At 33.2% G+C, this 144,179-nt stretch overlaps 8 protein-coding genes across 10 annotated transcripts; 5 read left to right on the forward strand and 3 right to left on the reverse strand.

The window, feature by feature from the left end:
- The first annotated feature begins 20,152 nt into the window (after positions 1–20,152).
- On the forward strand, positions 20,153–20,749 carry LOC114393968. Its single transcript, XM_028355498.1, has one exon. The coding sequence runs from the start codon at positions 20,220–20,222 to the stop codon at positions 20,649–20,651; it is 432 nt and encodes a 143-aa protein (XP_028211299.1). The 5' UTR covers positions 20,153–20,219; the 3' UTR covers positions 20,652–20,749.
- Positions 20,750–21,003: 254 nt separating this feature from the next.
- Positions 21,004–26,170, reverse strand: LOC114393954 (putative HVA22-like protein g). Of its 2 annotated transcripts, none has more exons than XM_028355485.1 (7): positions 25,938–26,170; positions 25,751–25,815; positions 25,539–25,637; positions 23,319–23,375; positions 23,176–23,239; positions 22,531–22,755; positions 21,004–21,241 (listed from the first exon to the last, which is right to left on the reverse strand). In XM_028355485.1, the coding sequence occupies exons 2-7, from the start codon at positions 25,780–25,782 to the stop codon at positions 21,032–21,034; spliced, it is 687 nt and encodes a 228-aa protein (XP_028211286.1). In that variant the 5' UTR covers positions 25,783–25,815; positions 25,938–26,170; the 3' UTR covers positions 21,004–21,031. The 2 variants fall into 2 exon arrangements, with proteins under 2 accessions (XP_028211286.1, XP_028211278.1); XM_028355477.1 differs by having other exon boundaries at positions 25,969–26,169.
- An 11,947-nt stretch (positions 26,171–38,117) lies between these two features.
- LOC114393975 (putative HVA22-like protein g) lies at positions 38,118–42,699 on the reverse strand. 2 transcript variants are annotated; one of them, XM_028355509.1, is made up of 7 exons: positions 42,504–42,699; positions 42,278–42,342; positions 42,055–42,153; positions 40,965–41,021; positions 40,809–40,872; positions 40,153–40,368; positions 38,118–38,657 (listed from the first exon to the last, which is right to left on the reverse strand). In XM_028355509.1, exons 2-7 carry the CDS (start codon positions 42,307–42,309, stop codon positions 38,301–38,303), a joined length of 825 nt encoding a protein of 274 aa, XP_028211310.1. In that variant the 5' UTR covers positions 42,310–42,342; positions 42,504–42,699; the 3' UTR covers positions 38,118–38,300. The 2 variants fall into 2 exon arrangements, with proteins under 2 accessions (XP_028211310.1, XP_028211318.1); XM_028355517.1 differs by having other exon boundaries at positions 42,473–42,699.
- A 19,951-nt stretch (positions 42,700–62,650) lies between these two features.
- Positions 62,651–63,361, forward strand: LOC114376143. The gene has a single exon (XM_028334094.1). The coding sequence runs from the start codon at positions 62,651–62,653 to the stop codon at positions 63,359–63,361; it is 711 nt and encodes a 236-aa protein (XP_028189895.1).
- Positions 63,362–82,725: 19,364 nt separating this feature from the next.
- On the forward strand, positions 82,726–83,347 carry LOC114376148. Its single transcript, XM_028334109.1, has 2 exons — positions 82,726–83,240; positions 83,344–83,347. The coding sequence occupies exons 1-2, from the start codon at positions 82,726–82,728 to the stop codon at positions 83,345–83,347; spliced, it is 519 nt and encodes a 172-aa protein (XP_028189910.1).
- Positions 83,348–86,701: 3,354 nt separating this feature from the next.
- Positions 86,702–88,099, reverse strand: LOC114376152 (protein MAIN-LIKE 2-like). Its single transcript, XM_028334122.1, has 4 exons — positions 87,881–88,099; positions 87,360–87,752; positions 87,093–87,224; positions 86,702–86,989 (listed from the first exon to the last, which is right to left on the reverse strand). Exons 1-4 carry the CDS (start codon positions 88,097–88,099, stop codon positions 86,702–86,704), a joined length of 1,032 nt encoding a protein of 343 aa, XP_028189923.1.
- A 37,383-nt stretch (positions 88,100–125,482) lies between these two features.
- Positions 125,483–126,587, forward strand: LOC114393992 (transcription repressor OFP6-like). The gene is made up of 2 exons (XM_028355529.1): positions 125,483–126,105; positions 126,486–126,587. The coding sequence occupies exons 1-2, from the start codon at positions 125,616–125,618 to the stop codon at positions 126,518–126,520; spliced, it is 525 nt and encodes a 174-aa protein (XP_028211330.1). The 5' UTR covers positions 125,483–125,615; the 3' UTR covers positions 126,521–126,587.
- Positions 126,588–137,051: 10,464 nt separating this feature from the next.
- LOC114376162 (CBL-interacting serine/threonine-protein kinase 6-like) lies at positions 137,052–137,705 on the forward strand. Its single transcript, XM_028334132.1, has one exon. It carries the CDS (start codon positions 137,052–137,054, stop codon positions 137,703–137,705), a length of 654 nt encoding a protein of 217 aa, XP_028189933.1.
- The last annotated feature ends 6,474 nt before the right edge of the window (positions 137,706–144,179 follow it).

Genomic DNA, 144,179 nt, shown 5'->3' on the forward strand with positions numbered 1-144,179 from the left:
ATGGCCTCATCAAACTTTTTATTTCCCGAATGGAACTCTATAAATAGGCCTCCTATATTCAATGGCGTGGGTTATCATTATTAGAAAACCGGCGTGCTAATTTTCATAGAGGCTATAGATTTAAATATCTGGGAAGCCATAGAAATTGGTCCTTACATCCCTACTACGGTAGCAGGAAATGCAACTGTAGAAAAACCTAGGGAACAATTGGATGAGGAGGAAAAGAAGTTAGTACAATATAATTTAAAAGCCAAAAATATAATTACATCTGCACTAGGAATGGATGAATACTTAGGGTGTCAAATTGCAAAAGTGCAAAAGATATGTGGGATACCTTACAAGTAACCTATGAAGGAGTAACAGATGTAAAAAGGTCTAGAATAAATACCTTAACTCATGAATATGAATTGTTTAGAACGAATCCTAATGAAACTATACAGGACATGCAAAAGAGATTCACACACATAGTAAATCATCTTGCATCATTAGGAAAGATATTTCCCAATGAGGATCTTATAATAAAGTTCTAAGATGTTTAAGCAGGGAATGACAACCAAAGGTAACGACTATTACAGAATCAAGGGATCTTTCTAACATGTCTCTTGCAACTTTGTTTGGAAAGTTACAGGAACAAGAAATGGAATTAATGAGACTGAATCAACATGAGGAGAAAGATAAGAAAAGGAAAGGAATTGCACTTAAAAATTCATCCTCAATTCAAGAAGGAAGTGATAAAAAAGATTCAAATGAAATAGATGAAGATGACGATTTCAGTTTCTTTGTAAAGAGATTCAACAAATTTCTAAGAAATAAAGGAAATCAAAGAAGATCAAATTTCAAATCAAAGAAAAGGGCAGAAGATTCATCCTCTCTTCCAAAATGTTATGAATGCAATCAACCAGGACATCTGAGAGTTGATTGCCCAAGTTTCAAGAAAAGAATAGAGAGATCTGAAAAGAAAACTTTCATTGATAAGAAAGCAAAGAAGGCCTACATTACTTGGGAAGACAATGATATGGACTTATCTGAAGATTCAAAAAATGAAGTTGTAAACCTGAGTCTGATGGCAAAAAATTATGAAAGCGATGAAGAGGTAACATCTTCTGACAATAACTTATCTATTTCATTTGAGGAATTACAAGATGCATTCACTGATTTACATAAATAATCAGTCAAACTTGCAAAACTAGTTTCATTTTCTAAGAAAACTATTTCAAACTTAGAAAAAGAAGTGTTAAAATTAAATGAAGAATTAGAAAATCTTAGAACTAAAGTCAAAACTTTAAAATCAACTGGCACAAATCATTCTTCCACCATAAAAATAATACATGATAATATAGAAGCATCTAAATCTTGTAATTTTTGTAACAAGTATATAGAAGAAATCAAGGATTTGAAAAATTCTCTTGCCAAATTTTCTATTGGCAAAAATAATTTAGATATTATATTAGGAAAACAAAGATGTGTTTTTGATATGGCTGGATTAGGATATAAACCTGATAAACAACAAAAAATTTATAAAAATTTCTTTGCATCCACACAAAAGAATAGTTCTCCTTTCTTAACTTGTTTTTACTGTGGAAAGAAAGGACATGGTACATCTACATGCTATTTTAAGAAAAATAGTAATAATATTAAAATGATATGGGTCTCAAAAGGATATTTTATTAAAACTAATACACAATGACCCAAGAAAATTTGGGTACCTAAGTCATAAACATGATCATATAGGTTTCTTTGAAGAAGAGTTGGTATATAGATAGCGGATGCTCTAAACACATGACGAGAGATGCATTAAAGTTTACTCATATTTCTCCCTAGAAAAGTGGACATGTGACTTATGGCGACAACAATTAAGGTAAAATTCTTGGAGTCGAAAAAATAGGTACGAATTCATCTACCTCCATTGAAAATGTTCTACTTGTTGACGGTCTTAAGCACAGTTTGCTAAGTGTTAGTCAATTATGTGATAAAGGTTATCTAGTATCATTTGACTTTCATAATTGTGTCATTAAAAACAAACATGATAGAAATATAAAGCATATAGGCTATAGAACAAATAATGTTTACATGATAAATTTAGATCAAACACCAAATCATTATCAATGTTTTTTTAGTAAAGATGATGATCCTTGGTTATGGCATAAAAGAATTGCCCATATAAACATGGAACATTTAAATAAACTAATTTCTAAAGACTTAGTTATTGGTTTACTAAAACTTAAATTTGAAAAAGATAGATTGTGTGATGCTTGTCAAAAAGGAAAACAAGTAAGGGTTTCTTTCAAATCAAAGAATATTGTGTCTACAACTCAACCCTTACAACTTTTGCATATGGATCTTTTTGGTCCCTCTAGAAATAAGAGTTTTAGAGGAAACTATTATGCTCTTGTTATAATTGATGATTACTCTAGATTTACATGAACATTATTTCTCACTCATAAAAGAGATGCCTTTCATGCTTTCAAGAAACTTGCTAAGATTATTCAAAATAAGAAAAATCTCAAAATTGCTTCTATTAGAAGTGATCATGGAGGAGAATTTGAAAATAAAGATTTTGAATCATTTTGTGATGAACATGGCATTGAACACAATTTTTCTGCACCTAGAACCCCTCAACAAAATGAAGTTGTTGAGAGGAAAAATAGATCTTTAGAAGAAATAGCCAGAACTTTGCTTAATGATACATTTCTTCCAAAATATTTCTGGGGTAAAGCTGTAAATACTGCATGTTACATCATGAATAGAGCTTTAATTATACCTATCTTGAAGAAAACTCCATATGAATTATATAACAGAAGAAAACCAAACATTTCACATCTTCATGTGTTTGGATGTAAATGTTTTGTGCTAAACAATGGCAAAGATAACTTAGGTAAATTTGATGCAAAATATGATGAAGGTATATTCCTTGGCTATTCATTGCACAGTAAAGCATTTAGAATTTATAACAAAAGAACTATGATTATTGAAGAATCCATTCATGTTTCTTTTGATGAAACTACTGCAATTTTTCCAAGAAAGGATATTCTAGATGATATTTCAGAATCTTTAGAAGAAATGCATATTCATGGCGAAGATCACAAAGGAAAAGGAGAGGGAAATGATGAAGACTTTCACATTGATGAAACAAAAACAAGTGTTGATCTTCCAAGAGAGTGGAGAACTTCTAGATATCATCCTTTTGACAACATCATCGGTGATATATCTAAAGGGGTAACAACTAGACACTTTCTCAAAGATATTTGCAATAATATGGCTTTTGTTTCTTTGATTGAACCTAAAAATTTGAAAGAAGCCATAATTGATGAACGTTGGATCATAGCTATGCAAGAAGAGTTGAATCAATTTGAAAGAATTGGGAATTAGTTGAGAAGCCTGATAATCACCCAGTTATAGGAACAAAATGGGTATTTAGAAAAAAATTAGATGAGAATGGGATAGTTATTAGAAATAAGGCTAGGTTAGTAGCCAAAGGATACAATCAGGAAGAAGGAATAGATTATGAGGAAACACATGCTCCATTTGCCAGATTAGAAGCCATTAGAATGTTATTAGCCTTTGCATCCATAATGGATTTTAAACTTTACCAAATGGATTTGAAGAGTGCCTTTTTGAATGGCTTTATCCAAGAGGAAGTATATGTAGATCAACCCCCTGGTTTTGAAAACTCAGAAAAGCCTAATCATGTTTGTAAACTGAAAAAGGCTTTATATGGCTTAAAACAAGCCCCTAGGGCTTAGTATGAACGTTTGAGTAAATTCCTTTTAGAAAAGGATTTTTCAAGAGGTAAAGTTGATACTACTCTTTTTATTAAATGAAAGTTGAATGATATACTTTTAGTACAAATCTATGTTGATGATATTATTTTTGGATCCACTAATGATTCTCTCTGCAAAGAATTCTCTCAAGATATGCAAAATGAATTTGAAATGTCAATGATGGGTTAGTTGAACTTCTTTCTTGGACTGCAAATCAAGCAAACCAAGAATGGAATATTTATCAATCAATCAAAATATTGCAAACTTGATTCACATATTTGGGATGGAAAATGCTAAACATATGGCTACTCCAATGAGTACTGCTTGCTATTTGGATAAGGATAAAACCGGTCAGTCAATAGACATTAAGAAATATCGAGGTATGATCGGATCTCTACTTTATTTATCTGCTAGTAGACTTGATATAATGTTTAGTGTTTGTATGTGTGCTAGATTTCAAGCAAATCCCAAAAAATCATATCTTAGTGCAGTTAAGAGAATCATGAGATATCTATTAGGCACTATTAATATAGGATTATGGTATCCTAAAAACTCCACTTGCAATCTAATAGGATACTCTGATTCTAATTTTTCCGGTTCCAAAATTGATAGAAAGAGCACTAGTGGAACCTGTCATTTCATTGGATCTGCTCTAGTTTCATGACATAGTAAGAAACAAAATAGTGTTTCTTTATCCACTACTGAGGCGGTATACATTTTTGCTGGCAGTTGTTGTGCATAGATGCTTTGGATGAAACAACAACTTTCTGACTATGGAATAATTCTTAATCATATTCCCATTAGATGTGATAACACGAGTGCTATAAACCTATCTAAAAATCTTGTTCAGCACTCAAGAACCAAGCATATTGAGATTAGGCATCATTTCTTGAGAGATCATGTTCAAAAAGGGGATTGTGTACTAGAATTTATTGATACAGAGAATTAGTTAGCTGATATCTTTACAAAACCTCTCCCTAAAGAAACCTTCTTTGCCATTAGAAGAGAATTAGGACTTTTAGATATCAATGACTTAGATAAATAGTTAACTCGATTGATTGTTATTTTCTTTCTTTATGATTGAGTTTGTTTCTGATGGTTATTATTGATTGTGGCTTCATGATTGTCATTGATTGTCTTTGTTTGTGTTTTGATGATTGTTTTTGTACTTTTAATTGTGCTTGATGAATGTAGTTAAGAAGTTTATGATGTTTTTTTTTATCTTTGATTGTTGTTGATAATAGTTACAATGAGTGTGTAGGTTTTATGAGTAAACAATGGTTAGTTTTTATAGAAAAAGCTATGTTTTAAGGTCTGGTAATCGACTACCACTCCCTGTAATTGATTACCATAAAATAGCAGGCTGTAATCAATTACACAAGGCTGTAATCGATTACCCTAAAGCCTGGTCAGTTACAGGATAAGCTTGTAATCGATTACAAGAAGCTGTAATTGATTATAGCTCATCCCTGCCTATAAAAAGCTGCACTTTCGCAGAACCCTCACTCTCCTCTTCTCCTTGACGGTGTCCAACCTCCTCTAAACTTCAAATCCTCATAACTTTCTCGTTTCTTGGCCAAATTACTTCAAACAAAGCTCAAACTTCTTCTTTTTTAATTCTCCAAAAATCCTACCTATCAGAATTAGCTGAAACAAGCTCCAATGGCAGAATCTTCAAAGAAACGAAAGGGATCCTCCTCCACCACCACTACTGTAGGCCACCGTCACCATGGAACATTCGATGACCCACCAGCATCCATTCCTCCTTCCTTTTCATCTCCCAGGTCATTAACTCTATTTTCCTCTGATGATCAGTGTCAGAGGAATTATTCCCAATTTTGAAAACGCGTCATTCTTGACCCTAAATATTTAGATATTGAATTCTTTGATGGTGAAACATTTAATTGTTACCAAGTTGTTTCAAAATTTTGAACTGGTTGAATTCATGCCTATGAAACTGCCTTATTTTCCTGAATTAGTTAGGGTCTTTTATAATAATCTGAAAATTCAGGATGAAGTCATTTATTCCGAGGTGCATCAAATTCCTATTATTATTGATCAATCCTTATTTTATTCATTGAATAAGCTGAGCAGTCAAGGAGTTCCTTTTGAGGGCACTCTTGTTGATGACTGGAAACATGTTTATTCAAGTCATGATGCTCGAAAAATGGTTTGCAATGACCATGCTGGCATGACTAGCAAATTGCTTGTTGGGTCATTTACCTTTGAGTGCCGCATCATGCACCATATTCTTTGTCGAATTTTGCTTCCTAGGTCTACTAATCTTGCCCAAGCCTCTGAGGAGGATTTAATCTTGTTATGGGCTCTTCAAGCTGGTCATCAGATTGACTGAGGGCCCATCTTGTTCGGCACCGAATGCATAAGGCATTACGGGCCAACGCACCGAATGCATCAGATTGACTAGGCCTATCTAGTTACTTTATTTCTCCAGCATTTCAATGTCCCCTTAGATGATGAACCTTTTGTCAAAGTTAAACGCTCTTTTGCTATTGGTGTTGGTGCTATTACATCTTTTGGTTATCGGAAAGATATGGATGGTCAGTGGATGTGCAAGCAAGACCTGCCACCTCCCATTCCCGATAAGCGTACACCATCTCCACCACTGCAACGAGATACCTCTTATTCTCTCTTGATTGAAACCCTCACTGAGCTCCGAGATCTTAGAACTTTTTTTGGTGAGCGCTTTGCTGCGATGGATTCTCGTATCACCCGTCTTGAAGACGATATAAGTTTTATCTGGCATTGCTTCGATCCACCTGCAGATTCTTAGCTGTTTTCTCATGTTCTACGTCGTTCATTTTCTGGACATTTTTACTATTTAGCCTTGTATTTTGGCTTTAGAAACTTGGTACTTTGGTTAACTTTTGGATATTTATGCTTTTGATTGCTTTTTGCCTTGGATATTTAGTTTATGATTTGTTTTTTGTTTGGATATTTAGCCTTTGATTGGCTTTTGCTTTGGTTTGGATATTTATAATTTGCTTGACTTATGTTGTGGTTGATTAAGTTTGTGGATGGGTTAAGCTACTTGCTTTGGATATTTTCTGGATTTGTTCTTTTCTCCAGTCGTTTTTGGCTTTTTGATGTTGCAAAAGGGGGAGAGAAACTAAGGGTAGATATTATCTAAAAACTAGGCCATAAATTCCAATTTTAAGGGGGAGTAAGGATGAGTGCACACATTACAAATTATATATTGTTTATCTTGTTCTCAAATTGTTGTCATCATCAAAAAGGGGGAGATTGTAGAAGCATATGTTGTATAAAGCTTTTGATGATGCCAAAAAGATGAACGCTATTCAAGATTGATCAAAGTCAAGATCAAGAATTCAAGAGAAATAATTAACAATTAGTCCATTGTATGTTAAAAGAATTCCTTAAAAGAGACAGCAAAGGTTTGGCCATAGGTTAATTCTTCAAAACAACTTACAAATTTTTTTAAGTAAAACTGTTTTTGAAAATATGTTTTCTCTCTGATAATCGATTACCAGAAGCAAAAATAAGTTTTAAACAGTTTTAGAAAATTTGAATTTAAATTTTGAATGTGTAATCGATTACCAAGAGATTGTAATCGGATTACCAGAGGCAAAATTGTTTTAAAAAAACTTTCAGAAAGTTTTGAATTTAAATTTTAAATTGTTTAATCGATTACAACAATCGTGTACTCGATTACCGTTACCAGTCACGAAATTTTGAAATTCAAATCTGAAGAGTCATAACTCCTCAAAATTAACTGTGTAATCGATTACCACATATCTATAATCGATTACCAGTGAGGAAATTTTGAAAATAACTCTGAAAAGTCACAACTATTCACAAGTTTTTTTAAGGCCACCAAAGGCCTATAAATATGTGACTTGAGTTCGAAATTCTTTAGAGTTTTTCAGAACAATAATTGTCATATCCTCTCAAAAGAAAACCTTTGGCCAAACACTTGCAAAATCATTAAGGATTCTTATAAGATCTTCATCTTGTAACATTCCTCTCTATAAGAGAGAAATCTTCTTCTTCTTACTTCAAAGAAAACAACTGTTATTCAAGAGATAGTGGGTCTCTTGATTTGTAAAGTTCTCTGAACACAAGAGAAGGGTGTCCCTGTGTGGTTCAGAAATTGTAAAAGGAATTTACAAGTTAGTGGAAATCTCAAGTGGATTACTTGAGGACTGGACGTAGGCACAGGGTGTGGCCAGACCAGTATAAAACTAAGTTTACATTTCTTTCTTCCCTAAACTTCTTTAATTTATTGCATTTTATTTTGGCGTTTTTTATTTTAAAGAAGTATCAATTGATTTATTCTTTACTTCGTTCATATTAATTCTGCATATTCTATTTCAAGAGAGAATTAAAATTTGATTATGGGAAATTTTTTAAACTTAATTCAGCCCCCTCTTAAGTTATTAAGGCCACTTGTTTAACACTACTATCCTTCTTTTCCTTCAGCTTTTCCCACAATTCCTTTTTTTTTTGTTGATATCGCACGACGTGTACACATTAACAATAATAACCTCCCACCCTTTTTCTTTCCATACCCGTTGTAGAATAATATACCCAATCCTACCTATGATCTTCTCAAAACAAACACATCCCCATTCCAGATGCACACAAGTCCTCCAACTGAATTCACTGAAGGATTCTCAATCCATTTGAAATCCCCACCCTCCTGAAGTGCCTGAAATAATAATCTTCCCACTACCTCTTTCTTTGTCTCCTGAATACACAAAATTTGTATCTCCTCCTTATTTTATTCATCCCCTCACATATCTCCACCCTCCTATCTTTTACAACCCTTGTGATTTCATTGGATAAATAATTTTGTCTCGCTCTTGGGGTTTCAAGAACACTAGAAGAAGCTTGACTAACATCAACAAGGCCTTCTATCAAACCCCTTTTAATTCCACACTCCATCAACACAAATTTTTAAAATCCGAGGAACTATTATATCCACCCTTATTACCTCTTGACATGTTGTTGTCGTGGGTCTCGTCCAAGGATGCAACCTCATTAGTTCCTTTTGTGCACTTTTTCTTTGCAATAATAGATATAATGTGACTACTTGTTTTTCTAAGGGGCCAAAACGATTTTTGCATGGGACCATGACATCTTCTATCACTTCCGGAGCACTCACTTTTGAGCTTATCAATATATTAGGTTATGAAGAACCCGACCCAACAAGTGGCTCATATGGACCCCTCATCACCTCAACTAGACCATTCCCCTCATTAGACTTTGGTTCCGATCCATCTCCAACTCTAGTTGTCGTAGATGTGTGTACTGAATTCACTTCCTTGCATTATTTAGAAATCATTACTTTTTCCTACGCCTAGGAGAATAAGATTCTCACATTCTTGTATATCTTTTTGACTTTGGGACTGCAAAGCTTCTTATTCACACTCCTTCTTCTCCTTTTTGTTATCTGACCATACTGTTGACTTCGTAGACCATGACCACATCTGGTTCTCCACCATCATTTCTAATGGCCTCTCCATCACCATTGCTTGTAATGGCCCTTCCACCATGTCCACATTTGGTTCTCCTCGCTGGTGGCTGCCTTTATGAGGTTGCCACATTGGGTTAATGATGAAACCATCCCCCTCGTCAATGACAGAGCACTCCAAATTTGATGACATAACCTCCACTCTAATATTACTTTTACTCATGGAATCACCATTCGAGGAAGCTCCCTTGTTCCATAACCAACACTTACATTGCAACACCATTGAAGATGTTTCCTCCATAACTCTCTCTTGGTGAACCAACGCACTAATTTGGACTCTCTTGTACACATCCAGGATCTTATGAGCACTACTTTTCACTAGAACACGCACATACTCCAACTTACCATACTTCTCAGTATCCTTATCCATTTTCACCACCATGCCAAGCTCCCCCAACTCCTCAAAGAATCCTTTTAACCCCCAGACATTAAGCGAAAGACCAAAGCATCATACCCATACTAGTCTATTGCATATGGTAATTTATGGGCTCCACTTCCTGATCGAATGGAATAAAGATATGAAACCTTCATCTCCCTTTTCTATCCTTTCTTGTGAAGTTTTTTCACCCATCCCAAAGATTAACACTAATTTGTCACCCAAATACCTAAGTTTCAACTCTCTATTTTTCTCCATAAAGAAAACATCTTGAAGCTTATCAAATATTACAACATCCTTCAAACTTCTGACTAAGCTTTGGTATAGCCACTCCATCCCTTCTTCCACAATCTCAACCACCCAAGCCTTTCATGCCTCTTTTCTAGCACTCATGCCTTTTAGTTGTTTAGGTCTCCATTGGCTTTGCACGCCACTCATCCCAACTACATCTCTTGCTTTCTCATGCAAGTTGTTCTTGTTCCTTCTCGCCTCTGCATATTTAAAACATAGAACACTAGGAACTTGCTTAAGATGAGAACCTCCTACACCATTCCCCACTGTTCTTCCAGCTCCGCTTGCCCACCCATATCCTTTCTTAAAATGTGGCATATTTGCATGTAACTTTGTGTCCCTAAACATAATCGAGTCCAATTGTGTTTCTAGTAACCTATCATTCTTCAATCGCAGAAACCTCACAAAACCATATCTATAACCCATTTATCTCTTTTGTTTACGATAAATATCCCCCACACTCTGCAATATTTTAGAAAAATCCTCCACAAATCATTTTTGTCAACTCCATCAGGGATCCTAGAGATGAAGAAAGTTGAGATATCTTTTATTCCAGCTCATTCTTGTGTTTTGAAACCCACCCTCGTTCTCCCCCTTCCTCACATTCTCTCAACCTCTCATTCTCTCTCTAACTTCTATTAAGGACTAATGTAATCAACTTCAAATGGGCGCAATATGGATGATGCCACTGGAAAGAGCTTACATAGCTGATGCCTATCTTGGCCGACATGAAAGAAAGAGAAAATAAAAAACATAAAGTACACAATGCTCTTAATTGCATGATAATTGCTTGTCTACATTACCCTTTGAATCCCTTTTGGTTTTTAAATATCGATCTACAATCAATGGATTTTTCACCTTCAAGTAATTTGATGAGATCTCAAATGTCATTGTCGTACATAGATTTTATCTCATCATTCATGGCATTAATCAACTTTCAAGAGTTATAACTTTGCATAACTTGACTAAAGATAATTGGATCTTTCGTAATCAACCCAATGTCATTATTATGTTCTTGAAGAAATACAACATAATCATATCAAATTGCATAACTTGACTAAAGATAATTGAATCTTCTTAATGACACTTTTTGAGGCTTTTAAGTTTGAACTATAAGAGATGCATGGGGAGGAATCTTAGTGTTGTCTTGTCCTTGAATGATGTTAAGAATAACATTATTATTGTTTACCATATTCATATCTTAAACAATAGCATGTACAAAGGTTTGTGTATTGTCAATAACGTGTTCTTCATAGAGAACACTCCTTATATTTTGTTCACCTTCAAGCTCAAGTTCTTCAAGGAACTTAGCATTCCTTGTTGTAGATACCCAATTTTGTCCGGGCTAACTAAAAAAAATGAAAAAAAAAGTAAGGAAATGGAATGCAAAAATACACAAAAAAAAATATAGCAAAGATGAGTCTAAACAAGAGAAAAGAAAAAAAATTAAAAAAGAAAAAAAAATCTAAAAAAGGTAGTTTAAAAATAAAATACAAAAACAATTCAGATTTAATAAGAAAAAAAAGATCACAGTACTGACAACACAAGCACGTACTGGCCATTTTTCATAGTGCTCCCAAAACACTCTTCTCCATGTTTCTTGCGCCAACCCTTTTTGGTCCAAACTTCCCAGCCTTTTCCCCACCACAACAAAGCACTATGTTTTTCTCCCACGCCAATTCCAAAAGGGAAGACATTACGGACTTGAGCCATTTCTGGCTGGGTTGACTTTGGCACTATTCATATATAACCACCTACGGTGTTACAAACCTTCACGGATGCACCATTACAACAAAACAAAATGCACCAGAAAAAAATTGAAAAAAAAGAAGGAAAGTTGTAAGCATAAAAAGAGGGGAAAGATCACCAACGTTAACAACAATAGTGTGGTTGTAGAAAGCAACCAATTTTCTTTCCTGGTTTTCTTTTAATAATTTCCTTTTCCTTGAAAATCATAAAGTTGTTTGTGCATGGATTCTGCTCTAGCAATGTGTTTTTGGCTGGTTATTTTTTGTCTCACACAAAATGGTGCACTCTTAAAGCTCTCTCTCTCTTCTATAAAATCTCTCACAGAAAAAAAAAAGGTTCCACTAAGCATATTTTCATTCATCACACCACGTCTCATTCATTCACAATTTGCTCTCCCACTTGGCCTTTCCCACTCTCACTAAAAAACTATGGAAGTGACCTTTGAGCCTCCATAGCAGACCAGCTACAAACCATCCCTCACTTCAACATTTGTAACCCACAAATACTGCACACATTAAGTCATAGAGATACTCACCACTCACTTGCTATTTTGGCTCTCACTCACATTTTCTCTCACGCATATATAATCCTTAACTGTCTCGTCAATTTCCCTCTTGCACAGTCAACACCAGTGTGCCATGCATGTACCTCCACAAGTCCATCTCTTGGGCCATGCTGAGTGCAGTAAGGGTTCCTCCCCTTTTGTGTTTTTAGCGTCAAGTGTGATTTTTAGGGGTTTGAAATCTTATTCTTTCTGATTCATATCAGCATTATGAATTTTGTTATTTGGTTTACCTGCTTCATTATGAAAAATGGTCCTTTGTGTGTCATTTCTCTCCTTTGAATACTCATTTTCATCTTGAATAAGGAGCCACTACTAAAAAACTTGTTTTTTACAACGCACATTCTAAGATGGTTATATGCAAACCGTCTTAGAATGTGACGCGATGACATTTTTGTAATTAAGATCACTGTATTTTATTTTTATGATGCACATTCTAAGACGGTTATGAAAAACCATCTTTGAATGTGACACAGTGGCATTTATATGATTATTGGAAACCTAAACGACGACGGGTTTCAAGAAAGAACCATCTTAGAATGTTTACTAAGTTACTAACCCTTGTTCTCATTCATTTCATTTCCAATCATGGCTTCAATCTCAGGCATTTGCTCATCCTCCCCATCTCTCAACCACTCCACCCCAAAACAACGCCACACCCCACTCCTCCCCTCCAAACCTTCCCCGCCATGCTCCCTCACGCGTGAGGCTCCCGCGCCGCAGCAACAGCTCTCCTCAATAACTAAATCTCTCAACACTGGACTCGAGAAGGAGCCACATGCGCTATGGCGGCGCTACGTGGAGTGGCTCTACCAGTACAAGGAGCTGGGACTCTACCTGGATGTGTGCCAGGCCAGGTTCACCAATGAGTTCGCCCGCAAAATGGAGCCCCACTTCCACGCCGCCCTCCGCGCCATGGAGAAGCTTGAGAAGGGCGCCATTGCGAACCCCGATAAAAAGGTGAATGGTGGGGCATTACTGGCTTAGAGACTCTGCTCGTGCGCCTTCTTCGTTCCTCAAGGGCGAATGGTGGGGCACTACGGTTGTTTGATTTTAGAGCCAAAATCTGTGCCTCCTCCAAAGCGAACAGGGTGGATTGGAAGAGGAAAGTGTCACATGGAAAAGGCCACCACAGATCTAAAGCGCAATGGAAAGGATCTGAGCGGTCGCGTTCATCTACTCCCCTGCTGTGTCAAGCATGAAAGTCCCATTCATTGAATCTAATAGTAGCATATGACAAATAAATTGATTCAAATAATTCAAAAGGATATGTCAGTTAATGTTTACTTCCAGTTTTGAAGCTTACCTTACTAGATATTTGCTTTTGGGTACAACTACATAATCCCATGACACACTGCAATACTTTTGTATTTACTGCACGTTTCATATTTGGGAACATTCTACAAAGTTATTGTGGAATAGGATTTCATTTGAACACTTGCTTTTCCATTTATACTACTTCAAGTGGTAGCAATTGCATTGTTAGGCTACACCATTTTTTTCTCTGTCTTGTGATGAGGTAAAATCTCACAAATATTATAACTTTGATCTAAGGAAGCAATGGCATGGAGAGGAAATCTTTTGAAAAACATAAAAGAACTTCGGTTTTTGATGTGCCAATCATCACCTGCAAGCTCACCCATAAGGTTATAAACAGATATTTTACCTTTCTTTGGGCTGAAATTTCTCAGCATTATTTATTATTTTTGTATGTTGCTTGGTTGTTTAGTTATACTTACATGCCATATGTATTTGAATATATACGAGTTCTTATTCTTTTTTGATATCCCAAGGCTTTTGTGGAAAGGAATTATAAGGAACTAAAGACATTGAACCCAAAATTGCCCATTTTAATCCGTGAGTGTAGTGGAGTTGAATCCCAATTATGGGCAAGATATGGTACAACCATCTTCAATTTAATTCTTTATCTTTTACATTTGAATTTTTCACCTTGTGTCTTGTATTCACATTTTGTATCACCGTTACCAACCCTTTCCTGCCCTGGTTTTTATAATAGGAACTAAGGATTTATAAATTGACATTAATGCACTTAGACAAAAGCTTGGTTAATATGTATTGTCCCCTTAATTTCATATCTGAGGCTGCAAAGTTATGGAAAAAAATAGAATTCAGTGGGGCTGCAAAGTTATGAAAAAAATAATAGTACTAGTTTCCAGTAGAAAGTAAATTTTAATATTATCCCAATTTTGACTGTTATCCAAAAGCAAAATAATAGTATTAGTTGCCAGTAGAAAGTAAATTTTAATATCATCCCACTTGCTTTAAGAAAGGCCCGAAAGTTACATATAATTATGTAATGTTGATTAGCTTCTAGCTTATGGGAGCTTTTCAATTGTAAAATTCAACTATTAAAAACATTTCCAAGGCAAGAATTCTAGTTTATAAAGGGAGCTTTTCAATTGTCCATCTTTGACGTGCCTTTCTGATTATATCTTGTTAAGGTATCTTTTTTTATTTGCATCATTTTCAAAATCTATTTGTGATGGACCCTGATTTCCTATAATTTGTTCCGTAATTCTAGATTTGGGTGTTGAGAAAGGCATCAAATTGGAAGGCTTGTCAGAGGCACAGATCTTTAAGGCACTTGAAGATTTGGTAAATATTTGACTGCTAAATATTTTACCGCTAAATATTCGTCTCTTTTCCACCTTTATCCATGTTTTTGGTGTATGCTAAATATTTGGCTGCGAAAAAGTAATGACAAATCTTTTGGTTCTAGAATTTATAGATTAAATGTATTGGTGTTTTTTGCTATGTATCATTTGCCTCTTATGTTGTTAATTAAGTGTATGATAAATTGCATAAATTTCCTCTTATGTTTTTTTACTATTTAGAGGTAATTAATTTAATAGGTTTTTAATTTTTTTTAAATATATTGAGGATTCTAAGACGGTTCTTTAGAGAACTGTCTTAGAAAGGGATGCACATTTTAAGATGGTTGTTTCTGGGACTGTCGTCGAAAGTCTTGATTTTTTACGACGTTGGCTACAAAGACGGTTCAAAACCACCTTTGAATGTGTTGTAGAACCGATGTAAAAACACGCTTTTGTAGTAGTGAGCACCAAATACTTGTTCATTCTCCTTTTCTGTAAGTTCTGAAATATCTTTTTGAACAATATATTTAGTTTTTTTTTCATGCATTTGCTTTTCCGTTCTTTGTGCTTGATAGTCCACTACTTATTCACTAATTTTAGTGTCACTTTTTAAATGTGGAATTGAAATTATCCATTAATTTTTTATAAAGTTTTCACATGTTCATCAAAAGCCAAAGAAAAGTCGATAAGTGAATATATAAAACCATGTACTGTTTACAAATAAAAACATTGTGTGGTTATAATAAAACATTTAAAGATAAATAGTTACAACTTAACTAGGAAAATAAAAAAAAATTAAGTAAATGAAATTATCAAAGTGAAAAAAGAGTTTGATTGGATGTATATCTTTTTTTACATTGGTGTCGCAACTAGGTGTATCCCAAATTTCTCCCTTGAATAATTTCAATCATAACAATGGAAAAATATTGATTAAAGGAAGGATTAATTAGATGTGATATCTTCTTAATCCCAAAATTTTGGGACACAAATTGTGATGGCTTAATGTTTTAAAACATATCTCTAAATTAGCCCTTTTAAATGAAATTTACATTTCTACAAAAATAAAGATTTCATAATTTAAAAAAAAACATAAAAACCAATAGCAAAAATATAAAAATACTAATACACAAATATTTTCTACAAAAAACTACACAACTTTGATTCTCCGTTGCACCTAGAGATGTGTAGGAGCAGGGATCACTATTGTAGAGTTAAAAAATAATATTAATCCTCTTTTTTCATAATAATAAAATAAAATTTGAGTTTCATAAAAAATAAAATAAATACACATAAATCTCTTTTTAATTAGTTTTGTGTGAGATAAATATTTTGAAAGTTATAAATATTTTGCTTATTTAATTAGGATATTAACATCTTCTCTACTCGTAATTGACTCTCAAACTTGTATTCTGGTTTTAAAGATCATTTTAAAGGTTCTTTTTAATGTTTTCGCTAAAATAAATATTGGTGGTGACTCTTTTTATTTTAATTTATTTTTTTGTCGTTTCATTGTGACCCTAATTGTGACATCTATCTCAAGGAAGGATCTTGTAGTGAGATTGTAAAACTTATACTCGCAAGAACATTCCACCCGACCAACAAAGCATCAACTAATTGTCTTTTGAGTCAAACTTGCCTTCATATGATATATAAGGCCTCGCTTCAACTAGTCATCCCAAATGTCCATGTACCTAATATTTGGGTTTTTTCAAGTCCATAACTCATAAGGAGTCTTAGCGGCTACTTTACTTGGTACCCTATTATGGATGTAAATTATGGTCTTTAATGTCTCTGTTCAAAGTGACAATGGCAGATAAAAATGACTAATCATATTTCTTACCATATTCTTAAAAGTTTTGTTTCACCATTCTATAACTTCGCTCATGTTAGGTTTGCTCAATATTGTGTATTGTGGAACAATTTCACTCATTGAGGAAAAGTGAGAAGGGCATTAGACTTTACTCACCTAATCTGCTATATTTATCATAATATTCATCACTATAGTTAGATTTGATATCCTTAATTTTCAATCTTAATTTCTGTTTTGTATCATGCAGCTTTGTTTGGGATATTTCGTTATAGGAATGCTCAATATCAAGCATGTAAAGATTATCAATTAATAAACTATAATCAATAACATTTGAATCAAGTGAGAGACTAACTTTATTATTTTCAAATGAACAATAATAACCAGATTTGTCCACAATATATATAGAAATTAAATTTCATTGAATAGATGATGCAACATATGTTTCAATCAAATAAAAAGAAACCAAACTTTAAAAGTAATCTAAAAGTTCCTATAATCTCAACTACAACTTTTATTATGATCAACTAGATAAATGAATATTTCAATATCACTTGGCAAATGACTTTGTAGGCAGCCTGCATAAACATACTTATGTGAATAGTAACACAAAATCTTGCCTACTAAGTGTCCTGGGCTTAAAAACTAAATTAATTCAAAAACAAACAATAGTGAAAAGTTTATCCTTATTCACAATACCGTTTGGCGTACTTGGGACAACATTGCTGAAAACACTATCATTTTTTTCTCTCCTAAAAATACTTTTATTGAAGAATAACTTGTCACAGGTGGTGGAATCGGTTCGAGTTGTGAGTTCAATCATCCATGTGATAAAAACTTGTATAAATTGGTGTGACTCACCGATTTTCTGAGTAATTAAACCTACCAATATATTCTTAGTTCCTGCACACGCCTATGAGTTCACTTTCTCATACTCCTATCACATATCACTTGTGCTGCAACTTTCATATTCTCTCCAAATTTTGAACGTACCAAACCCATAAGTGTAAGAAATTAATCCAATTTTTACTTGGATTGGGGTTCTAACCTAATGGCTCTTTAAAAATTTCTTCTAGTTCACCAACTTAATGTTATGATACATTTATGGTAATTATAACTTGTATACTATATAAATCTTCCTCACACACATATGTTCATGAGGTTTAATTATGATCCAGTAGTTTGATCAATGATTCATCAATCTAGTACTATATTGCAAAGTAATATCAATAAATAGAAGAAAAATTAATGAAACAATAAATTACTAAAACTATATATTTTTTAAATTATCAAATTATAATGATTTTTTAATAATAATATTTAGATAATAAGTGTCTTAAAAATATTATTTGAAAAGTAATTTATAATTTTTATTTTAATAATTAATTTATAATATAGAATAACATTAAGTATTATATTTTTCTTCTAATTTTATACTTAGTACCCTTGAAAGACTATTAACCTTTTCCTTAATATTTATTATATACATGCAGATTTAAAGCAGCCATCGAATGTGGAGAATATGGAATTCAAAAAAACGAAAAATAAAATAAAATAAAGGGTAAATAGTCACTTTTTTCTCTCAATGTGTAATTCGCTGACAAGGACGTCCTTGAAAGATGAAAATACAAAATTTAGTCTTCGAAAGTGTAAAAAGTGCGACAAATATATCTGACCATTCACTTTTGTCCGTCACCGTTAATAAAATAACCTACGTGACACGGAGGGATAAATTTGTCACTGAAATGATTGTCAACGTGGTCATCTTTAATTGTTAGCATAGGGACATATTTGTCATAATATTTTTTTTTACTTTTCATCTTCACGCTCCGTTGACAAATGCGTACCTAAAAGATGAAAATGCAAAATTTAGTCCCTGAAAGTATAAAAAGTACGACAAATATATTCGGACGCTAATAATGAATTGTATAGGAGAGAAGCTAGGGAAAAAGGGATTAAAAAAAGTAAAATACAGCTTAAGATTTGAACTCTTATATTTTGATTATCTATCTATTTATCCATCTATCAAATTGTTAATTAGTTTTTTAATTAATCAATATAACTACTTATTTTTCAAAATAAAATAAATTTCTTTAGTTTTATGATTAAAAAAATTTGAGTTACCATTTAAAAAAATGAAAGCCTTTTATTTCTTGAAATTTGTTGTTTCTTCAATTAATTATTAATCTTTATTACGTACTGTGTCACAGTATGCCAAATAAAATGTAAGGTCGTTGTAACCCCTAAATCAGTGAGAGATACAACTCTACGTCCCAAAAGGCAAAGAATGAACCTATGTATTAGTTTTTCTTTTGTTTTATTTTGAAGTTAATCTCTGTATTAGTTTGAGCATTATTGTATTTTTTATTTAAATTTATTTGGGTTCTTTATTTGTTAGTAACTGTTTTCATTTCATTCATATTGTGTATCATAAGTGTTGTTTCGAGTGGAAGCACAGGTTTATCCAAGAGATTCTTTCATATTTGAGGTATATATATACATTTTATTATTTAATGAAAAGACTTATAATTCCACTTTAGCTTTATCTAGTTTAAATTTTGTGAGATTTTTTTTTCAAAAAAAAATTGTTGATTAAATTCTTTTTTTAAAATAAATAAATAAATAAATTTGATCATGCGACCTGTTGTGTCTTTTCTATTTACAACTCTCGACATATTATTTTCAATCTAAATATAAAGATACTTAACTTGGAATTGGGATATGAAATAATTTTAAAGATTAAAAGTGAGAAATTTAGAAATTTGATAAAATTATAAGATATAAAATAAAGTTTTTCTTGACAGCAAAGATTAAGGTTTAACAAGGAAATCAAAATAATAAAAATATATATGTTAAAAGGCAATTTAAAAAATATATTGCATAAGTAATAAGAGCATTAAATTACAAACACATAATAATAATAATAATAATAATAATAATAATAATAATAATAATAATAATAATAATAATAATAATGATAATAATAATAATAATAATAATAATAATAATAACAACAATAACAACAACGTGCGGATATATTTGTTGCACTTCTTATACTTTCGGGGATTAAATTTTGCATTTTCATCCTTCGGTATTTGTTAGTGTAATAAAAAGACGAAAAGTCAAAAAGATATTATAACAAATATACCCCTATGCTGGAAATTAGAAATGACCACGTTAACAATCATTTCAGTAACAAATTTGTTCATTCGTGCTAAATAAATTATTTTATTAAAGGTGATTGACGAAAGTTAATAACCGAATATATTTATTATACTTTTTACACTTTTAAAAACTAAATTATTTATATTTTAAAAATATATTTATCAGCGAATTAAACATTAAACAACAAAATAATTATTTACCCTAAAGTAAATAAGACACGAAGTCGTTTGGAACCAAAGTGCGTGCCTAATGTGCTCCTTTATCATATATATTCATATTCTCGTCTTTTTAAGATTGAAATAGACCGATTCTTATTTTCCGAAAAAGTGTTTGTCACTTGACCAAAACTCTCTCTCTCTCTCTGATCAGTTTTCCACAGACATGGCCAAATCCTCCACCACCACCTTTTCAACTCCTTCTTCAAATCAAAACCAAACTCATAATTACAACACTTCAAAAAAATCGCTTCTCAACTTAGACCCACTATCCGTCAAAACCTCTTCTTACACTTCTCTCAAAGACGTGCTTCCTTTCTCCACCACCGCAGCCGTCAACTCCCCTGCCGCGAGCCACCACCACCACGTGTTCATCCGGAACCGCCTCGTGAAGCAGGCCGCGTGGGCCTACCTCCAGCCCATGTCCACTTCCCCCAGCGGCCCATCAGGCCCACACTTGTTCCGCCGCCTTCACAACAACAACCCTCTCGCTGCGTGTCTCAGCTTCATATATCATCACATAGTTCCCTCTCTCACCCGAACCCTACACCGAATGCTCCACGCTATCCCTTGCTTCATTCGTGTAATTCAAGAATAGCACAGAATTAGTATTTGTACTTTGTTTCTTTCTCTTTTTTTTTATCCCAGCTCCTATAGTATCAACCAATTAAAAATATCAAAATAAAATTCTAGCTTATTGCAAATTCCAAATGTACATACCATTACCAGGATATATAAAAGTTTATACATATCAATGAATGAGAATTTTTTAAAGAGGAAGCAGAGTCTAATTTTTTTTCAATTTGCCCATTATTATTTTTTCCACAGGGATTGAGTTTGTTTGAGGTGACTATGTCTATGTACAATGGTTGTTATTACAATCATCGACGTAGTGGGGTTCGAGGGTTTTGTTGTTGTGTGTCTAACCGTCTGAGTCTGCGCGTGCGGTGTTGATTCAATGTCCTTGACGCTCACGCGCTAGTGTTGGCCGTTGATTGTGACGGATTTGGGTTCCCATGGCTCTTCCTCTTCTTCATCCATATATTCGGTTTGAGAGTTTTGGTTTTCACTGGGGGGGCTTGGAGGCCACTTCTTGCTTTTGCTTAGGGTGCTGCTTTGCTTCATGAAGGACGATTGGGTCTGGTTTGGAGGCGCTTGTGGGACACTTTGACCTTGCGCGTCCTTATTCTGCAATTTGGTGGTACTCTCTTGTCATACTTTGTCACTATTTCCAAATGCATATATATACTGTATTGTATTGTATATATCGTTACTTAATAATAATGAGAAAAATTGTTAACCGAAGTATTTACCTTGAAAAAAAAATTTAAAAAAAAAAATTTAGATTTGTAAAATTATATTGTTTATAATTTTTCTACCGCTTTCTTATAATTTATATTATAAATATTTTTCTTTTAATTTTTTAAACAAATGCCTTCCTAATAATAATAACAAAAAAAAAAGAAATACAGAAATTACATATTAGTCATAATTTATGAATTACGATCAGCTGAATAAAGGATTAACATGATTTTAGTTTTGATGAATTTTGGTTATAATTTTTTTTATTTTAGTTTTCATTACCTGACATGTAACTAGGTGTACCATGCCAATAGCTATTTTGAGATGGTACAAGACTTAATATGTTTTTTAGTTTAAAAAAATATATTCTTTTTACTTAATATGTTTAGAAATAATGATATTTAGACACCTTTTTTTAACAAATACTTATTTGATAGTTTTTTTTGTTTTTTTTTCTTGCCATATCGTATCATTTATAAACCTATCACTTTTCTCTTTTTGATTTATTTCTCTCTCTAGGTATAGATGAACATTTGGGTATCTATCATGGGTGTTTAGATACTGAAAATAGATTGAATATTTACATTTGTAAAATAACTTTATACTAACGTTTAATTATAAATTATTATGATAATTTAATTAATTTTTATAATAATTATCTTATAATTAATACCAATAATTATGTATAATTAAATAATAGTATAAAAATATTTACACTATCAATACATAATCATTAAATTCTATCTTATATCTCAAAAAATACATATTTTTCTTTAATCAATAATGAAAGAGAAATACTAGTAATATATTTTCTAACTCATACTTTTTAATAGGAGGTAGATGCATATTACCTGTTGTGAGGGGTATTTGTTCTCATAAGATCTTTTTTTTTTTAATGAAATAAGAGAGAGAAAATAATTTGATATTAGTTTATCATTTTATCTTCTTTTTTTTTTTCGCTATTCTAACACCAGACATACAGCGACACAGGATATATTAGATTTCAAACAAAAAAATCTCAAATAGAGAGAGACAATTGGAACTCATGGAGTTATATATCTTTTTAAAATACTTATAATATTTTTCTTCTATAAAAATATCATATAGATTATTTTTTAAAAAACTATTTAATGTCGAATTTGATTTCTATAAATAAAAAATAATGGAGAGTTTACCTCTGTATTGGGGTTGGCAGAAAATCCACTTGATTGAGAAGCCAAGTGCTGAAGAGCCTTGACAAAAGCACTTTGCCAAAATTTGGCGCAGTATTGCCAGTAATATATGACATTATCCCATCCTGTAGCCTTCAACTCCAATAATTTCATGTCAATGTCATGTTCATGACTTATCAGCCTTGATACGTAAGGCCCCAACACAGTCTCGTAAACATATCCTGTCCCCTGCTTCAGGCAACATTTGTAATTGTATTATTATCTAATTGCAAATCAAATATGCATGCTTTTTACCTTTCTTAGTAAATGAAAATTGTATTATTTGATGAATTACACAAAAGTTTTATTAAACAAAAGGTGGGTGCAAATTATTCAGTGGGAAGTCTACTGAAATTTAATATCTTTAAAAGGGTATGTTGTTGGGTTCCTCACATCAACAGTATTGTATAAACACGGTTTTAATTACAGTAATTTTACCATTTTTTAAATATAATAAAGCATAAGTACATAAACATTCCAATGAACACATAATCATCTTTCCCCCTCAAACAAGAAAAGGTGTGATGACAGTATAAAGTATGGCCTGCAAATAACATTAAAATAACTCAAGTGTAAAATTGTTGATAAAGAGAAGAAAAAGAGGCTTACTTTAGTTTTGGGATACCACAAGTAGACAAAGAGCACCAGCTTCATCAATCCATACATTGGCAGCCTTCATAAAATTTCAGAGTAAATTTATAAGCTAAATCAAGAGGCAACATAGAGAAAATGGTTAAAACGTGGACACTTACCATCCAATAAATATATCTGTAAACTTTTCCAGTACAGTGAATTGTGCCATAATGATCCTGGAAATAAATCATTTATAAAAACGTGATTCATGGATTAAAACGAAACTTGAGTTTGTGTTTCGATCAATGTTCTTCATAAAATTAATTTTGAATCAAATTGATTTTATAAAATTGATTTTGAAGTGATGGATTTATATTTGAATGTTTTATCATAAAATTAAATTAAGAATAAAATTTAATATAAAATTTTGAATTCAAAAAAAAATTATTTAAAGTTTTCTGAGCTCAAAATTAATTCTTGACTCAATCAATTCTGACTTATTTTTTCAATATGAAATTAGACATATGAAAATATATCTAATTCCAAGATCAATTCTGAAGTTAGAATCTAACTCCAAATCAAATATCCACTAAATTGAATAATACTAAATGAGAATGCAATAAGCAATTAATAGTAGGCTTAAATATATTTTTTATTAATGTAATTAAACATTTTTTTCATTTTTGTCTTTGTAAATTTTTTTATTTATTTTAGTCCTTACAAAATATGTTTCTTTTGTTTTTTTCCTTAAAATGTTTTAAATAGTGCTTAAAATCAACAAGATAACTTCCTCACTTTTCCTATTCAATCAACGTTTTCTAGTATTCTTAACTCCATCTGCACTAAGAAAGGACAAGTTTATTTTCTGAAGGCGGGTAATTCTTACGCTGAACATTCATTATCAAGCACCTGTTTCGGCCCTCTGTTTGGTCTGCTTTACAACAAATTGGCCTTGGTTTGGATATTTCAAAAATCAAAATAATATTCTTTTGGCCAAAATTTGAAGACTCATTCTTTTTAACTCTTTACTCATTGATATATGCCTTATAGGATAATTATACTAAATAGCAATCGTTTTAAAATTTCTTCTGCATCATAATTAAGCTTTTAAATTGTGGTTTTCATTGCATGCATTTGCTTTTAATTTTCTATTATTTTCAAATGCAATTATTATATTATCCCCACTCTTACTTTAAAATTAGAGAAACAATAAATTTTAAGTGTGACTAATTTTAGACAAAAAAATTAATCTCATGGACAATCTAAATGTGCCAAGTGTATAAATAGCTAAGAGTCATACCAAAGAATCAAAACTCTAATTACGATTGTTACTAAAAAAAAATACAATTCAACCCATTTAATTGACATTGTCAAAGTAAATTATATTTTCCTTTTTTAAAAGATGCAAGTATTTATGTAATCACATTTTGCTATCTCGGTACTTCTGGTACCTTTCATTAATATATATAATTTTTTCTGAAAAAAAAAATCCTCCCTTTTTACTTTAAAATGTCAAATAAAGTGCACTTTACTTTCCACTTATGTAAAAATATATTATTTAATTAATCTTTAAACTTAACATTGCTAAAAAGATTTATAAGATTTTAATTAAAATAAATGTTAAGATATTTTCAGTTTACAAAGTTATCAATCACTTAAACAATAAATATTTTTAAAAAATATATAATTAACTTTTAATTTAGACTAATTCATATTTAAAACAATATTTAAAAGTTATAAATTAAGAGATAAATTGTTATATATATATATATATATATTGTTTAAAAAACTAGCTAATAAAATTTATTTAAAATATTTTATTTAATTATACATATTTTATTATATGTAGAATAAAGAAAATATTCTTTTTTGTTGTACACAAATTTTTGACTATTTTTGCGCTTCAATTAATTCTTAAAAGTACCCCACAATCCCAACAGTTATTAATAACTTCTCATAACAATTTTTTTTTACTGCCACTGCTCATAACAATTACTTACAACTAAACTAACTCTAAAAAAAATTAAAAATATAGGTAGGGAGTGCATATTTTATCACAGTAAAAAAAATAGTGCAATATTTACATCTTTGAAGTGTGTTAGTACAAAGGATGTTTTAGGAATATATTTTCTTTTAACGAAAGTTAACAGAACTTCAATAGAATTTTTTTTTAAAAAATGTCAAATATTTGAATCCCTGGCAAGATTAGAGTGTATTTTTTTTAAAGCTAATTAGTTGGACTATTTTCATTCATAATGTGAAGAAAGGACGATGCATTATTTACATATGTCAACACCAATGCCATTCCAACCCCTGCATAAGTCTTGATCATAAGTAATAAGTCCCGTTTATTAAGAATTTCATCATCGCAAAGAAGGAGAGAGTCTTATTTTTTGTACCAATATTTACACCAGAAGAGAAGTTCCTCAATATCGACCTTATTTTTCTCCAGGGTTTTATAGCATTCGAAGGCAGGGTATGCATACCCCAGAATGAGTCTGCAAAAAAAAAAAAATGATAAAGAAAGGGTCGTACATAACAATAATTCAAAAATTAAGTACGAAAAAAATCATGCGTCTATTAAGGAGAAAAAAAATAAAAAAGGACGTACATAAGGATTCGATTAATGAAATCCCCCAGCATTTTCAACTCCCACTAACACAAACGGCGGCAACTCTGAAAACAAAAGCAAACCCATCAAATTGCCAACAAATATGTTAATACATTTTATGACGTTTATTTTGGCCAATTTCTCCGAAAAAACAAGAGAATGAGAAATCAAGACTCGTTAACATCACCTGTTGTTTTACAAGGATCAAATGAACTTACAACTTAAATTGTGAGACCCACGTTTGAGAGATTCAGAGGCACGCAAAGTTAAATCCTTATGGTGTTGGAATTGAGGTGCCTCCAAACCCAATTCCTAAGGAAATTTAACAAGTTGAGATTTTATTCTTTAGAAGGTAATGTGGTTTAATCCTCTTGAAGAATGGCCTCTGATTCTCTCTTTCTCTCAAACAAAATGTGGAAGAAGCCTTAGGTCACAGGTAACAAAAAAGGCTCAAGACCATGTGAGATAAATAGTGGTGCGGTTATATATTTAACGACGTGAGCAAGAAAATTGTTTTTCTACAATTTTTTAATAATATTACCAACAGTAAATGCTATATTTTTTTTCTAAGATTGTTTTATTAATTTTTTAATACTTTACATACAAATATTAAATGAAAAAAATACATGTAATATCTTTAAAATATTAAAAACAGATGTATTTTCTTTATTTAGTGAGGGGATTAGTATGAAGGTATTGTTTGAATGTTTAGAATTCCAAACAACTTTGTTAATGAGAAATAAATAGAGTTTACAAGAGAAAAATTGTGGCCTTAGCCAGAGAGAACTGGTGTAGAGAGAAAAGAAGGAATAGCATATAAACACATAAACAAAACAGTAACCAAGTAAAAGTAATTACCCAATTAATTAAAACACCCAGCTATCTTCATGTATAATTCTTTCATTATTTTATAAAAACTATTAAATAAAAATATATGTATTTATCATCTTAAAAACATAAAAGTTATTTAATATCTTCATTGCAAATGTGAGGATTAGTTAGAAGTTGCATGTTGCAGAAGAATTAATTTAGAATTATTGAGTTAATATCAATTCTTAGAGTGATATTAAAGATAGAAGAGCGAAATCTTTTAATTGAAAAGTAAAGAAAAAAAAATACAAAACTTATTTATTTTGTTTCTCCTAATAAACCCATTTGAATTTTACAACCTTTGCAATGTCCTTACTCCATCCATTTCATGTTTATATTTGGCTAATTAGTAATTTAAGAGTAGTATTAGTTAAAGCAAACAATGGGTATATTTTTTTTAAAACAGAAAGAAAGCGTTTAGTATATAAGAAATATGATTTTTTTTGTTAAGCTAGATTATTTTTCAGTCGAGAATTAGAATTTGGATTGTTGAAGAGAGTGTGTGTAATTAGCTAAGTGTTTTTCTTTCATGGGAGAGTCTCTTGCAGGTTTCAATTTTGAGAGATATACACAGAGGTGTCTTGAAGTTAGGTTGCCAAGGATGATTTCCATAAGCGCTAAAGGTGTACTATTGTATATTCAAATTCATCAGGGTATGTGATTTTCAGGTGCTGGGTCTAAATATATAGGTTAGGTTATTCACATCTTGGGAAAGGTTCTCATGCGTGGTAACATAATTAATTTATTTTTCTTTATTTTGTTGATTTAGTGAAAAATCTCAACAGCGGCTTGTGTGAGGACTGAATGCATGCAGGTTAAGTTATCCGAACCGGGATAAAATATTGGTGTACTGTATCTATCCCTAAACTCATTTAATTGCTTATTTATTATTTGTACTTAAATGCATGTGGGTTTGGGTTTTGAATTAATTGTCTTCATCTCTTTAATTCTTGGACTTTAATGGTTAAGTGCGAAAAACAATTTTAAAAGAACTTCACTCCCTTGTGAAATTTGAGTTATTCATACCACTAGATTAACATAAATGAATTCATATATATATATATATATCAACTCCCACCATTAGGTCAACTTTAATAGATTTCAAATAAGAGGAATGCTACGGACATTTTCTTTGACTATGATTGGTTACATTTTTTGAAATTATCAATTTTGCCATGGGTTTTGGATTTCATTTAATAGAAATCAAGAGAGAAAATCATTAAGCGAGAAGGACAAGCTACCAAAAATTGTAATTTCCAATAAATTATAATCAATCATAGAAAATCTTAGAAAAAGAGTGTTAAAGAAATTACAACTAGCATTTCTCTTTGAATAATGATTATTTGCATTATACTAATTTGTCTCTCCCCCTCCTAACCCCTTTCCTCTCAATGAATAGAGAGAGAGAGAGTCTAACTCAAGTGAGAAAAGTTTCTTATGTGAGATATGAAAATAACTTATAACAATTATTAGATAAGGTTTAAAAACAATATATTGCAGGAATTAAAATATAAAAAATTGAAATTAAAATCTTATATAACCACCAAATCTCTAAAAGACTCAAAACAAAAAATCAAATCTATAAAAAGAATCTCAATCAACCCATCATCATGAATCCCACTGCTTTCACTACAATGACCATCACCCATCCATTGTAATGAGCATCGTCCTCAGCATCGTTGTAACCACAATTTGCCACTATCACCAACGGTCATCGTGGTGGTGACACACTGTGATCATGATGATAGACATCGTGGTCATAATCAAAATTATTAAACTTGAGAGTTTACGCAAATTCATGAGAGTTTCATAGACTCGACTTGTGGCTCAACTCGTAGACTCGTAAGAGTCTACTTCGTATAAAAATAATAATAAAATATCTATAAATAACATATTAATTAAACATTTCAACAATATAATAAAGCAAAATAGTAAATCATAAAGTTCAAAATATTTAACTAACCAAGTCTAGTAATAATACATCACTACTAGATAATAACTTGCAAAGGTTATAGTAGTGGTAGTCTAGTAGATCATTCTCATCGAGAGTTTGCTGTTATTAGAGAACAAAGGTTTGATATTATTAAAGGTGAGAATTTTGTATTTGAGAATAATACACTAAATGAAGGTATGTTGAATGTTGTACAAAAAGAAAACAATAAAAAAATGACTTACATTTTGGTCTAATTTTTTTAACTTGCTAACTCGTTGACTCGGTAGTAAACTTGAGAGTTTATCGAGTTTACTTGAGTTTATAGAGTTTGCCCAGTAAAAAAAGAGTTTACTCAAAAGTCAACTCACAGAGGACAAGTGAATTCGTAAACTCGTAAGAGTTAGCGAGTTAACTCGAGAGTTTGATAACCATGGTGATGACAGTGACGATGATCATGGTGGCAACAGTGGCAAGAGTTATGGTTACAACAATAATGACTATCATGATGGTGATAATAATGGGTTAATAATAATCTTGAGGCCGAGTAACATAATAATTAAGATATTTTTTATGTGATAAATCTTTTACATATTTAACTTTGTTTTGTGAATTTGTAAAAATTTGATGGTTACATAATATTTTAATTCAAATTTTAAAGTATTTTAATCTCAACATCTATTATTTTTATTTCTAGTCTTGATTAGATAATTATTATCAGCTATTCTTCTTTGTATATGTATGGATGGATAAATATAAATATGTCTATACACACATGTGTAATATGTATTTTTATAATATATTATAAATCCATCCAATTTAAATTGTAATTTATTTTACAATATATAAAATAAAAAATATTAAAATTTAATAAATTATATTACAAAGAAATATAAAATAAAAAACGAAAGAAAAATTAATGAAACGATAAATTTAAACAAATATAAAAAAATTAAAAGTTTAAAATTATGACATGTAATCATAATGAACATTTTTAGTAACAATCTTTAGATAATAAATGTCTTTAAAACATGATATAAAAAAATCAATTTATTTTTTATTTTAATATATAATTTTTTACTGTAACCTTACAATATATAATAATATTTTTACTGATATATATATATATATATATATATATATATAATAACATTAAGAATTGTATTTTCCATAATATTTTCACCTTTATTTTTATAAGTAGTACCCATAAAAGAATAATTAAACTTTTCCTTAATACTTATTATGCATACAGATTTAAAGCAGGATTTTAATGTGGAGAACCTATATATATATATATACGAATGCGTAAAAAATCGTTGGAATTGAACCACATTTGTTAAAATTGAAATCGACTGATTCTTATTTTCCTTCTGCAAACGTGCTTGTCACTACTCACTTAGAGTTGTTCGTGAATCGATTTTAGTCAAATTAAGGATTTAATTCAATTAAATTTGATTGGTTTAGTTCAATTCAGGTTAATGAATTACCCATTTAAATTTGGTTTTTTTCTTCTTCTTAGAACTTCTATTTTATATCATGGTTCATCTAAATATCCAATTTAATTAACATAATATCATCAATTGTTTGAAAGTAGTAAAATTGATTTATTTAATACCATCAACATAATATTCTAAAATAGACTAATACAAATTAAAACTTCGTACCCCATTGCCCAAAGGCTCTTCGCTATGCGAAGGTATGGGGGAGGGATGTTGTACGCAGTCTTACCCTTGCATATGCAAAGAGGCTGTTTCCGGATTCGAACCCATGACCAACAAGTCACCAAGACACAACTTTACATATTTTTTAATGAGATTTACCATAATAGTCTAAATCGTAACAATTTCCTACAAATTAATTTTTTGTAATAAGATTTGTTGCAACTGGATTTGTTGAAACAAATGAACAAAATATGATTCATTAATATTATAAATATGACAAAAAATATGAAAAAAGGCAAAACAAATAATAATGTACCTGAAAGTAATACCCTAAGAAGTTCCAATACTGGTAGGACGACACTTGCAATTCCAACACTTGGAGTTGATAAGTGCTATGCATACGTCATTTTATAATAATTTTGATCGAATTTTGTGTAGGGTTGTAGCAGAGACATGAAAGAGAATTGAAGAACTAAAGTGTCGTGCTCAGCGCGACCTCCTGGCTTAGCGAGTCAGAACTGCTTAGTCGAAGAAAGCTACTTAGCGCAAGAAGTCACATTGAAAGACAGTTGTCATGAGCAAGCACGCATCCTGCGGCTTAGTGCATGACCACTAAATCCAGTTGGATATGCGCGCTTAGCGCAAGTGTCGCGCTAAGTGCATAGGAAAGTTCTTATTGACTCATTAGTTGCTGAAGCATATAAAAAGAAAGGAAACATTTGATTTCCTAAGCATGAAGTAACCATAGAAGAAGCAGAGGAACAAAGAAGCAAAGATATCACGATTAAGCAGTTGCAATTAGTTACAAGAAGTTATTTGAGTAGTTAGTTGGTTACTAGAAGTTATTTGAGTAGTTAGTTGGTTATGACAGTTAGATAGTTACTAGAAGTTATTTGAGTAAGTTAGTTGGTTACTCAAGTTAGTTATTTTATGTCTTTGTATAAATAAACCAACTTTGTAATACTTTGATGAATGAATCCTAAAACTGCTTTTCATCTATCTTTCATTTCTGATATGGCATCAAAAGTTTTTGCTTCCGTGCTTCTTGCTTCCAATTGAAGCTATTTCGTTTTTTTTCTCTCATGGCCATGGTTGCCATTGATGATTCTAACCCCTTCATTCTTCATTCTTCCGACAATCCTGGCATTGCCTTAGTTTCTCATCCTCTTACCAGTGAAAACTACAATTCTTGGAAGAAAGCAATGCGCATAACTCTTCATGGGAAGAACAAATATGGGTTTGTCGATGGTTCAATTCCTGAACCTGCTTTGGGTCACTCAACTCATGCTTTGTGGCATCGCAACAATAGTATCGTTTCTTCCTGGCTCCTTAATTCTTTATCCAAAGAAATACAAGTAAGTATTTTACATTGTTCTTCTGCCAAAGCAATTTGGGATAATCTTCAAGAACGTTTCGAGCAACGAAATGGTCCTTTAATTTTTCAACTTAAGCATGACTTGATCACTCTACAACAAGGTTCCATGTTTGTTTCCTCTTTCTAGTCCAAGCTTCATTCTCTGTGGGAGTCATTATCAGAACTGAAGCCCTCACATAGCTGCACCTGTGGAGGAATTAAACCTTGGTGCAATTTTGAACAAATGGAGAATGTTATGCAGTTCTTGATGGGGCTGGACGAATCCTTCTCTACTATCAGAGGTCAAATTTTATCCATAGATCCCTTTCCCTCAATAACTAAGGTTTTTGCCTTAGTTGTTCAAGAAGAAAAGCAAAAGGAAGTTGGTGCTTCCACCTCTACTAGTGAAGTTTCACATGCTTTTGCCTTGAAGACTTCTTCTGTTGCATGCAATCATCCTGAAAATTGCTTCAAAGGATCTTCCAAGAATCGCCCCTTGTGTGCTCATTGTGGTATGCTGGGTCATACTCAGGATCGTTGCTTCAAGTTACATGGTTATCCTCCAAATTATAAGAGGACTGGTTTTTCCTCAAAAGCAAAGAAACATTCTTCTTCTTCTGAACCACCACACAAGGTTGCTCAACAAGTAACTGTTGATATGTCTCACTCACAACCTTCCTCTGGTGACTCGGGTTGCTAGTTTCAGCTTACTACCCAGCAATATAGCCAATTGATGAATCTTTTAGAAAGTCATGCTACCAATGTTGTCATCCTTCAAGGTGTTTCTTCTGCCAGTGGAGAAGCAAGCTTGCAAGAGGATTGGTAGAGGGGATCTCATCCAAGGCCTTTATGTCTTAGATCTCAAGGACACTCTTGATTGCAAATTTACTTTTTCTGTTATTAATTCACATACAAATTCCATTCCTTGTAAAAATGCTCATATTTGGAATTCTAGATTTGGTCATATCTTAGACAAAGTTTTCAAACATTTGACTAATAAAATTGATCTGCACCTTTCTCCCAATTTCTCTTCTTCTAATTGTTCTGTTTGTTCTCTTGCTAAATTTAGAAGATTATCTTTTCCTAACTCTAACCATTTATCTGAATTACCATTTGACTTAATTCACTATGATATATGGGGTTCCTATACTGAAGCTTCAATCTATGTGCAACAATTTTTCACCATGGTTCAGACTCAGTTTGGTGTATCTATCAAATGCCTCAGGTCTGATAATGCTAAGGAACTTGCCCTCACTCAGTTTTTGGCTTCCATGGGCACTCTTCATCAATTTTCCTATATTGAAAGGCTAGAACAAAATTCACTAGTGGAAAGGAAGCATCAACATCTGCTCAATGTAGCCAGAGCTTTGTTTTTTCAGTCTAAAGTTCCTATCTCATTCCAGGGTGATTGTGTTACCACTACAGCTTTTCTCATCAACAGAACCCCTTCACCATTACTACAACAATGCTTACCCTACAATATTCTATTCAAAAAGGAACCTGACTATCATGCCTTAAGAAGTTTTGGCTGTTTAGCACTTGCTTCCACTCTTCCCTCATCAAGGAACAAGTTTTATCCTCGAGCAGTGCCTGCAATTTTTGTTAGCTATCCCCAAGGTTATAAAGGATAAAAATTGTATAGCCTAGACACTAAGAAATTTTGTGTCCAGAGATGTTGTCTTTCATGAATCTATTTTTCCTTTTCAAACCATTTCACAGCCTCAAGTCATTCCTAATACATTCTCTCCAGTAGCCAAACTTACCACTGTGAGAGTTTTGCTTTGTGTTGTTGTTGCTAGAAATTGGTGCCTCCTCCAATTGGATGTTAACAATGCCTTTTTGAATGGAGATTTGTTTGAAGAAGTTTATATGGAACTTCCCAAGGGATACAAGTCAACCAATCCTTCATTCGTATGCAAGTTGAACAAATCATTATATGGCCTAAAACAAGCCTCTAGACTTCTCCACTACCCTTCTTAGTCATGGATTCCATCAATCCAAGCATGATTACTCCCTTTTCACCATTGGCTCAGGAAATTCCTTAGTCATTTTACTAGTATATATAGATGACATTCTCCTGTCAGGACCCAATCTTGCCTTTGTACAAGCTGTTCAGACCAAATTACAGTCTTTGTTTCAATTAAAGATCCTTGTCCCTTTGAAATATTTTCTTGGCTTAGAAATAGCCAAATTCAACAGAGGTATCTCACTATCCCAGCGAAAGTATGCTTTATCTCTTTTGGAAGATACATGTTTCTTGGCCTGCAAACCTTCCAATATACCAATGGACCCCAATTTGAAACTCAATCTTCATGATGGAGACTTACTCCCTAATCCATCAATGTACAAAAGATTAATTGGTAGATTGCTTTATTTGACCATCTCACGACCTGATATCACCTTTGTTGTGAATCGCTTAAGTCAATATATGAAAGCCCCTAGAGTTCCTCACCTACATGTTGTTCATCATCTTCTGTAATATATCAAATCTGCTCCTGGACAAGGTTTGTTTTTTCCTGCTCAGAACTCTCTCAACCTCACTACCTTTGCTAATGTTGATTGGGCCAACTGTGTTGATATCAGAAGATCCACTTCTGGCTTTTGTGTCTTTCTGGGAAATAACCTTCTTTCTTGGAGTTCTAAGAAACAACCCACTGTTTCAAAATCATCCACTGAAGTTGAATATCATGCCTTGTCTTCTGTTACTAGTGAAATTGTTTGGTTAAGCAAGTTACTTCTTTACTTTGAAGTTGATGTGCTCTCTATGATGTTGTTTTGTGATAATAAATCTGCTATAAGTCTTGCTTCAAACCCTGCTCATCATGAACGATCTAAGCATATTGAAACTGATCAACATTTCATCCAAGAATATGTTCAGTCCAAAGTAGTCAAGCTTGTCCATGTCAAGAGCCAACACCAAGTTGCAGATGTTTTTACAAAAACACTTCCAGGCCCAATTTTTGGTAAATTCATTGCCAAGTTGGGAATGATTAACATCTATTCGCCAACTTGAGGGGGTATCACGATTAAGCAGTTGGAGTTAGTTACAAGAAGTTATTTGAGTAGTTAGTTGGTTATGGCAGTTAGTTGGTTACTAGAAGTTATTTGAGTAGTTAGTTGGTTATGACAGTTAGTTAGTTACTAGAAGTTATTTGAGTAAGCTAGTTGGTTACTCAAGTTAGTTATTTTCTGTCTTTGTATAAATAAACCAACTTTGTAATACTTTGATGAATGAATCCTAAAATTGTTTTTCATCTATCTTTCATTTCTGATAAAAGAAAAGCAAAGAAGCCAGTGCAAGGAAAATCTATTTTTGAAGCTTGGCTAATTCATTTCTCTTCCATTTTCTTCCCTTTCATCTCACTTTTATATTTGTAAGTCTCTCATGACAATCAGAAGCTAAAACTACCCATTATTGGGAGCTTTGCAAACCAAACTCTCTTTGATGTAATGATTCTAAACTATATATTAATATGATGTTGATATTGTTATTTATCTTTGTGTTCATTCACATGTCTTCGATCTGATCATCCATTTTCATAAACTGTTTTAGGATTTAGGCATTGGAAAATATTTATATGCTAGAACTGGGGAAGAACATTTAGGTAATCCATCTCTAGGGATAGAGTGACATTGTCTAGCCTATGCATGCATCTTTGCTCGTAATGCAAATTATTTAATATAACTTTTAAGGGATTAGGAGCGATATTAGGTAATTTAGGCTCTCTCACTTGAGGGATCATGGTTAGAGTATGTTAGAAGGTCCAAGTAATAATCATATTATATTAAAAAGAGAAAAATCTATTAAGATTACATTAAGAGTAGTTCTGGCAAGCGGAGCCCCCAACACATTCCTTAATTCATCACAACACCATCTCACAACATTTGAGCATTTTTTTTTCTTAACCTTTCATGTTCCTTGCTTTGTAGTAAATTCACTTAGTTATATTTGTACTTAAAATGGACAAGATTTGATTTGAGTCACTAATTGCTTAATCATTAGATATATATATATATAACTCAAAGTACAAACATAATTCCTATGGAATTCGATACTTAATCTTACCGTTTTAATATTACTTGTACAACTTGGTACGCTTACCAAGGAGTCAACAAAAGTCCCAATATTAGTAGTATTTAAAGTCAAACTAAGCAACTCTAAAAAATTTAATCAGTTTTGATCTGTTTGGTTCGGTTTTGATAGGATCTATATATCTAAACCCATGACCCAACCTGTACATGAACGGTTTTTATCGGTTCGGTTCGATTTTGACCCAAATACATAAATGAATCAACCTAAATTATTCGGATTGGTTTGGGTCAATTCGGATTCACGGGTGACCCGTACCCGTGAACACCCCTAACTCACTTGACTAAAATTCTCTCTCTCTCTCTCTCTCTCTCTCTCTCTCTCTCTCTCTTTCTCGTTCCACACCCGTGGCCAAGTCCTCCACCACCACTACCACCCTCTTTCCAACCCCTTCTTCAAGTCAAAACCAAACTCAAAATCACACCATTCCTCAAAAACCTCTTCTTAACTTGGACTCACTTTCTGTCAAACCCCCCTCATACACTTCCCTCAAAGACATGCTTCCTTTCTCCGCCACCATTGCCGCAATCCACCACCACCACCAGCACGTGTCCATCTGAAACTGCCTCGTGAAGCAGGCCGTGTGGACCTACCTCCAGGCTATGTCCACTTCCCTCAACTGCCTATCATGCCTCTAACATCGAAAAATAAAAATATCTAAATATATAATTTAATAAGGGAAAAAATAGATTAAGTTATATTAATATATTAGATTTTTATTTTTATTTCGAAAAGATGTTAGTATAATAATATATTAGATTGGTTAAAGGTAATAATAAATAAATAATAAAAATAAGAGATAAAAAGGTTGGTTAAACAAATCTCAAAAGATATAATTTTAAATTACGTATCAACGCTTATATAAGGATAAACAATTTTTTTCCTAGAAGCACACAAGTAAACAATCTGTTTTGATATTAGTAGGTTGTTCGAGGACTCAGAAAAAGAAAGAAAAGTGAAAAAATTATGTCCACATAATTGGTAAGAGAAGAAGGATAATAAAAGACAAATTTCTTATTTCAATAGGTGAGTAAAACACTTACCTTTTTTGAAACTTTCATGGTACGGTTCTCAAAGCATGTATTTCATGATTTGATGCAAAGAATTTGAAATCAATAAATTCTTGGCATATAGAAAATTACACTTACAACACTTCTTGTGCCCTAAATTTATGTGCACGGTAGTTTTTTCTTTCTTAAATCTGCATGATGATGTATATAATATATGCCTATATGCATTTGCTTTATAATATATTATATTATATTATATTCGTGAGTTAAATGACTGAATGTCAAATGCTAGTAGTTAAAGAATGAATGTAATATTCAAATGACATACATTGACATAAATTCATTAATTTAATTTATGAATCTTTTTCGGTGTGTTTGTGCCTCACATTTGGATAATTGAATACATATTCGTTTATATATTCATTTGACTATCTCTATATATGAGATAGCTCTATCTGGGATGGATATGAAATTTATGTTAGATACCTCCATCTGAAATGTTAAAGAGATTTTAGATACCTCTATCTATGATAGGAAAGACAATGGGACGTCATTACATAAAATATGAACTCATATACTATTCGAAGAATCTGATGTCTACACCGATTTCGAAAGCCAAATAATTGAGTCTTGTAATTTTGGAAATCACTAAGTTGTTATTTATTTAATTATTTTATTTATTCAAAATTTTATGAATTGTGATTGTTTTAATATAATTTTTATTAGTGTGTAAATATATACATATACAATCTTATTTTAAATTCGTTGTGGATACAATAATTGATTTTTTGAATTACTGCATCAATTAGAAGCAACACTATTTATAAAATTCGCGTCAGTTGAATGTGATCACTTTCAATATATTTTTAGTGTTAATTTAGTTTAGATACTCATATTTTGTAAATAATATTTTGTCATATAATAAAGACTTGTTTATTTGATTTTATTTATTATACAAAAATATTTTCATACTATTATAATTTTAAAATTTTATATTCTTTTAGTATGAATTGTTATTTTAATGAAAGACATTAACAGACCCACACTTCTACCGCCTCCACAATAGATTCCCCTTCCCCACCCACAACATCACCGTGACACCACATGTCAGAGCTTCATATCCCAAACCCTACACCAAATACTCCACGCCATCCCTTGCTTCCTTGGTGTAATCAAAGAATAACATAATACCAAATGTATTTTTTTTCTCTCCAAAGTATCATCCAATTTGTTTTTATTAAAAAAAATTTAAGTGAGTTGCGTCGAGAGCTAATCAAGGTGAGGATAGGCCTCTCAAGGGTCAATGATCGCTTACAGAAATACAAATTATCCATAACAATAAAATTCTCACATCTACGGCTGAAATCAAACTCACGTCATCATGCCATACAAGTCTGTTTCTTATCAACCTGACCAACTTTTGTTGGTGAGTAGTATCATCTAATTAGATTATTGCAAATTCCAAATGTAAATATTATTATTATTACTTGGAAAAGGTGTACACAAATCAATGAATGACAATCTTTGGAAGAGAAAGCAGAGTCCAATTTTTTTCAATTTCAATTCCACTGTTATTTTTTTTTAACAGGGATTGGTTTGTTTGAGTTTGAGGTGACTATGTACAATTGTCGTTTCTCACAATTGTTGTCGACGTGGCGGCGGCGGGGTTCGAGGAGTAGAAGGACTTTGTTGTTGTTGTGAATCTAACCGCCTGAGCCTGGCGCGTGCCCGATTGATTCTGTCTTTGACGCTAACACTCTGGTCTTGGCCGTCGATGATTGTGACGGGTTCGGGCTCGCATGGCTCATCCTCTTCCTCATCCACGGATTCGGTTTGGGAAACATGGTGAACCTCCACGGTTTCTGTGGTGCTGGGGGGGCTTGGAGGCCACTTCTTGCTCTTGCTTAGGGTGCTGCTTTGCTTCATGAAGGAGGTTTGGGCCTGGGTTGGAGTCGCTTGTGGTGGAGCACTTTGACCTTGCATGTCATTTTTCTGGAATTGGTGCTACTTTCCTGTCATACTTTATCCCTTTTTGCATACAATAATATATATATATATATATATATATATATATATATATATATATATATATATATATATATATATATATAAACACATAAGCGGCATATTTTCCTTGTTTTTTTTATTAGTTAGATGATTTTTATTCTTCTATGTAATATGTAAAATTAGTTAAGACATGACTCAAAATTAATTGAATGCTTATAAAGGTATTTATCAATCATTTTCTAATAAGATCTTCGTATCATGGTAAAATTTAAACTCACATTCTTATGATATATAAATTTGATTTTTATTAGTTATACTAATATTTGTTGACTAATTAGCTAAAGGATTGGATATGATTTTATTTCTTTTAATTTAGTTTTGATTAATCTATTTTAATAACTATTTTGAGATTATAAAAGATAATAATGTGTTTGGATACATGTTACATCAATCATAGAATTATTATAAATACTAAAATTAATAAAACAAATTTTGAAAGAATAAAATCTAAATAAATGGCTAATTAATATATATGAGAAATGTTAGTCTTATTTTCTAATAAAAAAATTAGATGATATAAATATTTATACTAATTTGTATATTAAATTTTATGTTTAGACCTAACTCAATTTCATAAAATTGATTATCCGTTATTTATATATTTTATTTTGATAATATCATTAGTTGGTGTGGAATTTTTAAGTCTCCAAAAATTCTATTTGACACATAATTGGGTATTAATTTTTTTTTGTCATAAACTAAAAATTTCAGTATCACAATACTATCTAATAAATTCTCTTCTAAAACCGTCGTTTGATTAAAGTATTTTATAAATCTCACTTATAGTTAATGAGTTTCACTTGTAATTTCCTAGTTTTTTTCTTAACTATTTTAAGTTTTTGTAAAGGCATATAAGAAAGAATATGGTAGTAACACATTTCTAAACATGTTAAATCTTGGAAATACATAAATGAAGAGACAAGGTTAACACGTACGATTTCTATGACTAATAGAGGGATATAGCTGTAATTTTGCAAAACCTAAAGAAAATTTAGGTGACACTTTGATTGATTGGAGTGTTTTTTATTTTTATTTTCAAACAAAATATGTTTTTATTCTCAAAGAAAATAGGAAATAAGAGGAAAAATATGTTTGTTTAAAATTTAGAAAACATTCTTAAAATAGATCAAAAACTGTAAAAATAACACATCAACATATTTTTAACCTTTTTCTGAAAAAATGAAAACGCTATGATACCTAAGAATATCTTCTTCTCCATACATATTTTCTAAATTTTAAAAATTTGAAAATAAAAACAAAAAATAAACACTCAAATATAAAATTCCAGCGTCATCTTAACCTTTCTAAGCTTTAATTGCCTGCAACTTACTTTGTTAATGACGTTGAGCTAGTAAGGAAAAAAGGGTTCAGTTAGCTAGCTAGCTAGGTTGTGCTCTCTCTATTTAAATCAAGAGTTTACCTGTGTAGTAGGGTTGGCAGAAAATCTAGAAGATTGAGAAGCCAAGTGCTGAAGAGCCTGAACAAATGCAGTTTGTCCAAATTTGGCACAATATTGCCAGTAAAATATGACATAATCCCATCCTCTAGCCTTCCACTCCATTAATGTTCTGTCAATGTCATTTTCATGCTTTGATATGTAAGGCCTCAACAGAGTCTGGTAAACATATCCCGTCCCCTGCATGATGCAACATTTGTAATTTTATTATCTAATTGCAAATCAAACCTCTATGCTTGATTTTGTACCTTCCTTAGCATATGAGAATTTACACCAATCATTATTATTTGGTGAATTATACGTAAGTTTTATTTAGCAAAACGTGCATCCAAATTGTTTAGTGAGACTCGGTAAAAGTCAACTAAGTAATATATTTAAAAGGGTGCGTTGTTGGATTCCTCACGTTCACACTATTAACCATAAACACTATTTTAGTTATATACTTTTGTAGAGTATCATTTTTTATATACAATAAAGCATGACATAAACATTACAGTGGACATATAATCATGCTTTTCCCCCTCAAACAAGAAAGGTGTATAAAGTATGGCCTGCAAATAACATTAAAATAACTCAAGTGTAAGAGATTGTGAATTAAGATATAAGAAAAAGAGGCTTACTTTAGTTTTGGGATACCACAAGTAGACAAAGAGCACCAGCTTCATCTCTCCGTACATTGGCAGCCTTCATAAATTTCAGAGTGAATTTACTGCTCGAATCTAAATCAAGAGGCAACAATATATAGAGAATTAGTGGTTAAAACGTTTGACACTTACCATCCAACAAATATATCTGCAAACTTTTCTAGTACAGTGAAAAGTGCCACAATGATCCTGCAAATAAACGATGTACATATAAAGACGAGAGCCAGGGGTATTAAACGAAGCTTAAATTGAACAATGATGAGAATTCAACATGGAATTTAATAGGATGCATGACCAAAATCCAGTTCCTCATTTTTCCTATTCAAAAATAAAATACATTTTAACATTTCTTTAAATAAATAAAAGATGCAAAAAATATTTCTGAATTGATCTTAGCAAAACTAATTACAAAAAAGAAAAAATTGACCACATTAAAATTACCTCCTGAAAAGATCTGTTTGATATCTAAAAATTGCTTGATAACAGTCAACAGGTAAAAAATGTTGAAGTAAACTAGAAAAATTTAAGTAAAGCCGGATTTAAATGTTGGCCAGGTAAATGTCATAGCATCTCAAGAGAGAGGAGGGGGGAATTCCTATGTTGAACATTCAAAATCATACAAATTCTCTCTTTGCTCTGCTTTTACAAGGAATTTTGCCTCAGTTGGAATAATTTTTGGTGTAGAAAAGCTTAGTTGAGTTTGGGTTCTAGGTACTCACAAGGATTAGAACAAACTTTAAGACTTAAAAAACATTAAAGATGTATTTTAAAATCACTCACCAACCAATATAATGTTCTCACATTGGCAAAATAAGATTTAAATTTATGTTTTTATGAGATTATGAGTCCAATTGTTGGTCTCGGTTTGGATATTTCAAAATAAGTTTCTTTTGGCCGAAATTTGAAGACTTATTTTCTTTAACTTTTTACTCATTTATGTATGGCTTCATAGTTATAGTTCTAGCAAATATATAAACCCTTTTACATTTCTTCATCATTATATTTAAGGTTTTAAATTGCGGTTTGCAATAGTGTTACGTATATTTGCTTTTAATTTTCCGTAAATTTGAAAACAACAATGGCACTTGAACCGCTACTACATTGATAATTATAAGAGATCATAATTGTAATTGTCATTATCCGACATCTTAAAATTAAAAGAAAAATAGTCACATTTCAGAAGAATTTAATCGCAAAGATGGAGAGAAAGTATTTCATGTACCAGTATTTACACCAGAAGCGAAGTTCCTCAATATCAACCCTATTTTTCTCCACTGTTTTATAGCATTCGAATCCAGGGTATGCATACCCCAGAATGAGACTGCAATTAAAAAAAATTGGACAAACAATGTCACATAAGTACATTACATAACATAACAAAACAATGATTCAAAATTAAGTAGGAAAAAAAATTCATATATCTATGAAGAAAAAAAGGGACTTACATAAGGATTCGATTAATGAAATCCCCCAACATTTTGAACCCCCACCAACACAAACCGCGGAAACTCTGAAAAACAAAGCAAGCAAACCATCAAATTGTGAATAAAAAATGTTAAGAACATTTTATGGGGGTGCAATCTGGCCAATTTCTCCAAAAGAAACAAGAGAATGAGAAATTAAGGCCACGTTAGCATCACCTGTTGTTTTACAAGGACCAAATGAACTTACAACTTAGATTGTGAGTCCCACGTTTGAGAGATTCAGAGGCACCCAAAGTTCAAACCTTTTGGTGTTGGAATTGGGCATCCAAACCCAATTCCTAAGGAATATTAACGAGTTGAGATTTTATACTTTAGAAGGCAATGTGGTTTAATCCTTTGGAAGAATGGCCTCTGATTCTCTCTTTCTCTCAAACAAAATGTAGAAGAAGCCTTAGATAATAGGCAACAAAAAAGGGTCACGGCCATATAAATAATGGTGCAGTTAACGACGTGAACAAGTGAAATGTTTTTTCCTTATTTTTTTTAATAATAGAAAATTGGAGGAGAGAGAAAGACGAAGTAGAATTTTTTGGCACAAACGCTTCTCTTTAATTGTTGGCGCAACTATTTGAGGTTGGGGGATTTCTCGGAACGGATTTACGGTTGGGCACGCACTGAATCGCGCGAGGCCCTTTAAGTCATTTCGCGTTGTTGCGTTGTTTGATTATCATTAGTTCTGTTAATACGAGGAAAATATTTGTGGAAGAAAAATACGTATTATGAATGGTGCCAGAATAGTTAATGCTTAATTTTACATAATGTAACTAGTATATGGTACCGTGCGGATGGAGATTGTGTGCTGTTTGAGTTTAACAGCAAAGTCTATTAAATGATGTAGATTTATGTGAATCATTATTGAAACGTAATTTTATTTGTAATTCGAATAAAGACAAATAAAGTTCAATATAAGCTCATAATAAAAATATTACATATCTATAGTTAGAATGAAAATGTTAATAAAAATTAAGTATCTTATATTATATATTAATTATATTCTCAATAATTTATACATATAAATCGTCACTCATTTTCATTTTGTTAAATCCAACATATTTGTTTCATTTAAAAAAATTTAATCTTATTATATAATTTATATATATATATATATGATAAAAACCAAAGAAAATAAATATAAAAAAGTTAAAAAAAGTCTATACTTTTATTTAAATAGAACTTAATAAACTTGCTTTCAATAAAAAAAATATTTTCATGTGAGATGTTATATATACATTTAATTTTAATAAAGTTATATATATATATATATATATATATATATATATATATATATTGATTTGTCATTATCATATCTCATTAGTGTAGTGACAGAAAATGAAATAAATTCCATAAAATCAGTTATTATCATGTTTCATATTCACACGTGGTTTTGGAAATAGGCTATAAGTGACTTATCTACTAATTGAATAAATAAATATGCAAATTGTTTTGAGGTAGACTTAATTTATATGTGTCTTGTGAGCGTTGATAGGATGCCTGCAAAGAAATTAGCTTATAAATTATAGGACTCGGACAATAGATTCACACTGTCACAGTGACTTCATTCAGCTATTTCGCTCGTGGTCGAAATCTCACAACAAAGGGTAAGCATTTTTTGTTGGGAATTTTTAATAAACCATATACAATACCAAATGAGCACCAAAACACATTAAGTCAGATTATCAAGAGGTTTTAAGGAATACCTGGATCCATAGAGCTTGATTAACACGCAGCGGAATTTGACAGTGGCCACAAACAATTGGTTTAATGACATTCCTCAACCAAATCACCTTCTTCCTTATGGGACCTTCGTTTTCTCTTCAGATGGGGAGAGGAGAAACTGTTTGTTGATTTGTTATATTGGGGACCATAACCATGGCTTATGTTTTAAACCTATTAGGGTTCCCATTATCCCCTAATGGGCCTAACTGGTTTCCACTCATTAAGCCCATATCAATTATCTGTTGGCAGCCTAATGGACTCACTTAAATAGATCACTTTGTATTGAACCCATTTAAATGTAAATAACTAATATAAATGTTATAATATAATATGTAGCCCATATTAATTAATTAGGAATTATAAAATTCCTAACAATCTCCCACTTGGGCTTCATATTAACCTTAGACATTTATATCACAAAATTCTTTAGGCGCGCAACCGTATGTTATTTACTTTTAGACTCCTTTTATACAATCTGGTCCATCTCATATAGCAACAGGAAACCATTGCAGTTTTCATCATAATTTAGCTTGACTAAGCCACAATGATCACCACCGTTACTCATACTCGATGACATAAATCAAATATGGATAAGCGACATGGAAATTACATACAATGTGATCTTAATCATGTCTATTTCCAACTAGTCCAAGCTTTATTCTTTATAGAGATCAATCCAAAATATAATACAAATATTGCACACAAACAAACTTATAATGAAATGATAAACTTCAACTTTATTTCTGTAGAAAATCCAAATAACAAATATGTTTGTAAACCATAAGATATAGAACATAAGTAAGACTCCCACTAAACTAAGGTACTGTCAGGAATTATACCCATATGAGCAGTGTGCTCGTGAAAAAAAAAAAACTTTAGTGTCATACCTTTAGTAAGTGGATCAGCTAGCATGGAATGAGTTCCTATATGTTCTATACAAATCTATATTTTCTGGATTCTTTATTTAACAACCAAATACTTTATGTCAACAAACTTTTATTTGGTTGAATCCTTAATAAGACTGCTAAGATATTATCTCAATAAACACCTGATGGCTACTTAATGTTGGCGACAACAGGCAAACCGGTTACAATAATTTAGCAATCATAAATTCTAGTATGATGTCTCATAGCAAAATATTAACTCCACCAACATGGTTAAATGTGGATCCTTATGTAGAGTGATTGCTATTAAGACATTCTGAAAAATCGAAGTCAGAATACCCAATGATCTCTAAACTTCTAGACTTTCGATATGAAAACATGTAGTTCCTTGTTCTCTTCAATTAACGCATAATGCGCTTTACTATTTCTAGTGTTACATACCAAGATTACTCATATATCACCTTAGGATTCCCACAAAATAATTTCAAACTCTAAATTTTACACATGTAGATTTGGGATTCACATAATATGAGTAATTTAAACCATAGTAGTAACAACAACAACAATTAAAGAAGAGAACAACAAACATGCAATGCACAAATAATCTTTATGGTAAATTTCAAGACCCAAACAAGATACCTAGCGCACCATTAATCCTCAATCTTTGGATTGAAAAAGACTAACTGCAAGTGGTACTCTCAATGTATTGATCAAACATTGGTGATAAGTCCCATCAAACAAAGGTTGTCTTTGGACACTCCATTGCTCACATGGACAACTTATATGATGATTATTCCGGTCAAATAATGATTGTCTTTGAACATTTCATTATTCACATGGAAAATCACACTATTTATAATCACCACATGTTTACCATTACAAACATGTAATTATTCTGTCAAATTGTGTCTTCCTTTGGGCCGAGCACAATTCACATGAATAATTTCATGCAACATCTATGTAAATTTAATCAAATAAATTTATGCAACAGAGGTTACTTTGGCAACATGTTGTTTCAATCAATTTAACCAAAATTACAAGATAATTTAATTCAATAAATGAGAGGTCTTAAAATTACACAAAATTTCTTAAAATTACACAATTTAACCAAAAGAATCCTTTAAAGATACTAGAGAAAAGGTTTCTTTATAGTCAATGCCTTCCTTCTGAGTAAAGCCTTTAGCAACTAGACGAGCCTTATATCTCTCGATATTACCCTTTGAATCCTTCTTGATTTTAAATATCCATTTACAACCAATAGGTTTCACACCTTCAGGCAATTCGACTAGATTCCAAAATTCATTGTCATTCATAGACTTCATCTCATCCTTCATGGCATCAATCCAACTTTGAGAGTTAGAACTGTGCATAGCTTGACAGAAGTTGATTGGATCATCCTCTGTTAAACCAACACCATCCTTATGTTCTTGGAGAAATATAATATAATCATTTGAGATTGCACTTCTCCTCTCTCTAATGGATCTCCTTAATGGCACTTCTTGAGGTTGTTGAGGTTGCTCTAAAGGTATTTGAGGGAGAACCTCATTGTTGTCTTGTTCTAGAACAATGTCAACAGTTTGAACATTGTCTTCTATTGCTGGAGTTATGTCTTGAATAGCAATAGGTACGAGGACTTGATCACTGTAAATAACAGGTTTTTCCTCAAAGACAACATCCTTATGTTCTCTTCCTTCCCAAACTCAACTTCTTCAAGAAATATCGCATTTCCCGTCTCGAAAAAGGATCTTAAGGTGGGATTGTAAAATTTATAGCCCCGAGAGCGTTCAGCATAGCCAACAAAATAGCAGCTAATTGTTCTTGAGTCCAGCTTTCTTTCATATGGCCTATAAGGCCGTGCCTTAGCTGGACAACCCCAAATGTGCAAATGTTTAATATTTGGTCTTTTACCAGTCCAAAGTTCATAAGGGGTTTTATTAACTGCTTTACTTGGCACCCTATTAAGGATGTAAACTGCGGTCTTTAAGGCTTCTCCCCAAAGTGATTATGGCAAAGAGGAATGACTAATCATACTTTTCATCATATCCTTAAGAGTTCGGTTTCTTCATTCTGCTACACCATTCATGTTGGGTTTGCCCGGCATAGTGTATTGCGGAACAATTCCACACTCTTTGAGGAACAACGCAAAAGGTCCTGGACGTTGTTCTCCTGATCCATCATATCTGCCATAGTACTCACCACCACGGTCAGATTTGATAGCCTTAATTTTCTTTCCAAGTTGAAGTTCAACCTCAGCCTTGAAGGTTTTAAAAATGTCTAGGGATTGGGATTTCTCATGTAACAAATATAGGTAACCGTATCTAGAGTAGTCATCTATGAACGTAATGAAATATTGTTGTCCATTCCAAGAAGTTGTAGGAAAAGGACCACAAATGTCTGTATGCACTAGTTCTAAGACGTCTTTAGCTCTTTCGGCACCTAATTTCCTTATGTTTGTTCGTTTTCCCTTTATGCATTCAATACAGACCTCAAAGTATGATAAATCCAAAGGGTCAAGAATTTCATCCAACACAAGTCTCTGAATTCTTTGTTTAGAGATATGGCCTAAACGCTTATGTCATAAGGTGGCTGAATTCTCATTCAATTTTCGTTTTGTACCATGTGAACTTATTTGCAGTATTTCATTATAGGAACTAACAACATCAAGCATGTAAAGATTATCAATTAAAGAACCAGAACCAATCATATTTGAATTTTGGTAGAGACTAACTTTATTATTTACAAATGAACAAGAAAATCCAAATTTGTCCAAGCGAGAAATAGAAATCAAATTCCGTCTAAAAGACGGTACAACAAAAGTCTCAAACAAATCCAAATAAAATTCAGTTTTTAGCTGTAATCTAAAAGTTCTAATAGCTTCCACTGCAACCTTATTGCCATCACCCACAAAGATGAATCTTTCATCATCACTTGGTAGTCGGCTCCACAGGCAACCCTGCATAGTCATACTTATGTGAGTAGTAGCACCAGAATCTACCCACCAAGTATCTTTAGGTACAAAAGCCAAATTAACTTCTGAACAAACTAGAGTAAGAAATTTACCTTTCTTCACATGCCATGCGGCATACTTGGGACACTCTTTCTTCATGTGTCCCGACTTCTTGCAGAAGTAACAGGTAAATTTCTCATCCTTATTTTGCTTCTTTTGCTGAGAAGTCCCTTCCGCAACACCCTTAGCCTTTTTCCTTTTCTTATTCTGAGAGGTCGAAGTCAAGTGAACACTTTCAGTCCTATCTCTCTGCAGCCTTTCCTCCTCTTGCACACAGTGAGATATAAGCTCATTGAGGGACCATTTTTCCTTTTGAGTGTTATAGCTCACTTTGAATTGCCCAAAGTGTGCAGGAAGCGAGATCAAAACCAAGTGCACGAGCAGGTCTTCACCAAGCTCTAACTTAAGTGACTTGAGTTTTGATGCGAGATTGGACATCTCCATAATGTACTCCCTTATGTTTCCTTTGCCTTTATACTTCATGGAGATGAGTTTGGCCAAAAGGTTACTCGTCTCCGCCTTTTCATTTTTGGCAAACTATTGCTCAATTTCCTCAAGGAATTTCTTTGCACTTTGACCCTCAGAAATAGAGCCCCGAAACGCCTCTGGAATAGAGCGCTTCATGATCATAAGGCACATTTGGTTGGACCGATCCCACTTCTCAACTTTTACCTCATTAAAGGTTTCCGGAGTGGAAATGAGTTGTTCCGTCCTCAATGCCAAGTCCAAATCCATACAGCCAAGAACAATTTCTACGGCTTCCTTCCAAACCTTAAAATTTGTCCCATTTAACATTGGGATAGAATTCACTTGGGCAGTAACATTTGCAGCACTGGTAATATTAACTAAACAAAGAACACAAAAAAAATGTTCATAGATAATCAAGCAAGTCATATAAAATATATATAACAAGACATGCAAATATTTCCCATAACAGATCCATCACAAGATACCTAGCACAACATTAATTCTAGTCTTTGGATAGAGAAATTAATTTGTAATTGGTACTCTCAACGCAATGATCAAATATTGACAATTAGTTCTGACAAATAATAGCCTTTCTTTGGACCGACTATTATTCTCATGAAAAAAAACTTAATAATTATCACATATTTATCATCGCAGGTATGTTATTATTTGGCCAAATTGCGTCTTCCTTTGGGCCGAACACAATTCGCATAAATAATTCCATACTAACATCCATGCAATTTAATTAAATCAATTTACACAATAGAGGTTACTTTGGCAATATAATGGTTCAATCAATTTAATTAAAATTACTGGACACACAATCAAATGGAAAGGATCTGTAATGGTTAAATTTGCACCCAATTGTGATAGCAGTAAATGTTTGAAAAACTACATCATGGTAAACTAATTACGCACCCGAAACAAACATATCACGATACTATCACAAATTTATACCAACCACATGAATAACATAAATTATCAGCTGATCACCGTTTCATAAAAAAAATTGTTGGCCCAAAAAATAATATTTATGAAATTGTGTCACGTACTAAATGTCAACACCAGATACGTAGAACCTTTATCCCAAATGGAATAATATGCCAGTAGATGCAACACAAAAAAAAATTGTACAATCTCGTAAATCAAATGCAAAGGCCTTTTATTAATTCTAAAGAGGAGAAAAACTTTATGGCCATAACACATGAATTTAGGGGTTTTACAATTTTATTGATCAAAATAGTTTCTTCCCAAAATAAAATTAGGGTTCATATAACTAAAATGATCCAGGTATAATACATATCAAATAGAGCTTTAAATCCCAATAATCTAACAGTAATGGTGGCTCTGATACCACTTGTTGGGAATTTTCAATAAACCATATACAATACCAAATGAGCACCAAAACACATTACGTCAGATTATCAAGAGGTTTTAAGGAATACCTGGATCCATAGAGCTTGATTAACACGCAGCGGAATCTGACAGTGGTCACGAACAACTGGTTTAATGACCTTCCTCAACCAAATCACCTTCTTCCTTATGGGACCTTCGCTTTCTCTTCAGATGGGGAGAGGAGAAACTGGTTGTTGATTTGGTATATTGGGGACCATAACCATGCCTTATGTTTTAAACCTATTAGGGTTCCCATTATCCCCTAATGGGCCAAACTGGTTTCCACTCATTAAGCCCATATCAATTATCTGTTGGCAGTCTAATGGGCTCACTTAAATAGATCACTTTATATTGAACCCATTTAAATGTAAATAACTAATATAAATGTTATAATATAATATGTAGCCCATATTATTTAATTAGGAATTATAAAATTCCTAACATTTTTTTGTATCTTTCTTCTCTATTTCTCAAATCGCTCATATTTTTTATGTTTGTATCATCATTGAATTTAATTTCAACGCCTTTCTTGGTAAATTTAATTTTTTTAGTAGAAAACTTGACTTATTGCATCTGTAACATACCCTTCGTTGTGAAATTTTGAGGCTAAGTGCAGAAATAAAAAATCCAATAATGTAGAAGATTATTGAATTAACTGTGAAAGAAATATTGGGTTAGTATGTTAGAAATGAGTGAGGTTAGATTTGCTTGGGAATAATAATTAGATTAAAAAAATTATTAACTAATAGAAAGAGATGTATGAAAACTTTAAATTGTAAGAGTTGATGAGTATGTTATTGACATATTTGATAAGAGTAGCATCAAAGCTGAACCTATTAGTTGGAATTGTAAATAATTAAAGGATAGTGGAGTTGTAAAAAAATGTGTTGTGATGATATAAAATGATTTGATATATAATTTACTTGTCTCAGTAACTGGACTTGCTGTTAGAATTATGTTGAACAACAAAAATAGAGAAATCTGTTGATAAGAAAATATATATTGGAATGATAGATTCAAATAAGCTGACTCCAAAAGTAGGAATAATTATGTAACAATCTTAATATAGGGAGATCTTATTTGATGAAGTCAAAATAGTTAATTAGTTTAGTATTGTTACTTTTATAAGTAAGTAGTTTAGTATGGTTACTATTTGTTGAATTTGCCTTATTAGTTGGATTTGCTAATAACATAAAGTCGAGCAACCAAAGTAAAGGAACTTGTGATAGGCAAGTATATGGTATAAACTGAATAAATGATATTATTTTGGTTAACAGATAAATGTTTCGCTATCATGTGAAAAAATATATAGTGTAGCGATATATGGAATATATTTTTTTTTTAACGGAGTAGATAGTATGTAGATGAAGTGACCCCAAAAGCAAGAATAATTTTGTAGCAGTCATAATATAAGAGAATTTGTGTACAATGAAGTAAAAAAACTTGCAATGTAGATAGATTAAGTGGTTTTCTTGACTGTTCAAGCTGAATCCATAATTAGTTCAACATGGTTACTTTTATAAGTAGAGCACAACGAAAATGAATTTGGTATATATTCAACTTGCCTTGGTGGCTGAATTTGTTGGTAGCATAACTTTGACCAAAAAAAGGTAGAACTTATGTACAATGAAGTAATCTTGTAGCAGTCAAAATATAAGAGAATTTATGTACAATGAAGTAAAAAAAACATGCAATGTAATTGAAGTTAAGAAAACATGCAATGTAGATAGATTATGATTTTTGTCAGCTATTATAACACCAACTCTATTGTTATAGCAAATAAGAAAACATGATTAAGCACGATAAACAAATCTCCATGATAACTACATACAAGGAAGAGAGATCACATAATGTAATTGACCTTTCTTTAAATTGTTGTATTTCAAGTAATGATTCATTAATCAACAACTTTGAACCCTGCCATGTATTAGTTATCGTAATTGGGTAAACTCCTATCAATTTAATAATAGGAAATAAGTCAGAGGATTAAGTAATAGAAAAAAAAAAATATGACCAAGCCACCATTTTTCTTTAAAAAAATCCAAATCAAAAGTGCAAAACCTTGTGCCTCTTTGATGCGAGTCTATATTAACATAATCACCATTGTCTTCATACCACCAGCCTCTCTTAAATAATTCACCAATTGTAAACAGAGATCATCCCAAAGAGTACATGTAACAGCTTGACCACTATGATCAAATAAAAATTTTAATTATGTAAATCTCATATTAAGCACATAAAGAATAATAAAATAGATAGAGATAGTTTTTGTACCTTAGATCTTTCATGCTAAAGAGGACCCCCTTTGGATTGCTATAAATATGGTGAGATGTCAACTCATGGACAACACTGATGACATTTAAAGTATGAAAGAAAACAGGGAAAAAAAGACAATAATTCAAATACACCTTCACTACATAAAACTAATTGTAGACAAAAACATAAGATACTGAAACTTGTTTGACAATAAATAGCATTACCATCTAACAGATCGCGTCCGTAGGTTCCACCACAGATATCAACAAAATTAATAAAGTCATATGCCTTTAAAGGGATATTTGGCAGGTCTTTTTCTATGACAACAGTGACATCATTGAAAATCAACTTATATGGATGCAAACATATCTTATACTGGCCCTTATTGTTTATAATTTTAAAGTTATGCGTCATATAAGTGTTGTTCTCCTTTAGAGTCGATTTCCATGTCTTTAACTCCTTCTTTCTTATAAGGACATGAATCTTATCAGCTTGCGATAACAAAAATCATAGTCCAAAGGTAATAATCCAAAAAGATAAATTATTATAACATCATACAATATCAATTAACAACATAAGAAAGTTAAATAAGACAACATTTTCATCCATGATAATCATTTCAGCTTGTTCATATTTATCTTTAGTTTGAACAAACCACAAGTCTATGATTCTAACTACAAGCATCAAGGTATCCTTTGTGTTATCGATATCCCTTATGAAATCTCTGCGACGTGCCATGCATGGAGGAAAAAAAATAATATTAAAAGGAGAAAAAATAATCAACTAATAATAGTCATCTTTCTAGCATAATCTGGCAACATGATCAACCACAAAATCAGCTCATAAAATACCAAAATCTTTAAGCAAAATCATATATAGAAAATGCCCACCTTTTGTTTTGTAACTATTTTTGCAGAAAACCAAAATGTCATTTCCCACCCAAAACATGACCACCAAATGAAAAGCGTATACAAACATAGAAGTGAAAAAAGAAACCCCTCATTTTGAATATAAAAATCATTGTTTAGCTCTTTCATACTGCACAACCGAACCCTATCTGTAGAAACCATAATTTGACCAATCACGTACATCGATCAAAATGAAAAGAGAGAGAAAAATCTAAAGGAGGAAGAGAAGAAAAATCTAGAACTGACTCATTCTTATTTTTATCCATTTTTTAACTTCTTTCTTTTCCAAGCTCACCACACCACTGCTCTTCTCTCTTGTCTTTGGCCCATTTCATTCTCCCTCTATCAACTCACTCAACCAAGCCCAACAACAACTTACAAAGTCCAATTTACTAATGTGCCCTCAACATGCCACATGTTATCCAACTTAAGAGGTTATAAATGGAATTTTATATGTCTACAACTTTCATATATGTTTAGTAGATGATGTTGTTGATGAATGATGGTGGATGAGCCCCGCCTAAAGAGGGTTGATTATGAGATTATTCCCTTGTAATTCAAGTAGGCCTCATCATAATTCTAATGAATATCCAACATAATTCAATTACAGGGTATTGATTATCGAATAAGGAAAATGCTAATTTTTACAAAAAAATGGTGATACAAAAACAAACAAACTGCTTTGATTGGCCAACATTATATATTTAACCACCTTGATTTCCGTCAAAATACAATTAATCATTTGTTGTTCCTTTAAAACAAACTTTTAACACGCCGTTAACTACTTTATTTTTGGTTTTCAAGTGTAATTTTGGTTGAAGTTATTCAACCTCCGTACCCAATAAGATGAGAATCATTATTTTCGTTTAAAGTTTGTTCGATAATGCATAAAAAAAATTGTTTGACAAGGACTGCTATTTCTTACGAAAGATGGTTAAACTTGCAATCAAGGTGTAAAACCAAAAATAAAAAAACTTGCAATCACTTCGAACACGCCGTTAACTACTTAATTACAAAAACATAATTCACATACAATGGAAGTGTATATAACTTGAAAGAAAGAAAAAAGAGAAATAATAAACAAATAGAAAAATTAATAAATATAATATGTGAGACAATAAAATAAATAGAGATAAAAACAGGTGTAAGCAAATAAAATCTAGCAAGCATATTTTTTTACTGCAAATCTAGCAAGCATATTTTTTTACTGCAAATCTAGCAAGCATATACGTATAGCATTTTGTGTTGTTTTAATCGAATCACGTAGTATTTTGTTTATCATTGTATTATTAGGTTAAATTTGCTTGAACTGATATATAGAATAAAGGGAGATAAAATGAAATTACTATGTCTTATAATTTTTTTGTTGCATATCAAGTCTTGTAATATTTTTTAATCGATATGATATTAGTGTAAAATATTTATGACCTTTATTGATTATTAATTTTTGTTATAGGATCTGGCTTGCCATCTTTAGTATGATCTCTCCTCTCAATTATATTTTTTTCTATTACTTAAGGGGATCAAATTCAGTTTTACTAAGACCAATAACTTGTTGGCATATCAAGTCTTGTAATTTGATTATTTAAAACTAGGTGAAACAAAAGGAATAATTTGATTAGTCATGCAGGGAATGTAATGAAAAATTAATCACTAAATTTTACAACTTAATGTTAAATTGGTCCTTAAAAAACAACTTATATTATTGTCAAATTGGTCAATTGAACATTATAACTTGATGGCAAAACGGTCTCTCAAATTTAACTGTAGAATCAATTTGTTGCATTTTTTGCATATTCAGTGACTAAATTTAAATTTTCCATCTTTTAGAGGTGTTTTTTTCTCATTCCGTGACTAAACTTGATGAGGTGAAGATGTAGTTCAAAATTAGGGTTTAAAGAACAATAAAGATAGAATGAAGATAAGATTTTAGACATAATTTAAAGACACTAATGATAGGATGGAAATAAAACTAACAAACATGGGACGTAAGATAAGCATTTACAACGTCAATGATCTTTAGTTTATTACTATTGAAAATGTCTTTTCAAAATCACATATACCTATTTCAAAAATGTATTTTTGAAATTATAATATATAATTCTAAAAATACATTTCCAAAATGGATATATGGTATTCCAGACAGACATTTCTGGAAAGGAAAATGGGTACTCAGGGGTGTACTCCATTAAAAAAAAGGGTATAATAGATAATTAAGATGTAAAAAGGGATATAGAGGTATACTTAGAAAATTGGGAAACGTAAATAGCATGTTGGAATTAAAGTGTACAATTCATGCTCATATTGAGCTTTGGTGGGTCCCAATGGTTATAGTAAATCAGATTAGCAATAACTAATGAAAATATTGTACCTGACAAATAATAATAATAATAATAATAATTTTTTATGAAAACACTTGTAGGCTTTGTGGCTTGACCCATATTATTAGTTAGATAAACTATGATGAACTTCGTTGGGCCTTAGCTTGTTTTGTATCTTTCTTACTGATAAAACAAAAGGTAAACTATGAAATAATAACTTTGCAGTCTTTTCTATAAAAGAAATAACTTGATATTATTTAGTTAGAGATTAATTCTAAAAACCTAGGGGTCGAATTATATACAGATAAGAAAATAAGATAAAATCTAGTCAAACTTTAATTATATGATATATAAAATAATTTGATATCCATAGTAGGTTAAAATAAAATGTTAAAATAAAAATGTCTTACTTATTTGTCATTTAATTGAATATGAAGTTTAGTACACATAATTAGAATACCGTAATTTTTTGTCATGGACCAAAGATCACGAGTGTCCCTCAATTCACAAGGTCAAGAACTAATTTCTCTCACGATGTCTATTGTGGCTAGCTGAAGGAAATTTTACACATGAAAAAAATTGAACGCGAATTCTTCTGTTAAATAGATTGTTCCCCACATGTGACCGTAGTGAGAACTTACACTACTACATGAATCTTATGGATTTACTCTCATAGGATTATATTTACATATTCATTTAATCAGGTTTACGTTATTTTTTTATGATTCCTATTTAAGATGGTTGACCTAAAGAAGCAACCACTTATTAAGCATCTTTGACAACAAGTCAACTTAATCACCCATGAAGACACCATGACTATGATATTGTGTTGTATCCCATCAATTATCAAATAGGCCCATTAAATAAGTCTCAGATAGCATAGGCAAGTTCATCAAATATTGGTCATTTAAACTCAAAAGACTTAGAATGTTATAGCTAGTAAGAACAATTAATATTTGAAAACTAAAGAAAAATCTAATATTAACATATATTTTGACAAGATTCAATTTTCTTTCCTTTTTTTACTCATTGGCATTTCTATCTATTTACTTAGAATGTTCTAACTAGTTGTCAATGTTTGTTTTATTGAGTTGCTAGTATTTGACTAGAGGTTGATTTAGAGACAAGAAAATGATACAAAAGCTAATCAATTTTAATTATTGATAATGTGAAATAATTTTATATTCATAATATGTTAAAATAAAAAAGGTCTTGCTCATTTATGAATCAAATAAAATATTCAATGATAGGTAATAAAATACTTTGTAATTCACTCTCTTATTTTGTATAATTGATTTTACATTATTTATTCATGATCCACACTAATCAAGCAAACCGAATGACCTGATATTTAAGATAGTCAACCTAGTGAGGCAACCATTTATATAATTGGAGAAATGTTATTTACGTTAAACTCTTTTTTAATTTCCATACTAAGTAGAGGAATTCAATGTAAAAAGTGGAGCACATGTAGAACAACTCATAAAAAGGTTTTAAAAGGATAAAAAAAGAATGATACTATAAAAGAAAGATGCTAAAAAGGATATTCCTAGGTGAAATGCCAACATGTCTTACTTGTAATAGAGCATGCAAAATTAGCAACAAGGTAGCATAGTATTCTATCTCGTCTTTATGGTGAGGTAAAATGGATCAAAGTAGTGCTATTGCATTTGAGGCACTTGAGATTATCCTTAGAAATTATCACTTACATAAGGCAATCAGGGCACCCTACTAGCACCAGGGAAGTGGCTTCAAAGTTGATGGAGTATTCAAGGTTGTGATTTTTGTTGTTGTTGTCTTCTTGGTTGGGCTCAGTGGACGCACATGAGCTATGTGGTGATGGTGGTGACACCATTGCTAATTGAGTTGGGGACTTGATTCTACATTAACAACCCTTGATGGGGATTGTTTCAAATTCAAGTTAGGTGTTGGAGTGGTTCCATTTCCGCCATTCATGGTTTTGCCAATGTATGTTACTTGTTTTGACTCAAACCATTAAATAAAAGAAACACATAAAATATTCCAATTAACAAAAAAAAGAGAGCAGGGTGAGTATCTATGTACCTGACAAAGATTGAAAGAATAAGGTTTGGCTAAAAATAATTTAGGGTGAGAAAGAGAAAAAAGGAATGGGGTAAAAGGTTGAGAGGAGAATGACATAACAAGCTCCAACATCGAACACGTGATATGTGTTTATAGGGGCTAGTTCTTAGTCCATTTTATAAGATGAAAAAGAAAGAGGTAATTGAATGCATTTTTTTAGAGTAAAATGTATTTCCCTTGTTCTTATTGCCACTTATATCGGTTCATTATAATTGCCAACATTATTTTATTATGTTTTGAGTGTTTAATTATGGATTGAATTTAAGAATAGAAAATGATATAAAAGCTAATTATAATACCATATAATTTACTCTCTTATTTTTATAATAATTTAATAAGGTTTATATTATATATTTATGATTCATATTGCTTGAGGATACTGACTTTTTTGTTGAATATTTATGATAGTAGACATGATGATGCAACTTTTATTAAGCATAACATCAATGCAAATAGATGACCTCATTAATTTCTCTTAATCACCCTTTAAGACACCATGGCTGTGATACTATATCTTGTCAGTTATTAGATGAACCTATTAAATAAGCCTGATGTAGCATAATAAGGCAAGTTCATTCAAGTATTGATCTTCCACACTCAAAAGTCTCATAATTTGGTTCATTTCAATATTAAAGTTAAATAATTCAGTTGATATTCCAGTTATAGAGAGCCATTGTTAGCAAGTTGTCTCTCAAGGTGTTAGATCTTGAGGGCTTATATCTAAGGGGAAAGGGAGTTTCCATTTGATAGGTAGTCACAGGTGGTTACATAATTTGCTTGTTGCTTCTTGGTCAGATTCATTAGGGAGTGTGATCCTTAGGGGTTGAGTTTAGAGTCCAGAGAGGGTGTCCTTGTAGGGGTTGTCATGGGTGGCGACATAATCAACTCGTTGTCTCTATTCTCTAAAGTTAAATAATTTTTGGTAGAGAACCACACGACCATGAGATGTATCTCACGCCCACAAGAACATGCCAAACACTTCAAATTTTCACGATTTTCATTTCTTAGTGCCCCTTAGGGTCTTTGAGTTTACTACTAAACACTTAATGCATACAAATGGATTCTTACATGTTCCTATCTAATTTTTGACATGAAACTACACATAAAAACATCAAAGTTCATCGTCAATTACACCATTAACCAAAAACCCCTCATTTTTTGAGAACACTAAAAACAAAGAAAAACTCAAGAACATGCCAAGCACTTGAAAATCTCAACTGCTATAACTAATACACAACAAAGTATTTAATAATTCAATCTCAAAGAAATATAAGAGCTTTAGAATATTCACAACCTGTCTAAGAATTTAACATAAAACCTAAGGGTTTAGGAACAAATCCACTACCCATCACAAAAGTAAGAGAGAACCCATTCCTTTACGTTGAAATAATCTTCCCAGGACAAATGATACGAGTGGAGGGTGTTCATTAACCGGTCCAATCCAATATGAACCAAAAAGATCAATAAAAAAACTGAATAAATTGCAAACCTAACAGATAAAAAAATTGATTTTTTTTATTGGATCAGATTGGATTTTGGATTTGATTTGAAAGCCAATCCAAACCAAACTCGTACATATGTATATATTTTTGTTCATAAATTTATAATATCACTCGTGTTTCTATTTTTATTTTTTTTTACTAGTTTTTGACTCGTGCAATGCACAGAGTAAACATGTTATTAGTGTAGTTTTAGGACGATTTTGTATTAAATAATATAGTAGTAAACTAAAAGAAATTATTAAAGTTTTTTATTCAATTATTTGTTTTGACATATAATAAGTAAAACATTAAAAAACAATTCAATTTAATAAAAGTAAGATAATATGTGTTATTATTAGCAAAATAATTATTATTGTTACAAAGTTTTTGAAAAAGATATGCACTTCTTTATTTATTCTTCATATGTCCCAAACACCTAATAAAAAAATAAGGATAAAAATAATTCAGTATTGTATTAGAAGTATATATGCAAAATGTGATGAATGATATTAACAATATATAACATAATGTATAATTAATATATGATTTTATGTGAGTTTAATGTATATGCACTCACATCATAAAATAATTTTACACTGTCATTCAATTACAAATCACCATTTTAATTATTTTAAGACAATTATTTTAAAAGTCAACAAACTTACTATACATGATGAGTTGTGATTGGATGACTATGTAAAACTTTTTATCCTATCAATGTATGACCTTTTTTCTCATACATGAATATTTGAAGAATTATCTTTTGAACTGTAACAAAATGAAAAGTTTCATTGTAGTATGTTTTTTTATAGCAAAGATGTTTAAGTTTCAATCTTGTGTTGCATCTTCTTATCAATTTGAAACCACAAATGAAAGTTGAAGGTTAAAAAGAAATTAAGAAATAAAGAAATAAAATGGTAATAAATATTTAAATACTATATTAGATTAGATAAGAAATATATGATAAGAAATAATATGTAGTATCATTACCTTATTAAAATTTTGAAAGACTTTTCTATAAACAACATTTAAAGTGATATTTGAATTATTTCCATCTTCACTACATATAAAAATCTTCAATCCTTCATGTGTTGTAACTCTTGACATTAACACACACAATTGCCTATGTGAAAAAACTGGTCTTGCAAGATAAATTCCAACATGTTTGAGAAACAATCCTTAATTAACTTTTGTTTACTATCATTGCAAAGGAAACAACTACTAGAAATTGTTTATGCCGAAACTGAAATGGAATTCTAGGATTAAATGGAATCGATGTTAATCTTGGGATAAAAATCTTTTCTCCAATGTTGCTGCTAGAAATGATTTTTGCTTCCAAAACATTTGTTGATGCTTGGTTCTTTTTTAATAGTAATAAATTTTGCAATCTTTGTTGTTGATGTTTGACTTTCATTGTTTTCAAATGCAAAGGAAATATCCAAGTCATTTGTTGATCATTTCAAACTCGTTTTGCTTCAAGGAGTTTGAACCTCACTCATAATCCTATATGAAAAAATGTACAACTAACTAATTTAGTTTTTTTTAATAAAAAACAATATATATATATATATATATATATATATATATATATATTAAATAATTTAAAAAATTAATCAATATACGGCAACAATAATATTCAAGGCATTTTAATATTTCTTATCATTTTATTTCTTTATTTGTTTAACCTTCAACCTTAATTTGTGGTTTTAAATTGATAAGAAAATGAAACATAAGATTGAAACTTAAGCATTTTTGTTATGAGAACCATACTTCAAAATATATGTTTAATAATGCAAAAAATTAATAAATATATACGACAACAATAATTATCTCTATTTTTGAGCTTTTGTAGTCAACTTTGTGCCAAAGAAAGAATTTGAAATACCCATTAATACTTATTTTTAAATTAGTTGTCTTCCATGCCTTATTTTATGCCAAAAACTAAATAATTCAAGAAGATTTATTTATTATCCTTGAAACACTTCATTTTACAAAATTGTAGTATAATTACAATTGGATTGTTTGAAATGTTTTCCTAGATATGAGAATCATTGTCAACGGCACATTCATTCCACTATATACAAACAACCTTGTTACCCTATTTGATAAAAATTAATGTAATTTAATTATTTAATGAACTATCACTTTAAGTATAAAAACTATGAAAATAATAAAATTTATTCCAAGTTTTCAAGGATGATGTTACTTATATTTTTCTTGTTAGGAATTTTATAATTTCTAATTAATTAATATGGGCTACATATTATATTATAACATTTATATTAGTTATTTACATTTAAATGGGTTCAATATAAAGTGATCTATTTAAGTGAGCTCATTAGACTGCTAATAGATAATTGATATAGGCTTAATGAGCGAAAACTAGTTTGTCCCATTAGGGAATAATGTGAACCCTAATAGGTTTAAAACATAAGGCATGGTTATGGTCCCCAATACACAAAATCAACAAACAGTTTCTCCTCTCCCCATCTGAAGAGAAAACGAAGGTCCCATAAGGAAGAAGGTGATTTGGTTGAGGAAGGTCATTAAACCAATTGTTCGTGACCACTGTCTGATTCCGCTGTGTGTTAATCAAGCTCTATGGATCTAGGTATTCCTTAAAACCTCTTGATAATCTGACGTAATGTGTTTTGGTGCTCATTTGGTATTGTATAAGGTTTATTGAAAATTTCCAACAAGTGGTATCATAGCCACCATTACTGTTAGATTATTGAGATTTAAAGCTTTGTTTAATATGTATTATATCTGGATCATTTTAGTTGTATGAACCCTAATTTTATTTTGGGGAGAAATTATTTTGATCAATAAAATTGTAAAACCCCAAAATTTATGTGTTATGGCCATAAAGTTTTTCTCCTCTTTAGAATTAATAAAAGGCCTCTACATTTGATTTACGGGATTGTACAATTTTTTTGTTTTGTTTGTGTTACATATGCTGGCATATTATTCTATTTAGGATAAAGGTTCTACGTATTTGGTGTTGGCATTTAGTACGTGACACAATTTCATAAATATATTTTTTTTTGTTTATATGAATCAGTAATAAGACAATGGTCTTTTGTCTTATATGAATTTTTTTTTTGGCCAACCTTTTTTTTATGAATCGGTGATAAGCTGATAATTTATGTTATTCATGTGGTTGGTATAAATTTGTGATAGTACCGTGATATGTTTGTTTCGGGTGCGTAATTAGTTTACCATGATGTATTTTTTTCAAACATTTACTGTTATCACAATTGGGTGCAAATTTAACCATTACAAATCCTTTCCGTTTGATTGTGTGTCCAGTAATTTTAATTTAATTGATTGAACCATTATATTGCCAAAGTAACCTCTATTGTGTAAATTGATTTAATTAAATTGCATGGATGTTAGTATGGAATTATTTATGCGAATTGTGTTCGGCCCAAAGGAAGACGCAATTTGGCCAAATAATAACATACCTGCGATGATAAATATGTGATAATTATTAAGTTTTTTTTCATGAGAATAATAGTCGGTCCAAAGAAAGGCTATTATTTGTCAGAACTAATTGTCAATATTTGATCATTGCGTTGAGAGTACCAATTACAAATTAATTTCTCTGTCCAAAGACTAGAATTAATGTTGTGCTAGGTATCTTGTGATGGATCTGTTATGGGAAATATTTGCATGTCTTGTTATATATATTTTATATGACTTGCTTGATTATCTATGAACATTTTTTTGTGTGTTCTCTGTTTAGTTAATATTACTAGTGCTGCAAATGTTACTGCCCAAGTGAATTCTATCCCAATGTTAAATGGGACAAATTTTAAGGTTTGGAAGGAAGTTGTAGAAATTGTTCTTGGCTGTATGGATTTGGACTTGGCATTGAGGACGGAACGACCCATTTCCACTCCAGAAACCTCTAATGAGGTAAAAAAAATTGAGAAGTGGGATCGGTCCAACCGAATGTGCCTTATGATCATGAAGCGCTCTATTCCAAGGGCGTTTCATGGCTCTATTCCTGAGGGTCAAAGTGCAAAGAAATTCCTTGAGGAAATTGAGCAATACATTGCCAAAAATAAAAAGGCGGAGACGAGTAACCTTTTGGCTAAACTCATCTCCATGAAGTATAAAGGCAAAGGAAACATAAGGGAGTACATTATGGAGATGTCCAATCTCGCATCAAAACTCAAGTCACTTAAGTTAGAGCTTGGTGAAGACCTACTCGTGCACTTGGTTTTGATCTCGCTTCCTTCACTCTTTGGGAAATTCAAAGTGAGCTATAACACTCAGAAGGACAAATGGTCCCTCAATGATCTTATATCTCACTGTGTGCAAGAGGAGGAGAGGCTGCAAAGAGATAGGACTGAAAGTGCTCACTTGATTTCGACCTCTCAGAATAAGAAAAGGAAGAAGACTAAGGGTGTTGCAGAAGATACTTCTCAGCAAAAGAAAAAAAATAAAGATGAGGAATTTACCTGTTACATCTGCAAGAAGTCGGGACACATGAAGAAATAGTGTCCCAAGTATGCCGCATGGCATGTGAAGAAAGGTAAATTTCTTACTCGAGTTTGTTCAGAAGTTAATTTGACTTTTGTACCTAAAGATACTTGGTGGGTAGATTCTAGTGCTACTACTCTATGACTATGAAGGGTTGCCTGTGGAGCCGACCACCAAGTGATGATGAAAGATTCATCTTTGTGGGTGATGGCAAGAAGGTTGCAGTGGAACCTATTGGAACTTTTAGATTACATTTAAAAACTGGATTTTATTTGGATTTGGTTGAGACTTTTGTTGTACCGTCTTTTAGATGGAATTTGATTTCTATTTCTAGTTTGGACAAATTTGGATTTTCTTGTTCATTTGGAAATAATAAAGTTAGTCTCTACCAAAATTCAAATATGGTTGTTCTGGTTCTTTAATTGATAATCTTTACATGTTTGACGTTGCTAGTTCCTATAATGAAATACTGCAAATATGTTCACATGGTACAAAATGAAAAATTGAATGAGAACTCAGCCACCTTATGGCATGAGTGTTTGGGCCATATCTCTAAACAAAGAATTCAGAGACTTGTGTTGGATGAAATTCTTGACCCTTTGTATTTATCAGACTTTGAGGTCTGTATTGAATGCATAAAGGGAAAACGAACAAACATAAGGAAATTAGGTGTCGAAAGAGCTAAAGACATCTTGGAACTAGTGCATACAGACATTTGTGGTCCTTTTCCTACAACTTTTTGGAAAGGCCAAGCATTAAACATTTGCACATTTGGGGTTGTCCAGTTGAGGCACGGCCTTATAGGCCATATGAAAGAAAGTTGGACTCAAGAATAATTAGTTGCTATTTTGTTGGCTATGCTGAACGCTCTCAAGGCTATAAATTTTACAATCCCACCTTAAGATCTTTTTTCAAGATGGAAAATGCGAGATTTCTTGAGGAAGTTGAGTTAGGGAAGGAAGAGAACATAAAGAATGTTGTCTTTGAGGAAGAACCTGTTATTTACAGTGATCAAGTCCTCATACCTATTACTGTTCAAGACACAACTCCAGTAATAGAAGACAATGTTCAAACTATTGACATTGTTCCAGAACAAGACAACAATGAGGTTCCCCCTCAAATACCTTTAGAGCAACCTCAACAACCTCAAGAAGTGTCATTAAGGAGATCCATTAGAGAGAGGAGAAATGCAATCTCAAATGATTATATTATATTTCTCCAAGAACATAAGGATGGTGTTGGTTTAACAGAGGATGATCCAATCAACTTTTGTCATGCTATGCACAGTTCTAACTCTCAAAATTGGATTGATGCCATGAAGGATGAGATGAAGTCTATGAATGACAATGAATTTTGGAATCTAGTCGAATTGCCTGAAGGTGTGAAACCTATTGGTTGTAAATGGATATTTAAAATTAAGAAGGATTCAAAGGGTAATATCGAGAGATATAAGGCTCGTCTAGTTGCTAAAGGCTTTTCTCAGAAGGAAGACATTGACTATAAAGAAACCTTTTCTCTAGTATCTTTAAAGGATTCTTTTGGTTAAATTGTGTAATTTTAAGAAAATTTGTGTAATTTTAAGACCTCCCATTTATTGTATTAAATTGTCTTGTATTTTTGGTTAGATTAATTGAAACAACATGTTGCCAAAGTAACCTCTGTTGCATAAATTTATTTGATGTAATTTACATGGATGTTGCTTGAAATTATTCATGTGAATTGTGCTCAGCCCAAAGGAAGACATAATTTGACAGAATAATTACATGCTTGTAATGGTAAACATGTGGTGATTATAAATAGTGTGATTTTCCATGTGAATAATGAAATATTCAAAGACAATCATTATTTGACCGGAATAATCATCATATAAGTTTTCCATGTGAGCAACGGAGTGTCCAAAGACAACCTTTGTTTGACAGGACTTATCACAATGTTTGATCAATGCATTGAGAGTACCACTTGCAGTTAGTCTTTTTCAATCCAAAGATTGAGGATTAATGGTGCACTAGGTATCTTGTTTGGGTCTTGAAATTTACCATAAAGATTATTTGTGTATTGTATGTTTGTTGTTCTCTTCTTTAATTGTTGTTGTTGTTACTACTATGGTTTAAATTACTCATATTATGTGAATCCTAAATCTGCATGTGTAAAATTTAGAGTTTGAAAAGGCAGTCCTAAGGTGATATATGAGTAATCTTGGTATGTAATATTAGAAGTAGTAAAGCGCATTATGTGTTAATTGAAGAGAACAAGAAACTACGTGTTTTCATATCGAAAGTCTAGAAGTTTAGAGATCATTGGGTATTCTGACTTTGATTTTTCAGAATGTCTTAATAGCAATCACTCTACATAAGGATCCACATTTAACCATGTTGGTAGAGTTAATATTTTGCTATGAGACATCATACTAGAATTTATGATTGCTAAATTATTGTAACCGGTTTGCCTGTTGTCGCCAACATTAAGTAGCCATCAGGTGTTTATTGAGACAATATCTTAGCAGCCTTATTAAGGATTCAACCAAATAAAATTTTGTTGACATAAAGTATTTGGTTGTTAAATAAAGAATCCAGAAAATATAGATTTGTATAGAACATATAGGAACTCATTCCATGCTAGCTGATCCACTTACTAAAGGTATGACACTAAAGTTTTTTTTTTCACGAGCACACTGCTCATATGGGTGTAATTCCTGATAGTACCTTAGTTTAGTGGGAGTCCCATTTATGTTTTATATCTTATGTTTTCTAGATATTTGTATTATTTGGATTTTCTGCAGAAATAAAGTTTATGTTTATTTTGAGTTCATTTTGTGTGCAATGTTTGTATTGCATTTTGGATTGATCTCTATAAAGAATAAAGTTTGGACTAGTTGGAAATAGACATGATTAAGATCACATTGTATGTAATTTCCATGCCGCTTATCCATATTTGATCTATGTCATCGAGTATGAGTAACAGTGGTGATCATTGTGGCTTAGTCAAGCTAAACTGTGATGAAAACTTCAGTGGTTTCCTGTTGCTATATGAGATGGACTAGATTGTATAAAAGGAGTCTAAAAGTAAATAACATACGGTTGCGCGCCTAAAGAATTTTGTGATATAAATGTCTAAGGTTAATATGAAGCCAAAGTGGGAGATTGTTAGGAATTTTATAATTCTTAATTAATTAATATGAGCTACATGTTATATTATAACATTTATATTAGTTATTTACATTTAAATGAGTTCAATATAAAGTGATCTATTTAAGTGAACCCATTAGACTGTCAACAGATAATTGATATGGGCTTAATGAGCGGAAACTAGTTTGGCCCATTAGGGGATAATGGGAACCCTAATAGGTTTAAAACATAAGGCATGGTTATGGTCCCCAATACACAAAATCAACAAACAGTTTCTCCTCTCCCCATCTAAAGAGAAAACGAAGGTCCCATAAGAAAGAAGGTAATTTGATTGAGGAAGGTCATTAAACCAATTGTTCGTGCCCACTGTCAGATTCCGCTGCGTGTTAATCAAGCTCTATGGATCCAGGTATTCCTTAAAACCTCTTGATAATCTGACAACTTTCGCCATAATGTTCTATCAAGTACCATACTTCTATCCAGACCATTAATTTCGAGATCCTTTTTTATAACCTCTCTTATAGTCTTTTTGGGTCTTCCTCTGCCTCGAATTGTTTGTCTTCTCTCCATCTGGTCTACTCTCCTCACTACAGAGTCTACCGGTCTTCTCTCTACATGCCCAAACCACCTAAGTCTATTTTCCACCATCTTCTCTACAATAGGCGCTACTCCAACCCTCTCTCTAATAGCTTCGTTTCTAATTTTATCCTGTCGGGTCTTACCACACATCCACCGCAACATCCTCATCTCCGCTACACCTACTTTATTCTCATGTTGGCTCTTGACCGCCCAACATTCTGTTCCGTACAAAATCGCCGGTCTTACCGCAGTCCGATAAAACTTTCCCTTTAGCTTGATCGGTACCTTTGCATCACATAACACCCCCGATGCTTTTCTCCATTTCATCCATCCTGCTTGAATGCGATGATTCACATCCCCTTCAATTTCCCCATCATCCTGTATTACAGACCCAAGATATTTAAACCGTGTGACTTGAGGGATAATATGGTCTCCTATTTTCTTTAATATGCTTTAAATAAAAAGAAAAAATTGAGCTAATTAACATATAACCATAAGAAAAGGAAGATAGGAGAAGAGCGACGTAAAGCTGTCAAAGAAGAAGTCGACAAACTCTTCCATGCAAACTTCATGAGAGAGGTCAGGTTTTCTACCTGGCTCGCCAACGTTGTCATGGTAAAAAAGGCCAATGACAAATGGCGAATGTGCACCAATTACACTGATCTAAACAAGACATGCTCCAAAGAGGCATACCCTTTACCAAACATCGACAGGCTGGTCGATGGAGTGTTCGGATTCTAGATGCTAAATTTCCTGGACGCCTACTCTGGATACAACCAGATCAGAATGCATTCTCCAGATGAGGAGAAAATGACATTCATCATTGAAGATGCCAACTTTTTCTACAAGGTCATGCTATTCGGCCTCAAAAACGCAGGCGCGACATACCAACGACTAATGAACCGAGTCTTCAAACAACAAATTAGACAAAACGTCGAGGTATATGTGGACAACATGGTTGTCAAGTCTCAAAGCATACCCCAACATGTGGCAGACCTGGAAGAAGTCTTTGGGGGAACTACACAAATACAACATGCGCCTTAACCCTGAAAAATATACTTTCAAGGTAGGCGGCGACAAGTTCCTCGACTTCATGATCACATACCGGGGGATTGAAGCCAACCCCAACAAATGCACTGCCATACTGGAGATGTGCAACCTAACCAACATACAAGAAGTTCATAAGCTTAATAGTAGACTAGCATCCCTATCCAAGTTCCTCCCAAAGCTTGCCGAAAAGATGAAGCTATTTTACAAACTGCTCAAAAAGACTGAGCCTTTCTCATGGGACGAGACTTGTGAACAAGCCTTCCCGGCTTTCAAGAAGACCATTACCACACCGCCAGTTTTGAGTCGACCTAAGCCAGGAGCACCCCTACTCCTATACCTCTCAGTAGCTGACGAAGCCGTCAACTCAGTCCTCATACAAGAGGAAGGGAAGCACCAGCTCCCCATCTATTTTACTAGCCGCATGCTCCATGATGTTGAAAAGTGCTACCAAATGATAGAAAAGGTGGCGCTAGCACTCATCACCTCGGCCCGAGGACTTAGGCCTTACTTTTAGAGTCATCAAGTCGTAATGAAGATGAACTACCCTATCAAGCAGGTTTTAAGAAAATCTGAACTTGCAGGAAGGATGGTAGCCTGGTCCATCGAACTGTTAGAGTTTGACATTCACTACAAACCCCACGGCCCCCATGAAGACACAATTCATGGGTTACTTTCTGGCATAATTTGCTGGAAACGACACAACCACCCCAGAGTGGTGGACCCCTTTTACGTTGACGATGTGTCCAACATAAAAAGATATGGGGCAGGGATCATCCTCGAAGGCCTTGACAATATCACTCTAGAGCAAGCCCTCAAGCTCAACTTCAGAGCCTCAAATAACCAAGCAGAGTACAAGGCGCTCATTGCAGGTCTTAAGCTAGCAAGAGAAGTCAGAGCGAAAAGGCTACGATGCTACACAGACTCGCAGCTTGTCCAAGGATAGGTTGCCAACACATACTAGACCAAGGAAACAGTGCTGCTCAAGTACTATCACATAGAGAAGTCTCTCATCGACAATTTCAAATGTTTCGAAATGTACTACATCCCCCAGGGAAAGAAATACCCGAGTAGACATACTCTTCAAGCTGGCCAATACCAAGAAGGTCGGGCACCTAAAGACCATAATCTAGGAGACGCTCCAAACTCCCACCATAGATGCTGAGGAAGTTATGGATGAAGAAGAGGAGAAACCAAACTGGATGACCCCTAACAAGAACTTCCTAATCCAAGGGGTCCTGCCACCAAATAAGGACGAAGCCCAATGCCTCTAATGGAAGGCCAGTTACTACGCCATCCTTGATGGCGAGCTATTCAAAAGAGGGTTGGCAACACCCCTACTCAAATGCCTTAATAACCAACAGGTAGACTATGTCATGAGAGAATTTCATGAAGGGATCTACGATCTCTATATTAGAGGACGCTCCTTAGCCGCCAAAGCAGTGCGAGCTGGCTACTACTGGCCAATGCTCAGGGAAGACAACCTCGACTTTACCAAGAGATGCAGATGATGCCAAGAGTTTGCAGACGTGCCACGCACTCCTCCTGACAACCTTCATAGTCTGGGCTCCCCTTGGCCTTTCACCATATGGGGAATAGACATCTTGGGACCACCACCAAAAGCCCCAGGAGCAATCAAATACTTACTAGTCGCCATTGACTACTTTACCAAGTGGATAAAGGCAAGACCACTACGGGAAATTATGGCCAACGAGGTGGAAAAACACACCTAGAAGCACCTCATCTGTAGGTATGGCCTCCCATATGCCATTGTCACCGACAACGACACTCAATTCAAAGCTCAGACTTACAAAGACTTCCTGATAAGGCTAGGCATCAAGCGCCTATTAACGTATGTCGAACATCGTCAAACTAAGGGATAGGTAGAGGCAACTAACAAAGTCATCCCCAAGACCCTGCGTACTAGACTCGACAAGTCTAAGGACCTATGGAAAGAAGAACTCTATAGCATACTCTGGACGTACCACTTTACACCCCGGATAACAACCAACGAAACTCCTTACCAACTCACATATGGCATAAATGCCATGATCCCCGTTGAAGTTGGGGAACCGTCGACAAGGAGACTTCTGTTCTAGAAACAAAAAAATGAAGAAAATATGAGGGTGGAACTTGAAACCACCAAAGAAGTTTGAGAAATTGTGAAGATTAGAGAAGAAGATGCCAAACTTCGAGCAGCCAGGAGATACAACAAAAAGGTTCAACCCGGTGACCTCGTTTGGCGAGTCTGAGGTGAAGCCAGAAAAGATCCCTGAGCGGGAAAGCTTTGCCCCAACTAGGAAGGTCCCTTTAGGGTCACAGCCAACCTTGACAACAAAGCGTACTGTCTACAAGAGCTGGATGGCAAAACAATTCCAAGAACATGGAATGTCACCCACCTGAAGTTCTACTTTAGCTGACCTACACTCCAAACCCAATGTTGCACTTTTTTCCCTATTCAAGCCTTGTGTCCCAAAAATAGAAAATCCAGGGTTTTGGATTGAAGGGTTTTTAATGAGGCACATATGGGGTAAAGAAAGGAATTTTTACTTAATTACATACATCAAATAAAATTCTACATCCCTTCCTTTTCACATTCCTCTTATCAAGACAAGAACATCCATAGTCGTAAATCTGAGGCTCTTAAAACCCAAGGTATGTACTTGGTGAGCCCTTTTTCTAGCATTATGACTCCAGTACATGCCATCCATGGCGAGTGACAAGTGCACAAGAGCACGCTACCACGTCTCCAGTACGTGTCACTTCGTAAGAGGCATGTATGCAAGAGCGTGCTACTAAGTCTCCAGTGTGTGACATCCACGACGACTGACATACATGCAAGATCATATCATCACTATGACTCCAGTGCATGTCATCCATGATGAGTGACATATACGCAAGAGCATACTACTAAGCCTCCAGTATGTGTCATCCACGACAAGTGACATATATGTAGGAGCATATCACCACGTCTCTAGTGCGTGCCACCTATAGCGAGTGGCATGTATACAAGAGCACGGTGCCCAAAACCCAGGTCAGACAATTCCCTGGTCAATTCTCCAAAGGGCTCACAAAACCCAAGGTCCAGCCTTGGTAAGTCTCACTGATTCACATCACCATGCCTCCAGTACTTGCCACTTTGTAAGAGGCACATATACAAGAGCACGCCATCATGCCTCCAGTACATGCTACCCACGGCAAGTGCCATGTATGCAAGGACACAAGACTCGTCAAACCCAAGCTTCGCGCTTGCTGATATTTACAGGACCACAAAATCCAAGGCCCGTCCTTGGTAAGCCTCGACACGGCCCCATAGGCTTGACAAAACCCAAGGAAAACACGCCCCTAGTCCAAGGCTTGACAAACCCAAGGTCCACTCATGGTGAGCCCTCTCCATTACTAAGTTCCATCCCCTCAGGAACTCAAGATACGCAAGGTCTACCCTTGACAATTTTCCATATTCCTAACTTTTATCTGTGCATGAATACATGCTTATCAAAAACCCAAGGTCTATCCTTGGTACTCACATCTCCAAAACCCAAGGTCCACCCTTGGTACAAACTCTGGCAAAATCCAAGGTTTGCACTTGGTACCAAAACCTAATGTTCGCCCTTGGTACATACTTCTCCAAAACCCAAGGTACCCCCTTGGTCCGTTGACTTGCAGCAACTACGACAACCACTATCAAGGGTCCATATTCCACCAAGCAAATTGCCACCCTGTTGCAACGGGGGCCATGACGGGACGACAAAATAAAATATTTTCATAAATAAATAAATTGTTTTCCAAAAAAATGGAAAACTTACTTGGGTAGTCGCCACCAACTTTTATTTAAGAAAAACATTGGAAAAACCAAAAAGGACAAGGAATGGTCTACAATTTGAGAAAAAAGGATTCATGAGTCGTTTACGCGCACAGAAGGTGTCAACACTCCACATGTTCGTCATGAAAACGGAAGCCTTTAATCAAGTGTGCTAAAAAATAAAGTGACTTTTAATTATTTATCTTCCCTTGAAAACAAATTATATTTTGTTATATTATTTTTTATTTAGTAAAGGAAATCAAATTTTTATTATTTAAAAAATTTTTTTTGGTTGACAAGGGATTTGCCCTCGCTCCTATGTTTCCCTAAGTGCAATGAGGAAATCAGACTTACCTAGTTCTTTGTAGAAAAAAAGTTTGGGTGTTGGGTTGATTTTATTTTATTGTTATTTTTTTGAAAGATTTTTGGTTTTGTGGTAAACTTTGTGAAGTCAAGCAAGTTGGAGATCCAACATGACATTCACAAAATTTACTCATATTCTATTGAAACACTACCAAGCAAGTCAGATACCCAGCATAGAGTGCGTGAAACATTGAGGGATTATATATTTGAGAATTTTCCCATTTTTTTGAAAATATTTTAGTTTTGTGGTAAACTTTGTGAACTCAAGCAAGTCGAAGACCCAGCATGTCATTCACAAAATTTACTCACGTTATTGAAACACCACCAAGCAAGTCGTAGACCCAGCATGGAGTGCACGGAACGTAAACGAGTACTAAAGAAGAATGCTAATGCGGATTTGAAAAAATAAATAAACAATTGATATAGTGATAGGTAATTGAATAAATATAATGGGAATAGAAAGAGATAGAATAGAAGTGGGAAGTACACTTAGTAATTAAGGATGTGAGATTAAAACATGGGGGAAAATAAAATGAATAAATGCATTATTAATTAAACTAATTAACAAGATAATGATATAAATAAAATCACATTGAAGAATAAACGATAAAGAAAATAAAGAAATACAATAAAATAAAGAGTTATTCACTGATAGGTATAATTATTTTTATTTTCTATCTCTTTTTCTTTTTTTTCTTTGTTTGTTTTATGTGTCAAAGTCAAAGGGTTGACTTGGACTTAGTCAACACTGGCGAAGTGCTGACATGGTGGACTTGGTAACTATCCTAAGTGACAGGGGTGCACATATAAAAAATGGGATGCAACTATCAGTTTTATTTTGTTTCAGACTCACATAAAATTGGGCCCAAAATATAAAAAGGTGCATGTGTTAAAAAAGAAGTGTGAATAGTAAAGTTTATTTTACTTCATACTCCATGAAAAATGGGCTAGGCCCAAAAAAAAGTGCATGTGTGAAAAAACATGGTGTGAATAGCCTTTGCATCTTATTACACTTTGAAAAATGGGCTACGCCCAAAACGGATAAAAAACTGCATGTATCAAAAAGGAGGTGTAAAGAAAAATTCTTGTGTCTTTTTTTTTTGCATTTTTTTTATCGTTTGGTTGGAATCAGATCAGGGAAACCCGATCCAACCCGCATTTAGGCATCAGGGTTGAAACTACCCTAGATGATCGAGCTTCCCAAATGGCGTCGGAGTAGGAGAGCCACCACCAAGGGTGGCACGACTCCCTAACGCTACTAGTGCATGGTGCCACAACGCGAGGCCGCCATGTGGACAACTGTAGCGGCAGTGGCATAGAAGAGGCACTGCTATGGTGGCGTGAGTTTCACCGAAAAACTAAAGAAGGAAGAAACAGAGTGCAGAAAAAGGTAATAGCAAAGACAACCTCACCTTTGTGTTAATCCCCCTCAGACTTTCCTTCTTTCCCTTTTTATGTTGAGTACCTTTTTCTTGACCTAATAGGCTTTCCTTGAGAGCCTAGGTCACAAAAAAGTTTTGTTTTAACTTTACTTTTCTCTGTTTTTTTTCTACTCATTCATTTTTTTCCTTTTTCTTTTTCACGTCTTCTTTCCTCTTTTTCTTCTTTTTTTCTTTTCATCATTTTTTTACGTCCTTTTTTTCTTCTTTCTTTTTCTCTTCTTTTCTTTTTTCCTTTTGTTTTCTTTTGGACCCGAACAAAATTAGGGTCTAACACACCCCATCATTTGGCAAGACCTTTAATCAGGTCGAAGTCTGTATTTACTCCTCACAACCATCACAAGATTACTTTTGCAAGTCAAGACGACCCACCACTCGATTGCATGACAAGACCTTCAATGAGGTGCAGCTCAGACTTACTCCTCATAACCATCAGAAGAGGAACTCAGCAGGTCAAGCGACCTATGCCCACACTTGTTAGGCAAGACCTTCAACTAGGGACAAGTCAAACATAACTCCTCACAACCATCAGGGGAGAAGTTCCACAAAACAAAAGGAAGCCGCACCAAATAGGTGACAAGACCTTTAATCAGGTTGAAATTAAACCTAAGATGACTCCACGTCATTCTACTCTTTACAAGACCACCACGATTTTACCTTTACATCAACAAGGTCTTGCTTTCTACGCTATCTACATCACAACGGCCTATTCATAAGGCAACAAGTAAGAAGTGTTGCAAAGAAAAGAGCAAAACACATACACGGTTAAAAATTCATCATCAAAGGAAAGCTTGTGCTTTGAAGAAAAACAAAAATAATTGTCATAGTTACAAGGCCCATGCGGCCAAATTCCAACAAAGAAGAAAAACATAAAGACAAAGACAGCCTAGACACAGGCATCATCGCCTTGCTCCGCAGCACCCTGCCTTCACCAGTAGCCTCCTCCTCCACAACATCCTTCACATCCTTGAAGGGATCGAAGAGACCTAAGTCAAGGTCCTTCGCAAAGAAACCGGCTTACCTAGCGACCTTTTGAAACCCTTTCTCATGATGCTCCATGACCTCCTTCTTGTACAGAAGCAGCTCTTCCTCAAGCTCCCTGCTGGCTTCCATCTCCGTAGCAATCTGCAACTCTGACTCCTCTAGCCTAGACTCCAACTCCTTAAGTCGGGCCTCTAACTCAACAACTACTTTGGCAAGCCCGTCATTCTTAGCTGCCATGCTCTACACTTTGCCACCCAGGTCTATCTTCTCAGCCTACAAGTCCTTGCATCATCTAAACAACTCATCACCATCTAATCGGGTGCGCAACAACTTGGCCAATACACCACCAACTTTAGTAGACAACGGTCGGTTCGACATTACGACCTCAGCAAAAGCAACGGTGGCATTGGCCACCTTACGATGCTCCACTCGCCAAAGAGTACGAGCATTATCCCTCCACTTGGCGACCTCCGCCTCCAAGGACACCACCTTCTATATAGTGTCTTGGTGCTGCAGTGCATTCTCCTCCAGAATTGCCAAACTCCTTTGGAGAAAAACTTTGGCAGAGTCAGTAGCATTCTGCACCCCAGCCAACCTGATGAGATTTTTGTCGAAGGCTGACACAAAGCCAGCCAGGGTCTTCTGCTCTGACTTATAAGTTGCACCTCATAGTGAGTTAGCATCACTAGAATTGTACAAATGATCAAGCAAGACACGAGGGCGAGAGGACGAAAAAGGCGAGGCCACCTCTGCTAAAACAGCAGAGGGAGAAGCCATCGAAGCCATAGAGGAAGGAGGTACCACCGTGGAAGCATTAGTGGCCGCTACACCAACACTTAACAAACGTGCCGCGATGGTGGAATATGGCACCACAACAGAATCAACCTAAGTGGCTGACACAACAACTTCAACAGCAGCAGGAGCAACCTCCTAAGCAGCAGCGGTGGGAGGAGATGAAAGAGAAAGAGTAGCAAGAGTAATAGTAGTAGCAGGAGCCTCGACGGACGATGGAGCTAGAGGCACATCTTGTGTACTCGAAAATGACCCCCAGTGGGTATCAACCCTGCAACTTGCCTCAGGGCACAAAGACTCATAAGGGCCTTTGACTTCTTGCGGCCAAATGGCCCAGTAGTGTCATCCCTCTTCCTCGTTGCCAAAACAGAGGAAGGAGCACTTGGAGTGACCTTTGCAGCAACAACAACAAGACCAACCTCACCCACAGGTTGGCCCCCTTCTCTAATAGACGGAGCTACAACATATGGTGGCACGATCCCACCTGCAGATCTGACCTACTTTGCAAGTAGCCTCTAGGCGAAGTCACCTATAATGCCCTTAAAACAAGCAAGACAACAACATAAACATGTGTTAATCATTGGCTGACATCGACCTCAGACACAAACAAGGGCAAGGTTAGACACTTACCATCCAAGGCAGCGAGATGATCACTCGCTGAAAAAAGAGACAAAATGGCTCGCCCATCCAGCAAGGCCGACAGCTGCTCCAAAATTGCATTGTTGACCCTCTCCACAAGGGTCAATAGATCTTCGTCATATGACTTGAACCTGTTGGGATTAGACTGCTAGTAAAACGGAAAGTGGGGCTCCCCGTCCCTGTTAAGCATTAGTGGCATGCCATCAGCCACAACATTAGTAGCCAGGACCTTGAAAAAATAGCCCTTAAAACAAAAACAAATGTTTGAGTCGAGCTCGAACAACATCTTGGACACATTGTTCAAGGGGACCCATCTAATCTTGCCAGAAAATTTCATTTGAAAAAAGAACAAGAAGACTGGCACACTAGGTCAGATGTTGAAAAAAGGACACAAAAAGGGTGAAGTTATGAAGGGGTCACATTCAAGTGCTCAAGCAGAACACACTGAAAAACAGTCAAGGGTGGAATGACACCCAGGACCTCAAACAAACATCTATACATGAAAAAGAAGGGTGGACGACCATGTGCCACCCTAAAAAATGGGAGGTCATCACTCCCGCAAGCCTGAATGGCCAGCTTCACCTTGCGGTGAAGCGCATCGACAATCGCCACCGAGGTCAGACATGACTTATACTTTAGCACGTCATCCCTCACCCACTCACAACCAGCAATGGCGACCCAACACTTAGGCTACATTGCACGCAGGGAGACGCCCTTACATCTCCGCCGCCACTACCTCTCCTCACACCCCCGGAAGCAGACGGGGGAGGATCACAATAATTGGGACATGCTCCTCGGCAGCAGCGGAAAGCCGCACTCCTCTACAAGGGCAAGAAGCGCCCCCACCAGTTCGACGGGAGGCCCTCGCCCTCTTGGAAGAGGAGGACTCACCTATCGAGATGACCTCCCAATCCATGATGGGCTGCTCAATCAAGGCCCAGAGTCACTTCCACCCAAACCAATGGCAGAATCAAACAATAAGGAAGACATTATGGTGGACAAAAGTACCTTTGGAAGTTAGAGGAAAAAGAAAGGGAAACCAAAAGCTAGAAAGCGCAAGAGCAAGAAAAAGCAAGAAAGCAAGGAAGTAAGAAGATAATGAATAGTGACTCGAAATCAAACGTCCATTTCATTTAAAAGGGAGACAGACTCTTCGATAACTGGAGGGAGATAAAGAGGTGACTTAAAATTTTTCACCATAATGCTCGCCCACTCATGCATGAACCACCAGTCCAGTACGTGCCCACTCCGTGAGTGACACATACACAATAATGCTTTATGTGCGCTGCACACGCCTGTCGTACTGGACAAACGTAACGCCTGTCTTCAATGCATTCTCCAATGGTTAGAAAAAAAAGTTGTGAAATCTGACGGCTTACCTTACCTAACAACTCAAAGACACGTCCATCACAGACACAGGCAGCCTAGACAACACTTGTCTAGGCTCGGGGGCTTAACAAGCCACATCAACCTTTAATTCTCTTACACTTGTCAAGGTTGTGGCATCTGACATAGGACAACACTTGCCCATACTAAGGGACTTGAAAAACTCCTCACGCTCTGTTTGTCAAGACTACTCCCCTGAACATTAGACAAACTCCCTCAACACGGGACAATCTCTTTCAGCATTAGACAACCTCTTTCGCCACCAAGTCATGTAACACCCCATTTTCGTAAAATAAATTAAAAAGGATTTTATTTTAAAATAAATAGTTTTAGAAAAATAATGAAGTTTTATAATTAAATAAATAAGGATAAATAATTTTATTAATTAAAATAATAGTTTTAAGGTAAATAAAATAAATATATGTCCGTAGAAAAAAATATTTTATTTATTCATTTGATAGGAAGTAAAATAGAGTTTTTTTTTATAAAATGATAAAATAAAAAATAGAGTAAATAATAGGTCCTGAGTACCCTAGTTATAAATAAATACATATTAGGTCATTTTTCAAATTGACGATACGTCTTTACGCTTTCTCTTACTCTCAATTTCTTTTCCCTCCTTCCTCTCCCAAAAGTGTTTTTTTTTTCTCGCATGCATCCAAACTTGTGTTAGTAAAATGACAATCCTGGATTCGTTAACCGTTGGATCGTCATGAAATTTGAACACCAGGTTGGACACTTATTTATGCACATACCCACCATTGGGATTTTTGAAATAATTTCTTTAGTGAAGGGAATGTCCCTTGCACTTAGATCTTTTTTTTTCTTGCATACACCCAGATCTATCTTAGTAAAACTACGATTTCAAACTCGTTAACCGTTGGATCATCGTGAAATTTGGAAGCCAAGTGGAGAACACATTTTCTCAAATCCCCATGTTGGAATTTTTGAAATAATGACTGTTTTGAGAGCAATTCCCTTCACACGGGGACACTGGAATGGAGTTTCAATCCCTTGTCCTTCTTTTTAATGCTTGGAAACCCTAGCAGAGCAACCAAAGAAAAAGCTTGAGAAATCTTAGAGAACTATTAGAGATGCTGCTATCATTACCGAACTACACATGTGAGCTCACGTAGAGGTAAGAGATGAGTTTATCGCAATTGACGTTAGAATAAACATGTGTAAGGATCCTTAGAGGATCAAATTGAGGTTTATTTTGGGATGTTTATTGTATTATAATTCTTCCTGTATGATTAAGTGAAATTGTTTGAGGGGTTTTACTCCCCATGTGGTGAGAAAAGTTTTTGTATAATTTGTTTGTTTTGGATGACTTTAAAGAATCTCGTGTTAGAGGACGCTGGGACACAATGCTATGATAGGATGTGACATTGGGGCATGAGTTTTTAATTCAATTGCATGATGTTATTATACTTTATTTTATTCCATTGTTTAACAAGATTTCTTTTGTAAACTTTGATGGCCTTGTTCTAAGCCAGATATGTTTTTAATAAGTTTTATTTGGTAATAATAAAGTGAGTGACCATTTTACTCACATGAGCTCCTTTGTGTTAATTGAACAAAATCATTTTAGTTCATTTTAGTTAATTGAATAAAATCCTCTGTTTTTGCATTTTGAATATCTTATCTATTGGCGGGTATTAAATTATCTATAATGTCACACATTATCTACAAGGTATGATTATTTTCTACCTTTTGTCTATAAGCAAATGCTTATATCTAACAATATGTATAAGCTTCCAGCTATTATATACAAGCCAGGAATTATGTACAAGGCTACAACAATTCCTATAAACAAGGATCGACAACCATACTCAACTAATATAAATACAGGTTTCATCGACCCCTCTACACGACTCAACACACACTCAGGACACGAGCATCAAGCCCGTGTCTCTCTCCCTTTCGCTCATACGAGTCTTATTAAGCACATACTTGTTTTTCTTTGCTAACTTATATTCTTACTTGAGCGTCGGAGTCCATTGTTTTGTATGTCCTCCCTCCTGTCAAAGACACCTCTCCAAGTCAACGTGTAAAGTTTGGGATTCCACTCAACCAAGTCCATCCATTTTCTTATAAAAATGTTAAACTGAATTAACATAATAAAATATTCTACTAAGATCATCCAATAGAAATAAAAGAGGGAGGAAATGTCAAAAGGAATAAGAAAAATCATTTTAACGTTAGGCTTTAAAAGGTTCCAACATTTTTGTGTCCACTTTATAAGGTTTCATAACCTTTAAAATAGAAGTGGAAGTTACGAAAAATCATTTGAACGTTTGGCTTTGAAAGACATTGGAACATTATATTTTTTTTCAGTTCTTTATTGTGAAATATATTTCCCCAATTATTCCAGCCTATTTTCTTTTATATTTAAAGATATATTTATAAAATTATCATATAACTTATACTTTTATATACCTATTTAAGAAAAATATTTAATTAAAGATTATTTTTTACTAACTATTTTAGTTGAGTTAAAATCATACATAAATATTTTATTATTAGTTATACAACATATAAATAAAATATGATACTTAAAATTATTTCTTATTACATTTATTATATATCTTACCTTTTATTTAATATTTTTCAAAAATAAAAATAGAATTAAAACTAAAATCAATCTAAATCAAACCGCTTTAAATTAAATTGAATAAGATCATATTGAAATTTTAAACTAAACTAATTAAATAGTCAATTAACAAAATCCAAATGATTAGATCAAATAATTTATCTTTTCAAAATTGATTCAATCCCATCGAGTTCACTAACATCCCCAAGAGCAATGATGGAGGTTTTGACATCTCACTTTTCAGCTCGCGGCTCTGACGACACACCCCCTTTCTCGCAAAAGCCGCTAGACCAAGTGAGTATTATGTTTCTGATTGAAACTAAGGAGACTTATTTTAGAATGCTGCTAGGTGCACCCAACAAAATTTTAAATGCCAAAAATGCCCCTGGTTTTTTTTTTCCTTATAAAAGATTCTTTTTTTCCTGCGCTTCACAGCTGCCATTTTTGTTCGCTGTTTTTCTCTATTTTTGTGGTTTTCGTGCGACACTGTCTCGGGTTCGTTGGTTCGTTGTGAACGGTTAGGTGCGGTGAAGGTGAAGGTGCATTGTGGTGGTCGGCGGTGGCAAACAAGGTACGTAGAAGGTGGTGGCTGTGTCGCGGACGTATAGATTACTTACGGATCAAGTTGATCCGTAAGTGTCTTAAAGTGTGATGTTTTTTGAATTCAGTTTCCATTTTTTTTAATTATTAATTTTTTTGTATGACCATTTTTTGTTTGCGTTGGTTAGATGGACGAAGATGAGTGGATGTATGAAATAATTTCTGAACAAGTGGATATGGATTATGAAAATGAAGAAGCATGTGGTGTGAATGAACCACATGTTGATTGTTCGGATGCGTTCAATACTTCTCAGGTTATAATGTTAATGTTTGTCACAGATTTAATAAAATGAATACTGGTAGAAAACTTAAATTATGTGGATTGCTTTGTAGGTGTTTAAGTGCCAAGGGGATGTTTTGCGGTGTGCTTGATCCATTGCTCATGAAAACGGATTTATGGTGGTGATTTTAAGGTCGGACACAAACACAGGTAGTAGAGGAAGGACTACGTTTGTGTTAATTGGCTGTGAAAGGAGTGGCGAGTATAGGTGTAGGAAAAAAGAATTTATTAGAAGAGACACTAGGACTAGAAAATGTGGGTGTCCCTTCAAGCTTCGTTGCAAGCCAGTGATTGGAGGAGAAGGCTGAATGGTGAAGTTGATTTGTGGAGTGCATAATCATGAATTGGCGAAGTCATTAGTTGGACATCCATATGTGGGGCAATTGACTAAAGCTGAAAAAACAATTATTGCTGATATGACGAAGTCCATGGTGAAGCCAAGAAACATTCTGCTAACTTTGAAGGAACACAATGCCAATAGTTGTACGACCATTAAACAGATATACAATGCAAGAAGTGCATTCCATTCTTCCATAAGAGGAAGCAATCTTGAAATGCAACATCTGATGAAGCTTCTTGAACATGATCAGTATATTCATTGACACAGAATAAAGGATGAAGACGTGGTTCATGATATCTTTTGGTGTCACCCTGATGCAGTGATGTTAGTCAATGCATGTAATTTGTTGTTTTTGATAGACAACACCTACAAAACAAACAGGTACAGACTCCCACTGCTCGATTTTGTTGGGGTGACATCGTTTGGGATGACATTCTCTTCCAGTTTTGCATATGTAGAGGGTGAACGCATTAATAATTTGGTCTGGGCTTTACAACGCTTCCGGGTCCTTTTTTTAAAGCGTGATGCCCTCCCTAGAGTTATTGTCACTGACAGAGACCAAGCATTGATGAATGCAGTGAAGGATGTATTCCCTGAATGCACAAATTTGTTGTGCAGCTTTCACATAAACAACAATGTGAAGGCCAAATGTAAATCACTACTTGCGCAAAAAAATGCTTAGGATTATGTCATGGATTGTTGGGGATGTCTGACTGATTGTCCTTCAGAACAACAGTTTGATGAATGCCTGAAAAAGTTCGAAATGGCTTGCGCACCTTGGCCAATGTGTGTAGACTATGTGGAGGAAACGTGGATAATACCACACAAGGAAAAATTTGTTTCCGCTTGGACTAATAAGGTGATGCACTTAGGAAACACAACAACAAACAGGTATGAAACTGTTCAACTATTTTTATTAGCATTGACGAATTTATGGAATTGTGTTATTGTATGTGTTTATTTTTATTTGTGTATTTGAAATGTAGGGTTGAATCTGCTCACTCGTCTTTAAAAAGGCTGTTACAAAATAGTATTGGAGACTTATGCAGTGTGTGGGATGCCATGAACAACATGATTGCGTTGCAGCACACGGAGATTAAAGCATCATTTGAAACAAGTACACATGTCATTGGACATGTGTTCAAAAAAACCTTATACATGAGGCTTCTTGGAATGGTTTCAAAGTATGCTTTAAATCAGATTGCTGCTGAATTAGAGCGTGTTGACTATGCTGGCAAGAATCCCTCAAGTTGTGGTTGCGTGGTGAGAACCACGCTTGGTCTTCCTTGTGCTTGTGAGCTATCCAAATATGTTAGTGGTTGCATCCCACTGGATTCAATCCATATGTTCTGGAGGAGACTCAGTTTTTCAGACCAAGGGTCATCTGAGCCTGAGGTGAGCATCAAGGAAGTAATGGAAACAATATCCAAAAGATTTAAAGAACTTGATGTTGGTGGCAAGTTTACTCTGAAGACTAAACTTTGGGAAATTGCATACCCTGATCAGCATTTGATGTGTCCTCCTCCAGCAAAGGTTAACACAAAGGGGGCACCAAAGAAAGCTATGAGCAGAAACCCAAGGTCAACAAAGCGCGATCCATCTTACTGGGAGTATGTAGGTGCCTTTGAATCTATGCAAAATAGCAATTTTTCGGTGAGGCGTACTGCATCATCCTCTGAGCAACTGAATCGAACAACGATGATGCCCATGTTGGACCAGTTTCATCCATGTATGCACGACTTCATTGATAAGATTGTTGATGTCAAAGCTGATGGTAACTTTGGATATCGATCGGTTGCCGGTTTATTAGGTATGGGTCAAGACTCTTGGTCGGTGGTCTGCAACCATCTGCTTAAAGAACTTGCCAAATTCTCAAAAGATTATATCAAGCTCTTTGGTGGCACGGAGAGATTTGAGGAATTAAGGATGTCACTACTTGTTGATGGGTTAACCAAGGTATGTAATTTATGTATTTGATTTTTAAGACTTTACTTTGAAATTAAGTTTGACGTGTATATTTGTTTCATTCAGGTGACTACGGATAAGTGGATGGATATAACGGACGTGGTGCATGTTATTGCATCAAGGTATAACGTAATCATTGTATCCTTGTCTAAACAACAAAGCACGACATTCTTTCCTCTTAGAAGTCAACCGCTGGCAAATTCTTCATTGCATCGTATAATTTGTATCGGTCATGTGTATGACAATCGTTTTGTTGAGGTACATTGAAGATATGAAGTGTTTTTTTTTATATTTATGCAATGAGATTTGTAGGATTGAGTTAACACTTTTTTCGCATGTACAACAGGTTTATTTAAAAGAATGTTGTCCCTTACCATGTGTAGCATTGTTATGGTCTAGCAATTGTCATCTGCATGCGAAGTCATGGCCAAATCCATATATTAGCATAATGTAGCATTACAAGAGCTTCGTGATGTTCAAGAGAGACTATGTTGACATAAATGATGATTGAACATGTAATTTATAATGACTGATCATTTTGAATTGGATATTCACATTCATTTGTTACGTCCACAACAAAATTATTACTTAATTCGAAAAAAAACATGTATGATATATCGTTGTCTGAGTTGAATAGACATTGTGAAAAAACGTGTATGATAAATTGTTGTCTGCATTAACATAAAGCACGTGAAAGGACCCTACACAACATGACTACACATGTATATTTGATGCAAGCTAAAGCATGTCATGTCATTGGTGTAGTTGACAACACATACAGAAAGCATGTGCATGCATATTTTTTATCTTTAAAAAATGCAGCACTGATATTAAAACTCATCTATATATATGACACAGCCTAACACTGTAAAAAAATCACAAGTTTCAGTCTTAACCCAACTCTTACAAAAAACTATGGCATTCTTGGGAGAGACAAGCAGTCAGACAGTTGTGAACTCCACATTAGATTTTATTTTTCCAAATGGATCCATTGTTCACAACGACAGTGGTGTTTCCTTTCAAGCTTCCACTCCAGTTCCCATTCAAGTACCTAACGGGTGTGATTTTCAAACGTTAAAAACCAAAATACACAATACCTTTAAGCTAATCGACAAGCAATTTTTGGATGAAATTTACTACCGGTAGCCTTTCACATATGCAGGTAATCAATTTCGGTTTCAATGTATGCAACTGAAAGATGATGCTGATGTTAACACAATGTTAATGTGTAATCATAAATTTTCGTTTATTGGTCCGATTGAGTTATTATGTAGCATTGCTAGAACCCCAGATGGTATTTTAAACTTACTTCAAGCTACTATGACCCCTACTCATGATGCCCTGCTATATTACAATGGGAGGTGAAACATGTCACGCCAAAATGAGTTTGTTGGTTACTCGTTCACAGGAAAAAATCCCAAAAAGTTTGGCATTCCCACCGGATGTACCATGGATGAACTGAAGGATTTGATCAAGCAAGTTGTGCCTACTGGGATTCCCCTTATGGTATTCATGAAACACAAATGGTAAGGCTATTGTTTTTTCGGAAACCAAGTCACCATGAGTATTCAGAAAAAGTTATAAAATTCAAAATAATTGAACTCAAAACCAACTATGACATGATGAAGGTGTTGATTGAGTCTAACTACTGGAAAAAGATTGGGCCAATAGAAATTTTAACTGCCTTTAGTAAACCTGTACCGGAAATGGAAGACAAGTTGTCTTTGTCGCAAAATTAGCATGAGTTAGTTGTAGTATTTAATGCAAATTTAATTTCGTTCGACTATGTTGAAGTTTATGTACTGTTTGAATTCATGTATCACATAATTGTTTTTTTTTCTAGAAATGGAAGATGAGTTGTCGTTCTCTGTTAAATTTGATTTCTACTACTTTTATTTTTTTGTCGGTCTTCCAATTTTATTTTAAATATAAAAAAACAACTACAACAACTGAAAAAATTACAATTAATTATTTAAACTCGAGTAGTTCATTTTTTTTAAAGAAACTACTATAAAATAAAAATTTAATTAAAATACATTTTGTCATCAATTAAAAATAATTTAATGTTGAACTAATTAAAAATATTTAACAAAGTACATTTAACTCTGATTCAAAATATGGAAATGAAGAAAATAAATAAATTATGAGTCAATTATTAATTTAATATGTTGTATAATGCTTCAAATGAGAAGGTTTTATTTTTTAGTCTCTCAAATGAGAAGGTTTTATTTTTTTAGTCTCTTAAAATAAAAATATAAATGTTACGCCTAATTATAAAATTATAAAATATAAATACGGATTTTTATCTGAGGAGAGAAATTAAAAAAAAATTTAATTTGATAGAATAAAATTATAATTTTTTTAATTAGAAGTTTTTCAAGCATGTGTGTCCATGTTTTCAACCTCTTTATTTCAATTTCCATTTTTTTAATTTATTCTTTTCTACACCCTTTTCAACTTCTTTATTTCAATTATATTTAAAGTTATATTAAAAATTACTTTTTATTAGTTGGTAAACTAAGTTAACTAGACCATTTATAATAATTTACATATACTATAACTAAGTTAACTAGACCATTTTAATAACACGCGTGTATATAGACACAAATGTAAAATACGAGATAAGATTCTAGGCTTTTAATTTGATAGAATAAAATTATAAAGTTTTATAAGCTAGATTAGGCAAAGGGAATACACAATCAATGGAAATAAATAAAACTAACATTACTATAGGAAATAAATAAAACAAACATTACTAATGAAGTCAGTTCAAGTACAATATCTGTATATACATCGAATATCAATATAAAATATGTAAATAAACTACGTCTGATCCGTGCGTCGCCTGCGTCGAGACCTAACATATACTAGCTGGTCCTATGTGACACTCCTGGCCATCCTGAGGCATTCTTCAATCACCTCATGTGTCGATGAGCCTGGTGTGACCACCCCTAGGCTCAGATGGCGCTCCAACCTCTCAGCAATCCCATGGCAAACTTCCTGTTAAATACAAAACAAACAGATTACACAAATTATTATGAAAACATTGATGTAAATGATGTAAATTATTAGTATTACTTACCACTGCATGTCTAGGCTCCTCCACAGCGGGCCTCGCAAATGTCGACGGTGCTCCTGGCTCCGACACGTGAAGGATATTTGTCTGTGGGGCCTGAGGGACGACTCAGGGTTGTGGAGCATGACCATTTGGCAGAGGATCTGATGTGTGGCCTGGTGTCATGAAAGGATGCGAAATGCGGAAGAACCAATCCATGTAGTCGCTGGCACACTAACCTGGCACGGCGCACACCTCACCTGCTGGAACCATATGATCTGAGTAGTGCATCCACCTGTCGTGTATATCATCATACGACACCCATGAATTGGCAGGCGGAGCAGGAATGGTCTGGGTGTATCCAAACTGTCACACGACCCTCTCTAGTCGGTAATACACAGCAACAGGCCCCCAGCGCAGGAGACCGGAATAGCATGAAATCAAATGGAAGTCCCGGACTGGTCGGTGCTCCCCATATGAGATCCAACAGACATCCGGAATCCAGAGTCGGTCCAGGTGCTCCCTATACGCCGGTGTATATATGCTCTTCACGGTCTTCTTCTTCGCAATCCACCTATAGGCATGCGGTGAATCCTCGTCGTAGTCCTGATCAGCAGTGGACTCTGCGGCTGAGGAAAAGTGCTCGTATATCCAACACTACAGAGGTAACATCAAAATGATAAACATTAATAATGAAAGTCTAACAAAATTTAAAGTTAAACATTGTTGAACCTCAACGATTGAAAAACATGTTTGTTACCTGCAGTAGTGTGATGTAATCACCAAGCTGTCGGCTGTTGCTGATAGAGGCATCGTTCAGCTGGTCGTACATATGCACTAGTGCAGCCACTCCCCATGCGTACCTCCCGGTCTGACTGAGGTCACGAAGGGCCTCCAAATACACAACATGCACATTGGTTGCACTCTTGTTAGCAAACAGAGTGCAACCCAGAAGATGAAGAAGATATGCGCGAGCCGTAGCTGTCCAATGACCTGCCTGGCATCGACGCTCCTAGATATCACGTACCCATTGCAGGCGTACGTACGGTCCACGACACTGCCCTGTCTCAGCCCTAGCAGCCTCTGCAAAGACCATCAATAAGTCCACAAGCATCTGAACCGCATCATCCATGTGCAAGGGCTGAAAAGCATGCAAGTCGCCAACCACGGGCAAATGCAGAAGCGAGGAGACGTCATCCAGCGTAATCGTCAACTCTCCCATAGGGAGATGGAAACTAGACGTCTCCCGGTGCCACCGCTCGAAAAATGAGGACAAAAGTCCCTGATCGCTAGTGTCTACCGAACACATGATTAGAGGACTTAGTCCTGTCCCAGAAACTAGTCCCTCAATGGCAGGGACAGGCCTGCCTAAACTATGGACCTTCCACCTGTGAGAGGATAACTTCAACTCAGGACGCTCCTGAATTGAAGTATAAAGGAATGCAAAATTCGTTAAAATCATCATTTAAAGGAAAACTAATTTCAATCATAAAGTATAATTAACAAGTAACTAAAAATAAATATTATAAATATCTCTCTCATCCATACGCTGCAAGCAACGTGATCCGCATACTGGGTCAGCACGGAAGGGTCGCTCGGACCACCCGGAAATCCCTCATGCTCATCCTCAGCAACCTGCGTGCCTGTGTCTGCAGGAATGTCTGCCCTAGTGTCCTCTACATCAGCTAGTGCCATCGGGTCAACGGGAAATACGTCAGCCTCTACATCTGGCGCAGAGACCATTGGCTCATCGTGCGCCACAATCATAGGTACTCGCTGCCTCCATGCGGATGTGGTAAGTCGTCGACGCTTCGGAGCATCATCGGAATCATCACGATCTCCTCTGCCCACACCTCTACCAGTAATGTGACCTAATGATGCAATCCTACCCCGCAAGGGCATTGGATAGAAGACTCCAAGAAGATTGGGCCAAAGAGGCAAGAGAAGGCCCTAAGGTTCTCATGAGCCTTTGGGTAGATTTCGGGCCCATGGGCTAAGTATGAACCCACTTATCTTAGTACATATTAGATTAAGGTTTCATTATTTTTGGGCCTTGTATTTAGGACTCCATAATGTAGGTAAGGTACCCTAGAAATGTAGGATTTTTTAGCCCTTGTATTTTAGGGCACCTAGACTAGTTTTTGTATTAGGGGTAATTTTGTAATTTCACATGCATTAAGTGAATATTTGATGTGTGTGTTGGAAAATAAATTTAATTGAATTGGGAGAAACCCAATCCAATTAAATTTTAGAGGGGGAGGTGAGCATTGGCTTGTTACACCCCATTGCCACATCATATAGTCACACTTTATGCATGTGCTTCATGCTTTACATGCCTCATGCCACCTAAGCATACTTAGTGGAGAATCTTGGACTTGATCTTGAATTAGTGGGATGAACCATAGCTAAAATTCACTAATCATAATTAGTGAAATTTTGGCTCCAAATTTTGGTTCCACAAATTCAATTTCAAATTCAAGTGAAATTTGAATAGAAATTCAAATTTTCCTCCAATTTTGTGTGACACTTAGGCTATAAATAGAGGCCTTGTGTGTGCATTTTTTTAAACTTAAATTTCAGATTTCAGAGCTCTCTTGGAGCACAAAATTTCGTGCTCTTCTCTCCCTCTCCCTTCGTTCATCTCCTTCTTCCTCTAAACTCTTATCCATGGCCTCCTATGGTGGTGAGCTTCTTCTAGACTCATCATCTCCTTGAAGTGGCGTCTCCTCTCTCTCTCTTCCTTCTCTATTCCGCTGCCATTCATCTTCCAAAAAGCAAAGGAATCCATTGATGAAGAAGATCCTAGGCCTACAAGCTCCAACGGAGCTTACATCATGTGGTATCAAGAGCATCTCCATCTAAGTGATGTTCTTTTGCTTCCTCTATCTTTTTGTTCGGTGAATTCTCTTTAATTCCTTGTTCTTCATCTTATTCTCCATGTATATCCTCCATTGTCTTGTGGTTTGGTGCTGTTTAGAGTATATTCAAAAAAAATAAACCGATTAAATCTTAGATCTACACTTGTTCTTGCATTTCTATGGTTCAAATTTTGTAGATCTACTCTTGAATCTTGTTTTTGTGTTGATTTTAGGTTCTATCAATTTTCATTCGTAATATTCTTGTGCTGAACCTTTAGATCTAAATTTTCTTCCAAAATATTGATTACAAAAAAAAAACACAAAAATCTAAGTGTAAATCACTTAATCCATGTTGTCTTAGAGTCATGTTTAGTCATAGTAATTGTCACATTATGCTCTAAGTTTGTGTTGAATTTTTATTTTGTTTATTGAATTCTAGATACATTAGTTCATGTATTCTTGTCATTCTTAGCCTATCTTTTGAATTTTGAGTCTAATTCATGCATGTTATTTAGTTCATAACATGTTCTAAATCAATTCCTAGAAGTAGTCTTGTTGTTGAACTCTTTTTTGTTTTCTAAGATTCCTACATGATGCCTATGATGATATTGAGTTGTGGTGCTGAGTTGCAGCTGGATTTGTGAATCAAATAAGTCTTAAGCTCTCTTGAATTGTGTTATTCAAGATAATTGAGCATAAGCAAACACTAATTGTAACTATCCAAGCCTTAAGCAACATAAACACTACTCTTGATTTCTAGGTTGAAATCGCTGGTGCTGACAGCTTGAACATACGAACTTGTATAAATTACTGGGAATTGGTAACTATGTTTTTTGAGCTGAAATTTTTACTGAATTTTCTAAACATCGGGAAAAAAATTATAAAAAAAGAACCAACTGATTTGGATTAAAGCAAAAAATAAGAAAAATCACACAAGTTGGCAGAAAAATCAGTATCCAGGAAAAAAAAGTGAAAGGAAAATGTGCTTGTTGTTTTGGCTCAAAATTTGTTCTATAATTGGTGCCTATTTTATACCAATCCTAGTTCTGAAATTTAAATTGAAAATTATTGTGAAAACAAGTGCCAAAACTAGAGGTTTCTTGAGTTTTTTTTTAGTTTTTTTTTTACTCTATTCTAGAGCCATTCTAAGTTTCTCTTTGAATCCTACCCTGCTTTTATGTGCTTTTCATTGCTTTAATTGTTGAATCATCCTTGAAAATTTGTCTTGTTTAAACTCTTTTGGTTTAGCTTTCATCTCATTTTTCGGTCTTTGGTTATTGCTTGTCTCTTTGTTTCCTTGTTTGTGAGTTGTCATATAGGGAATTGGAAAGGAGGATTGGTGTCATCCCTTGAAGAATTTGAGTCAAGAAGCAAGGGGCCAACCACCTTAAGAGCTATTGGACTAAGAAGCACTCCAAATTGAGTGAAAAACTAAAGAGAGAATAGCCACCACAATTGAGGACTCTTTTTTTGTAATTTTGTAATTGGCAATTTGCTTTGCTTTCAAATTTTGTAACAAAAAGGTCTTTCATTGGAAGTAAGTTGGGAGCCTCCAATAGGTCACCCTACTTCCATTTGTGTGTAAAAATTTTAGGCAATTTTCCCTTAGGATTATGAGTGTTTTGTTGGGAACCTTAAATGTGGTCATCCAAACTGTAGAAGCAAAGCTTCATGGTGAATCAAAGGTGATTCAAAGGTGTTTTGATGATAACAATGATGATAATAAAAGATTATGACAAAGGTGATGACAAAAAGCTCAAAGATCAATCAAAGAACAACTCAAGTGAATCAAAGATCAATCAAAGAACAACTCAAGTGAATCAAGAACAATTCAAGAGTTCAAGATAAGAATCAAGAAGAATTAAAGACTCAAGAAGAAAGTTAAGATTCAAGACTCAAGATTCAAGAATCAAGAGAAGGCTTAATCAAGATAAGTATAAAAAGTTTTTCTCAAAAATTGAGTAGCACATGATTTTTCTCAAAACATGTTTACCAAAGAGTTTTTACTCTCTAGTAATCGATTACCAGATTGTTGTAATCGATTACCAGTGGCAAAATTGTTTTGAAAAAGTTTTCAAATTGAATTTACAATGTTCCAATTAATTTCAAAAAGTTGTAATCGATTACAATGTTTTGGTAATCGATTACCAGTGCCTTTGAACGTTGAAATTCAAATTCAAATGTGAAGAGTCACATCCTTTCACATAAAAGCCTTGTGTAATCGATTACATTGATTTGGTAATCGATTACCAGTGACTGTTTCTGAATAAATCAAAAGATGTAACTCTTCAAAATATTTTTGACTTTTTCAAATTGGTTTTAAGTTTTTCTAAAAAGTTATAACTCTTCTAAAAGGTCTTCTTGACCAGACATGAAGAGTCTATAAAAGCAAGGCTTTATTTTGCATTTTCATTTTTTTCATTCAATCTTGAATACTTTTCCAATCAATCTCTTACAATCCTTTACAAGCCTTGAATCTCTTTGAACTTCTTCTTCTTCTTTGTACCAAAAGCTTTCTGAAGTTTTATGGTTTTTCTAAACCTTGAAAACTTGTGCTATTCATCTTTTTCATTCACTTCTCCCTTTGCCAAAAAGAATTCGCCAAGGACTAACCGCCTGAATTTTTTTGTGTCTCCCTTATCCCTTGTCAAAGAATTCAAAACAACACAGTCTGAGAATTCTTTTGATTCTTCCCATTCCCTTATACAAAAGTGTTCAAATGACTAACCGCCTGAGAATTCTTTTGTATCCCCATTCACAAAGTATCAAAGGTTAAACTGCCTGAGATCTTTGTCTTAACACATTGGAGGGTACATCCTTTGTGGTACAAGTAGAAGGTACATCTACTTGAGTTTGACTGAGAACAAGAGAGGGTACATCTCTTGTGGATCAGTTCTAGTGGAGGGTACATCCACTAGGGTTTCAAAGAGAACAAGGAAGGGTACATCTCTTGTGGATCTTTGCTTGTAAAAGGATTTTTACAAGGTTGAAAGAAATCTCAAGGACCGCAGGTCGCTTGGAGACTGGATGTAGGCACGGGTTGTTGCCGAACCAGTATAAAAACTCTTGTGTGTTTGTCTCCTTCTTCCCTACTCTTTTAATTTCCGTTGTGCATTTAATTTCCGCTTTTACTTTCTGTTAAGTTTCTCTTCTACTCCTTATTCTCTTAACAACATAAGTAAAAGCCTTAGAAGAGTAAAAATTTTAATTAGTAAAGGTTTAGGAATAATTAATTCAACCCCCCTTCTTAATTATTCTGAGGCCACTCGATCCAACACAAACACTCTTAGGATTCACCTAGTTTACATTTCTTGCTTACTTTCATAGCTTATTTCCTTTACCTTCTATTGTTAAACTGCCTAGATAGCTTGTCTTTTACCAATTAGTTTTTACCTTATCTTTCACACCTTTTTTAGTGTTTATTTTGGCTAGTTTCAACCATAGTTTCTTTTATCTTTTATTTTCAAACCCCCAACAAGAAAGAACCACAACTTAGGAACCAACATGAGTCTTCATTCTTCATCTAGTGTTAATGGTGAGGGTTCTACTCCTAAGGACCCCTTGTATAAGATATTAGATGAGTTGAGATCCCTTAAGTTGTGGAAAGAAAAACAAGAGAGAAAAGGAAAAGGAAAAAAAAAAGAGTGGAAGAAATAAGTCAGGATGAAAAAGAGAAAATAAGGGAAGAAGAAAGAAGGAAAATACTAAAAGAATTAAAAAAAGAAAAACATGCCTCCTATAGTAGTCATAACTCTTGCAAGAGCCTAAGTGAAGAACTTCGTGACTATTATGAAGGAAGGCATAGGTCACATCTTAGACCTCACTCCTATATGAGAGAAAAGGAAAGAAAGCCTCTAGAGGCTAACATTAACCTCCCATACTTCCATGGGAAGGACAACGTAGAGGCTAACTTAGATTGGGAAATACGGGTAGAGCAAAAACTTAAAAGAAAGTCTACTTTAAAATCTTATGGCTCTCACTCTTATCCAAAGAAAGACCAAGGTCTAGGCATCATAAGGGCTGCACCTTCTAAGCTCGAAGATGATAAGGGGAAGACAATAGAAAAGCAACCCCCTAAGGCTAGTATGCAAGAGAAGACTAGCTCTATAAAGTGTTTTAAATGTCTTGGAAGAGGACACATTACTTCTCAATGCCCCACCAAGAAAACCATGATTTTGAAGGGCCAAGACATTTATAGTAGCCAAGATGAGGCTACTACTTCACCTTCCTCTAGTGAACATGAAGAAGCAAAAGGGGAAGAATATAGTGAAGAAATCTACCCCCAAGAAGAAGGACAACCATTAATGGTCAGAGAGGAGTGTAAGGAGGTAATTGTCTCCTCCAAGAGGTTAGCTAAGAAGGAAAGTCATTTTACAATAAAGACAAACATTTAAAAAACTTTCTCTCTTAGACAACCTCCACATTTTCTCCTTTGTAAAAAGACACTTGTTAGCATTGCCACACCTCTTGGGCTTGAGTTTATTCCTCAAGTAAAGGAGTTGTTGGATGAGGATTTGGTTCGCAAGAGCTTAAATCCTTGTGCTTTGTTGGAGCCCAAAATAGGTATTAGGCACCAAATCCCTAAAATAGGTGGTCTGATGAATGTTTTGAGTGGTGCAACCCTCTTTTATAAAATCACTCATGCACCCACCATCTTCATGATTTGTGTACATAGGGATTCATTAGGTAGGTTTGTTTTTATTTTTAATACAAACTTAGGTACTCATATGGGACACCTTAGGGTTGTCATACTTTTTGGTAGGAATAATCAACATGAAAATACAGAAAAAAGGTATGTTTTATTGCATTACTTTTCTTAATTTTTTAAATAGTGATCAAGGGGTTCCCATGAACCCTAAGAGAATAAAAGTCATTCCTGAGTGGCCCACTCCACCAAGTATAAGAAAAATTTGTGACTTTCATAACTTAACAAACTTTTACAAAAGGTTTGTCCCATATTTTTCTATACTTGTAGCACCACTCATTGAGTTGGTGAGGAACCATGTTCCTTCATGGGAAGATGCCCAGGAAATGGGTTTTCGGACCTTACCTTACTTCAACATACCAAACACCACTAATACATATGTTTTTGTTCTTTTTGCAAGTGTTGAGGAAAAAAGCCCAGAGTTTCAAGAACCTCGGGATTTGAGGTCAAATCCTTTTCAAGGGGGAGGGAATGATGCAATCCTACCCCGCAAGGGCATTGGATAGAAGACTCCAAGAAGATTGGGCCAGAGATGCAAGAGAAGGCCCTAAGGTTCTCATAAGCCTTAGGGTAGATTTTGGGCCCATGGGCTAAGTATGAGCCCACTTATCTTGGTACATATTAGATTAAGGTTTTATTATTTTTGGGCCTTGTATTTAGGACTCCATAATGTAGGTAAGGTACCCTAGAAATGTAGGATTTTTCAGCCCTTGTATTTTAGGGTACCTAAACTAGTTTTTGTATTATGGGTAGTTTTGTAATTTCACATGCATTAAGTGAATATTTGATGTGTGTGTTAGAAAATAAATTTAATTGAATTGGGAGAAGCCCAATCCAATTAAATTTTAGAGGGGGAGGTGAGCATTTGCTTGTTACACCCCATTGTCACATCATATAGTCACACTTTGTGCATGTGCTTCATATTTTACATGCCTCATGCCACCTAAACATACTTAGTGGAGAATCTTGAACTTGATCTTGAATTAGTGGACTGAACCATAGCTAAAATTCACTAATCATAATTAGTGAAATTTTGGCTCCAAAGTTTGGCTCCACAAATTCAATTTCAAATTCTAGTGAAATTTGAATAGAAATTCAAATTTCCCTCCAATTTTTTGTGACACTTAGGCTATAAATAGAGGCCTTGTGTGTGCATTTTTTTAAACTTTGATTTTTGAAAATTAAATTTCAGATTTCAGAGCTCTCTTAGAGCACAAAATTTCGTGCTCTTCTCTCCCTCTCCCTTCATTCATCTCCTTCTTCCTCCAAGCTCTTATCCATGGCCTCCTATGGTGGTGAGCTTCTTCTAGACTCATCTTCTCCTTGAATTGGCGTCTCCTCTCTCTATCTCTCTTCCTTCTCTATTCCGCTGTCATTCATCTTCCAAGAAGCAAAGGAATCCATTGATGAAGAAGATCTTAAGCCTACAAGCTCCAATGGAGCTTACATCACCTAATGCACGACCTAATCCTCTGGTCCTAACCATGATCTGCAAATGAGTACCGCAAATTCCATCACTGATTTCATTCACTCAAATTTCATTGGTCTAACACAAATTTCATTAACTCAAAGTCATGCAAGTGTCAGCATTTAATTGAATGTAGGGCTCTCAGTCACTCAATTATTTATTTTAAAAGTTGTCAGCATTTCATAAGATGGGAATGTAAAATACTGGGATGTTGCATCACATTCATCATTTTTTAATTATCTTCATTTGTTTGCATTAATGTTAAAATTACTCTCAAAACCAAAGTTTTTATTCATGTGCATGTTTTGGTCTTTGTAACAACTATTTGTGCCTATAACAAGTTACTTCTATGACAAAGTCTGCACATTGTTCCTTCTTTTTAGGACAAGTCTAATGTTTAGATTTAAAAGCTATCATATAATAGACAAAGAACACTCAACCTCAAACATTTTGGCTCAAATCGAGCTTCATATAAGTGCTTCATTCAATTTTTGGATCAAAAACAATTTCTTGCCAAACAAAGGTCAAACAAATTCTTAAATGTTAGCTAACTTTAATCTTTGTATCAAAAACAATTTTCCTAACTTGCTACTCAATTAGGTTGCTTCACTACTTACTCTAAATGACAACAACTACAAAAGACATTGGTAATAATAGAAGATATAAGACTAATCTTGGAAATAATATTAAAACATCTACATCACTAAGCGGTCAAGACTCAAGACCTTTTTTCAGGACCTAAAGGCTTGTCCAATGCACCTTTTTTCATCACCTGTTTTTTTCAGTCTAACACTGTACAATTAGTATACGCTTTTAAATCTATGCTTTCACCCATCTACTTGTTCAGGCTGACCTGGGACCATTAGATAACTAAACAACAATTTGGTCATCTTATGAGCATTTTCTCAGATCATAGAAACTGAAGTTGGTCCATGTGATATTGTTAAATGGTTAAGAAGGGTTGGTTTAGCATGTTTCACAAGCTCTCTTTATGGGACACACATTCCTCACAAGAGATTGCCTTCAGTTACAACTCGAAATAGGCCAAGATGACCAAATTGTTGTGAACTAAATATATTGTGCATAGTAAACAAAAAATGTAGTATCCATAGTAAAATTTAATTCAACCCAAAAAAGCCTCAATAGGTTCCAAGAATATAATATACAACATCGCAGTTAACAATATTCTTGCTAAATTGACAAACCAAATTGTCACAACAATCTAATAAGAATCATCCAAATTACAGGTATTAATTAATCTTCTACCAAAGTAATACACAATGTTGAAAAAAAAATCTATAATATATAAAGTACATACAATTCAGACTTCAAACAAACACCTTGGGAGAAACAAACTCAATCCACCAACTTAATCAGTAACTTGCAAATTTCAAAACAAAAAGACACCAAATTCAAATGTTATTGTATTCTACAAATAATCCCCCAAATTTCAAAGTATTATAAACTAACCCTAAATCCTAATTTCAAAAAACTCACTATTTTTTAAATATTTCCCAATTTTAAAAATTAAAGATGAAAGTTACGGATCAAATTGATCCGTAAGCTTCTTTCGGATCAACTTGATCCGTAAGCTTCTTCCGGATCAACTTGATCCGAAATAAGCTTACGGATCAACTTGATCCGTAAGTTCCATCAAACATCTTACGGATCAAGTTGATCCGTAAACTAATTCCGGATCAAGTTGATCCAGAACAAGCTTACGGATCAACTTGATCTGTAATCTTCACTTCTGCTAACCAATTTTTACGGATCACCTATAAAACACTTACAGACTAAATAAAAATGCCGGCAATCGAAGACAAAGAGCTGCTTACCTCGACAATGCCGACACGGAGGGAGAACACCACCCTCAAAATGCCTGGGCTACTCAACACCAACGACCACCACGATCGCAGAACACAATTTCCCGGCGTAGAGGAAGAAGATGATGCTCACGGCGGGAACGTGGCGCAGAGGATCGAGGTCAAGCTTTTCTGAAATCAGCAACCACTTCACGCAAAGAAAATGAAACGAAGAAGAACGCGACTTAGATGAGGTCAGGGGTGAGGAAGGTGACTGAAATCACTTCACGCCAGCAAAAAGAAGAAAAAATGGTGAGGGGTCACGAGGAAGAAGAAGGCCAACGCGGGAGGGAGGGAGAGAGATGAACCATATTTTTTTTAAATTAAGCCAGGGGTACAAAGGTATTTTTGCATCAACTGCTGGGTGCACCAGTAAAAATGCTGAGTGCACCTAGCAGCACTCCTTATTTTAAAGCAAGTTGGACTTACCTAACTCAAGGCCCAACTTTGATCCTCTTACAACATAAGGCCTTCTCACAAAAACATTTGTTAAAACTAATTGGTACTTGCTATTTCACTCACCATATTTGCTAAGTGCACCTTAGACCACCCATTTTATGTCTTAATTATTTATTATACCCTTTCCTCCTTATAGAAGTACACCCCTCAGAACCCTTTTTCCTTTTAGAAATGTCTTTGCAATGGTAATGAAATATCACTTAAGATCATTGACATTGTAAACGCTTATCTTACACCCCCATGTTTTAGTCTTATTTTAATTTTATCATTAGTCTTCTTTAAATCTATTGAAAATTTTATTTTCATATTATCTTTATCATTTTTTAAACTCTAATTTTGAATCCCATGTGACAGGAAAACACATAATGTTACATGTAATATACACAATTTTATATAATGATACATAGTTTTGAAAATGCATTTCCAAATTGATATATGTTATTATGGAAAGCATTTAAGGAAAGAAGGGTTCCATGGGGGGTACTCCTATAAGGAAAAAGGATATAATGGACAATTAGGGGGCATGGGGGGTGTACTTAGTGAAAATAGGGGTGAAATAGAAAGTGCCGACTAATTTCTGTCTCTACCAAAGCCCAAAAGCATAATCTTCCCCTAAGTATTTATTTATTTTAAACAAGCTAAAATACAATACTTATTATTAAATAAAATATGTACATAAATAATAATAACTTTTTTGGGGGATTATAGACGGGATGTGGAGGAGATTACTAGTTTTACCACTTGAAAAGGTTAAGTTGGGCATCAAAAACATATTACAAACTTCTCTAATCTAAGGGAGCATTTGTTTAAAAAAAAGTTTTTTTTTTCCAAGAATCATAATTACAGAGGATCATGATTCCATGAATGCATAAAATTATGATTTTCAAATATGAAAAAACTTTTATGATACCAAATGCCCACATAAAAACTATTTCTAAAAAACATTCTTTCTTGAATTTTTTTCTTTTAAAAATAAATACTAAACATGAGAAACCAAGACTCCAATTTAAGATTCCAGGGATGTAACACCATCTTTTTCTCTAGATTTCTTTATTTGCAATTATTAAATAAAAGTATTTTTTTAAAAAAATTTAGATTGCTACTATTATTGGTTGCTAATTTAAATAATTGTATTTCAAATATATTTGACTAAACTAAAACCAACTATTATTAATTAGTTTTGAAAAATATTATGAATTTAAGTAAAGTAAAATTTTGTGTGTATGAAATTATTGTCTGGATGAAAATAATTAATTAAAATTAAACAAATAGTGTGTGATAGTTAAATTAGTTAGAGGAGTATAAGAAAAAAAATTAATTAAATAGAAGAGTGTTAATTTTAATTTATTAAGTGGTGAGGTTAGTATTAAATTGTAGGCTAGTTATCTATGTTGTAAAGTCCAAACAGTAATTTTTTTTCCCCGAATCTGGGTAATGATACATTCTGGAAACCCAGTTTGTTAAACAACAAAAATGTATGAGGGCAGTTGTCTTTCATTTTGGCTCAGCCTGTGTGTCAATCTCCTCTGAAGTGCATGAAAATTTTCCTTCTCTCAACCTCTAGTGTAACCGTAACGACGTCATTACCAGTTCATAACGGGTATTGATTAATTACTCAGAGTTACTAAAACTTTATACTGTAACGGCTAGAGCTTCATCGGAAAAAGGAGAACCTGAGTTGCACATATAGATTTTTGTTGCTGCATTAAGATGAAAACTTATGAATAGAATATGAACGCGAGAAGCTGTGGCCCTGTAGTACATACGTGTACACGTGAATGTAGAAGAAGGAAACGTGATATATTTTTCTTTTCCTTTCCTAATGAAGTGTAATTAGACCGAGACTTACACTAGGCTGAATAATAATATATTTGTAGTAAAATAAAATACTCAAAATATACATATAATCATAAAATCAATTTGAACGCTGCCTGAGGTACTACTACTGGAACGAAATCATATACCAATTATATGTAGAAAGTATTCTTGAAAGAAGCACATAAAAACTAGTATAAAATACTGAAAGTTAGACTTTATTTGGTCAGCTAACTCCCATTTGGTCAGCTAACAACCAGCCACTCAAACCGCTAGGGGGAACCTCAAATTTGGTGAGCCAATGCCCGGAATCAGGCCTAAGCATAGCCATAAATCAACACATGTTGCCCTCTCTAAGAGTGTGGACAAATTCCACCCGTTAATCCTCTCTTACAAAATTCCTGATGCTCTCAACAATATATGGCTGCGTAACGATGCCACCCTCTAACACCCTCCCGCATGATGAGAGTACGTGACAACATTTAACAAGTCATAGATACAAATAATATCATCGAAATGCATCTCCCATGCCAACCTCAGGCCTTCCAGAATCACCATCAATTCTTCCTTGAGAATGTCCGCTACGCCCTATATCACCAATAAATCCTTGAATCCAATTACCAAATGAGTCTCGCAGTAGGCCACCATAACCTGCAGGACCAGGATTCATCACAAGACTTTCATCAACGTTAAGACTAATCTAATTGTGAGCAAAACAAATGCAAGAGACCATTCTCATCTCATTGCTATTAGGCCAACAAAGGTTGATCCAATTGATAAGAAACGATCTCATATCCCAAAATGAGTGGATTTGATTGTCGTTGTCGATATAAGAACATTGTTAGTGGGTAATTTATAAGTACATTTGTTAGCTCATTGAGCCTTGAGATGCTGACCTTGGTAAGCCTTGGGACTCAACTCACCTAAATTTTTTCTTTATCAAAAAAAAAAAAAACTCACTACTACCAATACTACTATGCCCATCCACATGGAAGGCTTTAAGCGCAACCTTAAGCAAATTATGCGCCCTTGTAATGATAGTGTAAGGAGGCACCATCAGTTCTGGAATAAAGCTTCATTCCTAGCCTTCCAAATCTCCCAGAGCATGATGAGAAAAATCAACCCCACCTTCTGCATATTATCTCAAACTTAACCAAGCCACCTCGACCTTATACTAGCACTAGAGGGCAAAGGATTTTTGCAACCCGACCACACCACATGCGTATTGCCACAGTCCCAGAGAATATGCGCTATAATTTCACTGAACACCCAACACCTAGGCCATGCGTGAAGCATTAGTGATAATATGCCTGCACCTTAGGAACTCTTTAGACGGAAGAGCCTCATGGCCAAGCCGGCACATGAAAAACTTAACGTTCTCGAGCAAAGAAGTCTTCCACAACCAATTCCAAGGATATATGCTATTCAAGGGAACTTGGTTAAGCAACCAATTATATCCCAAGCAGGCTGAATATACATTCCCCAAAAATATCTCATGACCAAACAAGTATGTCAAGGATAGATGAGTTAAGAGCAAGTCTTGTATTCAGAATGTCCTCCCTAATATGGGAAGGGAGAACATTGTAGATATTCTCCAAGTGCCATCCCTTGAATAAGCATTACAAAGACTTAAATCAACATCATGAATATCTATGGCATCCACCTCCCGTGCCAGTAACCTATTGCCCCACCAGTGATCAAACCAAAAGCTACACTCACCCCTCCCAAACCACCCTTAAGGATAGGGAAAGCATGGTTTAAAGAAGTAACCGAATAAGAACCTTTATGTTGAACGAGATCTTCAATGTCACTCCAAGGGCATTTAGACGAAACAGGTTGCACCAAAAGCTTATTGGGATTAGCAAGACATCCCAAATAAGTTTTCTAGAAGCGCCACATTGAGTCACCCTCACCCCAGGCCACCATTTTTCTTCTTCCTGGTAATGTTCTTCCAATTCACTAGATGAACTTTCCTCTCTTGGCTTCTGCTCCAGATAAATTGCCTACTAGCAATAACTAATGAAAATAATGTACCTGAAAAATAATAATAATAATAATAATTTCTGAAGCCACTTGTAGGTTTTGTGGTTTGAGGCATATTAATTAGATAAACTATGAATTGGTGGCATTTGTTAGGCCTTTAACTTGTGAAATAATAATGAACACGCTAGAAACGAGTTGAATAGTGAGTATATCAAATATATAAACTTTTGCAATATTAAAGCAGATATATGTGTGTATGTGACAAGTCGTCCACTGAAGATAATGAAAATATTCAATGAAGATAATACAATCTTCCAGTGACTTAATAAAGGAGAGAGTTCTTAAAACAATTTGTCAAATAAATACTTGATGTTATAAGGATGATAGAAAGTGTTATAAGAATGCTTAGTAAACCTATATGGAGATAAGTAGAAACACTTGGTTTATATTGATTCACTCAACTTGAGTTACGCTCAGTTCTCCATTACTGACTAGTAAATGGTTCAACTAATCAGAACAATTAATAAGTATTCTAATTTGTCACTCATGACTTTACAAGTATTCTTAATACCACTTTTGGCTCTTTCTTAGACTCCTCTGAATCTAAGAAACTTAAGTATTGTTTAACACTAAGTCACTCTTAGCTTTCACAAACAAAAGTTTGGATGAATACAAGTATTTTGTAACACTCAATGAGTGAATAAACAATAAAACTCAAATACAAGATTACTTTGTTTAGCAAAGAGTAAACAAATAAAAAATGTATATTAGTCATTTGGTGATTTCAGCAAAGTTTTGCTTCAGATATTTTCTTGCTCTCTTGTAAGATTTTTTGTCATTTGCATTCTGGATGGAGGCTGCCTTTTATAGATTTTAGTGAAGAATTCATTACGGGATCAATGTCAATTTCTTGAAAAGATCGTTGTCTCGCACTAAAAGATAAGGTTACGTGTCATGCTTTGATTTGAGAGAAATAAGTCATAGTACAGACAACACCATGTGCTTCTTGTCTATAGCAAAAACAACCTTTAAGAGAATATTCCGTGAAAACCTTCTATACACTTCTATATTGTCCTTTTCTTAAATTCATATGTTAGCAATTCAAAATAAAGAGAGGAAAATCAAATTTGTATAAAATAGAACATGTGCACTTCCTTTTTTCATCATTCACAGACTTTTTGAGTTTCTTACTGGCTGGATGCGAGAGTTAACCAAAAGATAGTGTATAACACTAATTCTCATAATGGAGGATGTTCTTTGGTTTCAATGCGTTGGACTCCAAATAAAATAGAGCATTCTCTCTTAGAGTGTTGGAAATACTTAATATTGTTAAGTCATTTAACACATTGATCTTGTCCACTTCTCAAAAACTCATTAGAACATCAATAATTTATACTTGTTGTTATTCATCAAAATCCAAGGTGAATGAGACGAATGGTCATCTAGGCCTAACAATGTCTCCCTTTTTTATGATGACAAACAATATAAATTTTGATTTATAAAAATAATCATAGTTTTAAGAGAGTAAAAAGAATGTAATGAATGTAATGCATTTAAACTCCCCCTGAGTTCAACCATGGCAAGTATATTACAAATAAAATATATGATATATGTGGCAGCGAAAACGTAGTTAACAAATAACTAAAGAGAGAACACATGAATATACTCCAAAACCATTTTTATTTAAAACTGTTAGGCACTTTTACAATCAAATTTCCTATTTCTCCCCTTTTGTCATAAGAAAAAATTGAGTTTGAAGATAGAAATATTGATGAACATCATAGTTAATCCTAAGTAGAAGACGATGGTGGTGAAGATGGAGGAGGAAGTGGTATGGGCTAAGGTTAGTGGTGGAGGATCAAGAGACGCGGGTGCAGGTGGAGGTTGAGGTACAAGTACAGGTGCAACAACAATTGCAAGCATGGACATCTGAGCCTGTTGAATGTTTTAGAGAAAAATGAAACCAAGATTAGAGAACTACGTGGTGATGGCATTCTGTATGGAAAGCATGAATTGCTCATTCTCCTCAGCAAAGGTTTCCATAGCCTTCCCTATCATATCTTGCATTTGATCCTTGGTAACAGTAGCAGGTTATGCATAGTTCAAAGGAGTAGGTTCTGAGCTGGTGGAGTAGACGATGACAACATCAGGTTTGCTCTTGTCTCTAGAAGTAGCCTCATTTGAAGTTGTTAGCTTCTTGGATGCAGGTTCTAAACCGTTGTGTTCATAGCCTTAGCAGATGCTTCATCTTGGATTGAGGCAACATCTTCTTTTATAACACTAGCAACAACTTCTTCTTCTTCAGTCATCCTTTTTTGTTGAGTTTCATGGTGTTGAGTCACATGAGCTATCATTTAGTCTTCAATCATCTTCAGATTATAACGGCCTTCTTATTGAATAGTAGGAAGTTTGAGTAGGCACTGAATAAACGAATATCTGTCAACATCCTTTGTGAAGTAGACACAAGTATTATCAAAGCAGTACTTCCTAACAGGACGTAACACTTGTACAACGTTGTGGTGCTCAACATTTTCACTTCCATCATAACCAGAAGTGGAGGCATTTTAAGAGTCCATAACACAGTCTGATTCCAAAAGGTCTTGGCATCATAAGTATTAGGAGTGTAAATCAGGTTCTTCCCATTGAACAACAAACTCCAATTGCGAGGGAAGTTGACAATCTCTACCTTCATCTTTCTTGAAGGCATGTCTTCGTTGTAGTATAGCTTGAACCCTTTCTTTTGGGCATCATCCCAAACCGGTAGGCATGGACTCACTTTGTCAACAACCATCTTTATATCAGTAGCCCTTAAGATGTGCAAACTAGAAGGATAGGCAGTGGCTTGATCTCTTAAGTATATTTGTTCATGCAATTTACCAAGAGATGAGCGGTCTTCTTGAGAGAGATTGAGATCAGCTGGATGCACTAGAAATAGTTTGGTGATTGGCATCCACATATGCACCTTTATCTGAAACTCGCTTTTTAGGGGTTCCACTTCTTGTGAAGAGTCCTTTTTTAGTTTGTCAAACAAATCCCTAGAGATGCTGCTTTGTGAGGTCTTTTTATCCTTGAACTTCTGAAGACTTCGCCATGCTTCTATGGGGGATACCTCAGATGATGGACAAGCTCATTGTTGAGTACCAAGTGCAAGAACATGAAGAGGCATCTTGATAACATTGGGCTGGATTGGACAAGTCCAATGTGGAAGAGGAAGATGAACTATAGCATCTATTGGTAGAGCCTTAAAGGCCTCAAATGGAGTATGCTCATAGTCATGCTTCATCCATTATTAGCCCTTTTGGGGGCAAGAGCAACTGGGGTAGCTATTTTTCTCATCTAAAAGACTACTTGTACAAGGCCTTTATTTTTTTCATCAGCGTCACTTAGCTCTTTCAACCTTTGTGGGACTGTGGTTATGACAGTTGGACACACAGGGGTGGATGTAATAACTTCATGTCTTATCTTTGTCCTGTGTTCCCTAGAAAGTAGCTCTTCCTCTTCTTCTTCTTTTTGGAATTGCTTCCTTGTCTTTTTTTTTTTTTGCTCAACCATAATCTTCTGTATCTTTTTGGAGATACCAAAGCTGTTCAGACCCTGATCTTCATCAGTAATGGCATTGGCTAGCCTCTTTTGCTTCCTTTTGTTGATGGCATCTAGATCTACCAAATGAGCCTCCTTCTAGCTTTGTTCTAAAGCAACCTTCATAGTTTTTTGGTTAGTCTTCCTAAATTTGTGTTGTTTAGCAACAATTAAACACTTGGCTATTAGGGTGTGCTTAGAGTCTTCATCCATCTTGTTGAAGACATGATACGCTTCTTGACCCCACAACATCTTTTTGATGAAAGAGGCATAATAGATGTCATCCAGACTACCTAAGCCCTTCAGGTTCTTCAATATGTTGATGTAGATGGTGTGTATCCATCAAGTGAAAAAAAAAAAACAAACTTGTGGAGGTTAGATGGAATTGTTTTACAACCTGCTTTTTGGAGAACACTCTTATTTTGAATGTTTGCTCAAATCTTTGCTTTCTGGCACGTCAGATTGTACACAATAGTCTTCTGATCACCATCTTTTTCAGTATTTTCCCAATAAAGCACCCTTGTAACATAGGAACCATAGTTCTTCTCTCATCCCTCCTGATAGGTATTGCCTTCACATTGACACCCTATTGCATTGGCTACAATGTCGCTGGACAGCACAACTTTGACTCCTAGAACCTTGGATGCTATCATCTTCTTGTTGGCAAACTCAGCATGTCTCTAGAAGGTTTTGATGAGTTCAAGTATATAGTTTACGACTCATTGAAAAAGTGTCTTGCACCACAGAATAGTAAAGTTTCGTTGAGCTTTAGACCCATTTTTTGAGTTCCTAAATGTCAAAAAAGTGTTCTACATGAATGGTTGCTTCATTTTCAGTGTGGATAGTGGTGATTTCCATGGTTGGGATAATCTCTCTAGTAGAGGAGTTAGAGGTGTCCATTGTAATGAGTTTGAGAACTAGGATTTGAATTTCATAGAGGAAGATGAATTGTTTCATAGTAATGAGTAATTCCAAGAATTTTGACGTTTTAAAGTTTTATAGTAGACTTTTTGGTTTTTCAAACATAATCATTAAGCCCGCTTTCCAAAACTGACTTAGCAAAAAGCATTACAATGTTTCATTATGAAAACATTGTGTTTCATGTAGTAAAACTAAATGCATGTTATGTCGTCCATATATTGAACATTGTAAGTGTGTGTTAAAGTCCATTGGACGATATATCCTTGAATGTAATAGTGGACGGCATATAGAGATTAAATTATTCATTAACAAAGATCATTCCAAGTTGACTTCTTAATGGAATCAACCTTTCTTCAGTTAATGGTTTCATAAAGATGTCAGCAAGCTGATCATTAGTGGGTATGAACTGTAAGTCCACTATCTCATTCTGAACATGATCTCTTATGAAATGATGTTTAATTTCTATATGTTTAGCTCTAGAATGCAATGTTGGATTTTTCAAAAGACAAATAGCAACTTTATTGTCACAATAGATTGGGAATTTTACTTTCATAAATGTTGTAGTCTTCAAGTTGATGCTTTATCCAAAGTAATTGAGCACAAGTTGCTGCTAACATATATTCGTCTTTAGCAGTGGATAATGCAGTTGAACCTTGCTTCTTGTATATCCATGTTACTAAGTTGCCACCGATAAAGTGACAACTTCCACTTGTGTTTTTTGTTTCAACTTTGTCACCAACATAGTCAGCATCACAGTAGATTGTATGTCTAAAATTTTTCTTCTTTTAAACATAAGACTGAGATTAGAAGTTCCAATTAAATATATAAAAATATGTTTAACTGCTTTTAGGTGAACTTCCCTTGATTCTTTTTGAAATCTTGCACATAGACAAACATTGAACATAATATCAGGCCTGGATGCAATGAGATAGAGTAGTGAGTGAATCATTGCTTCCACATAGACAAACTTTCCTTTGTTGATTACTCGTTCAGTCCGAGGTATGTCATGGGGTGCATTAGAGTTTTCATTTCTTTTGCATTGTCGATGTTGAATTTCTTCAGCAATTCGTTCACATACTTGGTTTGAAGAATGTAGAAGCCTTTGGGTGTTTGTTTTATTTGTAATCGATGAAAGAATTTAAGCTCTCCCATCATGCTCATTTCAAATTTCGTCTACATCAACTTAGAAAAATCTTCAGAAAGCATTTCATTAGTAGCATCAAAAATGATATCGTCTACATATACTTGCACTAATAAAAATTGATAATCTTAGTTTTTGCGAAAGAGTGTTATGTCAACTTTTCCTCACTTAAAGCCATTTTTCAAGAAAAATGAACTTAGTTTTTCGTACCAAGTTCTAGAAGCTTGCTTAAGTCCATATAGGGATTTATTGATCTTAAAAAAATGTTGAGGAAGGGTTTCACTTTCAAACCCTGCAGGTCGTTCAACATAAACTTCCTCTTGGATCGAACCATTTAAAATGCATTTTTTACGTCCATTTGATATAGCTTCATATTGCTATAAGCTGCAAATGAAAGTAAAATGCGTATTGCCTTTAAATGAGCTACAGGTGCATAAGTTTCTTTGTAATCTATACCTTCTTGTTGTAAGTATCTTTTAGCAACTAACCTTGATTTGTTTCTCACAACCTTACCATTTTCGTCCAATTTGTTGCAAAAGACCCATTTCGCTTCAATAACTTTCTTTCCTTTTGGCAATTTAACTAACTTCCAAACATTATTCTTTTGAAATTGATTAAGCTTTTCTTACATTTCTTTAATCCAGTTGTCATCTTGCACTGCATCATCAATGTGTTTGGGTTTGATTTCAAAAATCAATACATTGTGCCTTTGTGTTTTGAGTGATGATCTTCTTTGAACATGATTTGCTAGATCACTAATAATTTGAATTTTTAAATGATTTCTTCTCATGATGCATCCAGTGGGTTCTCTTACCTCTTCTTGAACTTCTTGTTGAGTGGACTTTTCTGTCTCTAGATCTTGTCTGGACGAGCTAGTTGCTATAGAGCTATTGTTTAGTCGTAGATATGCAAAAGACTCGTCTAGCTTTGATAAATCTTTATCAGGATTATTTTCGTCAAATCTTATATGAATAGCTTCTTCAACTACCAAGGTTCTTAAGTTATAAACTATGAATGCCTTTGAAGTTTCAAAGTATCCAAGAAATATTCCATTATCACTTTTTGAATCAAATTTACCTAAGTTACCCTTTTGTTGAGAATAAAACATTTGCATCCAAATGGATGAAAATATGATATGTTGGGTTTTCATTCCTTCCACAATTCATAAGGAGTCTTTTTAAGGATAGGTCTTACGTAAATTATGTTTTGAAGATAACATGAAATATTCACTACTTCAACACAGAAGTGCTTAGGGGTTGAAGTATCATTGAGCAAGGTTCTCGCCATTTCTTGTAGAGATCTATTTTTTTCTTTCAACTATCCCAATTTGTTGAGGTGTTCTAGGTGTTGAAAAATTGTGAGGAAATCCATTTTTTTCACAAAACAGTTGAAACTTGTCATTTTCAAATTTTTCCCCCATGATCACTTCTGATTGAAGTAATGCATAATCCTTTTTCATTTTGAACACATTTGCAGAATTTAAAGAAGATATCAAAAGACTCATCTTTGTGGTTTAAGAACATAACCCATGTCCATCTAGAGTAGTTGTCCACTATGACAAGTCCATATCTCTTTCCACTAGTGGACACAGTTCTGGTTGGACCAAACAGATCAAGGTGTAGTAGTTGTAGAGGTCTAGAGGTGAAAATAATGATTTTACTAGTAAAAGAGTTTTTAATCTGTTTTCCCTTTTGACATGCCTCACAAAGTAAATCATCCTTATATGACATACTTGGTAGACTTCTTGCAAGGTTGTTTTTCTGCAGTTTGGAGATTAACCTCCAACTTGCATGACCAAGTTTTTATGCCATAACCAGTGATTTTCCTTAATAGAAAGTAAGCATGACACCTTTTGATATGAGAGTTCTCCTAGTTTGATTTTGTAGAGGTTTCCTTTTCTGTTGGCAGAGAATAAAGGAGACCCATCTTGACATAGAATGACATATTCATCCTTGTTGAAGATGACATCATATCCATTGTAACATAATTGACTTATGCACAATAGATTATGCTTAAGACCTTCAACAAACAAAACATTATCAATCAAAGGGTATGGGTGAATATCTATCTTACCTACTCCGATTATTCTGCCTTTTTTATTCCCTCTGAAAGTGACTGTTCCTCCATGATAGGGAGACAAACATTGGAGCTCCTATCATGTGCCATGAGCAGCCATTCTCTAGGTACCATGATATGTATCTGCTTATTGCTATCAAGGACATTTGCAACAGGAATAATATTTTTCTTAGGTACCCAAATCTTTTTGGGTCTTTTTGTGTTAGCCATGAAGGTACTAATTGTACCTTTCTTAGGTCGATCCCTGCATCTGGAAGTCATGTGTCTAGTTTTTCCACAAAAATAACAGAAAAATGGTGTCCTCATCATGAACATATACCTTTTCATCATGTCCATTTCCAAAATTGTCTGAGGAACTTCTACAGTTTCCTAACAGTTTGTTAAGATTATCGGTTCCATTAACAAGTTTGGCTAATGTAGTTTTTAAGGTTCTAATTTCCTCATGAAGTTTGACAACATCTTGAGGTTGACCTTCAAATTGTTGATTCTTCAAAAGTTTATCATTCAAGAATTTCACAGATCTCTTGTGTTCTTCACATTCCACCTAAAGATTATTTTACTTATTTTGAGGTTTTCATAATCTTTGTGTGCTTGTGTGCATTCTCACCATAGATCATATCTTTCTTCTTTTTGATAGTCATGAAGTTCATTCAGCTCCTACTGATCCTTTTGAAGATCTTTAAGTCTATTTTCCAACTCTTGAAAGTTCTTGAGAAGAATAGCTCTTTCCTTAACACTAGTCTCAATTTCAAGACACAACTTGGACTCTTTATCTTTAAGAGTTATACAAGCTTCACATGTTTTAGTGGACTTATCCAGTGAAACATCTACTTGACCCTGAAGGGTTTTCTCAAGTTTTAAATGTTCTTTGGGTAGATTCTTGAAATCTTTTCGTAGGTTTTTGTAAGCTTTTAATAGAATAAATGAGTTAGATAGAAGCCATTGATAAGATTTTCTAAGAGATTCAAGGTCGTCAAAATTTACCTCATCTTGTTGATTTGATTCAGACTCGTTAGAAGTTTTATCTACCATCAGGCATATATTGGATTCTTCATCAGATGAGGTGTTATTTAGGTCCTTCTTGGTACTCATAAGACCCTTTTTTTCTTTAGTCTTGAAGAATTTCTTCTTATCTTGACTCTTCTCCAATTCTGTGAATTTAGACTTGAAATGTCTATGCTTTTTGCACTTATAGAAAATTATGGAGTTTTTGTATGTATCTTTCTTTTCTCTGGGCATTCTTCTTGAGGAGTTTTTTTCACTTGGAGCCTACTTTGATTCTCCACATCTTTTGGATCTTCCAAGAAATAAAGGCGAGCTCATCTGCATCCAAGTCTTCCTCAGATTCATCATCAAATGAATCATCGTCTTTAAGAGCTTTGGATGAACTTCTCAATACTTATTCTCTGGACGATGATGCCTTCTTGTTCTTTTGACTACTGAGAGCCAAAGACTCTTCTCTTTTGGGTCCTTCATCTTGTTGAAGTTCTTGTTCATGAACCTTGAAGGTACCGACAAGTTCCTTAAGGAACATAGAGTCAAGATTCTTTAATGCTCTCAGTGTTATTACCTATGGTCTCCACTTCCTAGACAGACTTCTCAAAATTTTGTCAATGTGATCATAATTATCATAAGTTCTGCCTAAGGATCTTAGTTCATTAAGAATGGTATGACAGTGTTCGAACATACATTACGTGCCTCTGTTTTCCTCTATGAGAAGATTTCATACTTACGAGTGAGAAGACGAAGTTTTGTTCCTCTTTACCTATGATGTTCCTTCATATGTTACAGCCAGAGTGTCCCACATTTATTTGGCACTTCTAAAACTGTGTACTTTGGTGTATTCTTCTTCTGAAAGAGCACACGATATCACATTCTGAGTCTTGGAGTTTAGTAGAAATTTGGGTCTTTATTGCTTTGTCCATTGGCCTCTAGGAATTTTATTTAGCTGATAATCATATGGAATATAATCTCCATTTTTCACCATGTCCCATAGATCTATATGAATTTATTCGAAGTGGGCTATCATATGCTCCTTCCAGTAATCATACTTTATGCCTCTGAACAAAGGTGATTTGTTGTTGTAGAATCTTTCTTCCATATCTTTGATATATTGGATCTTTTCATTAGTATTGTCAAATACTCAACCCTTAAGACCAAGCTCTAATACTAATTGAAATAAAAATAAGCACACTAGAAAAGGGGGGTTGAACAGTATGTATATCAAAGATATAAACTTTTGCAATATTAAAGCGAATATATATATGTGTGTGTGTGTGTGTGTGTGTGTGTGTGTGGCTAAAGATAATGCAGATATTTAATGAAGATAAGTATGGTCGTTCAGTGACTTGATAAACGAGTGAGTTCTTAAAACAGTTTTTCGAATAAATACTTGGTGTTAAAAGGATGATATAAAGTGCTATAAGAATGCTATGTAAACCTATATGGAGAGAAGTAGAAACACTTGGTTTATACTAGTTCATTCAACCTGAGTTACGACCCGTTCTCCTTTACTCACTAGTAAAGGGTTCCACTAATCAAAACTTGATTAAAAACAAGTATTCCAACCTCTTGATAAACGTCAAATTTATTGGATTTTCATATGTATTTTGTGACATTTATTTGGAATTTTAGTTAACTTTATGCCTTGTTTTGAATCAAATTAGCTTTAAATTCAATTTTTACTTTGTCTTAGGTAGAATTTTATGTTTTAGTCATTTTTAATTAATTTTTGATAGTTTTTCCAACAAAAACAGGTCATTCTGGTAGAGCTCTAGAGGCAGAAAGTTCTAGAAGGAGAAATTACGAAAATTCAAGATAAAAGCTAGGAAAATCAAGAGCAGGATATTTTTTAAGGATAAATCAGCCAAAGAAGTAAATAATGACTTGAATTAATTAGAGATATTATTTGTTTGTAATTTCTTGTGATTATTTCCTTAATTAAACCTAACTACAATTCTATAAATAGGAGGCTAGACATTCATTGTAACGTGGTAGAAGTCCCGAGCAGTTCTTAGAATTATATTTTAGACTTCCACTTACTAGACGCCTTCATTATTCCATTAGACACTCTAGATTTCATTGTATTATTTTTATAAGTGCAATTCCTTCCACCTAAGAGAGGAAATGATGAACTTTATTTCACTTTAATTCTATCAATTCAATACTTCATCTCAAATTCTTTATTTGTTTACGTACTTAATTTTTTTATTCGATTAGTCATCTTATAGATGAATTCAGGAATTAACTTGTGTTTTGGCGAACCTTGTTAAAATCCGAACATAAATCCAGTACTTAATTGGGATTATCTCTAGGGATAGAATAATCTTGGTTAAGCCTCGCTAATTCTTGACCATTAATGGTGATTGCTTGTGTCAGTAAGTCCAAGGGATTGGGTATCAGGCAAGTAGTTTAGAATCTATGACAATGTAGGAGTTGAGATAGAATACATTAGTGAATTAGGGATGAGCAAGAGAGATGAGTAGAGAATTGTGAAGTTACAGTGGATCCAATGAATTCTAAGTCCAAACCTAGACAATAATTCATCAAGATTGACGTCACCATCCAAGTCTAGTATTTCTATCTTTACTTAATTATTTTATATTCATTTAATTTTTATTTCAATTTATTTTGTTATTTATTTGGTGACAATAACAAAACCAAAACACAAAAACCTAGTTCTTTATTAAATAATTACACGAAATTCCTCTTTTATTCCTTTGGGAGACGACTGGTGATAGTTCAGTTTGTATATCTTGATTGGGTTACACTTAGACTATAAGTTGAATATAACGTGAAATAAAACTCTAACAAGTTTTTAGTGTCATTGCCACCAAATAAATTGATTTTTTATTTTTATTTGATTAACAACATGTAAATATTTGTAAATAGACTAGTAAATAATTGTAATTAGGTATAGATAATTGTAGATTGATTTTATTAGATGTAGATAGATACATTTGTAGATCTTAATTAGAGTAGATAGAGTAGGTAGATATATCTTTTAGATTAGATTTAGGTAGTTAGTTATAGATTAGATTTTACTAGATTGTAAATATCTCTTATCTTTTAGATAGTTAGTAAAAATTCTGAATTGAAAATTCAAATAATATCTATCATATCTTTTAACATTTTATCGATATCTCACTCCTATTTGAAATTTTAATTTCAGTTTTATCTTGTAAATATATTATCTAATTGATTGTAATTTTCAGATTTTTTTTATTTACTAACATATCTTTTGTAATTATCTTATCAAATTATCTTGTAAATATTTTCATCATTTGATTAGTTCTTCCTAATTGCTCTTAATTTTTGAATAACAGGTAGATATTTTTTAATTTTCATTTTTTATTTTTTATTTCTAATCTCTATTAGTAGATATAGTATGTATAATTTAGTTGGTAGATTTATCTTTAATTTTTATATTTTATTTAAAGAATAATTAGTTTTTAATTTTCAGATTATATCTTTTTTAATTTTTTGTTTATTATACGATAATTAGTTTTTAATTTTTAGATTTTATTTATCTTCTATTTTATAAATTTTGAAAAAACTAAAAATAAATATATCTTCTATTTTTTGTTTTTAGTTATCTTTTTTCCTTAATTAAAATGATAATTATTCCTTAAATATATCTAGATATAATTAGCATTTTAATTTTCAGATTATATCTCAAATAATTTTTTTTTTTTGAAAATTTTAATAAAAAGTTATCTTTTATTTTCTTATTTTTGTTTTTTAGTACTTAGGATATCTTTTATTTTCATATTTTAATACTTTCATTTTTTATTTAATTTTTCAAAAATTTAGCAATCTTTTTATATCTTTAATTTTGTATTTTAACTAATTAAATTGACCACTCTACTCACACCTATTCCAAGTTTCTATTTTCTTCTTACATGTTAAGTACAAGAAGCAAAACGGTTGTTCTAACTTCTCTTGATTTCGAAATCGAAAACACTTTTCAAAAGCTAAAGGGAAAAAATTTGTGTGCCAAGAAGCAACTGTTCAAAGAAAGATCCTCTTTAAGCTCATCAACTGAAGCAACCAAAATAAACAACAAAGGAATGGCGGAAGTAAAGCAAACCATGAAAAAATTAGCAACCAGTCAAGGAATTGATGTGAGCCAATCTATTAGACCACCAAACATTGGGGATAACCAAATTAATTCCCCCTCATGGGCCCATAACAACCTCAATCACAACCAATTCATGTGTGAAGATTTGGTGGCCAGTGAGCGAACCGTAGAAATAAACCAAGCAAATCCCCCAAAAGGTATGTATGAACTTAACCCTCAAGATAACCTTTTCGCTCTTCAACAAAAGATGCAAGTGCAAATAGAAACAATGACAAAGGCAATCCAACAAATCCTGCAACAACTCCAAGGGACCATCTCAAAGAAACCCCAACAAGCGTTCATGTGTGAAGAATGTGGAGGAGGCCATCAAACATCAAAATGCACTAAGGTACCAACCGAGGAGGTTAACTACATGGGAGGACAACAACGACCACACAATAACTTCCAACAAAGATGTTTCCAAAACATACATGGAAATTAGATCCAAGCAAGAGACAACAAACCACAACAAAGACCAAATTTGTGGGACCACACTGCAAAGTTGGAAGAAGCCTTTACCAAACTCACCAAAGCGGTCATCACCAACCATAAAAATACCGAATCCGCGATCAAAAGCATGAAGACTCAAATAAGGTAATTGGCCAAATAATTGCAAACCTTTTCAATTGGCCAAAAGGTCATTGCAAGGCTATTATCTCCACCATAGAGTGTGATGAGGTAGGTGAAGAAGAAGAAGACGTAGAAGAAAAACCATGCTAGAGGAAGAGATGAAAGCACAAGCCAACCCTTCAACCCAAGTTATGAAATCCTCACTTAATCCTACATTATTTGATTTTAGCAAGCTAAGCATCCATAAGCAAGGAGACGATGAGAGGAGAGCTGAAATTCGAGAAATACATAGAGATGCTACAAGGGAAAAAGGAGGAACCACCTATTGAAAAACTCACATGGGACGTGCTACATCAAGTAAGACCCACAAGACATTTAGAGGACAAGGTATGTTTTACCATCCCCATCACATTGCAAAATCTCTCTATCGACCATGCACTACTTGACTTAGGCGTGAGTTGCAACCTTATGCCTCATTCTTTCTAAAAGAAGATTGGTCACCTTAACCTAAAGCCCACCACGATGACTCTAGAATTTGTTGATGGTTCTTAAAAGAAAGTACTATGGAAAACGGTAAACGTGACAATAAAGGTAAATATTTTAACATTTATAACTTTTTTTTTGTTATGGATATAAAGGAGGACCAACAAGTTCCAATCATTGTAGGAAGATCTTTCATGAGAACTGCTCATGTAACCATCGGTGTTCGTAAAGGAGTCTACACACTTAGAGAGGGCAAGAAACAAATGTTTTACTGCTACATTCAAGGCATTGAAGATTTTCCCAACGAATCGGCTCACCAACAATTCCATCATACAACACCTTGACAATCCATATGTCATATGTCAAGCTATATATTAGTGTTAAAGAAGTGCTTACTAGGAGGCAACCTTGCATTCTAACTTTTGTTGGATTGAGTGGCCTCAGAATAATTAAGAAGGGGGGGTTGAATTAATTATTCCTAAACCTTTACTAATTAAAAAATTACTCTTTTAAGGCTTTTACTAAATTGTTAAGAGAATGAGGAGTAGAAGAGAAAACTTAACAGAAAGTAAAAGCGGAAATTAAATGCACAGCGGAAAGTAAAAGAGTAGGGAAGAAGGAAACAAACACACAAGAGTTTTTATACTGGTTCGGCAACAACCCGTGCCTACTTCCAGTCTCCAAGCGACCTGCGGTCCTTGGGATTTCTTTCAACCTTGTAAAAATCCTTTTACAAGCAAAGATCCACAAGGGATGTACCATCCCTTGTTCTCTTTGAAACCCTAGTGGATGTACTCTCCACTAGAACTGATCCACAAGAGATGTACCCTCTCTTGTTCTCAGTCAAACCCAAGTAGATGTACCCTCTACTTGTACCACAAAGGATGTACCCTCTAATGTGTTAAGACAAAGATCTCAGGCTGTTACACCTTTGATACTTTGTGAATGGGGATACAAAAGAATTCTCAGGCGGTTAAACCTTTGAACGTTTTTGTATTAGGGAATGGGAAGAATCAAAAGAATTCTCAGACTGTGTCATTTTGAATTCTTTGACAAGGGAGAAGGGAGACACAAAAGAATTCAAGCGGTTAGTCCCTTGTTCTTTTGGAAAAGAGAGAAGAGAGACACAAAAAGAATTCAGGCGGTTAGTCCTTGGCGAATTCTTTTTGGCAAAGGGAGAAGAGAATGAAAAGATGAATAGCACAAGTTTTCAAGGTTTAGAAAACCAGAAAACTTCATAAAGCTTTTGGTACAAAGAAGAAGAAGAAGTTTAAAGAGATTCAAAGAGATTCAAGGCTTGTAAAGGATTGTATAAGATTGTTGTTAGAAAGATTGATTTAAAATGCAAAACAAAGCCTTGCTTTTATAGACTCTTTATGTCTGGTCAAGAAGGTCATTCAGAAGAGTTATAACTTTTAGAAAAACTTAAAACCCATTTGAAAAAGTCAAAACCTTTTTTAAGAGTTACATCTTTTGATTTTTCAGAAATAGTCACTGGTAATCGATTACCAAATAAGTGTAATCGATTACACAAAGCTTTTGAGTGAAACAATGTGACTCTTCACATTTAAATTTGAATTTCAACGTTCAAGGACACTGGTAATCGATTATCAAAACATTGTAATCGATTACAGCCTTTTGAAAATATTTGGAACGTTGTAAATTCAGTTTGAAAACTTTTTCAAACTCATTTTGCTACTGGTAATCGATTACAACAATATGGTAATCGATTACCAGAGAGTAAAAACTCTTTGGTAAAGGTTTTGTCAAAAACTCATGTGCTATTCAAAGTTTTGAAAAAACTTTTTAATACTTATCTTGATTGAGTCTTTTCTTCATTCTTGAGTCTTGAGTCTTGAATCTTGATCTTGATTCTTGAGATCTTGAATCTTGAATCTTGAATCTTGATTCTTTATTGTAGAGTTTCTTCTTGAGTCTTGAACTCTTGACTTGTTCTTGATTCACTTGAGATGTTCTTTGATTCACTTGAGTTGTTCTTTGATCTTTTGAGCTTTTTGTTCATTACCTTTGTCATCATCTTTTGTTGTCATCATTGTTATCATCAAAACACCTTTGAATCATTGTTGATTCATCATGAAGCTTTGCTTCCACAACTTTAACTTTTTCTTTTTGCATTTTAAATTCTTAGTATAGTTTAAATTTAAACTTATTGCATTTTAATTCTTAGTATAGGTTTTAATTTGATGTTTGGAGTTCAAAATAAAATTACCACTCATTAGCATAGCACTAACTTGTATTTTGAGCTTTATTCTTCATGTGCAGCCATATTAATCGCCAACTCATTTGGAGGACCATGTACTCGCTATCTAGGGAGGTGGCGAGGATGCAATGAATAAGAGGAGATGTTGGAGGTTCTTTAGCCCTAAGTGAAGCCTTCTCTACCCCTCTCTTTTACTTTTTGTTAATTTTGTTTTATTAGTTTAGTTGTTTAGTATATGTGTGGTAGTTTAGGAATATGTTTATTATTAGGAAGATAAGGAAACACAAGTGATTAAGAAGCATCGCCATTTTCTTGCAAACCCACCATAAAATAAAGCAAACTTTTGTTCTTAAATAATTCTTTGTTTGGTTGAACTCAAATGCTAAACGTGAAAACCATTGATTTTTCTTGATTGAGATGTGTAATGAGTTTGGCATGAAAAATTGAAAGCAAATAAAGAAACTTGTAGACCTAGCTCGGTGAGTGAGTGATCCTTGTAATAATAAAAATATATATTGAGAGACACTCTTATTTCACTCGCAGTAGACTTTGATTGAATCTCTTGTAGATTGATTGCAATTGTATGCATTGAAATGATCAAGGTCATGCTTGCATGTTTAGCCGAGAGCCAAAAAGCCTACCATACATTGTTTATCCCTTGCGCCTTACTTTGAGCTTAATTGATGTATTCTTTTTTAATTTCCTAAACTTGAAATTTATATGTTTATATATTTGCTACTACCCTTAACTTAAAGGATATGAGAACATAGGTCTAGGAATTGGGAAAATTTTTAAGTTTGGAGTGGCAATGCACCACTCAAATGGAACAAAATAAAGGGTAGCAACAAGCTATCATGTGAACAAAGGTTAAAAGTATTATCCTCATTCACTCTTGTAAATTATTGAAAAAGGAAAAATCTGAAAAATAGAAAAATAAAGAAACAAATAAAGGGAAAAGAAAAGTAAAGAAAAAAAATAAAAAATTAAGGACAAAGCAAAGTTGTTGAAATTGAAAATCTAGGGTACCAAGGATTGGTAGGAAGTGAATGAAAATCCAATGAATAGACTAAATGTTTTCCATCCTTTGAGTTACTTTTGAATATCTAGAAAAACCAATTTTCCCTGTTAGCCAAGCCCCATTACAAGCCAAGAAAGTCCTTAGTGATCTTTATGTGCATTTTATGTGTTGATTAACTCGAGATGAAAATCAAAGTTGAAATGTGGTGTCTTAAGTTGTGAATTAAGTGAAACACTTATACAAATCTATGTCAAAAGCTTAAGAGTGAAACACTTATTGTGAGGACAAGTTGCTACGACATTAAATTTGATTGTCATTCTTGTTGTATATTTCTAACCTTGCATCTGATTTGGTTGAGCTAAAAAGTTGAATGTGGGCTCCATACTTAGTTGATTGAAGTACAAGAACAAAAAAATTGTTGAATAAAGGGGAATGCAAGAACAGTGTGTATGTAACTTGCCATTGTGTATCCTTAATCTTTAGTTTTAATTTGTCTTTTTGCTTTTTAGTCTTAGTTTAATTTTGTTTTTAAGTCCTTATTATTTTAAGTAGTTTTTACAGTTTTAGTTAGTTTTGCTTCAGGACAAGCAAGATTCTAAGTTTGGAGTGTTGATAAACATCAAATTTATCGAGCTTTCATATACATTTTGTGATGTTTATTTGGCATTTTAGTTAACTTTAGGTCTTGCTTTGAATCAAATTAGCTTTAAATTCAATTTTTACTTTGTCTTAGGTAGAATTTTATGTTTTAGTTATTTTTATTGAATTTTTTTATATTTTTTATAGCAAAACCAGGTCATTTTGGCAAAGCTCTAGAGGCCTAAAATAGGCAGAAAGTTCTGGATGGAAAAATTGCGAAAATTGAAGATAAAAGCTAGGAAAATCAAGAACAAGATATTTTTTAAGGATAAATCGGCTAAAGAAGTAGATAATTACTTGAATTAATTAGGGGTATTATTTGTTTATAATTTCTTGTGATTATCTCCATAATTAAACCTAATTACAATTCTATAAATAGGAGACTAGACATTCATTGAAACTGTTAGAAGTCTCGAGCAGTTCTTAGAATTATATTTTAGATTTCCACCTACTAGATGCCTCCATTGTTCCATTATACACTCTAGGTTTTATTGTATTATTTTTATGTGTGCAATTCCATCCACCTAGGAGAGGAAAGGATGAACCTTGTTTCACTTTGATTTTATCAATTCAATACTTCATCTTGAGTTCTTTATTTGTTTTCGTACTTAATCTTTTTATTTGATTGACCATTTTGTAGATGAATCCAAGAATTGACCTGCGTTTTGGGGAGCCTTTGTTGAAACCCGAACATGAATCAAGTAGTTAATTGGGATTATATCTAGGGATAGAATAATCTTGGTTAAGCCTCACTAATTCTCAACCATTAATATTGATTGCTTGTGTTGGTATATCCAAGGGATTGAATATCGAGCAAGTAGTTTAGAATCTGCAACCATGCGGGAGTTAGGGTAGAATATATTAGTGAATTGGGAATAAGCAAGAGAGATAAGTAAAGAATTGTGAAGTTACAGTGGATCGAACAAATTCTAAGTCTAAACCTAGACATTCATTCATCAAGATTGACATCACCATCTAAGTCTAGTATTTATATCTTTACTTAATTATTTTATGGTCATTTAATTTTTATTGCAATTTATTTTATGTTATTGATTTTGTGACAATCACAAAACAAAAGTACAAAACCCTAGTTCTTAGTTAAATAATTACATGAAATCCCTCTTTATTCCTTTAGGAGACGATCTCGATGATAGTTCAGTTACTATATCATGATTAGGTTACACTTGACCTATAAGTTGAATCTAACGTGAAATAAAACCCTAACACCTGCCACTCCTGGCTTTAAAAATAATCTTAATACCACTTCTGACACTTTCTTAGACTCCCCCTAAATCTAAGAAACCCAAATATTGTTTAACACTAAGCACTCATGCTTTCACAAACAAAAGTTTGGATGAATAGAAGTATTTTGTAACACTCAATGAGTGAATACACAATAAAGCTTAAATACAAGATTAATTTGCTTAGCAAAGAGTAAACAAATGAAAACTACATATTAGTCATCTCGTGATTTTAGCAGAGTTTTGCGATATTTTCTTGCTCACTTGTAAGATTTCTCATCATTTGCTTTCTACATGGAGATTGCCTTTTATTTTATAGACTTCAATGAAGGATCCATTATGAGATTAGTGTTGATTCATTGAAAAGACAGTTGTCTAACACTAAAAGATAAGACTTCGTGTCACGCTCTAATTTGAGAGGAATGAGACATAGTATAGACAACACCATGTGCTTTTTGTCCCTAGCAAAAGTGATAAACATCAAATTTATACCGTATTTTCATATGCAATTTGAGACATTTATTTGATACTTTAGTATACTTTAAGCCTTGTTTTGAATCAAAATCATTATTTTTTCAGTTTTTAATATAATTTAGATAGGAATTACGATTTTAGAAGTTTTTAAAATGATTTTGTGAGTTTTTATAGAGAAATAAGATAATTATACAAGGTAGCCTCACTCAAGCGAGGTATAGGCTGCTCAAGGCAGCTCAAACAGACAAGATGAAATTTTATAGAAGATATCTCGTTTAAGCTAGGAGTGTGCTAGATATTGTGTCCAGAAACTGAGTTAATTCAAAACAAATATAATTATGGAGATAGAGCTCGAAGATAAATGAAGAAAATCACTTGGAAGATAATTGCAACAATTAAAACAAATTATATTAGCTGATACTAAACACATCAATGGCACATATGACAAACATTTATAACCAACCCAACAAATCTCCAATACAAACCTGTTAGGGTTGAATAGACAAAATGAAAAATTGAATATGATAACTGGTACGAGTAATTAAGATATATTGTATAGTACTGGCCAACATCAAAACCTCTATCCCGTAGGAGAGACATCAATTGTTGTTAGAATTAGGGTGATGAGTTATCCTTTTCGCCAACAAGCCCCCATGCAAGTTCAACTTCTCTTCTAATTTTTTCTTTTGCATCCCCGTCATCATTAAATATTCCCTCCAACTTCTCCCTCTTCTCAGAATCAAAATTCTCAACCTCATTATCCTAACGAACTCCAACCACATCTTCTCCCTTTCCCGCTTTCTCCATGAATGATTTCACCAGATCTGACAAATCAATCGAGTCCTCTGGCGAGCACTGCTCATTCTCGCTGTTATCGTCGAGCCTCACACATGTCACGTTAGTGTCAACGTCAGTCGTTACCCTCTCAAACCTCACCAGAATCCTTCCCATTCCTCGATCAATTGATCTTTTCTTTTACTTTATTTTTTTCTGTAAAAAAAGGTGAGAGTGGGGCTATGAGTTGAAATGATGTGTACATAAAAGGAAAAGGACGAATGAGAAAGACAATGGAGTAAGAATGACAAGAGGGAAACAATGTGCTATTTATACACCTGCAAGTCTCAAATAGAGATTTAGTTTAATTGCAGCATCAACCCTACATTGATGCAACGAAATCCATCGACCAACTGCCACTGAAGGAAATGGTAACCCCAATTGAGATGTAAGGGTTTGTTTTCCCTTCCAAATAAATCTTCTCGAACATTCCCAAAGTTGCTAGTGTCTCCAACTCCTTCTGGAGTTGAGTTTGGCGAGGAGGTTAGGGAGGAAAGGGGAGAGAGGGGTAAAGTGCATAAGGATGGAGACGACAGAAGAGATGGTGATGGCTTTGAAGAGCATTAGAGGGTGAGAGGGAGAAGGGTTTGAAAGTGAATCGTTGTTGTTGTTGGAAGAAGGGAAAAAGGTGATTTTGATGGGAGGGGGACGAGAAGGTTTTCTAATAAGGCATGTGTTTTTTTTAGAAAAATTGACAACATCGACTTTTTAATAACCGATGTTGTGTATATCTCTTAACATCGGTTTTGATTAAAATTGATGCTAACGAGCAAAAAAATAACATAAGTTTTTATCAAAACCAATGTTAAGAGATATGCACAATATCGATTTTACAAAACCAATGTTAACGAGTAAAAAATAACATTGATTTTTTTTTTATCAAAACTAGTGTTAAGAGATATACACAACATCGGTTTTATAAAATCGATGTTAACAAAGTCATTTTATTTTCAAAAATATCACCATACTTTTTCTTATCATAGGTTTTCATAAAATCAATGTTAAATTGACGATGTTAAAAACATATTTTTTAGTAGCGAAGCCTATGAAATAACACATGATTATGAAACTGATTCTGACATCAAGGTCGAGTGGTTGTTGTTCACACCAAATGGAGGCAGCCTTGCATGGACATGTATGATGGAGAAGCTTGGGGAGTACTTACAACTATCAAATTTGTTACCTCGCTAGGACTACAAAACATGTTTTTTGAAGCTGATAACAAGTGTGTCATAGACAAAGTTGGGTGCAATTGTGGATAGAATCGAATTTCGGGGTCATAATAAATGATTATAGAACCTTGTTATCTCATAACTCAACCTAGCCTTGGTTTAGTTAAGACTTAAGAGACAACCAATGGTGTTACACATGAGTTTGCTTAGGTGGTCCCATGTTTGCTTAGTCTCTACTAATTTTATCATATTATCCCATATATGGGGGAAACTTGTTAGGAATGAAATGATATAAATCTTCGGTCAAAAAGAAGAGTACAAGACAATAAAAGGAATTATATAAAGTTTTTAAAAAAGTGTCTTTACAATGAGTTAAGTCCATTGCAATTGCTTTCGTATTATTTTTTAAAAAAATGTCAGCAATTAATGACTTTTGTCGACAAAAAATTAAGTCTTAAATATTTTGTATCCTTACAATTTAATGTTTTTTTACCAAAAATATCCAATGTACCAAGGTTGTGATTTTAAAAGTAAGAGCATGTTATAGCAACGCCCGCTGAGATTTCATTTAATTACACAAAACTTCACTCTTTTTTTTTTATTTTAGTACCCCCTAAGTTTGAAAATGTTATACTAGCATTTCCTTATATTTGAAAATATTACACTAAGAATTCCTTATATGTTTGAAAACATTACACCAGGTCGTGGAGACCATAAGACTAATGAGGCCTTTATCTTAGGTCCCAAGGATTTCACTTTTTTACATTTTAAATATTTTTTGTTAATTTAAATTATTAAGTGGTAAATTTTATTAAGATATAATCTATTATTTGTAATTATTTTTTATTAATAAGACTACATAATCTTAAATTATGAATGTAATGGTTATCATAAATCATTTAAGTAAAATGTTAATTTTATTTCAAAAAGTTTAAGAAAATTACTTTATGTCTATTTTAGATTCAACCTCTCCTTTACTTAAAAACATTTATTGAAATTATTACAAAATTTAAATTTAATGAATGAGTCTATGGTTGATGTATAAAAAAAATGTTTTGGCAAAAAAAATTGATTATAGGATCACACATTTAGCTAAAATTTTATTTCATATAGATTAATTTAAATCGTTAATTGAGAGTCAATTTGAAATTTAAATAATATTTAAAATATAAAATCACAATTTATTTTTTAAAAAATTAACAAAGTATATTAAATTAAAATTTGAAAGTAAATTCAGCGTCAGGTCTCATAATATCTGGACACGGCCATGTGTTACACTAGCATCCCCTTAAACATTATATACACTAACACCCGTTGCAAAGGAAGTCAAAGTAATGAAAAAAAAAGGGGAAATACTAGTATAATTACACTAAACCTCATGGACTATTGTTGTAATTTACTCAAATAATTATAGCAAATCACTCATTTGGCCAAGGTAGAAGATCCTCTATGTTTCTAAAATGAATGCACGGTCGTGTGGTCTCCATATTTGTTGAACCGAGTTTGTTAAATTTTTTAGGTTAAATGTTCCTGTTCTTTATGTAATGTTTTTTCGTTTTGATACATTAAGATTTTAGAGTTTCGATTTTTGTCTTTATATTTTTAAAATTTTTATTTGGATTATTTTTTTTATTATCTATTAAAAATGTTACTGTTTCATTAACTTTTAAATTTTGTAATAATTAATTTAAAATAGTAACTAAAAACTGTCACTGTATGTTTTTTAAAATCAAATTATGTAAGAAACATATTGTGTTGTTCATTTGGATCGTATTTGTTTGGGAGATAAATTATGTAATTTACTTTTATAAGACACATATTGAAATTTTTAATCATTACTATTTCAAATTTCAAAACAAAATAGTAACGTTTTTAATTGAAAACAAAAATAATGATCGAAATAAAACTTTAAAAAAATATAAAGGATCAAAATTAAACTTTTAAAACCTAATAAATCAAAATAAAAAATATTAATACATGAAGGATCAAAATTCACATTACCTTTTTTTTTAATATATAGTGAAATATTTAATGAGTATGAATTCCCTGTAATAAGGATACAATGAGCTGCGCAAAAAAAAGGATCGAATGATGAGTTGCGTAAAAAAAAAAGGGATACGAATGAGTCAACTCCAATATTGAATATTAAAGTTTGGATTTGGTTAATATTTTTTTTTTAAATTTAAATATAACTTACTTATGAAAATTTATAACTTGAACTCAATACATATAACTTGTTAATGATTTGATTATGTTTTTAGTTATTACTTATTTTAATAAAAATGTTCGTGACTTATGAGTTTCATATTTAATAAATACCTGCATGTTAGAAAATGAGATAAAAAAAAGTACGAACATAGTATATTATTTTGTGTCCAAGAATAATATAATTAAAAAAAAATTAATTGAACATTAATTTATCCCAAAAGAAACTAAAAATCTGCGGTCCAGGTCACTCTGCCACCAATAATAAAGTTTAACAAGCACGGACCCTCTTTGCCTCACATGCAAAAATAAATTGTGACCACCCTTCCTCTTTCTCACTGCTCAATCCCCATAAAAACCCTCTTTCCATTCCCACTTCCCACAAACTTTCTCACAACAGACATGACATTATTATTATTATTACTACATTAGCAGCAGCAATGTCTAGTTCCAGAAAAAAACTGGTTCTGAATACCGTGTCCGTGAGCCTGGGCTGCGGCAGCTGCAGAAGGCCCGGGCTCCTCCGGCACATATTCCACCCGAAGCGGAGGCCCAAGAAGCCCGCGTACCAGGCCCACGGGTTTCATTGGGACGACACCGCGACGAGCAGCAGCACCACCAACGCCTCCACCGCTGCCACGTTCTCGCCATGCTACGCGGAGGCCTCGGCGCAGTTCAGCAACTACGGGCGAGGCGTGGCGGTGGAGAAGGACTCTGATGATCCATACCTGGACTTCAGGCACTCTATGCTGCAGATGATACTGGAGAATGAGATATACTCTAAGGATGATCTCAGGGAGCTTCTCAACTGTTTTCTTCAGCTCAATTCGCCGGACCACCATGGTGTTATAGTGAGAGCGTTCACTGAGATCTGGAATGGAGTTTTCTCCGTGAGGAGGTCTGGTTCTTCCACTGGGTTCCACCTCAATCGTAAGTCACGTGACTTCTAGTGCTTTGCACGTGCCAATGTGTAATACTGTAACTTAGGCTGTCTTTTTGGATAAATTTCTCCATCCAGAAGAGAATAAGAAGTTTTATGTGTTAAAATCAATTTATGCACTTCTTTTCAAGAAATTAAGAAAAATAGTTTCTATAAAATGTTAAGTGCATAACTTGATTTTAATTTGAGAAAAACTCTATTATTTTAATTTCTTATTTTCTCTTGGTACTTGTACTTGTGTAGAAATTTGTCTTCTAGAAATGTTTAGTCAATGTAAGTTGTGTTCTGTACTATGTTGCTAACGTTGTATTGTGCGGAGCATTTAGATCATCCCAACGTACTGAGGAAGCTCTGTTTTTTACTTTTGTAGGAGTAACATTATCCTGGCATCAATCTAGTGGATGAGATCCTTTAACTGTTTTTTTGTTTAACATAACCAAGCTCTATAGCAGAGACCTCTTTTTTTATTATTTTTTTTCCTTCACTTGACCCTCTTACATAAATTTTATGCAATTCATACAATGTAAAAGAGTAATAGAAAGAGGAGAGTGGAAAGTACGAGATAAAATAGGTAATATAATGGAAAATGGGGAAAAATAAATTATAGAAGTTTTGTAAGAGTTTGTCGTATGTGTCATTATCAGCTCCTTTTATTTGGAACAACGCATGTTCCTTACTCTCTTTTTTTGGTGATCATTCCTCACTCTTCTTTACACTTTGTTTTGATGATGAATGAAATAAGAAGAAAATAAATAAGAGTATGTTTGGACGGAGAAATTTAAAATTCTGAGAAATTTTAAATTTTAAGAATTTTAAATACTTCAATTGAAATTTTTTTATTTTTAAAATTTTGTGTTTGGATAAAAGTATTAAAATTATGAGATGAAAAAAATGAATGATAAAAAAAGAGAAGATATGGTTGGTGTGCTAATTTCAATTTTTCATCTTTTAAAAGAAAATTGAAATTCCAGATTTTTAGTTGTTTAAAATTCTAAAATTTTAAATTCTTCATAAAAAGCATCAAAACAATGAATCCTAAATTACAGAAATTTAAATTCTCTGATAAATTATTTTCCTCAGTTAAAATTCTCTATTCTTTAAGAGAAATAAAAATGACGGAAATAGAATAAGAAAAATGCGTTATTAGGATGGATACTAATAATAAAAAAGTAAAAAGAAATACTTTTTCAAATGAATGAGAGAAAAATAAATTATTTTTAATAAGTATTGATTTAAGAAATTAAATTTAGCCCAAATGATGTTGTATTTTAATATGAAATTATTTTTATAATGTGTTTTGAGGAATTGAATTAGCCAAAATGTTATCTTATATTCTAAAAAAATCTAACCCCTTTTGTCGTCTCTCGTGGGGAGAAGATTTTTCACGTGTATTTCAGAAGAATTTTCTTCTTTTTTCCCTTATAAATAAATAATGAAAAATAATATTTTCTACTATCTATCTCGGCCGCTATTTTAATGAATCCAAACGACAAATAATAGTAGTATTTGTTGATGCGTATTTTACTTTTAAAATAATCTATAAATAAACTCGTTGAAAAAGTTTTTAAGACCTTCTTAAAATTTAATCCATACGTGTCATTATTTTATTTTATTATGAATTTAATTTAACTATGATACATTTTCAGTGATTTATCTCTCGCATGATTCTTCTGCATTTCAAAATTTCGACATATCACATTGCCATTCAAAAAAATGATACATTATCAGCTTAAGGATTTTTATACTTCCAATCAATAAAAAATCATCAGTATATGCATCTACAATGTAAAAGGAATACATTTTCATCCAATTACTAAATAGTTATCTACGATAAATTTATTGATTTTTATAATACTTATTATTTTAAGTTTATAATTATGTTAAAAGTTATATTAACAATAACTTTTTATTAGTTAACAACATTATACTCATGTATAAAAATTAGACTCAAATATTTTTTTGTAAGAACTTTTTTTCTAGATCATATTTATCATCTTTCACGGGGGAAATTCTAATTGAAGCGAATAGAATAATTATGTGATAAAGATGAGACAATTTCAGGTTAGTTAATTTATACATGTTTGGTGATTCATATGACTTTTAAGATAGTTAATATAAAAAATAATAATCGTACCATAAAAAATGAATTTGGATGAGACTATAAAATACATTTACATAATTTATTTTAATAAATTTAAATTTTTTTATATTATGAGCACAAAATTTTTTTACACAATCAACTAATTAGAAATAACCAACTTTTAAATTAATTATTATATAAATAATAAACTTTCTATACATAATTATCACAATGTATAAATCTTTTAACACTTTTGGGTATTTATACTTTTACTCTTCTAATTAAACCATCATTTATTCATTCTTACTTTTATTATTAAGTAAATGATTATTTTAGTTTCTAAATATTTAACTGGTGAGAATTTAAAATTTGAATAACAAAAAATATGACTTAATATCTCAATGTGTAAAACATGCTATTATTACATTCCAGAATTCTTAAACATTAAAATTTGTCTTCTTTTTTTTTTACACATTTAAGACCAAATTAACATTTTTTTTCCTTTCAAACATTAAATTACCAAAGGTTTAGGTCATTCAAGATAGTAGTTATATACCCTTTATTTTTCTCTTCCTTCGTCCTTTCTTAGTAAGCACTGTGCCACTGTGCGTACCTGTGGCCGTGCGAAGCAGCGAATCCATTGCGTCTGGCCACTTGTGAGTTGAGGTTTTGGCGTAGGGATTTGGTCAAAAATGGTTGCCAGCTTGCCAGGTTTTGTGAGTGGCAAAACAACACAATGGTGGGAAAATATAGGCATTGGGATTTGAATTACAATAATATGAATGGTCCAAGTGTGGAGAGACAGAAGGTTTTAATGCCTTTCAATGAGATGAGAATAGAAATTTTTTTTTATGCATTTCCCAATGTTGGTATTAATCGTTGGCTACTCCGTACTCTTTGTTTTTAGTTTACTTGCCAGTTGTGTGAATCAATATTTTCTTGTAGCTATTGAAGTACTCTATTGTTTTTCCTTTTGTTTATGCATTTCAACACTCTTTTATGCTATAGTACATGCATTTAGTTCTTGTTTGTATTGGGCATTGATAGTGTTGCTGCCAACATCTCTATTTGAATTTACAACCTCTGATGAAGGTAGGTTCCAATTGTTGATCATGGTCAGCAAGCATTTATATCTCACTGAAAACACTGTAATTTTTTTTATTTAATGAAATTAGGTTAATTAAAATATCTCTTACTCTAGATCTTAACAAAAGAAAAAACAAAAACAAAATCCTTGATGCAGTTTACTTTTACAGAAGGTACAGGATGATGGAACCCCCTTGAAAAGAGAGAGTATGAAATATGGCTGAGAAATATCATTTTCTTTTTCAAGAGAAAAAAAATGAGAAGAGACGCAAGTAACATCTGATTGATGTAGCCAAAGATCATAAATTTCAAAAAATAAGAGAAGACATTCCTAGGAAAAAATCATTGTGTAATTTATTGATTTGAAAAAGATACAATGGGAGTATGTAAATGCTTTTTATATAGAGCTAACAATTTTCTAACAAACTAATACCATTAACAACCGCAAAGTCTCTCTTCTGTGAAAACCAATTCTACTAGAGTTAAAGCTTGAACTTTAAATCATTAATCAAACATAAATATTTTTGTATTAATTGATCAACATGTCGGGGGTAAAATATGTCATATAGAACATATTTGTCAAGCATTTGAGATCCAGATTCAAAATGAAGTATTTTTAATTAGTTTTTAGTGTGCTATCTAATTCTTTTTAAGTTAAAAAGAATCTGATAAGCCTGTATATAGGAAGGGTTCATTTTGCTCATAAGTTAAGAATTTCTGGCGAGTGTAAATATTAAATACCTAAGGTGTAAGGTGGAATCAAGCTCGAGTCTTTCAAAGACAACACGATTCAAGAGAAAAGAGAGGTTTTTTTTTTCTTTTGGTTGCCTGGTCCAGACTCCAGATTGATGAACTGAAAGGGGAAAAGGCATCGGATTTTCAGCTGCAGTTTTCAGTGAGTTCAACCTTCAAATGACAAAAGAAAACCCACATAAAAAAATGCTTTCAATCTGTCTCACTTTGTACTCCAAAACAAGATTCAGGATCAGAAGATGGATTTAAATGTGGCCTACTTTCAAGGGATAGTCAACTCTATAGCAGGGCACCTTCATGGTAGTGGAAACATAGTGGACCATTATTCAAAACAAAATCCAGAACATAACTTTGGGATAAAGATATGTAACTAAGTTAGCTAGTTTTCCAACTCAGCCTTATCAAATATCAGCTGTGCAGAGAAACATGTTCATATTTTCTATAGCATATGTTTCATTAATGTTGAAATTTCGCAATTATGATGGTCAAATAATCAAATGTCCTACTTGTGAATAATTGAACTTAAACTCCCTAAGAGAAACATGTAGGTTCTATCTCACAGAAACATTATTGAAGTTGAGAAGTGGAGAAGAGGAATTAGAGTTGGAAAAAAGACATAGTGACAATCTTTATCCGGCCACCAAATTCTTTTGGTAGTGGGGAACATCTTTGTACTTGTGTAGGCCAGAGTTAACATGATTTGTTACCTGAGCTGAAAGTAAAGTTGTGTTATGACTTATCACAAACAACTCTTTCTAAGAAAAGTTAGACAGAAAGATGTTGATCTTGTTTTGACAAGAAAAGCAAACTGGTTTCTGATGTATCTGCGATGAGTTGGATTTTGGATTTTGGCACAAAAGAAATAGTGAGTATTGGCACACACTTTCTAAGTAAAGATTGATTTCAATAAATTTTAATTATTAATTGATCAGGAACCTTAATCTTTATCAATACCTTAATCCTTTGTAATAGGTTGGCCAATTGTGTACTAATGCCTCTTAATTCTTGGATAATAGTATACTGCATCATTTAAGGTTGATCAATAGTGTACTGTGCCTCTTGGTACTTGTATCGTATACTGCATGATTACATGTGTGTAGGCCAAAGCTGAAAGATATAGTGAGAGAATTGGCATACACTTTCTAAAGATATATTTCAATCAACTTTAGCTTTATTTATTAATTGACTAGGACTAATGCCTCTTAGTACAATTTTCTTTTTATCCCAATGCCTAAAATAGTATACTGCACCATTTTACATGTGTAGGCCAGAGACAACATGATTTGTTACCTGAGCTAAAAGTAAAGTATTGTTAAGACTTACAAAGAGAGCTAACAAAAGTTAGACAGAAAGATGTTGACCTTTGTCTTCTGACACAAGAAAAGCAAGCTGGCTTCTCTATGCTATGAATTGGATTTTGGCACAAGAGAATCAGCATACACTTTCTAAAGATTGATTTTAATCAACTTTAATATTTATTTATTGATTGATTAGGAACCTTTATCTTATATCAATTCCTTAATCTTTATCAATGGATTGATTATTTTTTACTGAATCAATGGATTGATCCATTTTGTATTATTAACTTTCAGTACGTGTAGTATACTGCATCATTTTATATGACTGAATTAATAAATTATGACATAATTAGTAAATAATTAAATTTTTTAAGTATGTTGTCAGACTTTAGGAGTTGGATTTAGTTATGTGTATGAAAATGTTAACTAAAAAAAGTTATGTGTATGAAAAAAAATATATTAAAAGAGATAAAAAGTCAGTAATCATGAACTCTGACTAATTGCTGGAAGTATCTTTCGTGCAAAGTGCAAACTAAAAAACTTTACATTTGTAGACAAGAGCTTCTATTCTATTCCATTTTTTTTAAGACTTAATTGTATTTTTTATTCTTAATATTTTAACTTTTTGGTGAATTTTATTCCAATAAATTAATTGACAAATTTTATTTCAACTTTTAAGAAACTTGTGAATTTTGCTTAGTTACTTATCTATTAATAAGTACAAAAGTTTGAAAAACAATTTCAAAAAAATAAAAAAATTAGGGATAAAATTCAAAAAAAATAAAAAAGTTGGGTGTAAATTTGTCCAAAAATAAAAAGTTGGAGATAAAAATTACAATTATGCTAGAAATAATTTGATCGAGGGCACAATTTAAAATTTTTTTAAGGGTTGGGTTAAAATGTTCCAAATTATTTTATTGAGGATAAAATTTATTAAAAATAAAAAGCCTTTTCTTGTTCTTTTTGTTCGGAGTGCATCTTGCTACTAGCTAGGCAGAGTTAGAGTATTCAATGTGATTATTTTCCCATCACTTCGGACAAAAGTATTATTATCCGCTGCAACCGATCACACAAATACTGTAGCCTCAAGCTCATATAAGATCAACATAATTTATTTTTAACCAAAAAAGATGACTGTTGCAAAAAGATTTACAAAAGAAATCCTATTTAAGTTGACACCTCTGGTGAAAATCAGCTCACATCAAGCCAAGAAATATCATTCAACCAAAAAAGATAGCAACAAAAGGCATTCTAGTTTTTATTATTTTGCTTTAATTCTTGTAAAAATATTTATTAAAAGATATCAACTCTTTAGATAAATTTCAATATCTTGTAAAATTAGTCATTGACTTACAGTTGAAGGATACCCAAATCATTCAAAAAATGTCATATTTTTTCTTAAAGTGAAGTTGATGGACTAAAAAGAACAATTTTTTAATTAGAAGATCAAAATAAAAAATACCTCAAATTTAAGAGACTAAAACATATTTAAGTCACTAATTCATACAATAATCTTAGTTAGATTAAGTTTCTTTAAAACAAAAACCAAATATTAAGTAGTAAACTTCAATGCAAACAAATAAGCAACTAAACACATCAACTACATGGTTATTCCTTTTCTTCAAGTCTCCACGAGCTTTCACATTAGTATTCTTCTCAAGCCTTTGTAGATGTTGCTATGAAACTTGCGACTGATCAGTTGTTGTGTTCGATAATTACAAACGAGATGATGTCCTTTTAGGCTACTAACTTCAGAAGGGATTATATTCCTCAAATGAGTTTCTAGTCCACTCCAAAGAGTTTATGGCATTGATTGAATTGAAGTTTCTATATAGTGTTATTCCTATGGAAATTGGGGTAAGGAAAGTTGTAAATGGCTGAAATAAAGTGGTAAAGCAAAATGTTAAAGAAAATTGTAAATAAATCGATAGATAAAAGATAAATGAGAGGGAAAAATAAATTTGATTAATTTGGTTGGAGACCTTCATTACATGTTATTTTCTCTTATTTATAATTTTTTTTAATAGTTACGAGCACTACTAGAAAATAAACTTTTTACATCGGTTATCGACGCCTTTCTACATCGGTTATCACGCGTCGTTGTAACACGGTGTCGTTGAAACACAACGACGGTTGAGTGATCGATGTAGAAATCTGACATTCTACATCGGATGTATATTGAACCGTCGTAAATTCCTATCCCACGATGAAGCATTCAACATCGGTCGTTCTAATAACCGATGTAGAATGCTAGACATTCTACACATTCGAGGCAATCAGGGTATGGTTTCCTAAGTCTTTATCAAACTTGGAAGTCATTTCAAATTTAATATAGTAGTGGTGCGGTAATAACAAAGCAGGGTTAGGCAGCAATATGAAAAACAAAATGACATATTATATGCCCAACTAATTTCTATAAGCTCTTAAACTAATTGATAACGACAAATTAATCAGTTTCAAAGAATATAGTCATGCAAGCAGTGGTTAACAAATGAGTATGTGGCATTAACAAACAAATCCGGTTAAATGCAGTTTCTTCATGGCCACTTTGTATTAGCTTAGCCAAGTCCTTTCTCAGTTGCCTTGCTATTGCCTGCCTCTTGTTCTTGAGTAGCCTGAGCCGGCACGAGGCTCGTTTGATCGCCTTCTTACTGCAAATCAGCAAAGCCAAAACAAAAATAAAAGGGTTACATAAACTTGAACTCGTACATGCATGATTGTCAAAAAACATAATCTTAAGCTTTGATAAGTTTAGTTACCATTTGGAAGAGCTTTGGACCAACCGAACAATAAGTTTAGTGATCACATACATCTTCAGTTCTACTGTTTATTTGAGGACTTATATATTGCCATTGGCTATATATATATATCAAGGATGCAAGTAGCATATTGATTAATTTGCCTGCAAGAGTTCCATGATTAGGAGATGTGCTTAATTATAACCATGTTCTCTTCTTTTTGTTCCACACTTACGTAACCAAAATTGATGTTGCAAGCATCCAAGCTGCAACTCATATAATTGCTTGTTGATGATAATATATATATTTCCACAATTGATGATGCATGATCACTCCATTATACAATAATGTTTCATCTGTATGTAAGTACCTGTATTTTTGTAAACACGTCACTGCAGTATGCACCAGCACCACTATCCTCTACATATTTTAACCTGTCGAAAATTATATTGGGTAGGAAGTAAGTATTTATAAATCGTTAATTAAACTATCTTTCTGTTGCTGATCGCCATTGACTATCTTTTTGTCACTGTTGCTGATCGCCATTGACTATCTTTCTGCTCAATATTATTTTCTTCAACTATTGCAGCATTGTCAAGAAACCTATTCATTAATTGAATTAATTAAAGTTAACTTTCTTCAACTATTTTAAACACAAAATATTATATACTACCACAATAATAACTTAATTTACATTCTTTTGTCATGCCAACAGTTTTACTTAGGTATTACTTTTTAATCTATAAGTCTAAAAACTAACTATATTTCATATTCCTATATATAAAAAAAATATTCCTGTCTCCTTTTTGGCACACTTTAAATATTGTAAATCAAAGAGATGAAAATTCAAAGAAAAAAATGTTAGAAGAACTAAAATTGGATTTTGAAAATTTACAAAAACCAATATATTTTCTTCTAAAAAACCAAACTATTTTTTTAATCCAGATCACATATTTTTTAATGAAAGTAATCTTTGTTCGAACTCGCTAAATTAACAATATAATTCAGAATTATAACAACATACTCTATGCATGTATATCTAAAAAAGTAATGTACCTGAGCCTACTAGTATGGCTTAGAAGCCTTCCTTGGAAATTCTCTGACATTGAAGCAGGATTTGAAGGACAAAGCAAATTCCTTTTTCTTATGGCTGCAATTAGGACTTGTAGAATTGGCATAAAAGGGTTTCCTTGTAGTCTCCTGTACCTGTAAAAAGGTTTACCCAGATAGAAAGCAATGATATTTAGAGCCATAAAAATAGTGAGGATAAGACAAGCAACTCCCCAGCTAACGAAGTCCTCAGCATAAACAACCACTGTTGTCGCTAGCAGCCATGCAACGCTGAGTGTAAAGGTCCACTAGTTGAAGAAAGACATCTTTATTTCTTCAAAGTGGTCATCATCAAATTGATCTGCTCCAAAACTATTTTTTTTTTATTTTTTAAATTCATCATTATTTATTACAATGTCTTTTATATTATTTTATTGCTAACGAAAAACAATGACTTGAATTTTCTTTGTGGACTTTTTATGATAATGTTTTCATGAATTTTGAGATCTTTCGAATTTTCTTTACAAAAAATTTCTACAAATTGTGTTATCAATTTGGAAAAGAAATGTTTATTTTCTTATATTTATTTAAAAATCCGTAGAAAAAATTAATTATTTCATGTATCCTCATTCAAATTATTGATTTATATTACATTTTTTTTTTAAAAAAGAAGTATTTTTATATTTTTTTTTTCAATAGCAAATAAAGGTATAATAATCGTAAAAAAAACTGAGTGTCATTAATATAGCAGAAAAACAAATATTTTCATACCATAAAAGACAAATGATTAAAAAATCGTTAATACTTGAATAATATAATTTAATACTTAACATCATCCACAATAAATTATATTATAAAAACAATCACATTTAATTTATATGATATAATCATAATTATAATTGGGTCCCTTAAACATTTTTTGGTCAAGTTGATCCGCCACTGTATATCAAGAGCTTGCATTTAATTTTTATAAACAAAGAAATTGAAATTTGTTATGTGGCCTGAGATATGTCAAAGATATGCAGTATATATGAAGTGTAAAAGCACTCGTTATGAAGTTGCATGTAAAACCACATATGTAACATTGACAAAAAGTAAGATGAATAGGGAAGAAAAGAGGACAATATGAAATTGACCTGTGTAGGCATCACCAACAAATCCCCCAATTAGAGGCAACAAGGTTGTCGCTCCTTTCCAGCAGTTTACATTATTGGTTTTTGTTTTTAGGTCTTCATGCATCACTCTAGTCGGATACATTATAAGATTACTGGATATCCCAAAGTGGGTTATCCTCTCACTAAATTCAATTGATGTTCCAAATTGAAATAGAATCACCAAGTTATGCTCAAATTAAACACACATATATATATAACGGAGATATTAGATTGATATGATGGTTACAGAAGGAGAAAGAAAGAAGAGAGAAGAGAGTTTACGAATTTGAATCTCTCCCGATTGATATTTCTACAAAAATTAATAAATTAATATTTTTTGATAAAAAAATACATAAATAAGTATTTTACCAATGACAAAAGGTGAAGCCGTGTACCGGTGGAAGCACGGATGGGAACTCTGCCCTTATAATCCAGAGATGCATCATGCACCCATTTTTGTTTTTCATTTCCTTCACTTTTCCCTTGCTTTCTCTTCTCCATTTCCTGCTTCATGCTTACAAATTGAAGTTGTAGTTTAAAATGGTCTCTTCACCTTTTTATTGTGTGCACATATACAGACAAATGAAATCGGTGGATGAGTGGGTAACACTTACTTCAAACATTGCAATTTGGGACAATATAATTAGATGTACTATGACTGAATGAGTGGAGAATGCAACATCATTAGCAGCTACAGGAATCATCTGCAGTAACAAGAGATTATAAAGCAAAGTTAGATAATGTGAATATCTAATGAAAACAGGGCAACACGTGGCCATGAAGGTGGTGGGAAAAGAAAAGGTGATAAAGGTCGGAATGATGGAGCAGGTGAAGAAGGAGATCTCGGTGATGAAGATGGTGAAGCACCAAAACATCGTCGAACTCCACGAAGTCATGGCCAGCAAGTCCAAGATCTATATTGCCATGGAACTCGTCCGCGGCGGAGAGCTCTTCAACAAGGTCTCTAAAGGCCGCTTAAAGGAGGACGTGGCAAGACTCTACTTCCAGCCGTTAATCTCCGCCGTCGACTTCTGCCACAGTCGCGGCGTCTACCACCGCGACCTCAAGCCGGAAAACCTCCTCCTGGACGAACACGACAACCTCAAAGTCTCCGACTTCGGACTCACCGCTTTCTCCGAACACCTCAAGGAGGACGGGCTGTTACACACCACGTGCGGCATGCCTGCGTCACCTGAAGTGATAGCGAAAAAAGGCTATGACGGTGCCAAGGCTGACATATGGTCATGTGGTGTAATCCTCTACGTTCTCCTCGCAGGCTTTTTACCCTTTCAGGATGATAATTTGGTGGGGTTAATGAGAAATGAAGAGATAAGGTTTGGGAATAGAGAGAGAGAGAGCGGTGCTGAAGAGACGGACAGACTGCTCACATTCATAGTGCGCGTGCTGAAGAGAGAGAGCGCGGTGCATTGAGAACAGCAAAACACGCGAAATGAGGCTTTGAAATTTTTTAAAAAATTCAAATTTTTCCTCAAACAAAGACAGTTTCATAAAAACCGCTTTTGTTTTACATTATTCAAAAACGGTTTTAAAAAACCGACTTTAAAATGATAACCATATTTACAATAATGCCATTACACGTTTAACAACGACATTTTTTAATTAACCGTTGTTGAACGCACGTCGTGGATAACAGCTTTTACAGTAGTGGAGCATTAGTCATTTTCAAGGCATGCCAACCGTTTCTACTAACCACCTACGTGTGACAGTTATAGGTGTGTGTTTCCATCATGGGAAGTTGTCCTGAAAATTGTAATTGTCCTTGAGCATTTTCCATTACCTCTAATTACTTCATTTTACTTGTAGAAAAATAGTTGTTAACTTCCATTGCTCATTTCTCTTTCTTTTTTGGCAAATCAAGGCTCCATATGCATCCAGCCTTTGAAAATCACTTGTAACTATCTTCTACGTTCAAATCTTCACTCTAGCTTGGTCTTCCCTGAAGAAGGTTTGATTCTAAGCTGCTTCTCAATCTAGATAGCAGTTAGAAATAGTTATTTAGTTGTTAGTTGTCAAAAACAACTATTTTAGTCATTGGTCATTTTTAACACTAGGGAAAGGTAGAATTCATTTAGATTGAGCCTCATTAATCGACAATCATCGACTGAATTAGTCATTAGCTGATGATAAATGGCTAGCTTCAATAGCAAGCATTTTTAGCGCTAACAACAGTCTAAACAACACAAAGTACTATTTCCAAAGCCTCTTCATGCTGCTTCAGTATTCTCATCTATTCAAGTATATACAACCAAGTATTTTTTTCGCAAGCCTCTGCGGGCTTTTCAACCAGTATTCTCACCTTTGCAATTCATCACCACTATTCTCATCTTTGTTGGCTCTCAACACTAGTATTATTTCCAAAGCCTTTTCAAGCTTTTGTATTCTAACCTATTCAAGTATACACAGCCAAGTATTAATTATTTTCCCAAGCCTCTACAGACTTTTCAACCAGTATTTTCACCACCGCTATTTTCATTTTTGTAGGCTCTCAACACCTATATTCTTACCATATATTGTAGACAACTCAAGTATTCTTTCACAAGTCTCTTAGAGCTTAAACCCACAACTCAACATTTACCACTTTATAACTAACACAATTGTGATTACAAACGTAATCCAAAACACCAGTGCCTTGATTGATCTTTTGAGTTTCCTCACTCAGATTTTCAATGTTTACTGTACAGAACTTCAACTCTCCTTCTAATCACCTAGTTAGTGAATACATACAGTAATAAAGAGATTTATCAGCATTCTTCAAGATGAAGAAATAGTGGACACAAAACTAGAGTGTTTTCACATGGAAGACTCTATTCAAAAGCAAATTTTGTTCTCTAGAAGCACATTTGTTTTAGGTTTACCCCAACTAAGTTGTTTTCCTTCCTTGTAATAATTTTTTTCAAATGACTGTGGTTTTATGGAGTTCAAGTAATTTAAACTAGTCGATTATAGTTGTTGGAAATTATTAAAACTTGGTCAAACTATGTGTTAGCTGTACCGTTCACACAATTGTCCCTTTTGTCTTATCTCTGCTTCTGCTCCTGAAATCTTTTTTCTTTTGCAACTTTTTCTTCTTTCTGAACTATTTCAAATTACATTTTTTTTATATTTATCAAAAATAGTTGATATTCTTAATTATTTATCCCTTTCCATCTAGTTTCTTCTATCTCTAGCTCTAAACTGAATTTAAATTATTATTTTCTAAATTATCAAAAATTAAAACAAATCAAGTAAAGCTTAAGCAAAGTTTAATTTGACTTCATTTAGTTCTATCTCTACCCCCTAAAGTTATTACAATCTCCATTTAAAAAAAATACAATAAAAATCCAAAAGGAAATTGTTACAAAAAAAAGGGCCTTTGTTAGTAGATCATCCTCAAAAGATCTTTATTTAATGAGTCTCATAATCTCATTTAATTGCAAAAAATATATAATTTAAATTTAGGAGAAAACAAAACATTTAAAGTCAGAAAAAACAAATTGGTTCAAGAAAAAAAAAGTGACTTAAATCTGAGATGAAAAAATAAAAGTATCTAGAGCTGAAATTTGAAGAAAAACTCAACATAAAAAGAAATTTGAACAACTAATAATTTTAATTTTTTAAAATATAAAATAAATGTTAAATGATGGTGAAATAATGTTTCATAAAATAAAGTGGAGTATAATAAGAAATATTTTCACGTTTAAAAATAAAGATTGAAATTTATTATATAAATGTTCAGTGTTCAATATATGTTTAAGAAATAATTTAAACCGAAATTAATCAAGCTCACTAAACGAAGGAAAAAGAATTAATTTGTAAAGAGTAATAAAATTAAATGTTCGGTTGAGATCACTTAAGAAATAATAAATTATTTTGTTAAATTTTTTAAAGAAAATTAACAAAAATAAGTGATTAATTGATTATTCTTTTAGTCCATAGCAATTATTTTTCTAAATAATAAAATAGTGGTTTTAATTTATAGTGAGCTGTTGCTCCATTCGGCCCCAAATGTAAGCCCAATGGGCAATGGCTTTCATAAAGACAAAAGAAAAACATAGAAAAGGACGGACAGAAACAGAATGAGTGGTATACAAAATTGGCACCGTTTATATGGGCATGTTTAATTAATGAATCTTTGACAAAAAAAAAATGATAGAAATAGACTGCTGGTTTGATACTTCAGCAGAGGAAATTTAGTTTTGGAAAGTGAAAGCCTCATCCATAGCATAGGTCACCATCAGAGGGGCTTGAAAATCACTCTCTAATCTCTATATTTTTCTTACATTGCAAATAAAATTATTTTTAAATAAAAAATGAACCTGTCATGTTGGTTTGGTCTTGGATTTGAACCTGTCATGTCTCGAATATGAGACCGTTAACATGGTGTTGCAATAAGCAAACCATTCGTCCAGGTTGAGGAAGGACATGAACATATAGATAGATCACTATCTTTATCAGAATAAAAATCTTAAAAGATGTTAAAAATGATGATATCTGTCGCGTGTTCACGCCTTCATTTCAACTTCAATCTAATCTCTCTCGTACGATTCCTTGAAAATAATCAAATTCACTTTTTTCGAAGTTTTTTTGCGCGTGTAGGAGAATAAAAGTAAGAATAATCATTTGTAATTTTAAGGTTTACTAGATTTAAAACGAACTTCAACAGTATACCTTTCTAAAGAAACAAAAATATTTTATCAAAAAAATTATGATTTCATTTGAAATTTATTTTTGAATTCTTTAGGATTTAAAATAATTTATTAAAGTATCACAATTAATTTTGTTTTAGAAAGAATGTTAAATGTTACTTTTGGTGTTTCAGGGTATTTTTGTTTTGATACATTAAATTTTAAAAATTCCTATGTTTTAAATGGTTCCATTTTGAATATTTGATGTTTTATGTTTTTAAATGATTCATTTTGGTGTAAGTTTTTAAAAGGTTTCATTTGAATTCATTAAGTTTGCAAAATGATACATTTAGGTGTGATGGTCTAATAAATGTAATTAAGACATTTTATCAAAGTTGTCACAAAGATTTTGTTATAGACACCTATACAATAACTTAAAAAGTACTTTCATAAGCAAATGTTGTATATGACTGCCAAAGCCACATATCCTACCAGGAAAAGGTAGTGTCTTACCTAAAGATGAAGAAGTGATTAGAGACTAAATTTGTTGTAACACGACATAATTTACTAGGTTTGCTTTTGCGTTGGATATTGTATTTACTGTTTTCATTTTTTTTAGCATTGACTTACTTATATGTATGTATGGACGTGATTAATATCTCTATCTTCAAAATGATTTTACATGTACATATGCACATAAGTCATTTAGTAATAGTAAAAAAAATTATAAACAATAAATACATTAGAGCATTCAACACATCTAACTAAAAACAATTTTGGTAGGATGTCTTCAATTACATTCATTAAACTCTAATATTATATATAATTGTTAGGACCAAAATGTATATATGTTGTAAACTTAATGGACCAGAATGAAACCATCTAAAAAACTAAAATTATCAAAATAAAATCATTTAAAAAAACATAAAGGATAAAAATGTAATAATTTAAAATGACGATGTTTCAATTAACTTATCACATCATCATCTTAATCATTTTTCTATTGATATATTTAATGTTTAAGCAAAAAAAAGGATCAAAATAAAATCCTTCAAAAACATAAATGACTAGAATAAAACTTTTAAAATTTAATATATTAAAACTAAAAAAATACTAAAACATAAACGATCAAAAATAACATTTAGCTTAAAAAAATTACTTATTTAATTTCTATAGTTACACAAACTTTATCTTTTAGTGACTTGACATAAAAATCATAATTTTTAGTTCTTACACAAACAATTTCAAGTTTGATTTAGTCTCTATTGTTACAAAACATCAACATCCCAATTAGTATTAATGGGCATGTCACATTTTTTCAATTGACATATTTAAGGTTTCAGCAGAAAAAAAGATCAGAATAAAATCTTTCATAAATATAAATAAATAAAACTTTTAAAACTTAATATTCTAAAACTAAAAAATACTAAAACATAAAAGATCAAAAATGATATTTAACCTAAAAAAATTACTTATTTAATTTTTATAATTACAAAAACTTTATCTTTTAATGCCTGGACATAAAAATCATAATTTTTAGTTCTTATACCAACACTTTCATATTTCTTTTAGTCTATGCTGTTAAAAAAAAAACAATATCATTAATGGACACTTATATGGTGTTAATGTGGGCATTGACATGTGTTACAATTGAGAATATTTAACATTTTTTTTGTTTGATTAGTAAGAAAATAAAATGTTATGACTTATCAAGATATTTAAAATTAATTTTAATCATGTACTACTTCATAAAAGTAGGAGTAATTAGAAAAGACTTTGTATATTTGGTTTTCATGTAAAAAAAAAATTTGAGAAAAAAGTAATTTTGTGAAAGGATTAAAATTTTTACTTTTATTTTTATCCATTAAATTTATATTAAAACACTCATGATATTTTTAATTTCAATTCAAACACCTAAGAAGTAAAAATAAGTTTTTTTCCCCTCTTTAATGTTGAATGCCAAATTTTATTGACAATACGAAGGCCTGTTGCACGTTTTCGGAAACACAAACGGCCAATACGATTGTGAATTTGGCACAGAGCTTCATTCAATGCTAGCCAGATTTCAGAAAGCTATAAAGTACAGCAAATTGGTGTGTAAGGTTTCGACATTTCGTCACCCTTTAAATTTCTTGGAAAATGAAAATCTCTATGTTAGGTCATTATCTCACTAATTACTAGACAAAAATTGATTGATTATCGTCTTAAAGTTTGCATCCCGGATTGGGTTCCCCCAAGGTCTTAATTATGACAGTTAAGACTTAAAAGAACATATTTCCTCTTGTCTTGATGGTAATATATATATATATATATATATATATATATATATATATATATATATATATATATTAAAAAATTAATTAATTTCATTAAATTATGTTATTTTTAATTAAAAATAAATATTTTTTTTAAAAAAATCATTAAATAAGATATAAGTAATTAAGATTTATTTATATTTGAGATTAAAAGATAAAAAAATTTTATTGGTTATATTCAAAACTCAAGGAAGTAGAGTGTCGATTTATAAGTTTATTTGGGAAATGAGAGAGAAAAATCAATTATATTTTATTTTGGAAAGTCAGCTAGTTTTGCTAAGGTTTTTTATTTTAATATTTTAATATTAAATTATTTTACATTATTTTGAATATTATATTTTAAGATATTTTAACTATTACACCCATTAACTTAATGAAATTGTTTTTTTTGCTTTAAAATATGTTATTTTTATTTTATTTTAAATTTGACTGAAAATATTTTTGGATAAAATGTAAGATGAATATAATATATAAAAAATATATTAATTTAAAGTAAATAATAATTTATTTTTAAATAAAAATTACAAGTGTTTGAAATTAATTATAAACTTAAATTATAAATACCTGTTATATATTCTTATGAATAAAATAAAATTAAAATATATATAAAAATATCACACAAATATGATCATTTCAATCATTTCATAATTTTTAGATACTTGAATAAATAATTATAACAAACACTTATAATTCAGTAAAATAGATTAATATCTTTTGGTTATTAACTATAAGCTAATTTGTTAACTAATTTTGTGAAACATAACATTCACATATTTTTTTAATATATTTATTTTTTATTTTCATAGTTTGAGTAACAATAATTACCCTTTTATTAGTTATATCTTTACTTTTCACCCAACTAGTATTTGTACTCGGGCTATGCTCAAAATCTTTTTGTTGGAAGTAGATTATGGTAAGTAATTATTGAAATTATAATTACATTTTTGTAGAAGTTTTTAATTAAA

Source organism: Glycine soja, chromosome 2 (genome assembly GCF_004193775.1).
Source record: "Glycine soja cultivar W05 chromosome 2, ASM419377v2, whole genome shotgun sequence".
NCBI lineage: Eukaryota > Viridiplantae > Streptophyta > Magnoliopsida > Fabales > Fabaceae > Glycine > Glycine soja.

What these genes read in the sequence shown, in the direction of transcription:
- LOC114393968 (XM_028355498.1), top strand. Translation starts at nt 20,220, where the DNA reads ATGGCCAAATCCTCCACCACCACCTTTTCAACTCCTTCTTCAAATCAA.
- LOC114393975 (XM_028355509.1), bottom strand. Translation starts at nt 42,309, where the DNA reads ATGTTGGGGGATTTCATTAATCGAATCCTTAT. An exon ending in GCAGATATATTTGTTGGATG is followed by an intron (nt 40,873 to 40,964) that starts GTAAGTGTCAAA and finishes AAATTTATGAAG; the next exon opens with GCTGCCAATGTACGGAGAGA. An exon ending in TGTGGTATCCCAAAACTAAA is followed by an intron (nt 40,369 to 40,808) that starts GTAAGCCTCTTT and finishes TGCATCATGCAG; the next exon opens with GGGACGGGATATGTTTACCA.
- LOC114393992 (XM_028355529.1), top strand. Translation starts at nt 125,616, where the DNA reads ATGTCTAGTTCCAGAAAAAAACTGGTTCTGAATACCGTGTCCGTGAGC. An exon ending in CACTGGGTTCCACCTCAATC is followed by an intron (nt 126,106 to 126,485) that starts GTAAGTCACGTG and finishes TTACTTTTGTAG; the next exon opens with GAGTAACATTATCCTGGCAT.
- LOC114376162 (XM_028334132.1), top strand. Translation starts at nt 137,052, where the DNA reads ATGAAGGTGGTGGGAAAAGAAAAGGTGATAAAGGTCGGAATGATGGAG.
- LOC114376148 (XM_028334109.1), top strand. Translation starts at nt 82,726, where the DNA reads ATGGAAACAATATCCAAAAGATTTAAAGAACTTGATGTTGGTGGCAAG.
- LOC114376152 (XM_028334122.1), bottom strand. Translation starts at nt 88,099, where the DNA reads ATGATTGTGGCGCACGATGAGCCAATGGTCTCTGCGCCAGATGTAGAG. An exon ending in CGGATCACGTTGCTTGCAGC is followed by an intron (nt 87,753 to 87,880) that starts GTATGGATGAGA and finishes ACTTCAATTCAG; the next exon opens with GAGCGTCCTGAGTTGAAGTT. An exon ending in CGTACGTACGCCTGCAATGG is followed by an intron (nt 87,225 to 87,359) that starts GTACGTGATATC and finishes GTGTATTTGGAG; the next exon opens with GCCCTTCGTGACCTCAGTCA.
- LOC114376143 (XM_028334094.1), top strand. Translation starts at nt 62,651, where the DNA reads ATGTTAAATGGGACAAATTTTAAGGTTTGGAAGGAAGTTGTAGAAATT.
- LOC114393954 (XM_028355485.1), bottom strand. Translation starts at nt 25,782, where the DNA reads ATGCTGGGGGATTTCATTAATCGAATCCTTAT. An exon ending in TTCATTAATCGAATCCTTAT is followed by an intron (nt 25,638 to 25,750) that starts GTACGTCCTTTT and finishes TTTTTTTTGCAG; the next exon opens with ACTCATTCTGGGGTATGCAT. An exon ending in CTGCCAACCCCAATACAGAG is followed by an intron (nt 21,242 to 22,530) that starts GTAAACTCTCCA and finishes ACCAAATTGCAG; the next exon opens with AATAAGGACGCGCAAGGTCA.